Here is a 144,179-nt window from a genome sequence, read left to right as displayed (position 1 = left end):
TCCTGTTCAAGCGACGAGTTTTCCTTATCGGAAAACATCGTGCGATTTCTCAAACTGAGCTTGTTGAATTTAGACTTTTTAAATTGCTTAAGTGACATACTCTGAAGCACAAACCAACTCCAGTGGGCCGCTGCGAACCAAGTGAAGTGAAATAGAAAAGACCCTTGCTTTTATAAAAGCAGGGATTGAAAAAAGGATCACAGCAATGTCTCTGGCAAGTCCTGTCCTGCCATTGGCTGAGATATAACTGACCTAGGCCAATCATGTGGCATTTGGGTCAATTAATTTTTTCATTGGCTAGCTAGAAATCATGCTTTTGAGAAGTATTGGTAGCACAAAACATTCTCTTTTAGGAGTGTTGGTGGCTCTGAAAAGAGCCGTTTGTTTTACTAAGGTAAAAAAACGTGAGACTCCCTGGTTGGAAGTGGAGTAGTGTATTGAAACTCTTGGCGGGTGAGGCCCTGTTTGAAGCGGACTGTACACCCGTAAGCCCTGGCTACAGATAGTGTTTTAGTACGCTACGTACGTTAAAACTATAAATCAATGACAAAGCCCCAGAATTGTATTTCCTTTTCATAGAAGGACAGACTACTACCTTATGTCCTGTTACGATTTAGGAAAGAATCTTAAAAGGAGTAATGCTTACTTTGGTATCACTTTGGTGAGATATGTGACACAAGACATTCTCTTTTAGGAGTGTTGGTGGCTCTGAAAAGAGCCGTTTGTTTTTCAGAAGTAAAACATGAAACTGTTTACCTTTAGACATTAGTCATTCTCTTTTTGGAGCATATGGTGGCTCTTAAAAGAGCCGAGAGGTTACTTAGTAGCCGGTACCGGAGTTGTACCTTAGTGCTACAAGTGGAGGCAGAAGGCGCACCCTTCTCAAGGGTACAAGGTGGCTCAGGAGGGAGCCGAGGCGGCCATGAAGACTGGCTGGAGCGTGGTGCGATCTTTCGACCATTTACACCTGCTCATACACGAAGGAGAGAGTCCCTTAAACGTCTGACATATGCCTTATCCTGTACTTTAGTCAAGTTTTCAGTCCAAACTGTCGTTATAACTGCTCACTCTTGACAGCATTTCCTTCTGATCGGGGTTTTCATCCCTGCTATTGCTGCGGAGGTTGCGACGACTCTTATGAAAAGAACTCGGTTCTTATAGAACCTAAATCTTGTTCAAGCGTCGAGTGGTCCTTTCCGGTAAACATTGTACGGTTTTACTAACTGAGTTTGTAGAACAATAAACTCCAAGTTTTAGATGCCCGAGTCACATTCGAGTGACATGATCTAAATTGAAATGAGCGTAAACCATCCCAATGGCTCGCTGCAAACCAAGTGAAGGAAAATAAAAAAGACAAATGCTTTTATAAAAAGCAGGGATTGAAAGTCGGATCCCAGCGAGTTCTGTCCTGCCGTTGGCTTAGAGAAAGCTGACCTCGGCCAATCATGTAGCCGCTTGGTCAGCTAATTTTTCATTGGCTGGTTGGAAATAACGCAAACTTCCAAAGATGTCAAAATCGGTTAGGGATCGTAAGTAGGATCCTACGGGAACCTGTCCCTGATTGGATGCCTGGCTCAGCGAGGCTAGCCAACCCTGTCCCGTAACGGGTTATTAATTTTTTGATTGGTTGTTGGTACGTTCCTATTTGCGGAGTAGTGTATTGTTATGTTAGGCGGGTGAGACCCTGCTTGCAGTGGGCTGCACACCCGTGGGCTATGGCTAGCGGTGGCGTTGTAGTACGTGAAGTACGTGATAACAGAAAAACACTAGCAATAGCTGAGATTTATTTTTCCTTTTCATACAGAGATAAAACTACTACCTTAAGACGTGCTATAGTATAGGAACTGTGAGACCTTACAAAGAAGTCCTTAGATGAGGCACGTTTCGGTTTTGAGTTTTGAAAAACGAACGGCTCTTTTCAGAGCCACCAGAAAAAGCATAAAAAGTTTTGAAAATATCTTTCAAAAAATAACCTCGGTGGGTTCGAATCCCTAAATAAAGGGAGTAGGTTCAAAGACTTTCTTCTGATGGTTTTTAAACCAAAAGAGAGACGAAGGCGTCTACTAAGGATGAACCAAGTAGCCTTTGTGTGTGTGTGTGGGGGGGGGCAGAACCCTGGATCATCTAACAGGAACACCGATGGGCTTAAGATCAAGCGTGTCCCTGAGTTGCCTTGTCGCAAACAAGTTGGTCCAAAAAATACTCCACATGGACGAACACGTCATCTCTTTCCATGTGTACATGGATGACTCCCTCCTGATGTGGTCAGGGTCACAGGAGCAACTTGAAATATTCGTCTCCAAGATCAACGATCTCCACCCATCTCTCAAGTTCACACATGTAGCATCGGAAAACGAAATCCAGTTCCTAGATCTGACCATCTATAAAGGGGTTCGCTTTCTAACGTCAAATATACTTGACATAAAATGCTTCACCAAACCCACAGAGACGTGGGGCTACCTGGACAGAAGCTCATGCCATAACCCTTCAGTCTTCAAAGGCTTCATCAAAGGAGAACTCATAAGACTGATTAGTAATTCAAGCGACAAAAAGTCTTTCGAAGATAGAAAATCAATCTTCATAGAAAAACTTCTAAGCAGAGGTTATAACCTCAAAGAGATCAATGCAGCTTCGAAAGAAGTGAACTTTGAAAGCAGACAGGCATACTTAACTGAAAAACCAGTGAGATCAAATAAGATCCCTTGGTATTCAAATCTCAATATTTCCCTCAGATCTGTGGGAAACATATTAAGCATGCCATTCTGAAGTATTGGGACATCATCAAAGATCAAAAAAAAAAAAAAAAAATCTTCCCAGAGGTCCCAATAATAGCATTCAGTAGAGCTCAGAACCTGAGCGATATACTGGTTAGAGCAAGACTGAACTCTTCAAAGAATTCAGTCCCAGACGAAAGCACTCTTTTTGAAGACACTCGTCCTGGCTCCCCAACTCTCAACATGCTGTACGATCTAGCCATGGAAAGCAGGGGTTTTGAAGACTTCTTCCTTCCACCAGAAGGAAACCCAATATGGGAGTCTTCAGAAGATTCAGATATCGAGTCATGAGAACGACAAGATAGTCTATTTGGGCTAAACCACCCTCTCACATATTTGGTTTAATAGCCCTTGCAAAATTACACCATCGTGCTTATTTTAACACGATTTTCGAGCATTAAAAAGCACAGGCCAGGGTCCATCCATGGCCTCGCAGAGTAACTGATGACGGTATTATACCAGAAACGCGTCTGATATTTTCATTTCTCTTATAACATCATTTAATAAGAGAAATCTATCTACAGATAAAACGATGAAAATAGATTGAAGGGATTAAAATATCCCGGAAACGCGTATTACTAACTGCATGCACGCTCTTGCATCGACATTTCTTAATATTTTTAAGTGATGTTTCGTTAGTATACTCCCTAGCATCGAGCCAGGAGTCTACAAATTTATGCCCCTACATATTTAATAGGGCATTATACAAACAGTTCATGTTTGTAAAGAAAGTCATTTTTATCATGACAAAATAATCTCAATTCAAAACATTTTGAAGACAGATTTTCTCTGATCCTCATTTCGCCTAACATGTTCAAGACAAGCACGTATAGGCCTAATTGGTGAGTCATCAGCATGACAATTCAATCTCAAAACAAAAAAATTTGAAAAGAGATGGCTTTAAATACACATAACGCTTAACATGTTTAACACATCCACATATAATAATCATGTTATGCTTTTTCTAAGCGTTATTTATAGGCATAAGGATGAAATATAAATGATACCATTCATAGAGCTTACTCATGATGATATCAGATCTCCTTCTTAACTCCTGGTCAGGGATATTTCTCTTTGATCTAATATTCACCATATGGTAAATATTTTTCATCGTTTTATCTCCTCTGTCAGAGCATTCCTTACAGAACGGGCCATATTTTATTAATATTAGCCCACCTAAGGGATTTAAAAGTATCCCTCCACTAAACCAATTAGCAGGTTTTTTCAAATTAGTTACTCACATCAGACAAAATGAAGAAGTTTTGCAACTTTTCCTCTCTTCGCTCCATTATGTGTTCGAAAGGACCACACATAGGGCTTTTGCGCACCCCGAAAGAGCGCACGTGATATTATACCGTAATACAAGGAATTACATAGGGTTTTACAAAAGGTTGAATTATAGGTATATGAACACCAAAATAATTCTCCCTGTAAACCCCCTCTTTTTATGAGACACTGAAACTGAATAAAACTATTCCACAAGCATGCTCTTTTTTCAGTCCATATTCGAGAAATCGAAAATAGACTTTTCCCTTTTACAGGGTTTTTATTTTATTATTATATTTTTTATCTTTCCATAAGGCTAGATTAAAGGTGTGAAAATACCACAATCAACCTGTCTACCTGTCGTCCATCTTTTTCTGAGAAAATGAAGAAGGGAGATGTAACCTTTGCTTTCTTGCCTTGCGGGGCGCTTTTATATTGGAACTCACTTGGAGTGTTTAGTCGTCGTATGGAGTCGCCGGCCTCAGGCCTGCCGGCCCTGCGGCCTTGCTGGACATCAGAACGTTGTCAACGGTTTTTTAGAAATTGGAGGGTTTTGCTTTTTGCATGCCCTATTTCTGGTCCAAATTTGAGATATCGAAAACGGACCTTTCCTTTTATAGGAATTTCTTGTTTTTGCAAAAGGTTTATTTTTATTTTTACCTTACCAAAAGGTAGATACAAAGGTATGCAAATACCACAATTAACCCCTACGCCAGTCCCCCCTCTTTTTCTGAGATATTGAAAAAGACAATTGGATAGGCCTATTCACACTTTTACCCATATTCGAGAAATCGAAAAGGGACCTTCCCTTTCACAGGGATCTTTTTAATCTTCCAAAAGGTTAATTTTATCTTTTCACCTTTCCAAAAGGTGAATACAAAGATATTTTAATACCATAATTAACCTACACGCCTACCCCCCTTCTTTTTCTGAGAAATTGAAAAAGAAAACCCGATAGGCCTACCCCCGTGGTATCCAAATTCGAGAAATCGAAAAAGAACTTCCCCTTTTATAGGGAAATTTTTTTATCCTTCCAAAGGGTTAATTTTATTTGTATTTTTCCAAAAGATGAATACAAAGGTATGTTCATACCTAAATAAACCTCACTTCCAGACCCCCCTCCTTTTCGGAGAAATTGAAAAGACATCGTATCCGGCATATCCTACATTTAGTCCAAATTCGAGAAATCTGAAAGGGACTTTTCAAAAATTCATTTGAATTTTTCCAAAAGGTTTATTCTTTTTTTATATCTATCAAGAGATAGATATAAAGGTATTTTTACACCACAGTAAACCTGAATACCTGCTCCTCCCTCTTTTTCTGAGAATTTGAAAAAGACTTCTCCATTGGCTCATCTTTTTCCTAGTCCAACTTCGAGAAATTGAAAATGGACCTTTCCTTTTAAAGGGATTTTTTCATCTCTTTTTCTGAGAAATTGAAAAAGATAACTCAATAGGCTTTCCCTTCATTTTGTCCAAATTCGAGAAATCGGAAATGGAATTTTCCCTTTTATAGGAACTTTATTCATCTTGTTGAAAATGAACTTCTTTTCCCTCTTTGTAAGGGAAACTCTCTTCACATTTCCTAAGACAGAATAAAGTTTTAAAATGTTTTATTCAGGACGGAATAAAACGGATTCCACTGTGGAATATAGTTGGTACTAAAGGTGGAGTGTACCCTATCTATTTTTCCTACACCAGAATATATTTCACGGAATAAATGCATTTTTATTCCCCATAAGAAAAAGCATTATGTATAAAGGCAGCCGATAGGCCTACCTTTAAAACCCCCCCTAAGAAGGTATGAAAATACCAAAAAGACTTTTCCCTCTGGATCTTTTAGCAGGTTCTGTTCATTCCCGTCCTTTCTTTTCAAAAATATATGTCTGTTTTCTATTTTTGTTTTGTTCCTAAGTTCGTTTTTCACATCAGTTCACATGTCTCCATACAATCTAGTACAAATTACTCACACGTTTCAAATGCGTCAACAACGGACACACAGCTACAGTTCAGAATCGAAAGGAAAGTATCATCAAATTTTTAATCTCGAAAATGTTGATTTATTTACAATCAGGATACAATGGACTCGTCCCTTCTGACATGTCTGAACTGACCTATGACGGATGGAATAACGTCCACATACTCACGGTGCATATCGTACATTGTGAATTGTGTTTCAATTTCTAGAGCCTTTATTGCAACAAGCCTATACTGTCAATGTGCGTTTTCCACCCCGGGTGTGGTGTATTCCATGGATGTATTGTTTCCTTTAATAAGTTGAAACACTTGAACAGATCTAATGATTTTATAAATTTGATGTAATTTTGTCAACTTCATAAAACAATACAATGTACATGATTCCAACATGACTGTGTTCTCATCCATTCATTCTTTGTATAACATTCACTCACATTTCAATCATTTATTGTAATACAATGAATACAATGTTTTAAAATTGATTTACTGTTATTGTTATGTGGGTGGGGATGTACATTTATGTATCAATGTGTATTCAATAAGGCCATAAAGTACTGCCTCCATATCAGGGAAAGATAGAGAGAAATTCGCAAACTTGAATGAAGACATTTAATTATATATATTATATAGAAACTGAAGTATTCTTCCCTTATAGACAAGTCATCCCTTGGTCAGGCCTTGGTGTTAATGTTCCCATAGATTACACAGTACCAGGCACATTACATGTATATATACTGGGCGATAGGCAGGTACGATAAAAATATTGGACCTGCCTGTCGTCTATCATAGGTAGAGGATAGGCAAAATAAAAATTCCTATCGTTTATTCTCATTCTTAGTCAGTTAAATATTATTTTAATAACTGTAAACAATTTTTTAAAGCAAAAACTAAGTTACCGTCATAAAAACTCCCCTCATTATAAAATGAACGAAACTGGTTTACAACTTTACGTATTCTGTTGCCCGTACTGCTAGCGCGTTCGCGTATTCCGCACTAGTCTGCGCATCCAGCGCGATACATACGCGCACCTCTACACGCGTGTTACGGATTATCAAGACGCATGATGACGTGGGGTCGTCTACGGCCTGATAGACGGCACCCAAAATCATGCGATTGTCCAATCAGAAATGTGTCTACGAACTAGACCACTCCCACTGACTAAGAATGGGGACATATTATAGTCTGCAGACACGAATCGATCATTTCAAACTCACTGAATATAATTAATTATGATCCACATACCAACTATAACTTACATACTCAAAGAACAAACACTGAGTTTGAAAGTTACAATTCAGTGGCGTAGCTAGGGGTTATGACGGCGCCCAGGGCAAGGATGGCGGCGCCCAAAACCAAAATGATTAATTGTTGACCCCAAAATTTTCCCCCTTTTTTGCCATCGTCAACTCGGCGCCCGTTAATGTGGCGCCCATACAGAGCACTTGCCCCCTTGCCTCCTCGCTACGCCACTGTTACTATATACTTTGTCGTAGCACTGAACCTATGCATAGAGACAGACACTAAGTCGATAATCAATAATTATTATACTTTGATTTATTCGTCTCCGTAAGAGATTATATCTTCATTAATTGACGACGAAACATTGATTATAAACCCATTAGGCAAATTTTGAAATGTCAAAATCGCGATTATTATATATTTATTTGAAAAAATCTTACTATCACTGTATGATAACTTCTGTATCAAGGTGTACCAATTGACAATTTTTGACTTTCAACCTGAAGTTTCTGGTGTCCAAATTTCAAATTTCCTACACAGTTATTAAGCTATTTCCGTGGTCACAAGTTGGGAGTTGAAGGAGGGCCTCTATTATCTATACGCATCTGGGGCACATGATACGTGATTATAGCCTTCCTTGTGTGTAGCCTTCTTCACTCTGTACGAAGGCTACAGCATCAATGTATTGAAAAATGCAGGGTCCATCGATCATGTCAGTAAATGAATATTTTGTTTTGGGACTGATTATTCGGATTACCACCCGGCATGCAAGTATTCCTGCATTAAATACATCAGAATTATTACCATTGCAAGATGGCTTAAATAAAGCTAGTTCACCACGTAAACTTGTATGGCTCAAAATTCGGACCGCTCGCCATTAAGTTTACTGTCATTGTGTATTTTGAAATTGTTGACGTTTTAATGATCCCCGATTTCCGGTCGATTATTTTAGCTGTGTCACGTCACGTGCATGACGCTGGTGGTAACCAGCCTAGCCTAACTTCAGTAAAAAAAATACGATCGCCGATATCGATGTGATGGATGTGTTGTGGGACTTGCATAGGATTACACAGAGATATTTCTTGCCAAAATTTGACCATTTGTAGGCAAGTTGGCCTTACTTTGTCTGCGTTATGTGAAAAAGGACAGTCTTAAGTAAGTATACGTGCAACGCTTTTGATGTTTTGGGAGACAGTGAGGGATCCGAAACAGCGGGTGGCGGAGCTTATTCTTGACTGTTTAATATTCATTCAATACGCTGCCTTACGGTAATAGTCTTATACGATGGACAGATAGTATCAGTTTGTGAATGAGGACATCGTATAAGTTCCTTGTACTAGGCTTAAAGCTAGCATTTCAAGTATCTCTTATGGCAAATAACAGATGGTGCCCGCTGGAATCTCTTGAGGCATTGTCTTTTTTAAAGACATTTCTTGTTATATATATTTTGTGTAGAAAAGGGTGAAAAGGGAAAGAGGCAAGAGGATGTCACACGGTTGCTTCATAAGTGTTATTAATTTTGTCGTATATCCCCGGGGTTATACTAATATAATAGTTTATTTTGGATTTGATTATGGCTGTGATTTATTGACTTCTGTGACATTTCGTTCGTCAGAGAAAATAGTCGCAATGCCACTGGGAACGACAAAAATTCAATCGGGAGATTGTTATCCTTTAACATACTGACCCAATAATCTTATTGAAAATCAACGAAGCAATTTGGATGAGGGCAGAGATGCTGGCTATATTATGTATAGTAGCACACCGTACCCTCTTCCAGCAGTGCTATAATTTCCCTAGTAGCACACCGTACCCTCTTCCAGCAGTGCTATAATTTCCCATATTAAAATTTTACAATGCAATATGACCTGTGCATCGGGTCTTTCTAAGAGAACTTTCAATAAGAGATCATTTTAATTACAGTAGTAAGTGACAACAGATATGTAGCATACTTGACCGATGACAGAATAGTGAGACAGATTAACATTGTAAACGTGGGTGGGTTCAAAACCAGTACCTTTATTTTGGATTTGCATGCAAACAACTAGCTACTCAGACCTTCACCTGACATACAGAACTGGACCAGGTTATTCTGCTAAAGAGAACATTTCAATAAGTGATAACAGACATATGACATACTTTACGGATAAGAGATTGTTGAGACAGATTGACATTGTAAACAGAGGTGGGTTCAAAACCAAATAATTTATTTAGGATTTGCATATGAAGACCTTCACCTTCTTACAGAACTGAAGCAGGTTATTCTTGTTAAGCGACCACTTGCACCTTTTAATGAAAGTAGAAGAAAATTCGCGGCTCACGCCGCTCATACTCTGACTACTACTAAGATAATCAATAACATAATCTATGATTTGACTGATCTTTGAAACGTCACAATGTGAAGGACCTAGCTGATTAAGATACTCGTTAATAGTTTGGTTTTTCAAAGACAACTACTCTAACCTTCACCTTACTTGAAATTTTGAAACAGAATGTTCTCCCTAAGAGACCAGCTTTTAAAGATAGAAAGCAAGAAAAAAAAAGGAAGGAAAGACAAAAAAGGAAAAAAATAAAGAAAGAAAGTAAGGTAAAAAAGTAAGGAAGCACAGAAAACAGAAAAACCAGAACGCAAGAATAGAAGGAACGACTGAAAGAAATGCAGAGGAAGAAGGAAAGAAAGAATAGGCAAGAATATTACTAGTATAAGCAGTCAAGGTTGTCACACAACCCCAATCGGTCAAACGCAGTCTATAAATCTAAGCACATACAATGACCATGTACCTTGCTCCCTCAGACCATAGCCTCAGACCCAATCAATATAATGACCCAATTATCTGCTGTGTCCCCACAAGTAGGTCAACTCTTGTGAAAGGTAAAGGAATTGCAGTTGGTGACAGGTTTATTGATAAACACATTGGAGTTGATGACAAGTTTAAAACCAAGACACATGGCCATAAAAGCACACCTCCTGCTTATAAGAGCATTTCAGTGGGTGCTACTAGTTTGTAAGAATATTCGCGGCTCACGCCGCTCATACTCTTACTACTACATATTAAAATTTTACAATGCAATATGACCTGTGCATCGGGTCTTTCTAAGAGAACTTTCAATAAGAGATCATTTTAATTACAGTAGTAAGTGACAACAGATATGTAGCATACTTGACCGATGACAGAATAGTGAGACAGATTAACATTGTAAACGTGGGTGGGTTCAAAACCAGTACCTTTATTTTGGATTTGCATGCAAACAACTAGCTACTCAGACCTTCACCTGACATACAGAACTGGACCAGGTTATTCTGCTAAAGAGAACATTTCAATAAGTGATAACAGACATATGACATACTTTACGGATAAGAGATTGTTGAGACAGATTGACATTGTAAACAGAGGTGGGTTCAAAACCAAATAATTTATTTAGGATTTGCATATGAAGACCTTCACCTTCTTACAGAACTGAAGCAGGTTATTCTTGTTAAGCGACCACTTGCACCTTTTAATGAAAGTAGAAGAAAATTCGCGGCTCACGCCGCTCATACTCTGACTACTACTAAGATAATCAATAACATAATCTATGATTTGACTGATCTTTGAAACGTCACAATGTGAAGGACCTAGCTGATTAAGATACTCGTTAATAGTTTGGTTTTTCAAAGACAACTACTCTAACCTTCACCTTACTTGAAATTTTGAAACAGAATGTTCTCCCTAAGAGACCAGCTTTTAAAGATAGAAAGCAAGAAAAAAAAAGGAAGGAAAGAAAAAAAAGGAAATAAATAAAGAAAGAAAGTAAGGTAAAAAAAGTAAGGAAGCACAGAAAACAGAAAAACCAGAACGCAAGAATAGAAGGAACGACTGAAAGAAATGCAGAGGAAGAAGGAAAGAAAGAATAGGCAAGAATATTACTAGTATAAGCAGTCAAGGTTGTCACACAACCCCAATCGGTCAAACGCAGTCTATAAATCTAAGCACATACAATGACCATGTACCTTGCTCCCTCAGACCATAGCCTCAGACCCAATCAATTAATGACCCAATTATCTGCTGTGTCCCCACATGTAGGTCAACTCTTGTGAAAGGTAAAGGAATTGCAGTTGGTGACAGGTTTATTGATAAACACATTGGAGATGATGACAAGTTTAAAACCAAGACACATGGCACACCTCCTGCTTATAAGAGCATTTCAGTGGGTGCTACTAGTTTGTAAGAATATTCGCGGCTCACGCCGCTCATACTCTTACTACTACTAGTATAGAAAGATATCACGGACACACTATATTAAAGCTAAGGTCAATTAAATTGGGAATACGATTCTATCAACAAATCCCGTTGGAAAAGTTTTAATAAATAACTCTATTTTGTAATGTGTTCATTCCCTGCCCCAATATAATTTTCATGAATTCCATCATAATGTCATAAACTTAACCCCCTCGTGAAGTAGAATAAAGATAGCCATCGTAGTGATGTCTGTATCCGTCATAGAGAAGTGATTGGCAAAAATGATGGATGGTGATCAATGACATTGTTCCTTAGCAATTTGCAAAATTGTTCCTTAGCAATTTGCAAAATTGTTCCTTAGCAATTTGCAAAATTGCTAAGGTCTGTTTCAGTCAAGTTCTTTGTTTCTTTACCTAGCTGGGGGGTTTACACCCCCAGCTAGGTACTGTAATGCTATCCGATCTTTCTTTCTGGCAATTTTCTAGCACTTTTTGCTCTAGCTCAGACATGCTTTGACCGATTTTGACCTAACTTGGTCACAACCACCACTGACCATGATCATACATGTCACATGGCACTTAAGTTGTCAAAGGTCACAGAAGGGTCAAATAGGCCAAAAATGTGATTTCAGCTAAAAATGCTTCTTCTCCTACATATAACGTCCTACAATGACGTCACTTGCACATAAGTATCGGCTATATCCAGTGCCCAGATTGTGTAAACAGAATTGAGGTCAAAGGTCATTAAGGGGGTATTTCCGGTATATAACCAAATACCTTCAAAATGCTTCTTCTGCCACAAATTACATTGCACAATAACATCACTTGCACATAGGCATCGGCTATAACCAGTGCCTATAACTTGCACACAGAATCGGGGTCAAAGGTCATTAAAGGGGTAAAATCTTACAATTGCATTATCTGGATATCTGTAAAGAGTATGGGGCTCAAACTCAGTGACAACAAATCTCATGACCAGGGGAATAATTTGTAGGGGTCAGGTCAAAGGTCATGCAGAGGTCAAATTTTAGAAATACATTTTCTGGAGATCTGTAAGGGGTACGGGGCTCAAAGTCTGTGACAACAAACTTAATGACCTTGCAGGTGTCAGGTCAAAGGTTATCTGGGGTCAAATCTTAGAATTTCATTTTCTGGACATCAGTAAGAGGTACGGGGCTCAAACTCGGTGACAACAAACCTCGTGACCCAGAAAACATTAAGGTCAAAGGTCATGTCAAACGTCCCAGCTAGGTTTGTGGTCTATGACCACCATTTGCCACTAGTTGTTTCTTTCTTTCTTTCTTTCTTTCTTTCTTTCTTTCTGTCAATCTTATAATGAGCCACCGTAGCCATATGCTTTGAGCCATGTTGACCATAGTTGGTCATTAGGACCATTGGGTGGGGGGACAAATGAAACATGATCAACTTCAGGTCAAAGGTCATCCACTTCCGGTCAATGGCCAAAAACGTGATTTCACTAAAAATGCTACTTCTTCCACAAATTATACAGCACGATGATGGCACTTGGGTACATGCATCAGCTATATAATACCCAGTGTCTAAAAGTTATTGTCCAGAATTGGGGTCAAAGGTCATTAAGGGGATACTTCCGGTATATGACCAAATACCCTAAAATGCTGCTGCTGTCACAAATATATATGGTACAACAATGTTACTTGGTCATCAGGACCAATAGCTGGTGGCACAAATGTCACGTGACCAACTCAAGGTCAAAGGTTATGGAAAGGTCATTATGGCCGAAAATGTTATTTCCTGTTATTTTTACTAAAACTGCTACTCCTTACACGAATTACACAGCAAGATGATGTCACTTGACACATGCATTAGCCTTGAGGTCAAAGGTCATACGAAGGTCATTATGGCTGATGTGATTTTCTGTTCTGTTACTAAAAATGCATGCTAAGTCATTCCACAAATTATAATATAGCATGATAACATTACACATTGTATTCATCCATTGGGGTCAAAGGTCATGCAGATATTACTTCCGGTATGTAGAAAAATACCTTAGGAAGTCGCACTCTAATAGCGCATGACCAAAGTTGCACAGAAATATTTACATGAATATTGAATAATTTTTGGTTAACAAAATGATTTCACAACTATGGAAAATAATTATGTAATATAATTAATAATTATAAGGCCAAATAAAAATTAAACATGTTTCACGTACCCTCCCGCTTCCTTTTTTGAGGTTTCTTCAATTATATATTTATTCAGTTATAACTTTTCAAAAAATATATCTAGGAAGCAGACATATTTCTATAGCCTTGCTAATATACAAGAAACACTTTTGGAAGGTTTTATGAAAATTAGAGGGGCCGGCCTATATCCTCAGAACAAAAATAAAAAGAGGCCTCCTCCTTTTCCAGGCATTATTGTGTATGCTAAAACAGCTCAAATTATGGGTATTCACACCGATTTTGCCATGAAAATATAAAATAAAAAGCCCCTCTTCCTCCTTTTTACAAAAACCCGGACTTGAAACATGTTTTTTATTTTACTTGGCCTAATTATATGATACTACAAACTTCTGTTCTAGTTATACATGTATATTCCAATGAATTACACCAAACTGCTGGACCTTTTGAACTCACATATGCTATAGGTGAGCTAACAAATTAACCTTGCTCCCATTGTCCCTATGGTCAATTTCAAATTACAGTGCATTTCAAAAAAGACCTCTCAGTAAAATCAGCATATTATACTAGCTGCTGGCTGTTTATATGCCTTAATACATGCATGCATGCTAGATAGCTGGGCTAATTAGCCATAGGCCTAGTTAATTAGCTATTGCTAAGGTCGCGTATATGTGTATGCGCAATTAGCTCTAGTTAATAGCTGTTAATAGTAAAATGGAGCTGATTTTTGCTGCTGCTGATGAAATCCATTATTTATCGTAACCATGGTAAAAAATGATGGTTTTTGTGTTGGGGAAGTTGCTCGCTCTTTTCTCTCTCATTCCGCTGTCAGACACAATGGCTTGCAAGGGATCTATAAAATGATATAAACTGGGCTCAAAACCGAAATTGCACACAGGATTACTTCAATGCTCTACCCTAAACACTGGTCAGTAACCAAACAGTTGTCCAACTGACACAACAGCAAAATGCACTGATATGGGACAGCTTCCTGGACCACATTCACAGCCCAATAATTGACACCCAACACAAGAAGAGCTACAAGTAATCTGTGAGTAAATGGAATAGCATGGAACAAGACATGTTCCTTGAAGAAAGTGTATGAAAAGCAGAAGCAGTCCCGTTCCACACTATTCCACTTACTCTTTGGAAATTATCACATGTGTAAGGATTTTGTACGCATTCTCACAAATTTCTTTTGCTGGTTGCCAATTATTCGCTTGTGAATGTGCTTCCAGGGAAGCTGTTCCGTGTCAGTGCATTTTGCTGTGGTGTCAGTTGGACAACTGCTTTGTTACTGACATGTGTTTAAAGTAAAGTATTGAAGTTTTACTGTGTGTAATTTCGGGTAATTTTTATGGACAGGATTGTAAGACATGATGACCTTGTGAACAATTATAAGTTTCTTGTTGTGAGTCCTGTATCCTCCTCATGAAGATCTCTTTGGTGGTCGCTCCACCCATCTTTAACTACGAAAAACAAATTGTGACTATAGGCTTATAGCAGTTACTATACAAACATCTTATCAGAGTAAACATATTAAGAAAAGAGTCGGAAAATTTGACAAAAAAACACGAAACTTTTGATCTGATCAGGTTTTTTTTACGTGCAGCTGGAATAGGGGAGGGGAGGGGTATTTGAGCCCCCGTACCCAAATTAATTGAGGGGGGGGTTCGGGGCTGGGCACCCGCTAATTCCCCCAGTTCCGGAGCCTATGTGTTGCATCAATTTAAATCTATTGTATCTTTTCTATACATTGTCTCTTAACAGCACGCTTATCAAAGCACAGGTGTGACAGTCATTGCTTCGCATCCACAGAGAAGGACCGCCTCGACTGTCGCAACAAACAGTTGGAGCTTAAATCTCCTGGGTATAGAGTTGACTTCCAGATTTTTGCTTGCTACAAGCCCTCCGAGCTGCTGCCTTTCGTATCTTGACGTCCTTTTCTGTACTCTCCTTCCAGGCACCTATGTACTTGAAGTTTTTACTTCTTCCGTTGGTCCTGATGTTTTCCTGGCCATTGTTATATGACATGAATTTTATTTTGCTGGCATTAATCTTCAACCTTACTTTGCTGCTGCTCTTTGCCAACTCTTTGGAGCATTTCCTGAGCTTGCCCTATTTCCTCGGATAATAGTGCAATGTCGACGGCAAAATCAAAGTCTGTCACCATCACTGGCCCAACTCTTCTGCTTTTCCTCCTTTCTATATGAAATCCAAGCTCTTCCGCCTTCCCATCAATTGGCATTATCAGAGCAAAATCAACAACCATCACAAACGGGTATGGTGCTAGGGTGTCTCCTTGGAGTACGCCAGCCTCTTCAAATATGTCTGTATTGCCATCAGGTGAAAGAACTTTGGCTCTGGTGTTGTTGGCTGTTGTTGTACATTTTTCCAATAGCATCAACTATATCAGTTTGGGTATACCATAGGCCTGCTGAATCTTCAGTATCTTGCCACGATGGATTGTATCAAAGGCTTTCTTGAAGTCTATGAATGTGATTATTGCAGGCAGGTTGTTTGCCTTCACCTCCTCAATCAACCTTCGAAATGCAAGTACGAGTCCAATTATCGTTCTCCCAACTCTAAAGCCATTCTGATTGGTACGTTGTCTAGCTCTGACCCAATTCTGTTCAAAATCATTCGGTTGTAGGTTTTGGTCTGACGCCTCAGTAGTTGCCTCCCACGCTGAGATCTCCCGATTTGGGCATTAGAAAATGTTAAGAATAGACCACTGCATGGTCTTGCTTCTTCTCTTTTAGAAGTGCATCATTGTAGAAGTCTAATACAATGTCACCCAAGTTACATCTTTGAGTGCCTGTGGTGATATGCCATCTTCTCCGCAACTCTTTCATTCAATAAGTGAAGCTGTAGCCTTTTCATATTCCTCCTGGTTAAATCGCTCAACTCTCATGTCATATTCACCTATATTGGTGTGATCTCTTCATCTTCACCCTCTATGTCGGGGGGGGGGGCTTCCAATCAGGTTCCTAAAGTGGTTAAACCAATTTGACACTCGTTCCTCAACTGGCCCTTCCTGGATGGGTTTTTTCCGTGATGTCTTTGATAAGCATCCAACTTAAGACCATGTTTGGAATTGTTATGTGCCGTCTCCACCTCATGCTGCTTACTGTTACGGTCTTCCTCATTTTGCTAAATTGTAAGCATCTTCAAGGCCTGAAATAGATGCATTTGTAGGATTGAAGATTTAAATCAGGTTAGATTATTTGATTGTCAAAACCAAAAATACTCACATAATTTAGACTTTCGCCATCTTGGCTGATGGCTTATTCAGAATGACCACTGGGGATCCACTTTTCCCGCGGGATTGGCCGTCGGCAGTTACTCTCTTGATTACGTATATCATGGTACTTCGGTTATATTTATAAATGTGCTTTAATAAATACGCACGTGACCCATGGGCACGACATACCAAGACCAGCAAGCGTGACTAAATACTCATGCATTGACCACTATACAGAAAAGGTAGGAACTCTGTAGATAAATATCATCAAATTTAAGTATCAATTGGATTGCAAAATTATTACACATTTTGCAATTCCGAATTTGTAATATGTTATCAAAAACAACATTTTGAAAGTATTTGACGGAAAAAATATTCAACGACGGAAACGTTTACAATACAATCACAAAGTTCAAGTTGTACAAAATAGACAATTTTGCTGCACAGCAGTCTCATGATGTTTCGCCTTTGCATTCAAATGTATAGGAAGACCACTCGCTATAGAAGGTCACTTCGAGACTTACTGTCTATAAGCTGTTATGGCAGCGTGGAGGCGGTCACGTGCGTATTTATAAAAGCGCATTTATAAATATATAAGTACACTGTATATGATCCACTCATACGAAAATCGCCGAAGCAGCGGCCAATCCCGCGGGAAAAGTGGATCCCCAATGGTCATTCTGAAGAAGCCATCAGTCAAGATGGCGAAAGTCTGAATTATGTGAGTATTTTTGGATTCGACAATCAAAAAATCTAACCTGATCTTCAAGGCCGTTCTGTTCCCTTCTGTCGTGTCATGGTTATACGTCTCATGTGTCTTCCTGATCTTATCCCTTGCCTTAGTTACTCTATGATCACTTGAAAGATGTATAATCTGCGAGGTTTGCGCCTTGCAGGAATGATCTTCTCAGTCTGCTGCTTTTTTGTTGGCAATGATAAATCTTCCATATTTATCAGTGCAAGTTTCATCGTCATTCTCAAGGATCTCGAACTTACTACGTACCTCTGATATATATTAAGTTTTGCAGGTTGCTGTCGATGCTCAGGGACTTCTAAATCATACTGCTTCTTTCTTGGAAAGGTCTTTATCTTTCAAAAGTTAAGTCTTATTCTTGGCGACATTCTGTGATCTTATCACACACTGGCTAAGGTGACGATGACGCGAAGACTATGAAATAAAAATATAATTGTTCATTTTCCACTTCCAGGCCCTCTTTGCAAAACATGAATGACGGCCAAAATTCAAACAAACACATCGGTACCACCGCACACGCGCCCAGTCAACCCAAGCTACCCCATCCACACCCCTATACGCACCACACACGTCACAGTACTAGCTGTACATGCAGCTACAGTGTGAATTTGTGCAAATCAAACATACTATATACATGTACTATCAATGTGGGTTTTCTATACTCGGGGGCTTCTTGAATTGTCACATCCACCCCACCTCACCCCAATTAAAACGATATAGTCATTACCGTGTAGATTCATTTTGTCAATTCGTGGAATTTTCATCGGAACACCAAACAGGCGACTACTAATGGTATAATTTTAGTCCTTTTGCTAATATCGTATATCACGTCAAATATACTTTCACTCACATTTAAGCCAAAAAACCACGACCATCTAACATCATTTTATCCATTTGACATCTTAATAAACTGGTTTAACATGTTTGTCCGATATTACGTTTTACGAAGGTGATGTGGTTTCAGCCCTCTTTACAACAAAACTCAAGAACCACAGGACCTATAAAAGTATATCTGTGATATGTGAATCCTTCTACACGCTCGCTATATGAAAGGATCAATGCAATTTTTGCCAAAGCTCACTACCATTCGCAGGATGTTGCGAACGACCAAATCGCAACAGTTGAAAATATTACCAATGATTACTAATCGCTTTTATTTGAAGTGTAAAAGCTTGTAAATAGAGCCTATACTGTGCAGTGGATGGCAACAAATTTAAAGTGACAGAACTGGGCATCGTCAAGTAATGATCAAACAACCATGAATTATTGACTGAAAATGTCATACCAAACTCAACTTAATGCGTATAAAAAGAAGTGAACAAAACAAACATCATTTTCAGCCAAACGCTTTCGTCACAAGCAGGGCCGTCGCTAGAGGGGGTATGGGGGTGTTACACCCCCAATACACAATTTTGTCGGCAAAATTTGACTGCTGTCGGCAAAACAATGTGACTGTCGGCAAATGTAGTCAAAGATATGTGTGATTGTCGGCAAATTGTTAGAGCGATATAACAGATTAATGTGTTACGAAATTGTGTTGTTGTAACGTAATAGACATACTGTGAATGGTATAGATGAGGTGACATGTGTTTACATTTGATACGCCCTCTGTTGGTCTGTGATCAAAATTGTCAAGCAAAAAACACTATAGTTTACATGGAAGAAGTTGATTTTTATTCATTAACGTTGGTTTCAAAGCAAATAATACAAATAATGGTATCAATCTTGTTTATAAATGCATCAAGCTATGTACACAATATCACACAAAACTTCAAAGATATTTAAAAGTTGAGTTTTAAAGAGATTTATGTAGTCTGTCATAGACACTTCCGTGTTATTTTGCCTGCTTTGAAACAACAGAGGGCGGTCTGAATGTAAACATGTGACATCACAGGTCACCTCATCTATAGTAGTTACTAATTAAAAAAACTCCTACTCCTACTTTATAGATTTCTGAGCGCCGCCTTGGCTAAAACAAATTTGGGTCAACAAATTACCAAAAATTTCCGTCGGCAAACCATACTGTACACCCCCCGAATCATATTGGTCTAGCGACACCCCTGGTCACAAGGACTCACTATACCGTAAACACACATTCGACTACGCGTGATTACACACGGGGGGGGGGTTCATAAATTTGTGGTGGTGGGTCTTTGGGAGTTGACGGCGCGCCGTCAAAATACCCACTCCCCGGGACCCACTCACATCGTCACCATCCCTATATCTTCGTGTCAAAAATTGCCGTGATAGTACAGCGAATCCTCTCCTTTTTCAACAGCTACGCATGGCGATTCCGAGCGACTCAGGCTAAGCATACCATGACTATCATATGAGATACCACAGTGTTTCTATATTCTACACATTATTACGATTTGTGCATGCTCTAGTACCCCATATGAGGTTGCTATTATAAGAAAAATCGATTTGTTTTCAGGTAAAACCAGGGTTTTGTTTCCAGTACACTAACTTGAAATGCAATACACTAATTAGCGGCGACTGCTGTTTGTTGTGTATATGTTTTACTGCATTTTGTCCGTAAAGATTTTTAAATCGCCCGTAAAAATTGTGATATATTTAATTTTGAGAATTACAATTATACTTTATAGGTATAAAGGAACATGTTTAGCCCATTCAGTTAAGTTCCAGGTGCAAGTCCTATAACACCATGCATATGTAAACTTTCTTTATCTGTGTCAATAATAGAATATTGATTCCAACGGAGTATGGAGCTGCATGGAAAAAAATATTTATAATACAGGGTGTTGACACTGTGCCACTTTTACCTGGTTAAAAGTGGGTCTTTTGGAGCTGAGATCAGGTAAAAAGGGGGTCTTTTCAGCTGCTAACAGTCAAAATGAAGGGTCTTTCTTGGGTTTCTGGGTGAAAATCGCCTGAAAAAAAGAAACTTCAAAATATGAGGTTATTTCCCTTTGAATTTGAGGCAAAAAATACACACGTTGGTCAATTCATTTTCCAACGTTAACGCAACCGAGTCTGAAATTATATAATTCTGTCTGGCAATACAGGCTACACATTTATTATTTTTATATGCAGTGATATCATTTACCTTAGAAGTGATTTCAAGCCGAAGCTTCTGAGTGAGAGATTTAAGCCGCAGGTCACTGCATGTAATAATACAGCGTTTTCTAAATAAACTTCCCATTGCAAGACAATCTAATAATATCTCCAAAAGACGTATAGAAAATGATCAAGTATGTATAACGTTCCCCGTCCGTGGTCGATTTTCATGATTTTACAAAGATTTACGATGGATAACCCGCATAGCAGCAATTGCAGCGAGTCAACACTCTTAGTGAAATTTACCCTGTTATAGCGAAATTGAGTATTTATTTGATCATAGTAAAAAACGTTGTTAAGTGTTGGATACAAAAGGTCTTGAATTCGATCACATTTCATAGTCTGAGCAAACAATGTGGATATAAAAAGCTGAAAATGAAGACGAGAGTGAGCTCGAAAATTTGGTGTCTAATTCAAGTATACCTTTGTATCTCGCTGAACGATCAACATGCATGCGAGCCGTTTCTGGTTTTGTTTTTCCTTAGCAGTAAATGACTTTAAGCAAACTTAAACTCGTGTATACGAATGTTAATTTATTAGAGACGTGCACATGCATATGCGGTAAATTTTGATCTAAAAACCGGGCCTAAAGTGTTGATTTCTTGAATGCCAAATGAACCCATGAATGAGCCCGAGTCGTCTTCAAACCTTATTTGAAAAGAATTGGCTATTGGCTCTATACCTAACATATTCAAAAGTCACATTCAAACATATTATTAGAGAGATTGCGATTGTCACACGTACGTATCGAACGCCCGTATATCGATTCAAAATCCCGTCACAGCAGAGTGATTTTGAATAAATAGATAGATATACAGGCGTACGGTACGCACGTTTGGAAATCGCAACCTCTCTACCAGGTTTATTGAACGTTGTCCTGACGGGGGATACAGATGCGCGTGTTTGTGATCTGGAATCCAGCTGCATATTCTTCCCGGGATATTTTTTGAAACAGTAAAAGAACAACAGTAACTTCAAACTTGAAAGCAATTCGAAATAGCGAAAGACATTATTATCAACATCGAATTGAAAAACATGATGTAATTTATCATTTAGCCTTTAATTACTGTCATCAGTATAGGCCTATATTCACTAGTAGGTCTTGCCATGTAAACTGTAAAAATAATTATTAATATTAGGAGGAAAGTGGCCTTTTTTGGCGTCGGTCAACCTCGGCCTCAACTTCCACGACGCGTCAGTATTTAACATTATGACTTAATACGTGTTGCCATCAATCTCTCTCTAAGTGTAAAAGAGTGAAAAACTCACTCCCAAAAAAGAGTGATTCACATATAAAACCACTAAAAAGAAGAGTGAAATGTGTTTTTTTAACTTTAAAACCACTCAAAAAAGAGTGAAAAACACTCTAAAAGAGTGAATTCCAACTCGTTCAAGGAGTTAAATGAAGGACAACACATTTTTAGAGTTGTCCTTCATTTAACTCCTTGAACTAATTAAAATCCACTCTTTTAGAGTGGTTTTCACTCTTTTTAAAGTGGTTTAAAAAACAACAACACACATTTCGCTCTTTTTTGAGTGATCTTAAAAGTGAATCACTCTTTTGGGCAGTGAGTTTTTCACTCTTTCACATTTCTGTTATGAAACTCACACACAGGGGAAATTATATACTATACTTATTAATCTATACCTGTGAAGTTGAGAATCACAAACTTGACCAAGTGACCGCACGCTGTCCCGAGAAATGACACCGAAATGTTGTCGATTCTCGAATTGATGATAGTAAGGGAATACCATTGACTTTTTATAACAAATATTATTTAAAAGAATATGAATTTATTTATTTCATAATAAATGGATTTGAAATTGGAGTAATCTATACGCATTTACTCAATAGAAGTCGTGTTCCAGAAAGAAATGTATCGCTTGAGCTGTCTCATTTATACCTTAAGAAAATTTTATAATCTCAAAAATATTTTAATACAGAAAAGAAGAAAACAGCCTCATAAAAAGAAACTTAAGAACACACATTCAGTTAGCAACCTGGACAACCGATTCTTTTGTTCTGCAAGGCTCACTCAGTCATTTAATGAGGCAATACAAACGATCGAATTTGGTGTTGAAATGAGCTAAATTTTGCGTTACACCTTTTCATTGTAAAATTAATTTTCTCGGCCAAATGAAAAGCAATCCTTTTCATTGTTTCAGTAAATGTCAGGAAAAACTGTAGTGCTTGATACTGTATTTTTTTCAAATCCTAGTGTTAAACTTAAGCGTGAAATTTAGTCATTTAGTGTAAGATTTTCGATTTTGATAGGCTTAAACTCTGCCCGCGAGCTTTTTTTTTTTGGATCAACCTTTTAGCTTTTCAAAGTAAGATAGTTCGCTAATGAAGGATTTTTCCCAACTTTCTAACGCACATCACCGTGAGCGATATATCATAGTTTTGTCAGAATTTCCGTTTTGATTTCACCATCTTTCACTGTCGGCTGAAAAAAATTTCAAAATCAACACGTGAAATCTAAGGCTAGTACTAGCATTGTGGATCGATATCCCTGGGTTTAATGGGCTATTCCAGAAATTAACGGCACCTACCTAAAGAAGACATGGGATTCCCAATAAGTTTGCGTTTTCCCATGTCTTCTTTAGGGGTAAAAAGCCGTCCTCAGCAATTGCTAGCACCAACATGCGAGGGGGGTATACACCCCCCCCCCAAACCCACACACACACATTTGAACATGAGAGTCCGTGATCATTATTTTTAGAATCCAATTAAATATTCATAGCTGATTGATCATTGATTATCGGTTATCGACTATCGATTAACACCATCTCAAACGCTGCTTACCAGGGTGCTAAGGTAAGTCTGTGATGAAATCCGTAGGCATGATACTCTATGCACTACTGCTGGCTATGATCTGACCTCATTGTTTACGAGGTCAGATCTTAAAAAAGATTAAGATTTTCCCATGTCTTCTTTAGGGGTGGGCCAAAATATCTGGATGCGCCCATATAAGGCAGGGTCACGTGACACAAAAGTTCGGACGCTCTGAGAGGCTGTATATCAATCTTCTGTCACAGTTCCATAACAGTTTTTTTTTTTTTAGTTATTAAGCATTATAAAGATCTTATAATACGATTTTGAAGAAAAATTTTTTCGAGTCCCAATTTTTTTTCTTGAGAAAAAGGCAGTTTTGTGATTTTTCTTCCATAGATGACAATGTTAAAACTATTTTTGCTGTTATCCGTTTGTCAAAATGGAAACTCGGATGGCTTTCAAAATACAGTACCACGTGCCCACGGATATGATGATTGATATAAAAAGTTTGAAATTTACCATCAAAATCCGTAATAGTTTTCATTTTATACCAAGAGAGATTTTCCAATTCAGAACAAAATATTTGAGCCTCATTTTACGAAAAATGTCATTTTTAAGTTGTTGAAATTCAAAACGGAAACAAATTTCGTTCCTTCAGGTTGCAAGAGATACGATGTGCATAGAAATGATCAAAGAGTGTGCTTTTATAGCACTTTGGAGTCATTCAAACATACAAATTAATGCAGATATCCCGTTTTGGCGTTTGTTTAGGTCTATACATTTTCAAACATTGAAAATGGATAAACTAATGATTGATAACCAATAATCGATAATTGATTATCGGTAATCGATAATCAATAATCAATAATCAATTATCGATTATCAATTCCCCTCACCCAACCCCCCAGGAGATCATCCTTAGCAATTCCTAGTTTTGTCGGTTGCGGAGGCCTATATATTTTTCAACAATGAATATGGATAAATTAATGATTGATTATCGATAAATGATAATTGGTTATCGATAATCGATAATCAATAATCAATTCCCCTCACCCCCCCATGCCCAGAAGGAGATCATCCTTAGCGATTCCTAGTTTTGTCGGTTGCGGAGGCCTATACATTTTCAAACAACGAATATGGATAAATTAATGATTGATTATCGATAAATGATAATTGATTATCGATAATCGATCATCAATAATCAATTATCGATTATCAATTCCCATTCACCCCCCCATGCCCAGAAGGAGATCATCCTTAGCGATTCCTAGTTTTGTCGGTTGCGGAGGCCTATACATTTTTCAACAATGAATATGGATAAATTAATGATTGATTATCGATAAATGATAATTGATTATCGATAATCGATAATCAATAATCAATTATCGATTATCAATTCCCCTCACCCCCCATGCCCAGAAGGAGATCATCCTTAGCGATTCCTAGTTTTGTCGGTTGCGGAGGCCTATACATTTTTCAACAATGAATATGGATAAACTAATGATTGATTATGGATAATTAATCATCGATAATCGATAATCGATAGTCAATAATCAATTATCGACTATCGATTCCGCCTCACCCACCCACCCCCCACTACCCAGAAGCAAATCATCCTTAGCGATTCCTTGATCATCATTTGCGTGTTTGGGTTTAACTGAACGTTTTAACTGATTGATCATTGATTATCGGTTATCGACTATCTGTAATTATTTATTCCCCCCCACCGCACCAACTCTAGCACTACTTTACAATGGCATCTACTAGCGTGGTGGGAAAAGCTTCTGATTATGAAGTTGGGGGGGCAGACCGATTATAAGGCAGGGTCACGTGACACAAAAGTTCGGACGCTCTGAGAGGCTGTATATCAATCTTCTGTCACAGTTCCATAACAGGGATTAAAGAGTGAAGTGAAAGCAGCAGGCGGAGTTGGGTGTATGAGGCTATTATTGTCAAAGTGTCCAATATTCCAATATAGTTTGTTTATTTCTTTATCATGTAGGCCTACTTGTACACGAAATTAGGGTCAGGGTTAGGATTAGGGTTATGAGTAGCATTAGGGTTAGGGTTTGGGTTCGGGAAATCATTTACATGAAGTATCAGCTTAGAATTTGTTTTCGTTTTTTTTTTTTTTTTTTTTAAGTTATTAAGCATTATAAAGATCTTATAAAACGATTTTGAAGAAAATTTATTTTCGAGTCCCAATTTTTTTTCTTGAGAAAAAGGCAGTTTTGTGATTTTTCTTCCATAGATGACAATGTTAAAACTATTTTTGCTGTTATCCGTTTGTCAAAATGGAAACTCGGATGGCTTTCAAAATACAGTACCACGTGCCCACGGATATGATGATTGATATAAAAAGTTTGAAATTTACCATCAAAATCCGTAATAGTTTTCATTTTATACCAAGAGAGATTTTCCAATTCAGAACAAAATATTTGAGCCTCATTTTACGAAAAATGTCATTTTTAAGTTGTTGAAATTCAAAACGGAAACAAATTTCGTTCCTTCAGGTTGCAAGAGATACGATGTGCATAGAAATGATCAAAGAGTGTGCTTTTATAGCACTTTGGAGAAAATCATTTTTCAAATTAATGCAGATATCCCGTTTTGGCGTTTGTGTAGGCCTATACATTTTCAAACATTGAAAATGGATAAACTAATGATTGATTACCAATAATCGATAATTGATTATCGGTAATCGATAATCAATAATCAATAATCAATTATCGATTATCAATTCCCCTCACCCCCCAGGAGATCATCCTTAGCAATTCCTAGTTTTGTCGGTTGCGGAGGCCTATACATTTTCAAACATTGAATATGGATAAATTAATGATTGATTATCGATAAATGATAATTGGTTATCGATAATCGATCATTAATTTATCCCCTACCCCCCCATGCCCAGAAGGAGATCATCCTTAGCGATTCCTAGTTTTGTCGGTTGCGGAGGCCTATACATTTTCAACAACGAATATGGATAAATTAATGATTGATTATCGATAAATGATAATTGATTATCGATAATCGATCATCAATAATCAATTATCGATTATCAATTCCCATTCACCCCCCATGCCCAGAAGGAGATCATCCTTAGCGATTCCTAGTTTTGTCGGTTGCGGAGGCCTATACATGTTTCAACAATGAATATGGATAAATTAATGATTGATTATCGATAAATGATAATTGATTATCGATAATCGATAATCAATAATCAATTATCGATTATCAATTCCCCTCACCCCCCCCATGCCCAGAAGGAGATCATCCTTAGCGATTCCTAGTTTTGTCGGTTGCGGAGGCCTATACATTTTTCAACAATGAATATGGATAAACTAATGATTGATTATGGATAATTAATCATCGATAATCGATAATCGATAGTCAATAATCAATTATCGACTATCGATTCCGCCTCACCCACCCCCACTACCCAGAAGCAAATCATCCTTAGCGATTCCTTGATCATCATTTGCGTGTTTGGGTTTAACTGACCGTTTTTAACTGATTGATCATTGATTATCGGTTATCGACTATCTGTAATTATTTATTCTCCCCACCGCACCAACTCTAGCACTACTTTACAATGGCATCTACTAGCGTGGTGGGAAAAGCTTCTGATTATGAAGTTGGGGGGGCAGACCGTGGGCTATTCAGAAATTAACGGCACCTACCCTAAAGAAGACATGGGATTCCCAATAAGTTTGCGTTTTCCATGTCTTCTTTAGGGGTAAAAACTCGTCCTCAGCAATTGCTAGCACCAACATGCGAGGGGGTATACACCCCCAAACCCACACACACACACACATTTGAACATGAGAGTCCGTGATCATTATTTTTAGAATCCAATTAAATATTCATAGCTGATTGATCATTGATTATCGGTTATCGACTATCGATTAACACCATCTCAAACGCTGCTTACCAGCGTGCTAAGGTAAGACTGTGATGAAATCCGTAGGCATGATACTCTATGCACTACTGCTGGCTATGATCTGACCTCATTGTTTACGAGGTCAGATCTTAAAAAAGATTAAGATTTTCCCATGTCTTCTTTAGGGGGTGGGCCAAAAATATCTGGATGCGCCCAATAGGAATACCGGCATGGCTATAGTGTTGCCAGAACTTCAATATAGCAAAGAAATTCCCAGACCTATAGCGCTCCTACTGATCATGTTTAACCAGAACACCCAATTGGGGATTTAATCGCTGGTCGGGCAATTTGCTTTCAATGAAAAATTGACCTGGATAACAACAAAGGAAATATCGACTATTTCTGCTGGTTGCTCTCGAGATAAAAGTACTCACCATTACCTACTTTTACTTAGTTTGACATTTTCGGAGCATGAATGGAAAAAGGGTAAAACAAAAACGGAAATTCTGACAAAACTATAACATATAGACCCACACGATGTGCTTTACAGAGGTGGGAAATATCTTTCTTTAGCAAACTATGTTAGCTTGAGACGCTAAAACATGAATTCCGTAAAAAGCTCGCAGGCGAATTCAAGGCCTATAAAAATCAAAAATATCACACTAAAAGACACAATTTGATGCTTAATTTTAACACCAGGATTTTAAAAAAAATGTATATCCAAGCACCAAGTTTTTAACTGACATTACTGAAGAAAAAAAAAAAATATTGCTTTATATTTGACCGAGAAAATTAATTTCATAGCAAAAAGGTGTATCTCTGAATTGTGCTGATTTTTACATGTATCGATCGACTTTTAGCGCGACTAAGCATTTCTAAAGAATTGGTTGTCCAGGCGGCTGACTGCATTGACCCACATAAACTATTTGACTCTAGTTTGTCAAGTACGTTGTTTAAGGTGAATAATACTTTTCAGATGATGGTATTATAATTTCAGTTAACCTTTCTCTGTATACCTATGATAGATCATTCCCATAAAAGAGACAAATTTAAGATATATAATACATTCCAAAGTTCAATACACTTATCATGCGTGATTATGAAAGACTAAATGGCATATTCACAAGCTAACACTCGATAATGGTCATGGATATTAAAAACAAAATCAGTGTTAAGTGATTGCTGAGATATTCAAAATGCATATACCCTGGTTATATTGATACACCGTAGTATTAAAACTGTGACAGTTTTGTTTCAGTATGCATTTTTCACTTCCAGGTTAAAACATTATGAATGGCGGACACAATTCGCAGAAACACACCCCGCCAGTCTGCCGCACAAGCGCCCGGCCATCCACATTCCTTACATTACTCGTTGACTGCCGATAAAACGCCCAATAAAGACTTAGTCACCGGACCGCGCCGGCCAGTTAAAGTACATGCCCTATCACACCACTCCACACCATACATAAATTCTCCCAGTCACATTTCCCAAATATGAAATTAAAAAAGTCAAATTTTAATTTACTTCTTTTAAAGTTTGGCAGAGGCGGGGTTCGAACTCACGGCGCAACGCTTAGTACTCTATGAGCCTAGCGCCTTAGACCACTCGGCCACTAAGTCTTGTTGTTATTCATTTGAAACTTATTTAAAAAATATAATCGCTACCACGTGACAAGCAAAGACAGAAAACGTATTATATTTTGGAATTTTATCATTAATGTGTATTATAATAGAGCTACCATTATTTATATTGTTGAATTCTCAAGCGCATCATTTCGAATTGGGTTTTTATTCCTAAAGCCCGATACTGACTCCACCTGTACATTTTAATTTCATCGCGGGATGCTGAGATGTTTGAAAAGCATCGCAGCATCGCATACCGCTGCGAAGTGGAGTCAGGATCGGGCTTAATTCGAACCACCAGCATCCATGGTTCGATGTAGAGAGTCTTTCCTATTCAGAGGAAATATTGCAATTACACACCTTATTGCCTTTTAACAATAACCAATGACACTAGCACGTAATTCCAGTCAAGCACCAATCTTTAATCCTATTGTTGAAGAGGATAATAAGCTTATACTTATGTATAGCATTCGTAAAAAAGCTTAAGTCTTGGTTTGCTTTGGTTAAGTCCTGTTCAAGTGGTGGATTAACCAACAATTAACAATGAGAGTACATTCCTGAACCTCGTTCAGTTGGCGATGATTTGAAGTGACCGCCAATTATGACCATTTGATATTTAATAGGGGCCTACCAGCAATGTGGAAAAAAAGAAATAATGTAGTGCCAAAATAATGTACCGTTTTACGGAAGGAGCAAAGTTTAACAAGTTACAACTCCGCTTCTGCAGTATACGAATGTCAGCGGCGAATGTCAGGTTATTATTTCCCAGTCTTGAAAAAAAATTGCAGGCAGAGGTGGGAATCGATCTCGGTACCTCCCGGTTAAAAAGCACTGTGCAAAACCACTAAGCCAACTAAATATCTGTCGTGAGATGCTTGACATTAATCTTTGATATTGCTGAATGGAACAAATCGCGGAATTAAATCAGTAATAAAAGAAGTAGATTCTTATTTAGCGGCCAAATTGGATAAAAGGGGAAATATTTGTCCCTGCTCTAAAGAAAATATAGGTTAGAAAATTATCAAATAAATTTAAATTAAAAATTGAGACTTTATATTTATTTATTTCACAAGGCGGCATTTTCACAGACAAACACTGTATATGCTAAAAACTCGACCCTCATTACTAGATGATGGCATAGCTCCGTGTTAGAGCATCAGACTGGTAATGTCAATATCGTTGGTTCGAATCCGCCTGCCAGCAATGGTTAATATGATTTTAATGCTACGCTACAATTTGTTCAATTTTTTTTCATTTATTTATTCATTCATTCATTCATTCATTCATTCATTCATTCATTCATTCATTCATTTATTTATTTATTTATTTATTTATTTATTTATTTATTTATTTATTTATTTATTTATTTATTTATTTATTTATTTATTTGTTTGTTTATTTATTTATTTAAATAATTTGCTCTATTTGAAAGGCGTATTTGAGCAATTTGAAATTTTTACCCCCGTATAATCCTATGGGGTCATTTTGAACCCACCCCCTCCCAAATTGCCAAAACCTATGAGTTTAAATCATACATAATCAGTCCAAGAGAACGCCAAATATGGATCAGGAGTATTACATAATAATACCCTGCTATGACAATAGCTGCACTAGGTTAATCGTATAATCTCCTTATGTGGTTAGCATGGCTGGGCCAGGAAATCCACAAGGTCAGCCAATGTATGTACATGTATTCGGTACATGTACCATATCTTTACAATGGGTGATAAATTTCTGGTTTGTTTTATTTCAAAACGCAACATTCGATATTCTAAAGCTTGGTCCAAATCCAAGAGAAGAACCAACTCTAGTAATTTATGTGGTTTCAAATTATATCAGACGTTGCCGTTTTGATAGAAATGGTGTTTGTTGATGTGCACAGTTTCCCATTAGATCATAACATGCTGTTGTACATCCAAGGTCAAAGGTCTTTTAATCCATATTTGGCGTTGTTCTGGGACTGATAATGATCAGTACGTCAATCAAGAGTGAACACCGGTTGGTCACTGCATTTATTTGGGAATGGGTAGGCACTGCAGCTTGATTCAACATCCACAACATGATAATGTGTGCACATGCTACATTATATACACTTGTAGGCCTATGTTGTTGTTGGTGTATAAGTAATGGGCCTTGCAATTGAAATGCCTCAAGCTTTTAATCCGATATGCAGATTATCTATTTGTTTTCATGAATTGGAAGACATTCTTTGATGTATTACTGAGCTCAATGATCTGAAATTACTGGAGTGTGAGGTCAGCATAGTATTTTATTAACAGAAAGTATAGAGGCCCTGCATGAAATTATCGATTGGCTCCAAACAAAGGATTTGAGCCGGTGTCCTTCACCGTAGTTATGGCGGAGTGCAGTCCATTCAATCAAATGTTGTCATCAACCTATTTGATTGCAATCATGCCTTTGTTGAATGCATTTGAGTAGTCCGCCATATTTACGGGATGATATGTCACATGCAAGGCCTCTATTCTCCAAATTCATTTCCTAATGTATGTGAGAATGATACAATAATGACATGATGAACATAGTCATTGATGCATCAGTTTTAAAATAGACTAGGCGGTTACCATATTTGGCGGTTCTCGGCTGGGCGCGATTACCAGGCTGATGGTGACATGTCCATATGACAGTTTTTACTAATTTGACCTCAGATGACCCCTGCCGACCCCAAAATGACCTTCCAAAAATTTGGCTCTAAATGTTGACTGTACCCACCAAGTTTCATGCCCATACGACGGTTTTTAGTAATTTGACCTCAGATGACCCCTGGGTGACCTTGGATGACCCCAAAATGATCTAAACTTATAACTCTAAATGTTGACTGTACCCAGCAAGTTTCATGCCCATAGGCCTATATGAGTTTTTACTAATTTGACCTCAGATGACCCGTGGTGACCTTGGATGACCCCAAAATGACCTTCAAAAATGTTGTTTTATATGTTGACTGTACCTACCAAGTTTCATGCCCATACGACACTTTTTAGTAATTTGACCTCAGATGACCCCTGGGAGCGGACCCCGGTGTCAGATGACTTTAAAACGAACATAAACATCTTCTTGACAGGACAGAACTACACCCACCCACCGAGTTTGAGCCCCATGTACGACCTAGTTTCATGCCCATATGACAGTTTTTAGTCATTTTACTTCAAATGACCCCTGGGAGGGGGCCCCGGGGTCGGATAACTTAACGAACATGAACATCTTCTTGCCAGGACAGAACTACACCCACCCACCGAGTTTGAGTCCCGTAGGACCTAGTTTCATGCCCATATGGCAGTTCAGTTAGTCATTTGACCTCAAATGACCCCTTGGAGGGGGCCCCGGGGTCGGATGACTTAACGAACATAAACTTCTTCTTGCCAGGACAGAACTACACCCACCCACCGAGTTTGAGCCCCGTACGACCTACGACGGCCTCACATTAGCAGTCACAGACAAAACCTAAATCTACAGAATATATCCATTACTCGTCTCGAAAGAGCTCAAAATAAATAACTTAGAAAATTTTCTTGATGTCCTTTAACATGTTTCCATAGTTAACCATCGTTAGCCATGGATATCTATGCTGTAGAACTGACCGGTGACTAAGTCCGATTTATTGGGACGTTTATCGACCATCAACGAGTAATGACATGCACCTCTACCCCTCCCAACCCGCATCACCCTATTAAAACACTACCACGTAGGTGGTGTGTGTTGCTAATCTTCGAGTATCGAGTTTCGAGTTCGAGTATCGAGTTTCGAGTTGCAATTTTCGAGTATCGAGTTGCAATTTTCGAGTATCGAGTTGCAATTGTCGAGTATCGAGTTGCAATTGTCGAGTATCGAGTTGAAATCTTCGAGTATCGAGTTGCAATTGTCGAGTATCGAGTTGCAATTGTCGAGTATCGAGTTGAAATCTTCGAGTATCGAGTTGCAATTTTCGAGTATCGAGTTGAAATCTTCGAGTATCGAGTTCAATTTTCGAGTATCGAGTTGCAATTTTAATTTTCAATCTGCTTTTGAAGTAGGCTATAGGATGTCCCTCTCCGACATGAAGAGAAAGCACAAATGTTTAACCCTTCTCTATCCAATGTGTTATTACGTTCTCCACGGAATTCGTAAAAGCCCCGGTAAAAGCACACTAGTTGTTCATAAAAAGGGGTAGGCCTACTAGTGGATAGGTATTAACCTCGGGGGTATATTTACTATATATGAAAGGCAAAATACTTCAGATCAATTTAGATTAACCTTTGGCCTAAATAATATGTGTTTACCACTTTGATTAAGGGCCGTATGTGCGACAAATGCATCATTTGCAACAGAAAAGTTTAACTCGAACTTCGTTCATTTGAGCGCATTTCGAGTAACAAACTCGAAAACCAGCAAAATGAGCGTACTTCGAGTTAAAAAACTCGAAAACCTGCAAAATGATCAATATTCGAGTGAAATCCATATTTACTATATATGAAAGGCAAAATACTTCAGATCAATCTAGATCAACCTTTGGCCTAATAAAATGTGTTTACCACTTTGATTAAGGGTCGCATGTGCGACAAATGCATCATTTGCAACAGAAAAGTTTAACTCGAACTTCGTTCATTTGAGCGCATTTCGAGTAACAAACTCGAAAACCTGCAAAAAGAGCGTAGTTCGAGTTAGAAACTCGAAAACCTACAAAATGATCAATATTCGAGTGAAATCCATATTTACTATATATGAAAGGCAAAATACTTCAGATCAATCTAGATTAACCTTTGGCCTAATAATATGTGTTTACCACTTTGATTAAGGGCCGCATGTGCGACAAATGCATCATTTGCAACAGAAAAGTTTAACTCGAACTTCGTTCATTTGAGCGCATTTCGAGTAACAAACTCGAAAACTTGCAAAATGAGCGTACTTCGAGTAACAAACTCGAAAACCTGCAAAATGATCAATATTCGAGTGAAATCCATATTTACTATATATGAAAGGCAAAATACTTCAGATCAATCTAGATCAACCTTTGGCCTAATAAAATGTGTTTACCACTTTGATTAAGGGTCGCATGTGCGACAAATGCATCATTTGCAACAGAAAAGTTTAACTCGAACTTCGTTCATTTGAGCGCATTTCGAGTAACAAACTCGAAAACTTGCAAAATGAGCGTACTTCGAGTAACAAACTCGAAAACCTGCAAAATGATCAATATTCGAGTGAAATCCATATTTACTATATATGAAAGGCAAAATACTTCAGATCAATCTAGATTAACCATTGGCATAATAATATGTGTTTATTACCACTTTGATTAAGGGCCGCATGTGCGACAAATGCATCATTTGCAACAGAAAAGTTTAACTCGAACTTCGTTCATTTGAGCGCATTTCGAGTAACAAACTCGAAAACTTGCAAAATGAGCGTACTTCGAGTAACAAACTCGAAAACCTGCAAAATGATCAATATTCGAGCGAAATCCATATTTACTATATATGAAAGGCAAAATACTTCAGATCAATCTAGATCAACCTTTGGCCTAATAAAATGTGTTTACCACTTTGATTAAGGGCCGCATGTGCGACAAATGCATCATTTGCAACAGAAAAGTTTAACTCGAATTTCGTTCATTTGAGCGCATTTCGAGTAACAAACTCGAAAACCTGCAAAAAGAGCGTAGTTCGAGTTAGAAACTCGAAAACCTACAAAATCTATATAAATAAAAGGAAGTCGCTAAATCTTGTGCGCGAATAGACTCAGAGATGATTTCACTTTCAGCTCTGATTTATTCGTACATTGATCGGGTACATATTGCCATTAAACCATCTGAGGTTCATTTTTGCAAAAATTGATGGTAACTAAGAGAATAACATAAAAAAATGTCGTGTTGCTATGCAAAATCGCATGCAGTGGCATTGTGGGTAATAAGGGCAGTGTGAACCGCGTAATAATATTTCCATTAAAAAACCATACGCAGAGCAACATTGCCCTGTTTTCTGCCAACTGCGATGTGGCCAAGAAATGATTCAGGCTATCTAGATGCACAACATCGCGTACTTTAAGAATGATCTTACGAGCTTTTCGCCCCTACGCAGAGCTACGCACCCCATTTTCCGCCAATGCACCGAAGTTGGCAGCCAAGAGATTAAGGCTACGTCGCGTGAATTTTATTATTTATTCTAGGACTATAATAAATCGTCGTTTAGTTTTACAGCCACATTCATACGGGAGATTGAGGAATATACGGGGAACGCATTGCACTTTATTTGGTTGAAAACGGTCAAGACCAAGAATTGGCCTCAAAATCAGTGAAAATATGGTTAAAACCGGGGTTTTTCCGGGATTTTTGTTGTCAAAACTCAGTGGTAGCGCGTACCGTAACTAACTGGCAGCAGGGGGTTGGCGTTAGTACGTCGGCGTACTGAGCAATGTGACGCGCACGTACGGGGTGCATAATATGCACAGACCAACATGGAAACGGAAAATCACAAGCTAAATAGCATTTTTTTTAATGGAAACAAACTAGGCCCGTGCAGAATAAACTGAAAAGAAAATGGAAATGCAAGAAGGGACAGGTTTAGAAAAATAAAATTTACCTTTCAATGATTCTACCTTTTCAGTAATTCCTCCTGTTTTAGTGATCGCTCCCATTTACTCATCTAGCGGGGACCCGCGCGAAGCGCGGGTATCCCGCTAGTGATCAATATTCGAGTGAAATCCATATTTACTATATATGAAAGGCAAAATACTTCAGATCAATCTAGATCAACCTTTGGCCTAATAAAATGTGTTTACCACTTTGATTAAGGGTCGCATGTGCGACAAATGCATCATTTGCAACAGAAAAGTTTAACTCGAACTTCGTTCATTTGAGCGCATTTCGAGTAACAAACTCGAAAACCTGCAAAAGAGCGTAGTTCGAGTTAGAAACTCGAAAACCTACAAAATGATCAATATTCGAGTGAAATCCATATTTACTATATATGAAAGGCAAAATACTTCAGATCAATCTAGATTAACCTTTGGCCTAATAATATGTGTTTACCACTTTGATTAAGGGCCGCATGTGCGACAAATGCATCATTTGCAACAGAAAAGTTTAACTCGAACTTCGTTCATTTGAGCGCATTTCGAGTAACAAACTCGAAAACTTGCAAAATGAGCGTACTTCGAGTAACAAACTCGAAAACCTGCAAAATGATCAATATTCGAGTGAAATCCATATTTACTATATATGAAAGGCAAAATACTTCAGATCAATCTAGATCAACCTTTGGCCTAATAAAATGTGTTTACCACTTTGATTAAGGGTCGCATGTGCGACAAATGCATCATTTGCAACAGAAAAGTTTAACTCGAACTTCGTTCATTTGAGCGCATTTCGAGTAACAAACTCGAAAACTTGCAAAATGAGCGTACTTCGAGTAACAAACTCGAAAACCTGCAAAATGATCAATATTCGAGTGAAATCCATATTTACTATTATATGAAAGGCAAAATACTTCAGATCAATCTAGATCAACCTTTGGCCTAATAAAATGTGTTTACCACTTTGATTAAGGGTCGCATGTGCGACAAATGCATCATTTGCAACAGAAAAGTTTAACTCGAACTTCGTTCATTTGAGCGCATTTCGAGTAACAAACTCGAAAACCTGCAAAAAGAGCGTAGTTCGAGTTAGAAACTCGAAAACCTACAAAATGATCAATATTCGAGTGAAATCCATATTTACTATATATGAAAGGCAAAATACTTCAGATCAATCTAGATCAACCTTTGGCCTAATAAAATGTGTTTACCACTTTGATTAAGGGTCGCATGTGCGACAAATGCATCATTTGCAACAGAAAAGTTTAACTCGAACTTCGTTCATTTGAGCGCATTTCGAGTAACAAACTCGAAAACCTGCAAAATGAGCGTACTTCGAGTTAAAAACTCGAAAACCTGCAAAATGATCAATATTCGAGTGAAATCCATATTTACTATATATGAAAGGCAAAATACTTCAGATCAATCTAGATCAACCTTTGGCCTAATAAAATGTGTTTACCACTTTGATTAAGGGCCGCATGTGCGACAAATGCATCATTTGCAACAGAAAAGTTTAACTCGAACTTCGTTCATTTGAGCGCATTTCGAGTAACAAACTCGAAAACTTGCAAAATGAGCGTACTTCGAGTAACAAACTCGAAAACCTGCAAAATGATCAATATTCGAGTGAAATCCATATTTACTATATATGAAAGGCAAAATACTTCAGATCAATCTAGATCAACCTTTGGCCTAATAAAATGTGTTTACCACTTTGATTAAGGGTCGCATGTGCGACAAATGCATCATTTGCAACAGAAAAGTTTAACTCGAACTTCGTTCATTTGGCGCATTTCGAGTAACAAACTCGAAAACCTGCAAAAGAGCGTAGTTCGAGTTAGAAACTCAAAACCTACAAAATGATCAATATTCGAGTGAAATCCATATTTACTATATATGAAAGGCAAAATACTTCAGATCAATCTAGATCAACCTTTGGCCTAATAAAATGTGTTTACCACTTTGATTAAGGGCCGCATGTGCGACAAATGCATCATTTGCAACAGAAAAGTTTAACTCGAACTTCGTTCATTTGAGCGCATTTCGAGTAACAAACTCGAAAACTTGCAAAATGAGCGTACTTCGAATTAAAAACTCGAAAACCTGCAAAATGATCAATATTCGAGTGAAATCTATATTTATTACGGTATATACAGTATATGAAAGGCAAAATACTTCAGATCAATCTAGATTAACCTTTGGCCTAATAATATGTGTTTACCACTTTGATTAAGGGCCGCGTGTGCGAAAAATGTATCATTTGCAACAGGAAAGTTAAACTCGAACTTCGTTCATTTGAACGCATTTCGAGTAACAAACTCGAAAACCTGCAAAATGAGCGTACATCGAGTTAAAAACTCGAAAACCTGCAAAATGATCAATATTCGAGTGAAATCCATATTTACTGTATACAGTATATGAAAGGCAAAATACTTCAGATCAATCTAGATTAACCTTGGGCCTAATAATATGTGTTTACCACTTTGATTAAGGACGGCATGTGCGAAAAATGTATCATTTGCAAAAGGAAAGTTAAACTCGAACTTCGTTCATTTGAGCGCATTTTGAGTTTCAAACTCGAAAACCTGCAAAATGAGCGTACTTCGAGTTTCAAACTCGAAAACCTGCAAAATGTTCAATGTTCGAGTATCATTATACCCATCATAATGTAAGGCAAACTACTTCAGATCATTTTAGATTAACCCTAGTCCAAAGCAGGGGTGGTATCGTGGTATCCAACCCCCATGACGGATGATTTTACCGTAACCCAAAAACGCTTTTAGTAAGCTTTAGCACCCTTTACTTTTTATATAGCTGTGGGGTTTGGGGACATCCTTTGCGCTCATTTTGATGCCAAACGTGTTGGCCTATACAAAACCTTCCACTCGGGTAAAAGGATGGATGCCACTCACGACGACCTCCATAGACATTTCAAATTTGAGGGTGGATGCCCCCTCCATCGTGAGTGTTACAAATAATGGCTAAATTAGACTAGGGTTAACTTATATTATATATGTTACCATTAAAAAAGGGCACGTCGATAAGGAGAAAAGCGGAAAATCTACATCAGAAAACTCAAACTCGAAAATCGTTCATTTTAGCATACTTCGAGTTTCAAACTCGAAAACATGCAAAATGAGCCTACTTCGAGTTTTAAACTCGAAAACCTGCAGAATTTTCAATTTTCGAGTTTCATTTATACCTACTATACTTCACATCATTTTACATTAACACTATAACGCAGGGGGTGGTATCGTGGTATCCAACCCCCCTAACGGATGATTTTACCGTAACCCAAAACGCTTTTATTTAGCTTTAGCACCCATTACCTTTTTATTTGGGGCCTGGGGACATCCTTTGCGCTCATTTTGTTGCAAAAACGGGGTAGGCCTAATCTCCCCTCGGGTAAATGGGGTGGATGCCACTCACGACGATTTCAATAGACATTCTGAGGGCGGGTGGCAAACACCCATCCCCTTAGTTATGTTCGTGAGAGTTACAACTAATGGATAAATTATACTAGGGCTAACTTATGTTACCATTATATTAAGGGCACGTCGATAACGAGAAAAGAAGCAAATCTGCATCAGAAAACTCCAACTCGAAAATCGTTCATTTTGGCATACTCGAGTTTCAAACTCGAAAACCTTTAAAATGAGATTACTTCGAGTTTTAAACTCGAACATCTGCAAATGTACAATTTTCGAGTTTCATTCATGCCTATCATAATGCAAGGCAAACTACTTCAGATCAGTTTTACATTAACCGTTGGCAAACGAATGGGAGGTATCATGGTATCCGACCCCCCTAACGGATGATTTTACCGTAACCCCAAAACGCTTTTATTAAGCTTTATCACCCTATACTTTCTTTTTTATATAGCTGTGGGTTCTGGGGACATCCTTTGCGCTCATGTTGATGCAAAACGGGGACGGCCTATAAAGAATCTTCCCCTTGGTAAACATGGTAAAGGGGGTGGAGGCCACTCACGACGATTTCCACAGACTTTGAAAATCTGAGGGTGGTTGGCAAACATCCCCTCTTCGTGAGAGGTTACAAGAAATGGCCGAATTAGACTACGGTTAACTTAAATGTACATTCACCATTATATATATTAAGGGCACGTGGATAAGAGAAAAGGAAAATCTGCATCAGAAAACTCAAACTCGAAAATCGGTCATTTTGGCATACTTCGAGTTTCAAACTCGAAAACCTTTAAAATGAGCCTACTTCGAGTTTTAAAAATTTGAAAATCTGCAAAATGTTAAATGTTATCTACCTCTATAAACGGATATTTTTCGTGACCCCAAAACGCCTTTCTTTAGCACTCTTTGCTTTCATTTAGCTGTTGGGGACATCCTCTGCGCTCATTTTTACGTGTTTAACTTCGGCACAATTGAAAAATAGAAATAACTTAAACACAGCAGATTAGAGTTAATAATTATCTTTTATTAAAGTCATTCACTAAAAACACATTTTCGTAAACAACATCAACTTAAAATATAAATCATCCAGTAAATACGGTTACCTCCAGGGGTTACATTAGAATTTATATCATGTGCAAGATGTGATTCACCCAACCGCGGGTCAGTTGCCCGACTTTTTTCTACTCCAACTCAGGAGCATGATCAGTGGTACTAATAGACCATGATTAGATGCAACATTCCACTTTACATATTTTATAAAAGTTAAGTTCAGTAAAACATTACACATGTTTAAAGAGTGATAGAGTTACGCAATCTGCTGTTTAGTTATCAATTAGAACTTTGCAGAGAAACATGACAAGATAGCTTTTCACTGTACCTGATTGAAATACCAAAAAGTATGTCAATATTTTGGTGCACTCTTAGCTATAATTTTTGCTGTTTGCAAAACCTGCACATGGAGGCCGGATTATGTGGTTTTATATTAAAATTCCACTCAGCCAAAATTATTCCTAAAATATATAGGAATATCGAATAGACACGAGAGGTTCTTTAAATATTTTAAGAAACTCGTTGGAAGTTATTGTAGGACGCGTTTCGATTAACTGTGATCAAATTAATTTGATCTATTTTGGTTAATCTCATCAGCTACATTTTGCTGTGTTTGATCTTAGGATAGATGCCCATTTTAGGCTGTTTTGTCGCACATACCAAATGACTGTCTAGATTTTTGATATTCAAAATGGTAGATGTGCGGATCAAACACAAAAGCGTGTTATATTTTAATCTTCACTACTTATATGGATGTATCTGGTCTCGATAAGACTAAGAAAACAAACCGATATAATGAACAAGTTTGAAAATACAACATACTTTGGTTTTTGTTGTTTGAAACTATGATTAAGAGCCCGTTTTAGGCATGTTTTTATAAAGTTCTATACATAGGCCTACAGTGCAGCGTTATTTAATTTACATATAAAAGAGCCTTATTATGAGGACCATATGATTACCCGATTGGGTGTGGTTTTATTATGGTTCATTATAAGGTCTATATATTTAAAATAACATGTTCACAAGCAGATCAGGTACGTATAAGAACAATGGAACTAGTGTAACCAACTAAAGTGTCAAGGAAGCTCGTAAGGAAACATTCTTGAAGATAATGTGATGATAGATAATTAATTTTCATCTAATAGATCTAACAAATCTCTCAGTGTAGGAGACATAGGGCAAATTCCGGTTTTGGAGTTAGCATCCGCTATACTCTGCAAAGTCGGAGTCAAAGATATATTAGGGTTTTGGTTTAAAGTTATCTTTGCTCTGATAAGACGCTCTCCTATGTTTTGAGTGCGTCTTAAAGCTAGTATAGGGGGCAAGGGAAGATTTTGCACAGGTTATGATTATTTGATATAAAATGCAAGTTCCTGAGAAGTGCCTTTTTTATTTTTGCATTACCTCTTTGGGTGAAGTGATGCGTGCAGAAAACTAGAGGTATTTCGTCACGTGTTTTTGAAACATCCTCTAAGTAAATATTTCTTCTATTGTATGAAATATCTGCTAGGCATGCGAGCACTTCTGGTTTCTTATATCCTCTTGTGAGAAGTTTTGAGATAAAGAAATCAAGTTTGTGCTCATATTCTGTCTCCGAGCTGGAGTTTCGAATATATCTTATAGCCTCACCCTTAACCATGCCACGAAAGCACGAATTTGGGTGAGACGAATCTCTAGAAAGATATTGAAATGTGTCACAGGGTTTGCTGTAGCATTTTATATCTAAGATCTGTTTGTCATGAAATCTTTCATCCTTGTATAGAGTTAAGTCTAGAAAATTAATTTCTGTTTTTGACCACTCATGTGTGAATTTCAGAGTCGGGTGCATAGAGTTGATACGACTTATGAAATTAGCTAACTCGTTTTCATCTCCTAACCAAAACATAAGAATATCATCACGATAACGTTTAAAGAGTGATAGAGTTACGCAATCTGCTGTTTAGTTATCAATTAGAACTTTGCAGAGAAACATGACAAGATAGCTTTTCACTGTACCTGATTGAAATACCAAAAAGTATGTCAATATTTTGGTGCACTCTTAGCTATAATTTTTGCTGTTTGCAAAACCTGCACATGGAGGCCGGATTATGTGGTTTTATATTAAAATTCCACTCAGCCAAAATTATTCCTAAAATATATAGGAATATCGGGCGGACATTTCATGGGTAGGACATTCAGTCTCATTACACCAGTAAAACGTGTAGTCAAAGGTATAGAGAAAGTGATTGGCTTGAAACATCGACCATAATGTGGAATAAAGTGACATTTTTACCTTTCAGGTAGTGATTCCACAATGGTGTTGTGTGATGTGCAGTAGTTCTGCATACAGAAGGAAGTTACGTCTGATCTTACGATTGATTGCAATGGCAGAATCCCATAGGAATCAATTGTAAGATCGATCGCAACCCTTTGAGAAACAGCCCTGTTACATTTTTTTCCTTGCATAGCTTTGCATGTTGTAGCCTAACACAATAAGTGATATGTGGAGCTTTAGATGTGTAATGTTTTACTGAACTTAACTTTTATAAAATATGTAAAGTGGAATGTTGCATCTAATCATGGTCTATTAGTACCACTGATCATGCTCCTGAGTTGGAGTAGAAAAAGTCGGGCAACTGACCCGCGGTTGGGTGAATCACATCTTGCACATGATATAAATTCTAATGTAACCCCTGGAGGTAACCGTATTTACTGGATGATTTATATTTTAAGTTGATGTTGTTTACGAAAATGTGTTTTTAGTGAATGACTTTAATAAAAGATAATTATTAACTCTAATCTGCTGTGTTTAAGTTATTTCTATTTTTCAATTGTGCCGAAGTTAAACACGTAAAAATGAGCGCAGAGGATGTCCCCAACAGCTAAATGAAAGCAAAGAGTGCTAAAGAAAGGCGTTTTGGGGTCACGAAAATATCCGTTTATAGAGGTAGATAACATTTAACATTTTGCAGATTTTCAAATTTTTAAAACTCGAAGTAGGCTCATTTTAAAGGTTTTTGAGTTTGAAACTCGAAGTATGCCAAAATGACCGATTTTCGAGTTTGAGTTTTCTGATGCAGATTTTCCTTTTCTCTTATCCACGTGCCCTTAATATATATAATGGTGAATGTACATTTAAGTTAACCGTAGTCTAATTCGGCCATTTCTTGTAACCTCTCACGAAGAGGGGATGTTTGCCAACCACCCTCAGATTTTCAAAGTCTGTGGAAATCGTCGTGAGTGGCCTCCACCCCTTTACCATGTTTACCAAGGGAAGATTCTTTATAGGCCGTCCCTGTTTTGCATCAACATGAGCGCAAAGGATGTCCCCAGAACCCACAGCTATATAAAAAAGAAAGTATAGGGTGATAAAGCTTAATAAAAGCGTTTTGGGGTTACGGTAAAATCATCCGTTAGGGGGGTCGGATACCATGATACCTCCCATTCGTTTGCCAACGGTTAATGTAAAACTGATCTGAAGTAGTTTGCCTTGCATTATGATAGGCATGAATGAAACTCAAAAATTGTACATTTGCAGATGTTCGAGTTTAAAACTCGAAGTAATCTCATTTTAAAGGTTTTCGAGTTTGAAACTCGAGTATGCCAAAATGAACGATTTTCGAGTTGGAGTTTTCTGATGCAGATTTGCTTCTTTTCTCGTTATCGACGTGCCCTTAATATAATGGTAACATAAGTTAGCCCTAGTATAATTTATCCATTAGTTGTAACTCTCACGAACATAACTAAGGGGATGGGTGTTTGCCACCCGCCCTCAGAATGTCTATTGAAATCGTCGTGAGTGGCATCCACCCCATTTACCTGAGGGGAGATTAGGCCTACCCTGTTTTTGCAACAAAATGAGCGCAAAGGATGTCCCCAGGCCCCAAATAAAAAGGTAATGGGTGCTAACGCTAAATAAAAGCGTTTTGGGTTACGGTAAAATCATCCGTTAGGGGGTTGGATACCACGATACCACCCCTGCGTTATAGTGTTAATGTAAAATGATGTGAAGTATAGTAGGTATAAATGAAACTCGAAAATTGAAAATTCTGCAGGTTTTCGAGTTTAAAACTCGAAGTAGGCTCATTTTGCATGTTTTCGAGTTTGAAACTCGAAGTATACTAAAATGAACGATTTTCGAGTTTGAGTTTTCTGATGTAGATTTTCCGCTTTTCTCCTTATCGACGTGCCCTTTTTTAATGGTAACATATATAATATAAGTTAACCCTAGTCTAATTTAGCCATTATTTGTAACACTCACGATGGAGGGGGGGGGGGGCATCCACCCTCAAATTTGAAATGTCTATGGAGGTCGTCGTGAGTGGCATCCATCCTTTTACCCGAGTGGAAGGTTTTGTATAGGCCAACACGTTTGGCATCAAAATGAGCGCAAAGGATGTCCCCAAACCCCACAGCTATATAAAAGTAAAGGGTGCTAAAGCTTACTAAAAGCGTTTTTGGGTTACGGTAAAATCATCCGTCATGGGGTTGGATACCACGATACCACCCCCTGCTTTGGACTAGGGTTAATCTAAAAATGATCTGAAGTAGTTTGCCTTACATTATGATGGGTATAATGATACTCGAACATTGAACATTTTGCAGGTTTTCGAGTTTGAAACTCGAAGTACGCTCATTTTGCAGGTTTTCGAGTTTGAAACTCAAAATGCGCTCAAATGAACGAAGTTCGAGTTTAACTTTCCTTTTGCAAATGATACATTTTTCGCACATGCCGTCCTTAATCAAAGTGGTAAACACATATTATTAGGCCAAAGGTTAATCTAGATTGATCTGAAGTATTTTGCCTTTCATATACTGTATACAGTAAATATGGATTTCACTCGAATATTGATCATTTTGCAGGTTTTCGAGTTTTTAACTCGATGTACGCTCATTTTGCAGGTTTTCGAGTTTGTTACTCGAAATGCGTTCAAATGAACGAAGTTCGAGTTTAACTTTCCTGTTGCAAATGATACATTTTTCGCACACGCGGCCCTTAATCAAAGTGGTAAACACATATTATTAGGCCAAAGGTTAATCTAGATTGATCTGAAGTATTTTGCCTTTCATATACTGTATATACCGTAATAAATATAGATTTCACTCGAATATTGATCATTTTGCAGGTTTTCGAGTTTTTAATTCGAAGTACGCTCATTTTGCAAGTTTTCGAGTTTGTTACTCGAAATGCGCTCAAATGAACGAAGTTCGAGTTAAACGTTTCTGTTGCAAATGATGCATTTGTCGCATGCATGCGGCCCTTAATCAAAGTGGTAAACACATTTTATTAGGCCTAAGGTTGATCTAGATTGATCTGAAGTATTTTGCCTTTCATATATAGTAAATATGGATTTCACTCGAATATTGATCATTTTGTAGGTTTTCGAGTTTCTAACTCGAACTACGCTCTTTTGCAGGTTTTCGAGTTTGTTACTCGAAATGCGCTCAAATGAACGAAGTTCGAGTTAAACTTTTCTGTTGCAATGATGCATTTGTCGCACATGCGACCCTTAATCAAAGTGGTAAACACATTTTATTAGGCCAAAGGTTGATCTAGATTGATCTGAAGTATTTTGCCTTTCATATATAGTAAATATGGATTTCACTCGAATATTGATCATTTTGCAGGTTTTCGAGTTTGTTACTCGAAGTACGCTCATTTTGCAAGTTTTCGAGTTTGTTACTCGAAATGCGCTCAAATGAACGAAGTTCGAGTTAAACTTTTCTGTTGCAAATGATGCATTTGTCGCACATGCGGCCCTTAATCAAAGTGGTAAACACATTTTATTAGGCCAAAGGTTGATCTAGATTGATCTGAAGTATTTTGCCTTTCATATATAGTAAATATGGATTTCACTCGAATATTGATCATTTTGCAGATTTTCGAGTTTGTTACTCGAAGTACGCTCATTTTGCAAGTTTTCGAGTTTGTTACTCGAAATGCGCTCAAATGAACGAAGTTCGAGTTAAACTTTTCTGTTGCAATGATGCATTTGTCGCACATGCGACCCTTAATCAAAGTGGTAAACACATTTTATTAGGCCAAAGGTTGATCTAGATTGATCTGAAGTATTTTGCCTTTCATATATATTAAATATGGATTTCACTCGAATATTGATCATTTTGCAGGTTTTCGAGTTTGTTACTCGAAGTACGCTCATTTTGCAAGTTTTCGAGTTTGTTACTCGAAATGCGCTCAAATGAACGAAGTTCGAGTTAAACTTTTCTGTTGCAAATGATGCATTTGTCGCACATGCGGCCCTTAATCAAAGTGGTAAACACATATTATTAGGCCAAAGGTTAATCTAGATTGATCTGAAGTATTTTGCCTTTCATATATAGTAAATATGGATTTCACTCGAATATTGATCATTTTGCAGGTTTTCGAGTTTCTAACTCGAACTACGCTCATTTTGCAGGTTTTCGAGTTTGTTACTCGAAATGCGCTCAAATGAACGAAGTTCGAGTTAAACTTTTCTGTTGCAAATGATGCATTTGTCGCACATGCGACCCTTAATCAAAGTGGTAAACACATTTTATTAGGCCAAAGGTTGATCTAGATTGATCTGAAGTATTTTGCCTTTCATATATAGTAAATATGGATTTCACTCGAATATTGATCATTTTGCAGGTTTTCGAGTTTGTTACTCGAAGTACGCTCATTTTGCAAGTTTTCGAGTTTGTTACTCGAAATGCGCTCAAATGAACGAAGTTCGAGTTAAACTTTTCTGTTGCAAATGATGCATTTGTCGCACATGCGGCCCTTAATCAAAGTGGTAAACACATTTTATTAGGCCTAAGGTTGATCTAGATTGATCTGAAGTATTTTGCCTTTCATATATACAGGCATGAGACTGCACTTTCCTAAAAAAAACTGAAAAAACTGAAAATGCGCGTGAAATTGGGCAAAAAGTACCAAAAACAGGCTGAAATTAAATAAAGTTGCGGAAATTTTGACTATAAAAAACCTGAATTCAGTTTTTAAACTGAAAATTCTCATGCCTGTATATAGTAAATATGGATTTCACTCGAATATTGATCATTTTGCAGGTTTTCGAGTTTGTTACTCGAAGTACGCTCATTTTGCAAGTTTTCGAGTTTGTTACTCGAAATGCGCTCAAATGAACGAAGTTCGAGTTAAACTTTTCTGTTGCAAATGATGCATTTGTCGCACATGCGACCCTTAATCAAAGTGGTAAACACATTTTATTAGGCCAAAGGTTGATCTAGATTGATCTGAAGTATTTTGCCTTTCATATATAGTAAATATGGATTTCACTCGAATATTGATCATTTTGCAGGTTTTCGAGTTTGTTACTCGAAGTACGCTCATTTTGCAAGTTTTCGAGTTTGTTACTCGAAATGCGCTCAAATGAACGAAGTTCGAGTTAAACTTTTCTGTTGCAAATGATGCATTTGTCGCACATGCGACCCTTAATCAAAGTGGTAAACACATTTTATTAGGCCAAAGGTTGATCTAGATTGATCTGAAGTATTTTGCCTTTCATATATAGTAAATATGGATTTCACTCGAATATTGATCATTTTGCAGGTTTTCGAGTTTGTTACTCGAAGTACGCTCATTTTGCAAGTTTTCGAGTTTGTTACTCGAAATGCGCTCAAATGAACGAAGTTCGAGTTAAACTTTTCTGTTGCAAATGATGCATTTGTCGCACATGCGGCCCTTAATCAAAGTGGTAAACACATATTATTAGGCCAAAGGTTAATCTAGATTGATCTGAAGTATTTTGCCATTCATATATAGTAAATATGGATTTCACTCGAATATTGATCATTTTGTAGGTTTTCGAGTTTCTAACTCGAACTACGCTCTTTTTGCAGGTTTTCGAGTTTGTTACTCGAAATGCGCTCAAATGAACGAAGTTCGAGTTAAACTTTTCTGTTGCAATGATGCATTTGTCGCACATGCGACCCTTAATCAAAGTGGTAAACACATTTTATTAGGCCAAAGGTTGATCTAGATTGATCTGAAGTATTTTGCCTTTCATATATAGTAAATATGGATTTCACTCGAATATTGATCATTTTGCAGGTTTTCGAGTTTTTAACTCGAAGTACGCTCATTTTGCAGGTTTTCGAGTTTGTTACTCGAAATGCGCTCAAATGAACGAAGTTCGAGTTAAACTTTTCTGTTGCAAATGATGCATTTGTCGCACATGCGGCCCTTAATCAAAGTGGTAAACACATATTATTTAGGCCAAAGGTTAATCTAAATTGATCTGAAGTATTTTGCCTTTCATATATAGTAAATATACCCCTCGAGGTTAATACCTATCCACTAGTAGGCCTACCCCTTTTTATGAACAACTAGTGTGCTTTTACCGGGGCTTTTACGAATTCCGTGGAGAACGTAATAACAAATTGGATAGAGAAGGGTTAAACATTTGTGCTTTCTCTTCATGTCGGAGAGGGACATCCTATAGCCTACTTCAAAAGCAGATTGAAAATTAAAATTGCAACTCGATACTCGAAAATTGAACTCGATACTCGAAGATTTCAACTCGATACTCGAAAATTGCAACTCGATACTCGAAGATTTCAACTCGATACTCGACAATTGCAACTCGATACTCGACAATTGCAACTCGATACTCGAAGATTTCAACTCGATACTCGACAATTGCAACTCGATACTCGACAATTGCAACTCGAAACTCGATCTCGAAACTCGATACTCGAAGATTAGCAACACACCGTCAAGAAGGGATACACAGTTCAGAACTTCAATTTCTACAGAGCTTTCCCTGCAACAACAACAAACACGAGATCAATGTGCGTTTTCCACACTCCTCGCAAAAAGGCAAACAACAAAAACACACCCGTCACGCTTTGGCCTACACAATGCATTATTCAAGTGTGAATTTTTGTTGTCGATTCCCTGGAGTTTTCACTGAAACAAACAAGTCACTCATAATATAATATGAAATGTACACGCGCTTTCAATATCCAGAAATGTCTAATTCTCACAAGATTATATGCTGAATTTGTGAAGAAAAGCTGTGTCCACACTTCACACCCAAGTTGTTGGGGTGTGTGGATCTTATACATCGGTACAATACATTGATGGTGAGTTTGAAATGATGAGATGGGGATGCGTGTAGGGGGGTAGGGGTATAACGAATTCACAAAAAGTAACGTACAGGCCTAGCCGTTATATAAACACGACTATATAGGCCCCTAGCTTAGAACAATTAATCGTATTCACAATATTTTCACATCTAGAAGGAAGGATGGTTAATTTATTTACGCAAATTTTGATGTCGGATTCGTCCAATATCATAGCCAATGGGAAAGAATTGACACCAGAATTCAACATAAAGTAGCGCAGGTAAAATCGCAAAACAGTCAAACTTATGGGGAAAAGGCGATTTTGGACGAGTGGTGTGTTTAGACGGTAGCCTATACTTTTGAAAGTAGCTCAGTTACTTTTGACCCAGCAATCAAATACTTACTTGTAAGCCAACTCACAGGTAAGCGTGTGAGCAGAGCCACGACCAATTAGGAATATGACTCTCATAAAGTCCCGACGGAACATAATATAATCGTATCTTAAAATAGGTTGATTCCTAATATTATTTTCATGAATTTCTTCAGAGATATTGTGTTCCAATATCTGTGATTTCTTATACGCTCGCTCGTCAAGTATGTAAACTTATATTTTATAATATGGAACGATATTTAGTTGATTTTATTGGCCGTATAAAGCGAACAAGACTACATCAACATAGGCGTAGATCCCGGGGATAGGGGATAAATCCCCCATATTTAGCAAGAGAGAATGGTCCATACAATCATCCCCAAATGTTATGTGGGTTTCTGATCAAATTAACCTCATATTTGGCCATTTTAGCCTCGATGAGAACATATGACTGATGGTCATTTTACTGACGTGGCACGTTTTCTTAGGCCAAAAAAAAGGTTCGTCTCAAAGCTTGCGCGCGCGTTTGTAAAATCGCACGATTTGACAAAAAAAATGCGGACATTTTTTTATTTCAATTTTTTTTTTTTTTTCAGTTTTTCCATAAAAATCGGCGAAAATCAGACTTTTTTCTCAAAATACCATGGAAAAAGTCGGACATAAAAAATAAAAAATATCGCATTTCGCATTTGTTTTTAAATTTCTTGTGAGCTTTGAGACAAACCTTTTTTTTTTTTTTTTGGCCTTATGATCATTCAATCCATCGACTCAAGTTCTACGCTCAAACACTAATGATGGCTTTCAAACATTGTGATATAGAGATCTATTATCCTGCATTCATTTTCTATCTCCATAATCTCCGATTATCCTGAATCATTTGCCGATTGGAGAAGTAGTCTCTCGCCTGATCATTTTCTGTTAGGCTTCAATGCAGGAGTAACAAATATGAGTGACAAGCAGTAAGAAACATCTTAAATTTAAAGCATGCAGGCCTATAAAAGGAAACCGTATCAGTTTTATAGGAACTTGCTCATTAAAAAACAAAGAAAACAAAACAACAACAAAACTAAAAAAAAAAAAAAAAAACGCCATCCATTGACAAAATTATAACATTCTAGAGTTTGAGCAAATAAATTATAGATAAAAGTATACAAACAATTACTATTGAAGACAAATCTATTGGCAGAGGATGATTTAAGGAAGCCTCATCATGCACTGTAAAAGTGTTATCACTAGAGTTTCAACTGCCACTTAAAATTCCAAATCCCATTGAACTCTGTGCAAAAGATGTTGTTTTAGAATTGCTCGTGTGTCATTATTACTTGGTCGATTTCAGATCTAAAGTGATGTATGCAAGAAGGATAATTCACACCTTCTGTAGATCACATAAAATGTGAAATCGACCAACTTTTTGAAGGTGTTTTTATTGTAAATATATCTGTCCAAATTCATCCTCTGCTATTGTATTGGCATATTTACGGCCGTTTCATATTAATTTAGCTTTCATCAAAAACACTATAATTATATGTTTGTAGACGAGGTTTTACGGTAGAGCATATGATTGTGTTATTGAAATTGCAAGCATCATTATGTATTTCCAAAGCCTCAAATCATTTACACAGCATTCCAGCTCAATTTCCGCAAGTAATCATTCAAGAATATGGCTTCTTTAGAATATTGTTGAAAACAAATCCCCAACTGATATTTTCATTATTACAAAATTTATGAGCTCTAAAGGGTTATCAATTTCTTTTCCAATTTCCAAGGGATTTACCCTACATGGAAGGAAAGAAAATACAGGGTGTATCAAAATGAGAAAATGATTGGTACCCGTCAAAGCTCATCAATATCCAGTGAGCATGGCCATTAGCGCCAATCCGGCTTGAAATGTGAGGGGGACAATCGGCTCAGTGAAAAAAAAGAGAGGTAATTTTGCCGAAAAGTGGGGGGGGGGGTACGTCCCCGGGATTGACGCCCATGAGCATGGCCAAGACTGCTACATCAAAATGCAGGATAACACCTCACTTGTAGATTTATGTTATAAAAGGTCAAAATCACAAACCCGTCGATACATAACGGACATGGTTTTGATGCCCTAGTATATTTCCTATACAAGTTGCACAACGAGCAGAGTTTCATTAAAATCATATTTCAGGAAATTACAAACATGTTTTGGATCAAAACAAACACACAAGTTCGCCCACAGAGTATTTCCTTTATATTGATTACAATACTGTCACCAAAACCGGACCTTAATGACATACTAGTGAATTTAAACATCTCTGATTATCACTCACCAGTGGGCAGTGAAATCTATATTACAGCCTGACATATAAATAAGAAGGCAAATTTAACTTTATATTGGCATTAACCTTGAGAAGAAACCTTTCAAGTAATTTCAAACAAAATAGATCAATAGTTAAGGCACTGAACTCTAGACTAGTGCTTTGGCCCAAAATTGTCAATATATGCATTCAAAGCAAAAATGCACAACAAATATGAAATATAGAATACCATGTCATTCACCATGGTCCCTTATTAAAGATAATCCAAAAATATAACACAAAAGCAATTCTTTTTAAAAAAGGTATCATCATGACCATTTAAATTTATTCATAACATATATTTATTTTTGATATTATTACTCTATGGCCCATTCCATGTCAACTCCAGGGATGTGCACCGCAGCACCTCTTCAATTTTTTTCTTCTTCTGTGTGGTGGTAGATATTGATGAAAAAGTAAAATCCTGAAAATTTAAACTTCATACTCCATTTCGTTTTCCAAAATGGCATCAATTTGAAATTTAGGGGGTTTAGTGTTAAAAACGTGTCGCAACGCGAAAGTCGATGATTGGAGGTCCATAAATGTATAAAGGCAACCCTAACTTAATGTTTGAAAAGTATGTATCAGGGGTACTTTTTTGAGCCAAATTCAAATCTCTCAGAAATGTGGTCCAAGAACATATCTTCAACATACCTCAAGTTGATGGTTGGGCAAATTGTCTGACATTGGTTTTCAGGGGGTCAAACTGTAAAAAAAGTAGTTTTGCATGGTAATATCTCAGCTAAATGTATTCTATTATGCTCAATATTGATAAGAGTAATGTCCTACCAAAGGGCTCTGACTGGCAAAAAAATGGACAATAAAATTATTTTTACTTTTGGAGTTCTGACCCCCCCAAAGTTGGTCCTGGTTGGACGAAGTTGCATTTTGAGGGCCCTATATCTTTTAAAGTAAAGGAGTTACAAGTTTTCTGATAGCAGATTTGAATTCTATGTACCCCAGGATACTTACTTTTCAAAGTTTTAAAGGGTTCCTTTATACATTTATGGACCTCCAAACATCGTTAGGTTGCCACATTTTTACGCTGACCCCTAAATTTCAAATTGATGCCACGGGAAACGAAATGGAGTATGAAGCTCAAATTTGCAGGATTTTACTTTCTCATCAATATCTACCACCACACAGAAAAAGAAAAAAATTGAAGAGGTGCTGCGGTGCACATCCCTGGAGTTGACATGGAATGGGCCCTATACATTCTCCAGATTCCGATTGATAGGATGGGTCAATTCTCCAGATTCCGATTGATAGGATGGGTCACAATCAGTGGCATTGGGCTGTTGCAGTTGAAATCCATATACCCCTGTGGAAGACATGACCTTAACCTTTCACACAAGGGGTGTAGATTTCAAATGGAGTCACCCATTCGGGTAACCCCATTTGAAATTCACACCTCCATGTGTAAGATTAAGGTCATGTCTTCCAAAGGGGGTGCATGGATTTCAACTGGAATAACCCGTTGCCATTATCACTGCTTATGATGACCATCGTGCCATAAAAGTAATATCCTGTTTTCAACATGCTCTTTGCTATCAAAATGATTTGACTTAAATATAGTTGCAATAATGTCCACGAAAATGATTATATAGTTGATATTCTTTTATAAATATAATAGCAACCGACACATCATTGAAAGACAGTTTTGTTCATGAAGGTCTTTTCAGGCAAACGGAATCGATTCTTCTTCTTTTGTATAAACTGAGCACACCTTTCGCATAGCCATAATGTACGATTTCAGTCACGTTTTAATTTTACTTTTATTTGCCAAAATGTCAAGGAGGTTTTCTGATCATTTTAAGCCGAAATAATGATGTAAAATTAAAGAAAACCACTTAGCCACTTAACTGTGGAGCTCTATGGAGGAATTGGTGAATAAAACCGGGGATCCCCGATATTATTATAAAAACTCTAGACTTAGGGCGTGTTCACACTATGCCTGTTTTGCCCTGGGTCCCGAGTACAACCTGGGTTGATTATAAGTGTGAACAGGAAAAAACCTCAAAAAAATCAACCCGGGTCAATTTTTTTCAACCTAGGAAAGAGTATGTTACAACCCGGGTCAAACCCGGGTATGACCCGGGGTCAATTGTAGTGTGAACAGAAATTCATTGTTTGACCCGCATTATTAGAAAAAAACACAACCAATATCACTCCCTTTCTATTATTTCTGTCTGCACTGGGAAAAGAATGATTTAGTTCTTTGGCAATAAAAATCTATAAACCTCTATTCCTAGTATTATCGAATCAAGAGGTAACAATTATTTTTTTGAGTTTTTAACCCAAAACAGCTACAAGAAGCAACTAGATAAATTACATAAGGTGGAATTAGAAAATAAAATTAAAAATGAGCATTATAGGCTGGTGGTAGCCTGTCAATGACAGAATATGTACGCCTGCATTTTCCAGTAGGCTTAGCCAAAATAATCAACCCGGGTCAATTTTCTTCATGAGAGTGGCTATAGTGTGAACAGACATTTTTTCAACCCGGGACCCGGGTACAACCATGACCTTAGTCTTTCACATAGTATTTGTTGGGCATTACAATCATACAAAAAGTAGAAATTTAAGAAAAATTGAGGGCATCGCAAATCACACATTATGGCTGTAATGAGACCGTAAAATTGCTCACTTAGCGAAAGAGTCACATAATAATATTAATCAAATAATCATTTTCTCCGCTTACAGGTACACTATACAGATATAGTTTTGCCAAATGAGACATAGCTTATCCTAATCCTTTTGTCAGTATTAACTGGCAATAACAGTCAAATTTTAATATTTTTGCAATTTAAAGGGGAAATGGACCAAAAACATGCAATCAGTGTTCGAATTTAGGAAAAATAAATGGTTGTCCCGGACAACCAGGTTACAATTTCTGGTTGTCCGTCTAAGTTTTTGGTTGTCCGTAGGCCTACAAATGTAACTTTTGGCTAGATTTATGGTTGTCCAGCGGACAACCGAATCAGTATTTTTGGTTGTCCGGCGACTTTTTTAGTTGTCCCGGGCAACCGGACAACCAAAATTTCGAACGCTGCATGCAATGCATCATGTTTTCTTACAACAGCAGTCACAAAATTCACAAGTTTAAGCATTCAAAATTTTGAGTATATGTGGTGTGATCAACTTCAGTCTGAAATTGGGCATATTCAATTTTCAGGTTTTAACATTATTGTATAAAACATTTGGAAAGCTACATTTTGCACAAAATCCATTGAAATTTAACATTTAGTTCCAAAGATAGGAACAGTTGAAGTGTTTCCAAAACAATATGCAACAAAAGAAGTTATTCTCTTCGTTTTGCTATACCTGAAAATCAATATATCTGATTTTCGACTGATTTTGCTTGATCACATCACATATAAGCTATGAGTTTGCTCATATTTCTATTTTAATTTATTTCTATATTTTATGTTAATTTTAATAATTGGTTGCAAAAGATATTAGAAAATGTGTATTCCAAAAATTAGAATGCAAAACCTGAAACTAGTTTTAGTACAAGTGTTTGGAAAAACACCCTAAAAACGCATGTTTCCAAAAATTGGACCAAATATTAAAATGGGCTTTTATTGCCAGTTGATTCTAAGGATTAGAATTATGATGTATTTGGTAAAACAGGATAATATATTTTTAATAAAAATTAGTGCTGTATCTTTCTGAAATCATGAGTAGGATTTGGTTTTCATTTACATGATTTAAGGATGTCAAAATTAATTGTATTTCCTTTAAAAAGAGTTATGGTTTTTAAATCTTTATCATGATGTTGATGCTGCTGATGATGTTGATGCTGCTGCTGCTGATACTGCTGAGGCTGCCCACACACACTCTTTGTTTTCTTTCCATGTGCCTTCACCTTCTGCATACATTTCCTATAAAAAAGAGAAATCAAAAAAAGAACAGAAATTAATTTATGAAAGTTAGGAATTGTTAGGAGAAAAAGTCAGAATTTATGAAGATATCCAGGCTATATCATGTATATGCAATGATTTGCACCTTCATTTTAACAGCATTAATGTTTAAGGGGGTACTACACCCCTGGACAATTTTGTGCCTATTTTTGCATTTTTCTCAGAAATTATAAGCGCATTGGTGACAAGTAAGATATGTATATTATAGGGGCAAGGACTACAACTACTGCACTGGAAATTTTATTTCAGCACAGATAACAGTTGTGGTGTTACACTCAAAAATGAGGGAAACCTATATTTGATCAATAAATCAATAACTACTTGCCTTGAGTTGCTGAATTTTCAGTGCAGTAGCTGTAGTCCTTGCCCCTATAATATACATATCTTACTTGTCACCAATGCACTATAATTTTTGAGAAAAATGCAAAAATAGGCACAAAATTGGCCAGGGGTGTAGTACCCCCTTAAAGGATTGTCTCATTTCCATTCTATCTAATCTTTACTTCTCTTGCAGAAATGAAACTGGCAAATTGGTAAGGCTAAAAACTTTTACGGTTTACATTATTTCGGAAAACGGACTTTTGCAATGAGAAGAACAAGGTTGTGCGCACCCCGATAAAACATCAAATTTTGTTTTTGTTTATGTTAAGGGGGTACTACACCCATTGCATTTTTTTTGCATTTTTTTGAATTTTGTGAAGAAATGAGAAAAAGAAATTGGACAAAGTGGTATGCAAAATGAAGGGGCAAATCTTCTCGTTCAATTGGTGGCATCAGTATCAATGACGCGTACATACTTCTAATGGTATAAGCCAAAAAGTGGTACATCACTGATGTTTTAAATTCACTTCATTTTGGAAAGCTTACTATCAACGGATTTCGTTAAAATTTTGGATATGTGTTGCTAACACATTAGGGAAATAATGTTGATATGTAAAATGGGAATAAGTGGTCCCTGATTTCTTTTATGACTTCATGAACTTGGTGCTCCACAACTATCAAAAAACGAACCGGTTAAAATGCTTCTATTTTCAATGTTGAGCTATATTTTGTATTTTGAACTTGCGACACTATTTCACTGAAACTTAATTAAGCCATAGATAGATAAGCCATAGGTAACAGGTTACCACAACCACACTACAGCAATTTGCATTATGTTGAAAAAGATTGTATTTTTTGTCACCTATACCACCATATTAGGTAGTTTTCCATAAGCTTCATTTTTGTGATTTTGGTAACTATTTTATATTTATTTGCCCAATCCATCTCAACTAGGCAATCTAAATTGTACTCACCATTTACATCCCAAGGTATTTTAGTATATCCACCTCACACATTTCCATTATATATCCAGTAACAGACAAAATATCAAAATTGATGCCTCATTATGATATGTATGATATCGCAGACTATCACATGTATTCAAAATTGATGCCTGAATTTGACCTGAACCAATTGACCTATGACCTGACCTTTGATGACCTTATAGCCTTTTTTAATCTCTTTTCCTAACAACACATTATGGAAGATACATACATGATGTAGTATTAAATTGTCTATGTGGAAGAGATTAGGCGTATTTAATTTATTCAGTGTTATAATCATCAGTGAGTACATTTCTATAGATACGGTAGTTTAACAAAGGATTTAATGTATTCTATTCATGTATTCTACTTGGACATGTTCAATAGAATACATTATGGTTTGTTATGAAACACACATCTCAGTTACTAGGATACAGTAAACAAAAAACATATAGGGCTAAAATGACTTACTAAAATGTGACCGTCCACGGCGAATGAGCCGTAAATTCCTCCCCCGGTCAATTTTGTTTTATTTCGTGTTTAAAAAATAAACATCATAAACTTAAAAATGGTATATCATTTGACTTCAAACGATATCCAGAAGCGGAGTTATGGTTAGTTAAACTTTTCTCCTTCAACAAAATTATAGCTTTTTTCGTTTCTATGTGTGTCTCTTACATTGCTGGCAATAAATATCAAACAGTCATAATTGGCGGTCATTTCAATCATCCCCAAGTCAACGAGGTTTAAGAAGGTTCTCTCATTGTTAATTGTTGGTTATGCATACCTATACAAATAACCCACCACTTGAAAAGGATTTAGCAAAAGCAAACAAAGACCAGAGCTATTAAAAGTTCTATAGCCATCTATAGGTAGAAGCTTATTATCCACTTCAATAATAGGATTATTGATTGGTGTTGTGACTATCAAAATAAGACAGATGTCGCGCCAGCTTAAGTGACCGATGAATACGACCTTCGTACACATTTTACACCATAACTCAGAATACAATTTAGGGAATTTACGGCTCGTTTGTGCTGCCGGGTCACAAATGGTTTAAAAACACTTTGTATGTAAATATATTTTATAAGTTCATGACATCAGGTGATGAACATATTTATGTACTTTATAAATTTGCAAGAAAAAAAGAAGAGGGGTACTGATGAAAATCAGGGTATTATTCCCCTTAAGGGGGTCAAACTAAGTTAATTAGTTCCAAAAGCACTGAAAGGGTGTTTCGGACTAAAATAACAATGCCATATTTTTCACTCTCAACTACTTTTTTGTCTCATATACTCCGGTCACTGCATCAACTACAGGGTTCAAAAGAAATAACTCCCCCCTTAAAATTACAAAACATTTCTTTGCAAAATTATAATTTGACATATATTTTGTTGATTTGAAAAATTCAAAAAGCTGTTAATAGAGGAATTGTTTTTCAACCCTCCCAAAGTTGTTTCATTTGCAAAAACAATATTTTTGGTCAAAAATAATCACATTTTCCAAAAAATGATGCTTTCAGAAAAAGTTGCACTTTACCACATTATGTACTAACATTCTCAATATTAATGTTAAGGTTGATTTAATTCTTGTTTTTTTCCTAAACCTTTCTGTCTCTGATCCTTCAGGCACCCATGCAACCATCATTCAGTGCAAAACAGGCGGCATAGGAAGCGCGACACGTGGCGTACGAGGCTGGCGAAGATACAGGGCTGACAGCCCCATCCAAAATACACGGTTAGCAATTACAAATGGAAAATTAACATACTTGCAGTGGGGTACTTTGTAGAACCCGACGGTTTTAGAGAAAGATAATTTTGCTTTGACACCACATAACAAATTTAGAATTGTTTGTCAAGATTTCATGATTATGTGTTAATCCAATGGCGACCTCAAAATTGGCGATATCGCTTCCATCACCGCCTGGTGCAAAACAAAGATTTGTTGGACTTAATTTTGGCGTAAAATAAGAATTTCTTTGAAGTTTTTAATCAGCAGTTGTTTCAAGATGAAAAAATCACTAGGAAGGAGAATTGAGTTCTCCAGGCATAAATTTGACCAAAAGGGTGAACATTTACCTGTATTGGGTCAGTTGAAGCATCTTGCATTTTGATTTAAAATGATAGCTTTCTTGGATAGAGGTGTAACACTCATGATGTGGCCACAAGAGATTGGCTGCATGCAGTTAATTGGCTGGATGCTGACTTCCAACCTCCAATCTTTGTTGGCCATTTCTTCTTTGTCATGTACACCTTTATTCAAGAGAGCTGTTGCTGTAGACCTTTGCAACTGTTTCAGTCTACCATTTGCAAGAGAATTGTTCATCTCTTCTAGCCAACGAAAGAAATAAGCATCACACTACAAACCTTATTTCTACTCCTATAGTGATTTTACCACTTTTGAAACACCGACTGAAAACCCCATTCATGTCAAAATTCATGTCAATGAATCATTCTTTTATACTGAAAGATGATTGCATGGGTGACTGAGTAATCAGATACATAAAATTTAAGAAAATTAACTAACAATTTAATCAATCAAACCATTGATCACATTGATATCGAGAACATTTTTGTACATTACATGTATAGGATGTTGAAAAGCATAATTTTTGGAAAATGTGATAATTTTTGACCAACAAAAATGAATTTCAAAAAGGAGAAAATTGGGAGGGTAACAAAAAGATTCCTCTATTCACAGGTTTTTAAATTTAAATCAATCTAATGTATGTCAAGTTTATATGCAAAGAAATATGTTGTAATTTTAAGGGGGGGGGTATTTCTTTTGAACCCAGTATTACATCACACAGGAAAAACCAACAAGTAATTTACATGTATTGTTTATTCAACTCATTTGTCAACATTAGCATACATTCAGTGTTCAAAGTTTATGGAGAACCTATTATCAACAGTAGTGTGTTTGTTTATTGAATTATGCTTTCTGTCTTGAAGGAAAAATTAATCAGGGTTGCCAAACTTGTGGTTTGGTAGCCCAAATGAAGATTTGCCCTGAGACTTTCGACAATTTCCTGTCCCATAGAAACAGATGATTAAGAAAAAAATTGGGTAACTTTTCAGCAATGCAGGTGCAAGTCTGGTAAGGCTAAACATTTGGATGTCTTGAAGGCCTGCATTCAACTAAGGTACTGTGCAATAATTAATTATGAACCCTCCTCAGACCCCTGGGAGAAGGCCCCTCATTGCACCCTCTTTTTCTCCTATTTCAGAAAAGTTGATTAAGTATATGTTGGTATGTAAAGAAGCCTTTACCCGTTAGCTTTAATAAACCGAAACAATTATTTCAATCGGCTCATAACTTTTGAAGATATGCCCTTTTAAAGAAATGTATCCTTTTTCACTCTGTCCACGGAGGAGGTTTGGCTACTTCAAAGATTGAAAAGTGCATATACCATGCATGAATATAAAACATTCCTTGATGATAACTTTATAAAATAACAACTTTATTTTAGGGAATGGGATTTACCGGTGGGCTTATGGGTTATGGATTTTGTTAAGTGTCATTAATTTGGGTGAAATTGATGTGGGATGGGACTTCTTTTGCTATACTTGCAATTACTTATGTTTTTCCCAGTTATTTTATGCATTTTTGTTTTATTATGTTTCGTACTTTATTGTTTCTTGCTTTCTTTTTATAGACAACCTAAGTCATTTCTCTTTTTGGAATAAAAGGTAGCCCTGAAAAGGGTTGTTTAGTTTGTCTTTGGTTCTTTTGAAGTGAGTTTACTGTGCTGGTCCGCCCTCTACCTGGTTGCCTCCTTGACAAATAGAGGTTTCAGCCCTAGTCCTCATTGCATCAATTGCGTTGCGTATCAACCTTGTGCGCCGGATACTTGCGAATATAGCAGTAATGTGTTTGCAAAGATCTTGGATTTTGCCACAAATGAAGAAATCAAGTGGTGTGAGGTCTGGTGATCTTGCAGGCCACTCCACAGCATGACCCATCCCAACCACTCTGTTTGCTATCCGTGGACAGAGTGAAAACGGGTACTTGTCTTTAAAAGGGCATATCCTGTTGTGAGCCGATTGAAATAATTGAATATATGAATACAAAAGCCACCCAAGTCCATACGTTGGCCAAATTGAGTTAAGCATGGGAAAGTGTTGCTATACATAGGCCTGTCATATGGATGAAAGAACAACTCAAATTCATCCTCTGTGTCTATTGAGCATGTGAAAAATAGCATGTATGAAAGAAGCAACCCAAGTCCATGATTTGAGTCTTGTAACACATTGATTGAAATCCAGTATGTATAAAAGTCCACTTGTAATATCTGCATTGCTGGAGAGTGACTTTTGAAGAAAAAAATGGGTTTAATCAAGGAAAGTGTGTGGTTTATATTATACATGTTATATGGCAGAATGCTTATCAACATTATACATAACTGTGTGCTTTATTTTGTATTATCTTACTAGTGGTAATCTCATTCCAACATTATTGTCTTTGTATATGATTAAAAAAAGTCCAAAATTTAAAATGAACCCCACGAAGTCCCTGAAATGCTAATCGTCATACCTAATACAGTTTAACCCACCCATTTGCACGTACAACTTACCATATTGACCAGGTAAATCTAACTGAAGGAATTAAATGATACACAGGTTTTTTTTCTCAAAATCACTTCCCATGGACTTGGGTGGGTTTTGGATTCATGTATTCAATTGTTTTGGGTTATTAAAGCTAACAATTAAAGGTTTCTTTACATACCAAAATATATTTGATCAACTTTTCAGAAATAGGCAAAAAAGAGGGTGCAATGAGGGGCCTCTTTTTTTTGGGACACCCTGTATCATGCATACAGGAGTAGCTGACAGGTAATCTGTGCAAAATATTTAGGCCCATGTTGAACGTAAGTGTCCTACAAAATTGTAAATTTATTTTGATTGTTCTGAGACTGCACTTCAAATTGAAAATGGGGTGCACCCCAAGGTAAACAATTAACTCAAACACTGAAATTGCACCTGACCTTCTCAATTGTAATTCTACATGACAATATCCTCTCACATCACCAATCACATTAAATAGAACATCATATAAAATATCAGTAACGCAAAAGACAGTAACCGTGAAAGACGGTGACCGCGAAAGACGGGTGACCGCTAGTAATTTAAAAGTCACAAGTGGCATAGGCATAGAGATAGAATGGTTGTCATCCATGTCACAGCTAAACAATTTTACATTTAAAGAGTAATATCTTGCTTTGTGTAATTCATAACTTATCCATTTATCATCTGTTTATAAAATATCTGCAACAACGTAAGGGGTGGGGTATGAACGTTTGGAAAGTATTTATTGTGGGACATTAGAGCACATCAGACATATCGAATTGCATTCTGAATACGAAGAATGTCCTTCTGATATCAAATAATTTTGATTTTTGCAATTTGCAATGTAATACACTTTTTATGGCAAATGATTAATAATTGATATTTTTGATATTTAACAGTACTCGAAGTAAACTTTATACATCTGATGACTTATACTTAAAGTGTATGTAGGTTGGATGAAAAGCCGACGATCAATTTAAAAATTTGACCTTTCGTATTTAAGATATGGATTTTTTTCCCAAAACACCAAAAAAATTAGGTCTTTTGGGGAAAAAATCCATATCTTCAATATGATAGGTCAAAATGTTCAATTGATCATCGGCTTTTCCTCCCAGCTACATACACTTTAAGAATATATCATTAGGTTTATAAAATTTACTTGAGGACTGTTATATATCAAAATGTGAAAAATATCAAATTTTAATAATTTGTCATAAAATTTGTATTATATCGTGAATTTCAAAAATGAAAATTATTTGATATCAGAAAGACATCCTTTGTATTCAGAATGCAATTCGATATGTCTGATGTGCTCTCATGTCCCACAAAATATACTGTCGAAACGCTCAAATCGCTCATTCCAGATCCCTTAATCTGTCAGCCTACAAGATCAATTGATATCAATTTTGGGTCACAGGCTACATGATTTTAAGCTTTGTATTAAAACACAAGAAAAAACATGCACAATTAAACTTCCATTTTAAAAGCTTTCCACCATCATGCTGCTATCTTGATGGAATATATATTACAGATAATTTGACCCTATCCCAGTTCAAATATGATGCTTTTATGCCAAATTGATTACTGTAATACAATAAATGTGACATTCAGCGTGTTTATACTGAGCACCTCGCATTACCGCGAATTCACCTTCACCCGCATTTCAATCCTCTCGCATTCACTGGGTCGTTTCTAGTGCGCTGTTTAATGCAGGGTAACAATTCACTACCCACATATTTAGTGGGGAAGGCGGAAGTCCAGCAAATAGTTTTTGTGACCTTTCAAGGTCAGATTTTGAATGCTCACGCTGTATTATAATAGGCTAATTTCCGGTGTCACCCGAAAAATCGTCACCCGTACTGTTTCTACTGCGAACGTTACCGCGTATTAACCACTATTAACCACCTCAATAGGTGGTTGACGGATTCACTCGCATTACCGCGCATTAACCTTCACCCGATCTGTTTCTGCTGGTGCCGTTACCGCGTATTCCTCGCATCACCCCGAATTAACTCGAATTAACCCGCAACCGTCTGCTCAGTAGAAACACGCTGTTTGTGAAAAAGTAAACTAACAAGACATTTCTTTTAACGCTCTGCGTGCTAGCCATAGGCTTCAACATAAAAAGTCTAAGTTTTGAGACATTTTCTCAAAATATCAAGAGCTATCATTTTAATTGGTCATGCTGATTCCAAATATGGTCATGGACAATTTGGAAATTTTTGAACTAAAAAAAATTGAAACTTGTCGTCTGCAGTCGACACCTGCATATGGAGAGGGTTCTAAAGTACAATGTGAATCCCTTTTCTGCCGGCATATGGAATGCCCTTCCTGGACAAGTTATGCCTAACCAGGATATGCCAACCCATTAGCACTATATTATAGTTAGGTAACTGCTATCAGGGAAGCGCAAAGAGATTTTTAATGCCTTACTTAATTTAACCTTGACATTAAAAAATAATCACAATTTGCTGATTGAATGCAAAAATGCTCAAAGGTGATTTGTTATTTATATTGTACAACCTTCTTGTACTCAACAAATGAATTCTATTCTACCACATAAGTGGTTTAGAAATACAAACTGCAAAACAATTAAGGTACCAGTTAATTTTTTACCCCTGTATATCTTATACAAAGACAGATGTCATAATTAGAACCAGCAGCCAATAGCTGCATCTTTTAGCTCAGATTTAAGACCTCATTCGTTGAAATTGTTCAAGAAAGAGTGACACAATGATCCAAATCTCTATGCAAATTCAAAAGTTGTAGTTTGTTCCATTGCATGCCCTATTGATTTGTACACAAAGAATTCTCGAACAAGAGAACCATGAGAACTAGCGCCATGCTTCCATTGAGTAGTGACATGCTTTCCATTGATTTGAACATAAAAGTGTGATTTTGTTCCTTAATTCTTTGGGTTTTATATCACTGTTACTTTACTTCTCAACAAATGAGGTCTAAAGGGTACAGGTACTGACCACTCTGTGTACTGACTGCTTGTTTTAATCTTGACATATTTGTCTTTGTTTAGGATTATACAGGGGTAAACATAACTGCTACCTTAATTATTTTCTGGTCTGTATATGCATTAAGTGTATAATTACATGTATTACCACTGATTGGCAACAGTATTTAGCACTCTGCAAATGGCAAATTATGAGTGCATGCATACACACTAAAAACTACGGGGTTATATTTTCCGTGGTCATTTTGAATTGACCACGTTTGGGGTTGTTTTGACCCTTCAAGGGGGTTGTACTGTTTTAATTTGACCACATTCACGAGGTCATTTTAGCCACGCACGAACGTGGTCAAAAACTTAGTGGTCATTTTGCCGATACCGTCGCAAGATTGATATCAGTTTCAATCTTCCGCTTTGAAAATCTCAATTCATAAATGAGTTTAAACATGAGCTGCAATTAATGTTTGTTGATTAATAAATAAAACTAATTTTTTTGACCGAAGTTACCCAATTTGTCAACTTTATAATGACTTGCATTTCGGAACTATTTGCACACACGGTGTGCATCGGCCCCGGGGCATCGGCTTCCCATGCACGTGGTCACATCAGCGCCATATTTGTTCTGATTGTGCAGCTCAGCGGATTGTCGTGTGTGCTTGTCTGCATGATGGCATATGAAAAGTTAGTTGACAAGTGAGATGCAAGGATGCATAGACCCTTGTCTATGCACGCAGATTCATTTTATGCTGTCGTGGCGGTGTCTTGGCTGCAGTTGTTATAAGCTTATATCATGTAAGCTTATAATACGTGAACTGTCATAGGCGATGACTGACTGCGTGTGAGTGTGATACACAGATGCATTTTGCAGTTTGCTGTTTATGTAATGCTTTCTCTGTGCAGAAACACACTTATGTCCTGGTGGGACCAGCATGACCATAAGCCTACTAAAAAAATCCAAACAACCCCTAAATGTGGTTATTGAGTAACCCTATAAAACAACCCTTTCAAATGGGTCATTTCATTTGACCCCGAAATGAGGTCATTAAGTAACCCAATAAGGCAACCCTTTTGAAGGGGTCATTTCATTTGACCCCGAGATGTGGTAATATTTTGACCCCAATGGGGTTACTATTTGACCCAAATACGTAGTCATTGTAATGACCCCGACCAATGGGGTCAAAATGACCCCGTTAGTGGTATGGTGTTTAGTTGATAACTATGCTGGGGTCAAAAATGACCCCGTTTGGGTCATTTTTTGACCCCGTAGTTTTAAGTGTGTACATGTATTACTGGTAAATTTTGTAGCAATAAAAAAGCATTATTATACAAAACGTGGATATCTACGCAGAGTTGTTGTTGTTTGGTTATCAAAAACATTCCTTGACCCAATGGAATTTGGGGAGCTGCACTGATATTAATTGGTGGATGTTACAATCTAAGTGCAGATATGTCTGCGCCAGGTTCATCTGCAACTGGCCTAGATGATGCGATCTGATTGCGATGATTCACCATGGCAGCGAAATTACAGCGCTTTGAATCCTTCAAGATCTGGAAAAAGGCGCTATATAAATCCGAAATTTATATATTATAATAAAATTTCGTCATTGTTGATACAAAAAAGGTACCAAAAAGTTCAGAACTTTGGACCCCTCAAAAATTGTCGCCCTATCCCTGGGCCACACACATTTTTTGAAGCAATTGCACTACATTTGTTTGTTTTATTATTTGAAAAATCCAGAAAATTGTATTTTCATTCCAAGAAAAAAAGATTGACTGAAGAACACAATTTCAAAATGATAATAAAAACAACAAATATGAAATCAAATCAGCCCTCAGTGCTTATACTTGCCCATCAATATTGGCAATTTGAGGCATATTATAGAATAAATCCTGACCTTCAAAATAAACAAACAAAAACACCACATTTAGCATGTTGCTTTTCAGGCCATCTACACAGGGGCATAGCCTGCTTTTTTTGGTCAGGGGGCAAAATAAAAAAAATAAAAATTTTTGGGGCACAGCTGACGAAAAAAATTGCAATTGCATCATACAATACATAGATACTGTATGTTTTCGAGCTTCAAAAAAGGCTTTATTTGGACGATTTTGCATTTTACACTATTGTCGGCCATTATCAGGATGGAAACAGCTTTATATTTACAATGTGCGCTCGTAGCGCGCAAAAATTTTGTATTTTACACTATTTTGGCCCATGATTGGGCTGAATTTTGGTAGTTGCCCTACTGATTTTCTCTTTCATTTTTTGTCACAGAGGGACAATTTTTTCACTGCCCCTCTGGCTACGCTACTGCATTTACAGAATTTTTTGCATTATTTGACAAGATTATATTGCAAATTCAAACAACTCAGCAAGTCCTGAAACTGGGAAACAAGTAGAATGCTGTGGTTGCCTTATCCGAGTTCTTTTGCATCATTTGATGATTGATGTAGTACTTGTACTCTTCTAATTGAATCACATCCTACATTATCCATGCTTCATTCAATGAACTAGTCTGTCACATTCTAGTTCTATAGGAGCAAATTGCATAATGCCTTTATTTTAAGATATATTTAGAATTCAGTAAGAATTGTTTTCAAAGCAAGTGGGGTGATAATGTCGACAGAAAACCATTAACCACTCAAGGTTAAAAATTTCATTCCTTCTCTTGACTTAATGGAATACACTCCAAAGAATTTCATCCCATTGCTAAATAAGATGTTTTTTGTGAAGCAAACTTCATTACCATAGAGCAGCGACACTAGGAAAATGTACCTGTATTTCTTATAAATAGTAGATTTGAAAGACAGGTAAGAAAGCATGAGTGATGTGATGTAAGGGAAAGTCGATGCTAAAAACAAATTACAAAGGTAGCACTAAAGGGCTTAACTGACAACTATGCCTATTTTTTTTTAAGACTTGGAAAATTACTGCAGTAAGTTTATTTGGCGCACGATCTCAGTTATTCATTTCCTGATGGCTGTGCCTCTTACAGACACCCTCCCTCTGGAATCCAAACCACGGTTCGCTCATTACACCTCCCTTAATGGAATACACTCCAAAGAATTTCATTCCATTGATAATAAGATGTTTTTTTGTGAAGCAAACTTCATTACCATAGAGCAGCGACACTAGGAAAATGTACCTGCATTTCTTATAAATAGTAGATTTGTAAGACAGGCAAGAAAGCATGAGTGATGTGATGTAAGGGAAAGTCGATGCTAAAAACAAATTACAAAGGTAGCACTAAAGGGCTTAATTGACAACTAGTGTAAATGTATATGGATCAGCAGCAGTCAGGCATTTCATTGCATTTAGATTTTATGCAAGAATGGTGAAAGTAAAGGTTTCATTGAAAAACCTGTGCTAGTCGATCATCACCAACATGAGAAAATTCAAAGTCTTTGATGAGTTTTGGCTGTTTTGAGTACATCAGTACATTCCTTTAAAGGAAAAAGCTTGGCTTGGATAACAATACTGAAATTTAATGGGTTAAAGATCTGGATGATTAATGCTGTGAAAGCCTCTCAAGCTATATTTTGGTATAATGGATTGGGAAATTCAGAATATGAACTTGCAAAAATGGGGCTTTGATTTTGCCTGGTTGGTTTAGGTGATGCAAAACTTAAAGGAAGTATCCTGCAAACACAACATTATGCCTTGCATGTTAGAAAAAGCAAGCATTGATCACATGGTTTTGATTAAAACAAACTCATATTGACCAAACAAATAAAAACATCAGTCTATCAACATGCGATATTCAAAATTCCTGGGTGCTGAAATTATTTAGTGCTTAATAATTATTTATCCAACATTGTGATTGCTGGACACTTCCTTTAACGGGCACTTCCTTTAACATACTGCTATTGAGCTGATTTCTGTGTATTAAGGGTGGGATTATTGACATTGATGGTAGAATCCCAAAAGACCTGCTATATGGCCAACTGGAAATCAGCTCCAAACTTGTTGGAAGACCTGCCCTTCAAGGATGTCTGCAAGCAAGACATGAAAAATTGTGACATCAACCCATCAAACTGGTGGCTGCTAATCGCAAAAGCTGGAAAGATACTGTCAAGACTGGAGCACATGTTGGAAACTAGAAAAAGATCCAGCAGTGGGAAGAGAGAAGAGAGCGAGGACAACAGGCATCATTGACATCTCCACCATCGCTAGAAGTTGCTTTCACTTGCAACAAGTGTGCGTTCCAGAATTTGACTGCATAGTCACAGTAGGAGATGCAACCAAACATCAGAGTTCTTTTTTAAAAGGCACAAATCCCATGCCATGATGATGATGATGATATTGAAATTTAAAGAAGTTGTGAAAAGTGAAATCATAAATTTGAATCGATTCATCAGGTTTGTTCAGTAAAATAGACATTTTGGATTTTAGTTTGACAAAACCAAGTGAATATTTGGTACTCACTACAATATTTTGTCCTACTCGTCGGAGGACTTCATCAGGTATGACTGATATGGTCATCTGATCCACTTTCCCGGAAACAAGTTTGAGTGGTTTCTGGAGTTGCTTAGTCTCTTTTGCAGACTTCAAAAGTGGATCGTAGACGTGACTTAAGAGGTATGTGCCCTCCTCTCTGTTTAGGGTCTTGGTGCCCCGTCTCCTTATCTCCATTGCTTTCCGTACTTCTCTAGATCTTCTGTCGTGCTCCCGCCCAAGGATCTTAGATTCTTCCCAGTCTATAACGTGGTTATCCCTTGCAACATGATCTGAAATGGCTGATTTTGTCTGTTCTATTTCTGATGTTCTGCGTTCGAGCGAGTGTACTTTTTTCTCATTTGCCTTTTTTCACTTCTGCTTGATGTTCAGCAAGTCTGGTACCGAACATCCGTGAGGTCTCACCGACATAGGAAAGGGCACAACATTTGCATCCGATTTCATATATGCAATTGCCGGTTTTAGATTTTTCACGTTTGTCTTTTGGGTGGACTAAGATTAACTATATTGAAGGTTCCGTCTATCAATTTACATTTGTAGGAAAAGCCACAAATTAGACACCACAAAATACTCCCAAGAAATCTTTTTAAACAGCTTCACAATTCCAATTTCACTCTCTGCTATCATGCAACCCAATCTGATTGAACCTTGGGAATGTCTAAAATTTGATATTTCAGTTCTTCAAATCAAAAGTTGCATACATTAAAAACATGAAAACCAGAAAGTCAGTAGAGCAAGGTTAAGGCCTTAAATAGGCAAAGTGCTCAACCTTCTTGCTTTTTTTTGCATGTATTTTTATTTATTATTATGGGCATTAGGATCATGTACAGTCCCATGCATGGATAACCCACAATGTTACTGATCAGGTTGGTCAGAGCTCACATCGGCTAACGATGAGGAAGTTCCCCGAAAGTGCTCCCGGTAAGTGAAATAAACAAGGAGATTTGAGTCTACTTATAAATATTTTCTCACATCGAGGGGAATTGATAAATAGAATGCCTTAAGGGCTGGGGTATGAACGTTTGGACAGTATTTATTTTGGGACATCAGAGCACATCAGACATATCGAATTGCATTCTGAATACGAAGAATGTCATTCTGATATCAAATAATTTTGATTTTTGAAATTCGCAATTTAATACACATTTTATGGCAAATCATTAAAAATTGATATTTTTGATATTTAACAGTACTTGAAGTAAACTTTATAAATCTGATGATTTATACTTAAAGTGTATGTAGGTGGGATGAAAAGTCGACGATCAATTGAAAATTTTGACCTTTCAGATTGAAGATATGGATTTTTCCCAAAACACCAAAAAAAAAAATTAGGTCTTTTGGGAAAAAAATCCATATCTTCAGTATGAAAGGTCAAAATTTTCAATTGACTGTCGGCTTTTCCTCCCTGCTACATACACTTTAAGAATATATCATTAGATTTATATAATTTACTTCGAGGACTGTTATATATCAAAATTTGAAAAATATCAAATTTTTATAATTTGTCATAAAATTTGTATTATATTGTGATTTTCAAAAATGAAAATTATTTGATATCAGAAAGACATGCTTCAGATTCAGAATGCAATTCGATAGGTCCAAGGTGCTCTCATGTCCCACAAAAAATACTGTCGAAACGCAATAAACGCTCATTTTAGATCCCTTAATTCACAAAGGAATCCTTTGTGAGTAAAGGATTCTACCTCTCAACCCTTGACACTTTACTTGATTTGGTTATTACCAAAATTGCACCATATCTCTATGTATAATTTCTTGAAAGATTTTGTTTATTGATGACAATTCATGGATTTATGCAACGATTTAAAAAACACTTTTAAGTATCAGAATTTAAATCACCAGCATTTAATAGAATTTGTGTCAACTTATTAATACTTGTATAAGGCCAAAAAAAAAGAAGGTTCATCTCAAAAACAAATGCGGAAATTTTTTTTTTTTCAAAAAATTTTTTTTATAGTTTTTTCCAGAAAAAAATCGGCGAAAATCAGACTTTTTTTTCAAAATAGCATGAAAAAAAAGTCGAGAAAAAAAAAAAAAATATCGCATTTGTTTTAAATATCTCGTGAGCTTTGAGACAAACCTTTTTTTTTTTGCCTAACATAATGGATCAGCAGACACATGACACAATTCTTGTAATGATAAATAGTGAAAGACAAGTAATGCTCATGGTCTAAAAATGCACCACCTCCCTCTTCGATGCAGAGGGATTTAAAATTCAATTTATTTTCAATCAAAAACATCAAAAAGCCCATACCTGAAAACTATTTATTGAAGAATGGTCCATGTGGTTCTTCTTATTTTTCTTTTTTCAAATTTCTTTTCTCATATTTGATGAACAATGTTAATGTCATGTAGTGAAATGATGTCTATACCATTCTTGGTGTGAGTCCAGAACAGTAGACTGCAAGTTACAGATAAATATCTTGCTGCAACTAATAAAATGGGCAAGGAGGTTTTTTTGCCCAGAAGTATACATGTATGTGGGTTAAGTATTTTTTTCATCAAACATATAAGGATTTGGGTTGAATCAATCGCTTATTGGCTCAAAAATATAAAACAACAAGTTTACTTTCTTCAGGTGGCTTGAAAACCAAGTTATCCTTTTTCATGTCACCTGTCTATTTTTTTTATATAATATTTGAGATTAATTTTCATAAGATTTATTGAGTTCATATAAATTCTTCATATTGCTTGTATAATGTACAAATCATTTTTTGCTCAAAATTTTTTTTTTTCTGGATTTCTGAAATAAAAAAATTAATGTAGTACACTTGCTCCCCCACAACGAAATGCCCATGTCCTACAAACTTGTTTTTTATTAGACTTATAATATAACATGTCTCAAAATGATTTCACCTATTATTGCACTTTTCTGAGAATCCAATTAAATGTTAACCCCCTCCATGCGGGTGTCAACTGCAGACATGTTTCAATATTTTTTTAACGAATTGTAAATATCCATGACCATATATTTGGAATCAGCATGTAAAATGCATTAAAATGAGTACAAACAAGCCTAGTATTGGTTCAGTGGTTCTTAAGATAGCTCTTGATAGTTTGAGAAAATGTCTGGAAATGTTAAAGCCTATACGGCTAGCATGCAGAGTCTCAAATAGGTTAAATATTCAGCAGCATCTCACCAGGAAAAACCAAAATATAATAACCATCACTGGCAATCCCAGCTGGCAATGTATTCACTGCTGTGTTATTGATAATTACAAAAAAAAAAAAGATGCTATTCAATTATATCATGAAACAAATGAAAGTAAAACCTAAATGAAACTCATCATAAGTGCCCCTTGGGAATCTCCACAATTGCATAATATTTTCGCCAGAAATAGGGATTTGATTTATAGTATTATTCGCTTTTGATGCAAATTTTTCTTGGATTGATGCAAGTACTCCCATCAGCCCAAATTTGAATTATAGGTTAATACATGCGTATTACTTGTTGGGAGTGAAATTGTACAAAATAATGCACGCGTACTGAGATGTTGATGCGTCTAATGCACGAGCCCCGAACGACCTATTTCATACACAAAAGAATTTCTGTGATTTTTGCATTTTTATAACAAAATTGCCACTAAAAATTTGGAAAATACAGGCAAATATAAATGTAACAACCCGCAAGTAAAATGACCGCGTCCGAAAGCACTGCGCGTACTACGCAGAGTGCACGCCCGTGTAATTGTACAACATTTATGCACGGCTAATAATTTACTAACGGAGGCTCTGATTGGTTCTCACTATCTAGGAGTGTATGAATAGACAATAATAGACTAGTTTAACCACTCCCAATTCCAAAAAATCTGGTATTTAAAAAAACTATTACAGAATGAATATCTTTTAAGATATTAAAATGAAATAAAATGAATTCTACAGGTAATATCTAGTATATTGATATTTCCTCGTATTATGCAGTTATCATCAAATTAAATTCAAGAAGAAGAAAATTATGGCATGAATACTGTGGCAAATTATAAATCCCCAAATATCCCACAATCTACATTGTGACTAGTATGCAAGTAGTCCAATACAAAATACTGCAGGTGCTGTTTGATGCATGGGACACTGTGTGTACTGGACATTGCATTTATCATGTTGTGATGATGATATTAAAAGAAAAATAATTAATGATATTGTGATGATGATATTAAAAGAAAAATAATTTATAATGATAATAATAATTTTAAAAAAAGTAGACTTTCAAAAAGCATCAAAGCAAACATCTATTCTGAACAAGAATAAAAAAAATCAAAATGTTACACATGATAACAACATCGGCTGCTTTGCTCCAAGATACTTTGATTTGATGCAGTTGTTTTTACGCTACATTGAAGTAACTGCCAGCTTTACAACATTTTCTGTTTCACCCTATAATTGAATTTGTTTAAAATAGACTAAAAAGTCGATTTGGTCCACTTTAGGCATAGTGTTAATTCAAGGTGTTCCTTGGGACATTAAGTACATGCGAGCAACCATCCATACAATGGCAGTAACACAATTTTATTTAAAAAAGAAAAGACTTTTAATTTATCTATTTTTACAACAATTGCACAACAAAACATACCACGACGCTGTCTCAAGCGCGCTTCAGACTCCATATTGTACGTACAATATTGTATGTACAATACTTTTCGTGACGTCAAAAAGTATTACACGTGCAATAAATAGTATGTACCGGGAAAATATATATTGTGCTACAATCATAGGTTGCTTAATTGATACGGAGTTGCCAAATTTCTAAGAGTTCTAAATTTAGTGAGTGCACGGAATGAGGAACATCTTTTAATGTCTTCTTGTATTCAACCATGGTAGGTATCATAATACCTACCATGATTCAACTGTACTTGAATTATTATATAATCAATGGGCACCTTTTTAAAGTTAATAATACGTCAGATTAATACTAATATTAATAATATTAAAATTGTAATAATAATATAAATGGCACATTCAGATCTTATTTATTTATTTATAGATTTATCTATTTAGGCCTATTTATTTATTTATTTATTTATTTATTTATTTATTTATTTATTTATTTATTTATTTATTTATTTATTTATTTATTTATTTATTTATTTATTTATTTATTTGTTTATTTATTGATTGATTGATTGATTGATAACTGATTGATTAAGTGATTTAGAGATTCATTTATACTGATATTTAGTCATATATTGATTTAGAAAGTTTAAAGTATTATTTGTATGCCTTTGTATTTATTCTGGTTCTGATTTTATTATTGATACTGATATTTTTTAAAGTTTTGGCATAGTATTCGTTACATTATAACACGCTGGGTTATGAATTTGCAACACCTTTTTACATATTGATATCGTTGAGGCATGTTATGATAGGCCTACTTATGATCATCACAATACATCCATAAACGTGTTAATGCAGTAACCAGTGGCGTTAGGGGCACGGAAGCCCCCGATCTGAAATATTAGAAAATCCCATAGGAAAACTGCCGAAAACGGCTTGTGCCCCTCCCCCTCATCAGAACCGGATGCAACGCCTTCTATACTTTTTCATTCATTAATTATAGGCGTATTAATAGTAATGCGTTGAGTTTTTAAAAAGTAATATCCGCCTTTTTTTTCTTTCTTTTTGAAATGACATACGGTACTTGTTACAAAAACAAATCAGCATGGAAAACATTTTTTTTTCGTCAGAGGCAGATATTTGGCCTATTCAGTGTCATAAAGCTACAAAATAGACGATCTTTTAAAATCATTTTTAAATGGCTATTTATTTTTCAACCTTATTGTTTGTATTTGTAATGTTCACACAATCTGAACATGTGCTTGTAGGACAACGATTTTGAATTAAACATGTTAATTGTGATATTTTAATTCATCTAGAACACCACAGTTAAGCGTCCCAAAATTGTAAGTGGGTTTTCTTTTATTTAACCTCATTATTTCGCTAAAATTACTCGAAAACCGTCCTAAGAGTTGTTGTTACTAATAAACATTTTGGGCAAAGGATAGCCAAATAGTTGACCGAAATCGTATATTCGCACCAATATTTGACTGAAATCGTATATTAACATTACCGTCCCTTCGTGGCTTTATTGCAAACCAAAGTGTGAAACGAGATTACTTGAAATATATATTTCAGAATTGAAAGAGTTTCAACCCTACGAATATATTTCTGAAATATGTCTCTCTGATTGGTTGATGGTCAAGAGGATTACGGCATCCTCAAAGCCTCTTGCTGTAATTCTCTAATCGATATCTATTATCTTCTGAAATCCATACAACCGTGTCAAATGAAATAGTCTCGAATCATAATTTGTGCACGATACAACATTGATACGTCAGATTTCGGAATTTTATTAAAAATAGGCATAAATCACATTGAACAGGTTGAATGCTGGCAAAAGTAGATAAAATAACTATGGGTCGAATTTACATTAATCAGTGTCCTGGGGCCAGGATAACATTTAGGACTCCTTCAATTCTAAAACAATACTTCGCCAAATGTCCTTGCTTTCATTTTCTCATTTAATTTGTTTTAATTTTAATTAATTTCTTTATCCACTGGCTCTCTGGTAAATCCGGTATATTTCTCTTGTCCATTACCCGTGTTAATATATTTATTTATTAAAATGAACCATCTATTAAATTCCTATAATACAATGTATAGGCCTAGTGTATTTGATAACAAATTTGTTTTTATTTTTGATTGGAATTTGGGTTCCATTACACGATTTCATAATAAGATATGTTTGGGCATGGCGGAATTAGTATATGATTAAAAACAGAAATACTCTTAGGCCCCCTTTTTTAATGTTTGTAGGCCTACATTATTGATATCAATATTTATGTACAAAATGCAAAAGAATGTATATATATTTGATTGTTTTGTAAACATTAAATTTGATGTTTACTCATAATTATGTCTGGAAAGTCAGGGAAAAACTAAGGAGTATCGGTATTTAGTTTCCTGGGAAAGTGGATCAGAGGAGCAGTGAGTAAAAACATTTGCCTAAATCTTTATTTGATTTTTATTGTTTTATGAATTTATTAGGGCTACTGGTAAAGTGTAGAAAAAACCTCCAAGCGCACTCTAGGATTTTTCATCAGCAGCAGTAGAAATTTCTCTTGCATAGATTTTCTGGTGACCTCGCTTGGATTTAGCAAACAATGAACCGTCAGGGTTATAGCGCGTTATTTAATCTGATTCAACTCGTCGTGGCACGTATATTTATTGCACGTGTAATACTTTTTGACGTCACGAAAAGTATTGTACATACAATATTGTACGTACAATACGGAGTCTGAAGCTAGCCTTAAAGATCCTACATACATTAGAATTTACAAAATGTCAATGTTGTTGTAAAAATTACAATTAATGTGTTTTTGTTTTTGATGATTTGTAATCTTGTTGTATACGGTACTGATTTTCATTCACCATATTCAACACCGGTGTGTCCAGGATCTGTTCCTGCGGGAGCTCAGAGGAGCTTTCAAGCGGGGGCTTGATGGCTAAAATCACCAAAAAACGGCTGATTTTACATGATTTTTAACAAAAAAAGCACCCCCCTGGACACGCCACTCACTGTTCAATCATATGTACTGCCAAATGGCATGCATTGTATATGGTTGGAATGAAATTTCAAACATTTTTAGAGTGAACAACTTTTTTTCACTTGGAAAGGATTGGCAAAATATTGAAAAACAATGAAAATCAATCTTTTTGAGTGAATATTCAATTGGAAATTAACATCTTATGCAAGGCATATCCAATAAATATCCATCAGATTAGACAAACAGAATTTTAAGAAGCGGAATATGTTAGCTATAAATAAGATAAACAATTATTGCATCAAACCAACATTTCTGAGCAAACCAGCCATATTCTGGTCATGGTTGCACCATTTATTTTCAGGGGCGGATTGGGGGTAGGGGGGATTGCGCACCTGGCCCGCCCCCATTTTTGAAGAGTGGCGCCGCACCCCCCCCTAATTTTTGCAGAGCAGCGCCTGACTTTGTGTGGGTGCCAAGCTGCTGCCGTGGCGGCGGTGGATTGGCGCCAATTGAATATTCCAGGAATAGCCCCTGATTTTGGAAGCGGATGTGCAGTGCATTATTGTTTTGTTAAACCAGGAAGTGCTGAAGTGTTAATGGACTTCATTATGTTCTGAAGAAAATACTAACTTTCATCTTTCCAAAGGTAGTTACAATACACTTAAACAACAGAGCGGGACTCATAGGCGTAGATCCCGGGGGGATGGGGGATTTATCCCCCAATATTTTGCCAGGGGGATGGTCCATACAATCATCCCCCAATGTTGACGCCTGATAATGGGTTTCTGACCAAATTAACCTCATATTTGCACATTTTAGGCCCAAAAGTGCAAATTTTCGCACGCTTCGCGCGCATTTAATCTACTTTTACATCATATTTCATCAGTTTAGCTTCAAAATAGCAAAAATTTTCACGCGCTTCGCGCGCATTTATATCATAAACTAATTTTGTCGCCAAAGGGTGCTGGATTGACTATACTTCAAGATTTTTTTCCAACTTCATCCCCCCCAATGTCAAAAAGAAATCTACGCCACTGGCGGGACTCGCATTTGTAGCTGCCAGAGTCATATTGATTCGCTGGAAATAAGAATGTACTTTTAAGAATGTATTTGTACGATAATGATGAACCCCTGCCTTAACCCCTTTTATCTGTGCTGTGAATGGGACTGTGTACTCTCAGAAATGCATTTAGTAAAAGTGCAAAAGTGCTGTAACTTTTTAATGATTCACATACGACATATGAAAGTATATATTTTTTGAAAGGAAGTGATTGAGTCAAGGTAGAAATATAAGCACAGATTTGGTGTAAAAATTATATTTTACGGGAAAATCACACTCAAAATAAAACATTTTTGCTTTGTTGGGGTGTGTGGGTGAAAATGCAAAAATTGAAATGTTTAAAATTTGGCTTTGATGTTTTTGTTTTCTTAATCTTGAGTTTCCATCCATAGTGTTAGAGGCTGGAATCTGTCTCTTACACCCGGACTAGAATCTTCTAAGTGTAAAAGACAGATTTCAGCTGCAGCTTACACACTTTCCCTGCAAAATGGTTGTATTATATAGTTCTGTCATGTCATTCCACCTGATGATTGCTACATGTAGTACATGTAGTATGAAACTCAGGGTAGCGATTATATTGTGTTGCTAAACTTATTATTAATTATTTTATAATTTCGTTTTACTGTAAAGCACATTTGTTTGATGCCGATAATAACATTTTATTGGATACATTTGTTCCGCACCTCTGAGGAACCTTTTAATTTCCTATTGATTATAGCTGCATCAACTTGGACAATTCACCTTGACATTGGGGAAATAACACAGAAAACAAAGAAATACACAAATAACCTTGCCACTTAAACAAGCCAAATTGTTAAAACACTTCCCCATTTCAATCAGTGAATCAACTAATTATTTGCATGTATTTGTCTACTATTATGTTTGTTTGCAATCATAACAATTACATACAACACCCACAACCAGTGTTTAGTGTTATTGTTGATTATTATATAAACATGTCAACTTAAATTTGATCAAATCTCATATCAGGTGGAAGGGTGGCAAGTGTCATGGTACCAATACACAAACATTAAGTTAGGTAACCCATTTTGTGTTATTTTTTGGTACGTAATTAACAAATTATTTCTGTAATTTTGTACAGTACTCAATAAACAAATTATTTGTGTTATTTTGTACTTAATTAAAAATAATGAAGAAGGAGGCGGCTTAAATGCTTCACTCTAGCAGGGCGTAAGACAATGAGAAACACAAATTAATATATGCGATGATCATAAATAACCGATGCAAGCCCAGGAAATTATGATTTAAATGAAGTGTTTGGAGCTCGCGCAAACTGACATATGAAAATTTTGAGAGAGAAATTCACTTTGCCGCACCCAAAATATTTCCTGGTGCCGCCACTGAGAGGAGCTGGTGAAAATAATGACGATTTCGGGGAGGGGGGAGGGGCACAAATCCACTGGCTACACCACTGATCACTGCAGGCCAGCAACATCATCCATGGCATTATAAGCATGGTGATTTGCAAATCTGAAGTTTAAAGTGTCACATTAATGTGGACCAGTGTAACATCAAAGCTTTCAATTTGCGTTCCAACCTGTTGTAGGCCTATCCTGCCTATTAAAATATTGTCGTAACATGAGGGACATGAGTGACAGGAGGCTTGACCACTTCAAACACCGCTGTTCCATATAACTTGTCTTATCCAACTTTAGACAGATGTGTATGATTGACAACACCCATAATTATCACCAACTCCTATTGAAATAAGATGCATGAAGTCAAGTTACAGATCAACTCACATAAACCTTGGTTTTTTTAATTCTAAACAATAGACGTACAGAAACTTTGCTGCCAGATTTGAAATCATGATATATTGGCTCATAATATTACTCTTCAGCATGGGACTATAGGCTATAATGTCATAGTCAATTTTTGATAAATAAAAAATATGTTATCAGGACCAGATTTACCTTTTTGGAGGCCCTGGGCCAGGTCAAAATGTGGAGGCCCCAAACGTACTGTGAGGAAGGCATGTGCACTCAAGTGGCCAAGTTTTTAGACTTTACCAGGATATTTGCGCGTGAAGCGCATGAATAAATTTCAATTTTAGACTATATTAGCCCAAATTGAAGCTGAATTTTGCCATATAACAGGCCAGTGGGCGCGAAGCGCCTAAAATTTTGCAATTTTTGTAGGCTATTTTGGCCCAAAACACGGTGTTTTTCGGCGAAAATGAAAGATGCTCACTGCACAGGGCCAAAATTTGGGGGCCCTGGGCCCATCTGGCCCTATGGTAAATCCGGCCCTGTATGTTATTTATCATGATAAATGCATTCAAAAGTTTATTTGTGACATGATCTGGTTTGGAAATTGAGTTACTGTAATTATTACCTTGTACAAACATTTGGCTATCATACATGTATACTGAAAACACCAGCTAACACCATAGGTCTAGCATAGTACTTGGTTCTTAAGTTATGAAGGTTTGTGATGTCTCTTTTCTTATGTATTTTATTGTTTTTTACCTCTATATTTTTGCCTATATCTCAATTTCAAATTTGCCACCTTTGGCCCCCATGGACCATATTGTGTCACATTTGTGATCTGTATCATGCCCATATTAAAAATTTAAGAAACTATGGGTTTAAAACAGGAACTGGTCAAAATTTGTATGAGTTTGGTCCATCATCATTCCTATATTCAAAATTATAGTAAAAAATTATAGTGAAACCATCACTAGATACAGTGCTCAACTATAAAATATAGGAGCGAAATATATTATTATTATACAAATGAAATTACCACATCATAATACAAATTTGTTTCATATGGATGGTTTGACCCATCCACACTTTCGTCAGTTGCAATGTGTAAAATGACAAAGAATATGTCTTGAGTTTTGATGCGCAAGAGGAATTAACGCAACTGCGTATCTTAAAGTTACGCAATACAATACGCGTCTTAAGTGCGTATCCATGTCTGGGCGCTACTTATTGCTATTCCTCTTGCGCGCATCAAAACTCAAGACATATTCTTTGTCATTTTACACATTGCAACTGACGAGTGTGGATGGGTCAAACCATCCATACGAAACAAATTTGTATTGCGATGTGGTAATTTCATTTGTATAATAATAATATATATTCAAAATTATATTGAAAAATAGAACGCTTTAATTGTTTTTTCTAGCGTTTCTTATTTTTCAGAAATATTCAAACTTGCAATTTCTAAAAGATAATTATGGACATTGGCCTTTCTGGGCAAAGTCCGCGATATTGAGTACATATTATATGAGTTGTTGTAAATTATGTCCACTAGCGGGACACCCGCGCTACACGCGGGTCCCCGCTAGGTGAGTAAATGGGAGCGTTCACTAAAACAGGGGGAATTACTGAACAGGTAGAATCATTGAAAAGGTCAATTCTATTTATCTGAACCTGACCATCCTTAAGCCTACGTTTCTATTTTAACTTCTTTCTTTCTTTTTAGTTTTTTAAACATGGGCCAATTTTGTTCCATTAAAAAAAAATTCTGCTGCTAAGCTTGCGATTTTCCGTTACCATGTTTTTTATTTATTCAATCTCGTTCTCGTTATTTTCTAAATCTGTCCTTTCTTACATTTCCCTTTTAGCTTCTTTTTTATTTGCTGCATAGCTTGTGATTTCCCGTTTTCATGTTATTTATTTAATTCTGTCCTCAGTTTAATAGCTTTTTTATTTAAACTTCCTGATCTTATAATAGCTTTTACATTTCCTGAAGAGTTTCTTTCTTTCCTTCTTTAGCCTAATTTATTCCCGGTTTCATTTTGTGACTAAGTATAACCCACATACTCGTAAAGCCTGTTTGTCCTCATTTTGTTTTCTTTTTTATTTATAGTAGGCCTACCTCTTCATTAGGGTGATTCACAAAAAATGAAATTGGTATTTTTCAACGGGACACCCCCCCTCATTTTTTTCATTTTGATTGTAAAAATGTTAACCCGCTTTCCAGAAAATTGCAAAATATTATGGTACTTGGCTAATATAAAGTTGTGTTTATGGGGCTCTAGTTCGGTTTTTTTTTTAAATGATTGAAATGTATGTAGGTTTGTAACTGTAAATTATGTTATTCAAGTGTTGAATGTGTGTAGGTTTGTAATTTTATGTAAGTGTAGTGTAATGTTTAATGTGTAATCCAGTAGTAAATGTGTCTTAGCCACTCTAGCTCTTGTCACAAGTACCTTGCACAAGGTGTAGTTTTGAACTGGCCACTATCCAATGTTGTGACCCCAATTTATATACATTTCTTTTCAACCATGGTGAATCTAATCCTTCCTGTGGTCATTCAATTCAAACAATACAAATCTTCATCAGGTATGGCCATAATGACCACCCCTGATACAGATGTATGGATTTTGATAGTTACTATTACATAAGATTTCAAAAGCTGGTATCACCATTGGGGTAAACTAATATGTGAAGAATTTTAATCTTTTTTTTTTTATCAACAGTTCAGTTCAATAAGGTATAAATTTGGGGTGCCTGGTGGGATTCAGGGGATATCCCAGGGTATTCTTTTCTTGAGCTACACTCCCTCTGTCACTTTTGAAACATTTTTATTATTACAGTCAACTATGAACTTTAATTTGGTAAAACCCATGTTTTCACAAAGTTAGGTATATCATTGAACATTTACTTCAGTTTTGCAAGCCTGGTAGACTTTTTAGGCCCTGAAATAAGCGTTTGAAATTGTTGACAAAAATCCCATTGACTTTGTGTACAAAAGTTCATTGACCGGTAGCACCCCCTAAACTTATTTGAATTTTTTTCATATTTTGCAGGTATAATTTTATTACCAAAATGAACAAAATGAGGGGGTGTCCCGTTGAAAAATACCAATTTCATTTTTTGTGAATCACCCTACTCTTCATGTTGTTTGTACTTTCTAACACACATCTTTTTCCCGTATTTATTACGTTCCGGTCGTTCACCCGTAATATCATTCATTACGTGACTCTGCGTCGTTTACGCGTGCCGGATTTCTTTTAGAATACCCTACCACTGTAGATTTTCAATGGGGGTCTTTTATGAACGACCCATACACATACACTGTGAATGTAAAAAATGGTAGGGTATTCTAAAAGATAGCCCGCGTGCCATGGCGTAGTGCTGTGTTACCCGTGTGGTATCGCTGCGCTACGCGAGCGGCTTGGCATTAGATACGCCCGTGCGACGCGCAAGGCTAGCTTAGTAACTGACTCTTTTTTTTGTTTACCTTGGATAGCAACGGACCACATTTTCACTGATTTTGAAGCCAATTCTTGACCGTTTTCAACCAAATTTTCGCATAACCGTCTCGGTAAGTTCCTCGATCTCCCGTATGAATTTGGCGACATATGGATTGAAACTGACGGAGCCTTTATACATGATACATAGATACATAGATAGATAGAAACTGACGGAGCCTTTATACATGATACATAGATACATAGATAGATAGATAGATAGATAGATACATACATACATACATACAACATTCCCCTATTTATAGTAAGAATATGTGTGCTAAGATATTACTCCCCTTAAGGCAGCTGTGTACTCTCAGACATGCATGTAGTAAAAGTGCCATAACTTTGTAATTATTCACGCAAGACATATAAAAGTATACATTTTTATAAAGGCAATACATCAATGAATCTTAATATAAATACAGATTTGGTGTAAAAACAACAATTATGAAGAAAATCACAAAAGAGTGTGATTTTCTCCAAAAATGAGCATTTTAGCCCAAATTGGACCTCACAGATGAATTCATCAAGTCATTTCCATTCTAAAAATGTATACTTTTATATTCTTTAGACTATTAATTTAGCAGTTATGAGGCCCGAAAGTTTCCATAATTCCAGGGTTCAGACCACCCTTAAGATTTGATAATGCAAACAGAAAAGAATGGTGATAAATTACAAATGTTGTATTGACCCGTTTCATTTTTAATTTTAAAGTCAAACAATTATCTATGGTAAAACAATCATTCATAATGGCTATATACATGTAGATCAAACACTGGGCTGTCATCATTATGGGTATAAATGATGCACATCTTATATGTAACAAATTTCAATGCATTAACTGAACAACTATACTTCAGATATATATGGACTGGAGATCCAGGGCTTTTTCACTTTAAACAAATTTGCATGAAAGTCACAAGTCACTTTGGTGTATTATGCAGAAACAACATTTACGGTTAGTTTTGCTTCATTCGAATCCCTACTTTTCTTGACTTCATAAAAAATAACGATAAATTATCATAATAACTACCTGGATATTATTATGCCTTGATCATTTTGGATTGGCTTGTACTGGTTGAAAAAAAAATCTTATGAAGGTTTTTGTAAACCAAATTGATGTAAAATGGATGTGCAGGTGATTTCAGTGGGATTGAAACAGCTGCTATAATCTATGACCAAATCTTTGTAAACACTTGTTAATTTTTAATCAAAAATTAGCTTCTTCCGGGGCTTCATCTTCCCAAGTGGCATTTTACAATTGCTTCAAAGGTCGTTCGTCCATCATGATATGATTTATAGCTAAATTATCTCTTCTTATGAGACATATATTCTGCATTGATGGAAAGACTTCCTAGTATTGACAAGATGTGTATACAGTGCGCAAAATAATTAAGGTACCAGTTATGTTAACTCCCGTATATCCTATTCCTAAACAAAGACAGATATGCCATAATTGGATTTCCATTGATTAGCATGTTAAAACTGGTGTCATGCTTTCATTGATTAGAATACAAAAGTGCAACTTTTAATTTTATTTCTTCCTTAGGTTTTAGATCACCATTTCTTTAATTCTCAATCAATTTCAACAAATGAGGTGTTAAATCAGAGCTAATTGAGTACATTTTGTCTATGTTTAGGATATACAGGGGTGGACATAACTGGTACCATAATTATTTTGCGCACTGTATATTATCCATGGAATACAATTATGTGGTTTCAAGAATTGTAACAAGAACTGTCTTGAAAAAAAGACAACACCACAGATGAAAACAAATAATTAAAAATGTAAAAACAAATTATTTGTAATGTCGTTAGTAGCTTTAAGATAACAAGTTTAAGACAGCCTTACTATATGCATACATTTTGAATAATTCGATTAATTTTACCCCAGTCAATTAAAATGTCTGTTGAGCACTTTGGATGTTTACTTAAAAGTAAAGAGCCTACTCAAGAACTTTATATAGCTGTATAATATGTCAAAATATGAAAAGAGATGATTGCAATTTTAAAGTAGTATTAGTAAGTTAAAAGGAATTCAAGTGGATGTAATGCATTGCAAGTAAAAGGATGTTACACTTGCAAGGTTGACTCTAAGTCAATGATTTGCTTTGTTGAATAAGTTCTTCAGGCCTGTTTAGGTATCATACTAATGGTAAATTTTGTTTTACAAATCCAATAATTTACTCACGTTTTAGACATTTCATATTCCGATCAGAAGACTTCATCAGTAATGTGCTGATCTAGCGATTGTAATGCTGGTTTCATACTTTCTGCCGCTTGCCGCTGAGCTGAGCGGCATGACGCTTCATCATGCCGCTTGCACTTGTCTGTAACCGGAGTGGCACAACGCTGAGCGGCAGCGGCATGACTCTGAAAGCCACTCTTGCCGCTCAGCACCACTCCAAAATCGTATTTTGTTCTGATACGTCAGAACGGCACCGCTCCGAGTTGATTTGAATTAAACTCCTAGTGGTGCTGCCGCCGTGGCAAAGCGGTGGAGTGATCAATATATCGGCTTGCCGCTGGTCACTGCTAGCATTTCTGGTGCGCAGTGAAGTAAAATCATATTCAGAGTGGCAAAGCGGCAAGCGGCAGGAAAGTATGAAACCAGCATAACGGAAGAGGATTAACAACATCCAGGAGTAGGAAAAAATCAAACATGAGCTAATCAATGTGGATATGCCAACTGGGCTATTGTAAAACAACAGATAATCATCAAAGATAAGACTAAAGCAAGGAAGAAAGCAAAGGACAAGAACACTGAAAGAAGTAAAGGAATGGTAGTTAGACCTTATGTTCAAGGTGTCCCTGAAAGACTGCAGTGAGTGTAAGCATAACATCCAAACAGGGATGAAGCCACTACTGAAATATACAAATACAACATGTTTTGAGGAGAAGTAATCAAAACTACTGGTCCCGAGGTGTTGGATGATTTGACTACACCGAGGGACCAGTAATTTTGACTACTTCCCCGAAATGGAACATGTTGTATTTGTTTTACTATACCTCATAAATATTTTCACTATCACGGTAAAATCGTAAACAAAAGTCAAAACACACACCAGTCAACGTGCCGGCTGGCATGGTAAATAAGCTTATTTTGCTTACCTTTGGAGGATTTCTGTTCAATCAATTTACATTTTGACCTATATTATTCTAAGTTTCTTTTTTTTAACATTCCATAAATAACATTTTGTTTCATAAAACCCCAAATTTGTGTGTTATTATCCATCGGTAATCTTGGTAAAATAACTGCAGCAGACACCATTTTCACGATAAATGCATCTGCAGAATCACCGTTGTGTAGCATAATGCTACGTCTGAAGGAACGGTGACGCATGGGGTCCAGACACGGTGTGGTAGTAGGGTTGCAGAAGTTTTTGCTACTTCCCCGTGTGCATGTAATTGCACAGGGGTGGGGAAGAAACCGGCAGGCCCTTCGAGGAAATTCATTCGCGCAGTACGAAAGGAGTCAGTCAAGGAAATAAACAAGTCGGTCATCATGGACCATGTGTCACAGCAATTAAACCATGTGATTGATTGAGCATACCAGAAAATTTTTTTGGGGGGGCGGAGGGCAACTTTATCCACCACGATAAAGGAACATTCACTAAATCATGTACCGGTATAAGATCAGCTACTACAAAGAACTGAACACTCTGGAGATGAGAGTGGGAGTATTGTTAGATCAGCGTATTGTTGATGAAGTCTTCCGATTGGAAGATAAAATGTGAGTAAATTATTGGACTTGTAGTAAAATATTACTTAGGATATATAGGATATGGATGGTCTTCAAACATACTAGACCAGCTGCCAGTAAGTATGACGTTGTTTTGGTGTCCATAGTTTTGTTTTTGATGGATATTGCTTCTCAAGACCACCAACTGGCGGGTCAAAGTTCACACAGAGGTCAAAATGCAAATTGCTCAAATGCTGTTGAAAAGTTCTCCAAATTATTCCTCTTGTCATGGCGATCCAGAAAAAGTATACTTTTACCTATCTGAGACATTCCCTTCTGGAGTTTTAACAATCTCCCCCTCTCATCTCCAGAGTGTTCAGTTCTTTGTAGTAGCTGATCTTATACATGATTTAGTGAATATTTTTTAAAATAATTTGTCAACTGCAGTTGACACCCGTGTGGAGAGTTAATAAACACCGGTATTCAATACGTCTTACAGGTTAGTGACAAAAAAGAGTTTACTCCATCAATGAAATATTTCATTATGAAATAGCAACTGACATTATTACAGCCTTTATAGTCACAATAATATTTGTCTGTAAATTTATAATATAAGTTTGTAGTAGAAATAAGAAGGGGAAAACTCATTACTGCTGAAGAAAAGTAGTAATGAAATGATAGTATGCCCAGCAGCAGTACTCCACCAGATTGTAATTTTAACTCTTATAGAATTCAAGAGAGGGCACTGTTTACAATGCATTGCAGGTGTTTATAATAGTCAGGTGTTGGTGGTTGAATAACTACAATGCACTTACTGAAAACACCAGAAAGGAAAAGGCTAAAGATGCAGCCTATATGTGATGCAATCAAGCAAAATTAGTCAGATGTCAGGAATATTGATTTTGAGATATAATCAATAAGGGCAAAAAAAAAAGGTTTGTCTCAAAGCTTGCGCACGCGCACGCATTTGTAAAATCGTGAGATTTGAAAAAAAAAGAAATGAGGAAATTTTTTTTATTTCAATTTTTTTTTTTTTTAGTTTTTTCCGGAAAAATTCGGGGAAATCAGACTTTTTTTCTCAAAATACCATAAAAATACCAAGTCGGGAATAAAAAAATTGCATTCGCAATAAAAAAAAAATTGCATTCGCATTTGTTTTTAAACCACTCGTGAGCTTTGAGACAAACCTTTTTTTTTTGCCTAATAATATTCAACTTCCTTTGTATTTTATTGTTCTGAGCAACACTAAAATGGCCATATCTCTGGAACCATAAGTCTAATTATGATGGGTTTTTCAGCAAAATAAAGCTCTGAGAATGTCTCATAATGGGATTGAAAACTGAATTTAGATTTTGATCGACATCAGACTCATTTTGCTTGATCGCATCACATAATGAACCATTTTGACAAAGAGCCAATTAAAAAAAATGTTTGTTTGCCCTGAAGAGACAAATATTTGGAGGTCCGGGAGGTTGATCCTTTTTTTTTTCATGGACACTGGCACCATTTTGACATCAAGTGAAACCACATCTCACAGCATAACTAATGCTATTGAGCACCTGATATGGTGGTTGGATTGTATTTTAAGTTGATTGTAAGGTAGGAGTGTTTCTTAGAAATTATTACTAAACTTGTGGGTGAGAAAATGTGCAAAAATTATGAAATTTTATGAGTTTCCGAAAAAAAAAGTAAGCACTTTTTAATTCCAAATATTTCAAAATAAGCAGCATAGACTCAATGTTGAAATAAGTAGACTAATTTATCAAAAAGAGCTTACCTTTTTCCAAATAGGCACAGTGGCTTTAAGGGTATCAATACAGTACTGCACAGCTTCAAGTGAGGCTTTACGGTGGGGTGACGATACCGCTATAATCACGCTGGATTCGCTGATCGGTACATGCCTGAAATTTCAAAGCAATATTCGTATCAAGTTATTTTAAATTAAACAAAAATAAGATAAGGCCAAACATTGCTGTACATTGGACATAAATTAAAAGTGGATGTCCCAATTCACAGCCTCACCTGCCTCCCTACATTACCATATCAAGATTTTGGCCTCTGAAGGAAGTTCATACTTTTGGCTGGACACTTAGTTTCATTTTGATGGTTTACAATCTGTAGGCCTACTGTTCTTTTAGCCTGCCTGACTGGATAGTGCCATACCTGCCTGACTGGCTAGTACCATACCTGCCTGACTGGCTAGTGCCATACCTGCCTGACTGGCTAGTACCACACCTGCCTGACTGGCTAGTGCCATACCTACCTGACTGGCTAGTGCCACACCTGCCTGACTGGCTAGTACCATACCTGCCTGACTGGCTAGTGCCATACCTGCCTGACTGGCTAGTACCATACCTGCCTGACTGGCTAGTACCATAACTGCCTGACTGGCTAGTACCATACCTGCCTGACTGGCTAGTACCATACCTGCCTGACTGGCTAGTACCATACCTGCCTGACTGGATAGTACCATAACTGCCTGACTGGCTAGTGCCATACCTGCCTGACTGGCTAGTGCCATACCTGCCTGACTGGCTAGTACCATAACTGCCTGACTGGCTAGTACCACACCTGCCTGACTGGCTAATACCATACCTGCCTGACTGGCTAGTACCATACCTGCCTGACTGGCTAGTGCCATACCTGCCTGACTGGCTAGTACCATACCTGCCTGACTGGCTAGTGCCATACCTGCCTGACTGGCTAGTGCCATACCTGCCTGACTGGCTAGTGCCATACCTACCTGACTGGCTAGTGCCACACCTGCCTGACTGGCTAGTACCATACCTGCCTGACTGGCTAGTGCCATACCTGCCTGACTGGCTAGTACCATACCTGCCTGACTGGCTAGTACCATACCTGCCTGACTGGCTAGTACCATACCTGCCTGACTGGCTAGTGCCATACCTGCCTGACTGGCTAGTGCCACACCTGCCTGACTGGCTAGTACCACACCTGCCTGACTGGCTAATACCATACCTGCCTGACTGGCTAGTGCCATACCTGCCTGACTGGCTAGTACCATACCTGCCTGACTGGCTAGTACCACACCTGCCTGACTGGCTAGTGCCATACCTACCTGACTGGCTAGTACCATACCTGCCTGACTGGCTAGTACCATACCTGCCTGACTGGCTAGTACCATACCTGCCTGACTGGCTAGTACCATAACTGCCTGACTGGCTAGTACCACACCTGCCTGACTGGCTAGTGCCATACCTGCCTGACTGGCTAGTGCCATACCTGCCTGACTGGATAGTACCATACCTGCCTGACTGGCTAGTACCACACCTGCCTGACTGGCTAATACCATACCTGCCTGACTGGCTAGTACCATACCTGCCTGACTGGCTAGTGCCATACCTGCCTGACTGGCTAGTACCATACCTGCCTGACTGGCTAGTGCCATACCTGCCTGACTGGCTAGTGCCATACCTGCCTGACTGGCTAGTACCATACCTGCCTGACTGGCTAGTACCATAACTGCCTGACTGGCTAGTACCATACCTGCCTGACTGGCTAGTGCCATACCTGCCTGACTGGCTAGTGCCATACCTGCCTGACTGGCTAGTGCCATACCTGCCTGACTGGCTAGTACCATACCTGCCTGACTGGCTAGTACCACACCTGCCTGACTGGCTAGTGCCATACCTACCTGACTGGCTAGTGCCACACCTGCCTGACTGGCTAGTACCATACCTGCCTGACTGGCTAGTGCCATACCTGCCTGACTGGCTAGTACCACACCTGCCTGACTGGCTAGTGCCATACCTACCTGACTGGCTAGTGCCACACCTGCCTGACTGGCTAGTACCATACCTGCCTGACTGGCTAGTGCCATACCTGCCTGACTGGCTAGTACCATACCTGCCTGACTGGCTAGTACCACACCTGCCTGACTGGCTAGTGCCATACCTACCTGACTGGCTAGTACCATACCTGCCTGACTGGCTAGTACCATACCTGCCTGACTGGCTAGTACCATACCTGCCTGACTGGCTAGTACCATAACTGCCTGACTGGCTAGTACCATACCTGCCTGACTGGCTAGTGCCATACCTGCCTGACTGGCTAGTGCCATACCTGCCTGACTGGCTAGTACCATAACTGCCTGACTGGATAGTACCATACCTGCCTGACTGGCTAGTACCACACCTGCCTGACTGGCTAATACCATACCTGCCTGACTGGCTAGTACCATACCTGCCTGACTGGCTAGTGCCATACCTGCCTGACTGGCTAGTACCATACCTGCCTGACTGGCTAGTGCCATACCTGCCTGACTGGCTAGTGCCATACCTGCCTGACTGGCTAGTACCATACCTGCCTGACTGGCTAGTACCATAACTGCCTGACTGGCTAGTACCATACCTGCCTGACTGGCTAGTGCCATACCTGCCTGACTGGCTAGTGCCATACCTGCCTGACTGGCTAGTACCATAACTGCCTGACTGGCTAGTACCATACCTGCCTGACTGGCTAGTACCACACCTGCCTGACTGGCTAATACCATACCTGCCTGACTGGCTAGTACCATACCTGCCTGACTGGCTAGTGCCATACCTGCCTGACTGGCTAGTACTATACCTGCCTGACTGGCTAGTACCATACCTGCCTGACTGGCTAGTGCCATACCGGCCTGACTGGCTAGTACCATACCTGCCTGACTGGCTAGTGCCATACCTGCCTGACTGGATAGTACCACACCTGCCTGACTGGCTAGTGCCATACCTGCCTGACTGGATAGTGCCATACCTGCCTGACTGGCTAGTGCCATACCTGCCTGACTGGCTAGTGCCATACCTGCCTGACTGGCTAGTACCATACCTGCCTGACTGGCTAGTACCATAACTGCCTGACTGGCTAGTGCCATACCTGCCTGACTGGCTAGTACCATACCTGCCTGACTGGCTAGTGCCATACCTGCCTGACTGGCTAGTACCATACCTGCCTGACTGGCTAGTGCCATACCTGCCTGACTGGCTAGTACCATACCTGCCTGACTGGCTAGTACCATACCTGCCTGACTGGATAGTGCCATACCTGCCTGACTGGCTAGTACCATACCTGCCTGACTGGCTAGTACCATACCTGCCTGACTGGCTAGTACCATACCTGCCTGACTGGCTAGTGCCATACCTGCCTGACTGGCTAGTACCACACCTGCCGGACTGGCTAGTACCATACCTGCCTGACTGGCTAGTACCACACCTGCCTGACTGGCTAATACCATACCTGCCTGACTGGCTAGTACCACACCTGCCTGACTGGCTAATACCATACCTGCCTGACTGGATAGTGCCATACCTGCCTGACTGGCTAGTGCCATACCTGCCTGACTGGCTAGTGCCATACCTGCCTGACTGGCTAGTACCATACCTGCCTGACTGGCTAGTGCCATACCTGCCTGACTGGCTAGTACCATACCTGCCTGACTGGCTAGTGCCATACCTGCCTGACTGGCTAGTACCATACCTGCCTGACTGGCTAGTACCATACCTGCCTGACTGGATAGTGCCATACCTGCCTGACTGGCTAGTACCATACCTGCCTGACTGGCTAGTACCATACCTGCCTGACTGGCTAGTACCATACCTGCCTGACTGGCTAGTGCCATACCTGCCTGACTGGCTAGTACCACACCTGCCGGACTGGCTAGTACCATACCTGCCTGACTGGCTAGTACCACACCTGCCTGACTGGCTAATACCATACCTGCCTGACTGGCTAGTACCACACCTGCCTGACTGGCTAATACCATACCTGCCTGACTGGATAGTGCCATACCTGCCTGACTGGCTAGTGCCATACCTGCCTGACTGGCTAGTGCCATACCTGCCTGACTGGCTAGTGCCATACCTGCCTGAGTCGTTAGTACCAGCTGCCTGACTGGCTAGTACCATACCTGCCTGACTGGCTAGTACCACACCTGCCTGACTGGCTAGTGCCATACCTGCCTGACTGGCTAGTACCATACCTGCCTGACTGGCTAGTACCATACCTGCCTGACTGGCTAGTACCATACCTGCCTGACTGGCTAGTACCATACCTGCCTGACTGGCTAGTACCATACCTGCCTGACTGGCTAGTGCCATACCTGCCTGACTGGCTAGTGCCATACCTGCCTGACTGGCTAGTACCATACCTGCCTGACTGGCTAGTACCATACCCGCCTGACTGGCTAGTACCATACCTGCCTGACTGGCTAGTACCATACCTGCCTGACTGGCTAGTACCACACCTGCCTGACTGGCTAGTGCCATACCTGCCTGACTGGCTAGTGCCATACCTGCCTGACTGGCTAGTGCCATACCTGCCTGACTGGCTAGTGCCATACCTGCCTGACTGGCTAGTACCAAACCTCCCTGACTGGATAGTACCAAACCTGCCTGACTGGCTAGTACCATACCTGCCTGACTGGCTAGTACCGTACCTCCCTGACTGGATAGTACCAAACCTGCCTGACTGGCTAGTGCCATACCTGCCTGACTGGCTAGTACCATACCTGCCTGACTGGCTAGTACCATACCTGCCTGACTGGCAATACCTGCCTGACTGGCTAGTACCATACCTGCCTGACTGGATAGTGCCATACCTGCCTGACTGGCTAGTGCCATACCTGCCTGACTGGATAGTGCCATACCGACCCATACCTGCCTGACTGGCTAGTACCATACCTGCCTGACTGGCTAATACCATACCTGCCTGACTGGCTAGTACCATACCTGCCTGACTGGCTAGTGCCATACCTGCCTGACTGGCTAGTGCCATACCTGCCTGACTGGCTAGTACCATACCTGCCTGACTGGCTAGTACCACACCTGCCTGACTGGATAGTGCCATACCTGCCTGACTGGCTAGTACCAAACCTGCCTGACTGGCTAGTACCATACCTGCCTGACTGGCTAGTGCCATACCTGCCTGACTGGCTAGTGCCATACCTGCCTGACTGGCTAGTGCCATACCTGCCTGACTGGCTAGCCTGACTGGCTAGTACCATACCTGCCTGACTGGCTAGTACCATACCTGCCTGACTGGCTAGTGCCATACTTGCCTGACTGGCTAGTACCACACCTGCCTGACTCGTTAGTACCACCTGCCTGACTGGCTAGTGCCATACCTGCCTGACTGGCTAGTACCATACCTGCCTGACTGGCTAGTACCATACCTGCCTGACTGGCTAGTACCATACCTGCCTGACTGGCTAGTACCATACCTGCCTGACTGGCTAATACCATACCTGCCTGACTGGCTAGTACCATACCTGCCTGACTGGCTAGTACCATACCTGCCTGACTGGCTAGTGCCATACCTGCCTGACTGGCTAGTGCCATACCTGCCTGACTGGCTAGTACCATACCTGCCTGACTGGCTAGAACCATACCTGCCTGACTGGCTAGTGCCATACCTGCCTGACTGGCTAGTACTATACCCGCCTGGCTGGCTAGTACCATACCTGCCTGACTGGCTAGTACCATACCTGCCTGACTGGCTAGTACCATACCTGCCTGACTGGATAGTACCAAACCTGCCTGACTGGCTAGTGCCATACCTGCCTGACTGGCTAGTGCCATACCTGCCTGACTGGCTAGTACCATACCTGCCTGACTGGCTAGTGCCATACCTGCCTGACTGGCTAGTACCACACCTGCCTGACTGGCTAGTGCCATACCTACCTGACTGGCTAGTGCCATACCTGCCTGACTGGCTAGTACCATACCTGCCTGACTGGCTAGTACCATACCTGCCTGACTGGCTAGTACCATACCTGCCTGACTGGCTAGTACCATACCTGCCTGACTGGCTAGTACCATAACTGCCTGACTGGCTAGTACCATACCTGCCTGACTGGCTAGTACCATACCTGCCTGACTGGCTAGTACCATACCTGCCTGACTGGCTAGTACCATACCTGCCTGACTGGCTAGTACCATAACTGCCTGACTGGCTAGTACCATACCTGCCTGACTGGCTAGTGCCATACCTGCCTGACTGGCTAGTACCATAACTGCCTGACTGGCTAGTACCATACCTGCCTGACTGGCTAGTACCACACCTGCCTGACTGGCTAGTGCCATACCTGCCTGACTGGCTAGTGCCACACCTGCCTGACTGGCTAGTACCATACCTGCCTGACTGGCTAGTACCATACCTGCCTGACTGGCTAGTACCATACCTGCCTGACTGGCTAGTACCATACCTGCCTGACTGGCTAGTACCACACCTGCCTGACTGGCTAGTACCATACCTGCCTGACTGGCTAGTGCCATACCTGCCTGCACCTGACCACCTATTACCATACATGTACCTGCACACCCCTGCTCCTTACCCTATTCTGTGGAGGACAGCAATATGCTCTACCTCCCATCTCTGTCTCATCACTTGGCAAATTTTCTTGATTTCCTTCTCTGCCATGGGAATGTATGCATCATACTCTAGTCTGATAACTTCTTTACCATCAAAATTATTTCTGGTTGTACCTAATGAAAACAAAACAAGGCAGGAATTTGAAATAGAGATAAAGGCAAAGATATGGAACAAACAAACAATAAGAAAATACACGTCACAAAACTTTATAACCAAGTATGCTAGACCTTTGGTGCTTGCAGTATATTTATTAGTAATTATAGCAACTAAAAATGCCTCAATTTGGCCCCCATAGAGCAGATCATGTCACATTATGTACTACGGATAAGTTCTAGTTCAATATACACAAATGTTGTCCAGGCGGTGTTTGTTCGGTATACACAAATTCAACTTGACACATTCCTACACCTCACTGGTGGCCATTCATGTAGCTGGGGGCCTTCCATCCATTTTACGCGATGCCAGTATCACAGGCGTGCAGCGTTTACCGCTTCTGTGACGCGGCACAAGTACGCACTCCGATGCGCTCGCAAAAGTGGGCATCTTGGATCGCAATCCAAACAAACTAAGCTAATTTGGCACGGATGGCCCCCAGCTATGGCCGACTTAATCCTGACCATCACGTCGGATTTGTCTATAACCACCTGTGTCATTTTGGACCGGGGGGGGGTACTCAGTACAAATGACCATACGGGGACGTGCCGCAAATTTGGGTAGCATTTTCAGCCTTTTGGTATATCAATGACCCCTTTTTCAAAGCCTATTAAGTTGGTATATGAATGGGTCCTTTTTTCAAAATTTTCTCAATTTTTTCGAAAAATAGCCCAATTTTTCCTTAATCTAGCCAAAATTTTCCCAAAATTTTGGGAAAATTTGTAAAAACTAAGACAATTTGGGTTAAATTCGGCCGAAAATTTTGACTTTTGGTATATCAATGGGTCCAAATTTCTTGAAAAATTGGTATATTTATGGGTCCACTTTCAAATTCTCAGCGGTATGTCCCTACCAAAACCAAACTTGAGTACACCCCGGGCTCCTTGGATGGTCAAAATAAATGCCTTTGACATGTGTATAATTGTAAATAAATAAATAAATAAACTCATTCAACTTAATGTTGATAGTTAACTCTCTCCATGCAGGTGTCGACTGCAGACAAGTTTCAATTTTGTTTTGAAAATAAAAAAATTCAGAATTTTAATGACCATGTTTGGAATCAGCATGAAAAATGCATTAAAATGAGTACAAACCTAGTGTTGGTTTAGTGGTTTTTGAGATTGCTCTTGATATTTTGAGAAAACATCTCAAAAGTTGGGATTTTTTTTATGTTGAAGCCTATGTATAACATGCAAAGCATTAATAATTTAATGCCAATTTTGGATGTCAGATTTTCTCCCATTTGCATTGTATTCAAATGGCAGGTACATTTCTAGCAAAGACACTGCATCTAACTGACAGGTGAATTGACAGTCTAATTCTTGCTAAAATCATTTGTAGTGAATAGTATGTGTAGACAGTGGCGTATCTAGGGGTTGTGGCGACTGGGACCAAGGATACATAATGATGGTACCCCCTCCCCCCATTGCCCCCATGTGCACACAAAAAATTATTTGGACTGATTAATTTTGGTTATAATGAAGTTGAATTTCAAGTCGATCTTTCAAATGACTATTTGTGGAAAATGTTTGACTTTCATTGCTTGGAGGGGGCACAGAACTTGATTCTTAATGTGTAGCCTGGGACACATGCCCCCTTCCCCTAATTGGCTGGAATGGTTCCCTGTTGTCATTATCGTTCATTCAATGATTTCATCCAAATCCAATGTGACAATATGTTTTGATGAATCCAAGTGTGGGAAAATATTGGATCCAAAACATAATAATGATAAAATTGGATGCTTTACATCCAATATTTATTGAGTCTTGTTATGAGTTTTAAAATATTGACTCAACTATGTCTCGTCCCAATATTTTAAAACTCATAGCTCAACCATAAATATGGGCTCAATCAATCCAATTTTATATCATAATCTGATCCATGGGGACAAAGGCGGACAAAATATATATATATAAATCAATAAAATACATAAGAAAATACACATTTTTTTTACAAATCCTTATAACTTTAGAACCAAGTATGCTAGACCTTTGGTGTTTATGATAGCCTAATGTTACTACCTGAGACTATTATACCTGAATAATAGTCTCAGGTTACTACAAGGTATTTTAAAATCATAGTAACTTAATTTTCAAAAATGCCTCCTTTGGCCCCCATATGGAACATATTTCACATAATCAGATGGTCACTATCAAGTACAACATTACAATGTTGGTTGTAATGTGTCCAGTATCATATTATGAACACAATTAACAAAACTGTTAAAATAATCAGCACATATGAACTTGCATTTGGTAAATAGTTCAAACTGTTATCCTCCTTACCAATAAACAGTGAAATAGCGCCAGAGGTTGGGGAGGTCACCTTCTTCACTGCATCATCTACATTCAAAATATCAGATGTGATTTGAACTGTATTCTGTCCAGTTGCCATGTTGTCGAGGACTAACAAAGAAAAAGATAAAATAAATTATATTGCAAATTCAGGCACCGCTCTGCAAAAATTAGGTGGCGCCCCTAAATCCGCCTCTGTTCACATGGTACCTATGCATTGAACCACAGATGTCAAAGAACAGGGATAAAGACCTGGATAGTAATTTTATAGAATTATTAGTATCTTTGAAAAGATATAGGTACCGTATATATCAATGATTTCAGACATACACAGGTGATGAGTTCAACCTGCTTGTAGTACAGGGTGATATATTTAAAATTGATAATATTTAAAAATTGTATTCATCTATTGCTATGGTAATTACACGTAATCCATCACTTCTATGGTGAATATATACAACAATCAATATTGAATAAATCCACAACAAAACATTTGAGATGGCAAAGAAACAAAATGAGCTAACAGTCCATGAATGTGTCTATAATTCAGTGTGTCCATAATTTTATCCAGTATTAGTCTAGGTTTGCTGTTTACTTCTGACAATTAGGAAGGTAATTATTACTTCAAGATGAAACAAAAGCACCCTATTGGGTACCGGTAGCCTAGTTCATGACACATGACCGTATCTCAATATTCCAGACATTCCATTTAACTTGCTTGAGCATATTTGATATACTTACCTACAGTTATTGCTGTGTAAAGATATTTATTATCCTCCACTTAATGGTGGAATTAGAGCAATTTCATCATTGTTTTCTAAATGCAGCACTGTATCATCATCTAGACTCACATATTCTTGGTTAACAGAGAGCACCAAATTGTCTTGAATTATAGATAAACTGAAATGACAAAATAAACAAACTGGAAGATATTAACACAAAAAATAATTGGGATGTTGTAGTAAGAAACTCCTTCCCCTCATCTTACATTATAGCATGTGTATTAGGGTGCATCAAACGCCCCTCATGTCAACCATATTTTTTGTACCTGGTGTCAAACTGTGCCATTTAACTAGAAAATCATCCCCTCCAAATTTAAATTCAATCGGAGGTCGGGAAGGGGGTCCACCGTGAGCTTAAAGTTCGGACAGAGGCAACCAGTAAAAGTCCGGCCGGCAGCTATTGAATTATATATACAGTTATACATAATAACATAAATAGTCACTCGATAGTCGTTTCACAGTGCTCAATACCAATTTTTAACAAGGTAGAGCTAGTTTAATAAAAACAATATATTTTGAGGTTCAGAGACTGAAATATACGTATGATTTTTTTACGTTTACGATCTGCTTGAGGGCCTGAGTGGTTCTTTAACACTGCGAGACCATCGTCTCTGTATAATCCTACCTGATGTGCATCGAGCTCCTTCTCGATTTTGGTGAGAATATAAAGGCCTACTAGTTCGCATACTTGCCCCGTCATATGCCCCCATGGGCACGTCGAATGCGTTATCAGTGTCACGTTTTACCCATGGATAACGCATTCAACGTATAACGTATAACGTATAACGTATTCATGGATAACGCATTCGACGTGCCCATGGGGGCATATGACGGGGCCGAAGTATGCGAACTAGTAGGCCTTTATATTCTCACCAAAATCGAGAAGGAGCTCGATGCACATCAGGTAGGATTATACAGAGACGATGGTCTCGCAGTGTTAAAGAACCACTCAGAAGTATATTTCAGTCTCTGAACCTCAAAATAACTGTGGAGACAAACCTGAAATCAGTGAACTACCTCGACATAAACATGAACTTGGCAACCGGCGTGCATCAACCGTACAAGAAACCAAATAATGAGCCAATGTACATTAACAAACAGTCCAACCATCCTCCACAAATCATCAAGCACATCCCTGCCGCCATAGAAAAGAGAATCAACAGGCTATCATCGAACCAAAGAACATTTGAAAAAGCTGCACCATGTTACAACGAAGCACTGAAATCCAGCGGATACGACGGATCCATCAAATTCAGCAGCAACAAAGAAGACAACAGGAAAACGAGAAAGAAGAAGAACCGCTCAAGGAAGATAATATGGTTTAACCCGCCTTACAGCAAGAACGTAAAAACAAATGTCGGCGGAACATTCATCAAACTGATAAACAAGCATTTTCCCCGAGGGCACAAGTTGCACAAGATATTTAATCGCAATAATACCAAGGTTAGCTACAGTTGCATGAAAAATATGAGGTCAATAATCAAGTCACACAATAATAAGGTCATCAAAATAAGGACTCATAAACAAACCGAAACCGCAAGGAAATGCAACTGTAGAATCAAAGCAAATTGTCCCCTCCGAGGAGAATGCTGGACTGAAGCAATAGTGTACAAGGCTACTGTAACATCTGATGTGGAATCTAAAGTATACATAGGACTTTCAGGAGGACCGCTCAAAGATCGATTCCGTAACCATACGTAAGTCCTTCAGACACGAGAAATATGAAAAGGAAACTGAACTTTCAAAACATGTTTGGAACCTTAAAAGAAGTAGGCCTAATTCCAATTACACGAAATCATCTGGGAAATAGTTAAGCAATCAAACACTATGAGACGTGAATGCGGTCAATGCAATCTTTGTCTAGAAGAAAAACTTTATATTCTAAAAATGTCAGAAGAAACCCTCTTAAACAAAAAAATCCGAACTTATCTCAAAATGTCGCCACGCAAGAAAAAAAAGTAGGCGTAATTAAGTTGTTGTTTTGATTTTTGATTTGCGGTGCCATTAAATTTTCGCGAAATTCACATCTATTTCACGTAGGCCTATCCGCGTGGGTCGACTTTTCGTATGTTTCATATCCACGCGTCTTTATGTGAGACCTATCCGCGTAGGCCTACTTTGCGTATATTTTTTTCGGTTCCGTAATCAAGGATCATAACAACAACAGAGCAATAGTCTGACGATCGCCGTGAGGCGTGAAACTACTAGTTACTAAATGCTGAATATTATTTAGCCAAAATTGTTTTATTACAGTTATACATACATATTAATAGCTGCCTTTAGTGAATGTTTTTATAGTACCTCATATCTCAGCCAAAACTCAATAAAATGCAAATCCATTTGAACTAAGCAAAAAGGCAGCTATTTTCAGACATAATTGAAGTCATAATAATAGCTGCCATGTGCATGTTTCTCTTTTTACAGCCATTTCTGCATGGGAAATGGGTCCATCGCATGCTGCGAGCTTAAAGTTTGCATGATTGGTGCCTTTTGCTTAATGACAAATCAATCAGGCAGCTATTTAGTTTTCATTACTTTATACTGAACATCACTGTGGCTGCCATATGAATAACAATGTAATAAATGTACTTATCTATGTTGCTTATCAGTCCATATGATATTGGTAAATTGGGTAACATCATTCAGTTTACGCTCTCTCAGATTAGGTGTCCGTTTTCTATCTTGCTCCACCACTTGCAAGACATTCCTAACTCTGGGCAGCAGCTAGGAAATCTGCACTGAGTTTCACGCCACATTCTGCTGCATCATTACCACATTGAGCTACATTGACGGCTCTAACATTGCTAAGCGATTGCAGATAAACTAAGGACTCAGGCCAAGTGTCAACATTGTCTGCTAGGAATTTGTCATTGATCTGCAGGATGTTCATAGTGAACCTTGCCTGCAAAATCAGCTAGGACGACTGTTGACTAAGTGATATTCTCAGGGTCAGGGAACTTTGGCTTTCCAAAGCCTGCGCCAAGAGAATATATGGCTTTAGTGCTGCTGCATCAGGTTTAAGTTCAAGTAGCCTTCTTGCTAAAGCTTGTCTCTATTGTAGGCCTACTGGTACCTTTCCACTGAAGAGAGCAAGCGGTGCCATCTCTTTGGTGAGATACATGTACTTGTTGCAACACCGAAATTGATATCGGCATACTGCAGGAGGCGCTTGTACAAGTGAAGATCATTCCATGGCAGGTCAGAAGTGACTTACCCACACAGGGTATAGGTCAGAAGCAACACTGCATGCTATCCAGCAGGAACTTTAGATTATTGTTGCAAATACAACAAATTCACATATCTTTGATAGCTGGTGCTTTGTTGTCACAGTGCCTTGCGGAAACTGTTCACTGTGATTCTGCATTAGAGAGATTTTGATGCTACATGTATACATACAGCAGTTTGGACATACATGACTGCTTGAATGTAATTGATTGGCCCGAGTCCTTAGCTTTACTGCTATCGCTTAGCAATGTTAGAGCAGTCAATGTGGTAAATGATGCAGCAGAAAGTGGTCTGATCTCATACAGATTTCCTAGCTACTGCCCAGAGTGAGGAACATAATCAAATGTCTTGCAAGTGGTGGAGCAAGATAGAAAACAGACACCTAATCTGAGAAAGCATATCATATGGACTGATAAATATTAAACAATTTATTACATTGTTATTCATATGGCAGCCACAGTGATGTGCAGTATAAAGTAATGAAAACTAAATAGCTGCCTGATTGATTTATCATTTAGTTAAATGCACCTACATTTGTATCATACACAATCTTTAAGCTTGTAGCGTGAGATGGATCCATTTTCCATGCAGAAACAGCTGTAAATAGAGAAACATGCACATAGCAGCTATTATTATGACCTCAAATATGTCTGAAAATAGCTGCCTTTTTGCTTAGTTCAAATGGATTTGCATTTGATTGAGTATTGGCTGAGATATGAAGTACTTTAAAAACTTTCACTAAAGGCAGCTATTAATGTGTGTGAATAACTGTATATATAATACAATAGCTGCCGGCCGGACTTTTATTGGTTGCCTCTGTCCGAACTTAAAGCTCACGGTGGACCCCCTTCCTGAACTCCGATTGAATTTAAATTTGGAGGGGATGATTTTCTAGTTAAGTGGCACAGTTTGACACTAGGTACAAAAAATATGGTTGACATGAGGGGCGTTTGATGCACCCTAATGTGTATATATATGTTCCCTTATACTGTAGTCTGGGCTGGTGACAGAGCAATGTAGTTTGGTTTTGCCAGATAAAGTATTATATAGGCCTACATGTATACATATGTACTGGTATTTCCCTGAATATTTTAAGGGGGTACTACACCCCTGGCCAATTTTGTGCCTATTTTTGAATTTTGAAGTCGGAAGTCTACAGGTCAAACCTGATAGTCTCAGGGTCAAACTACGTGTATAGGGTGCACTACACTAAATCCTTCCGCATTTGGTGTAACCCTTCATAGTTCCGGTAAAAAATAGCACCTATGCGAAATATATCGGCGTCCCGCGGGAACCAAATTTGAGGGAATCTTGGTTGTTTTGATAAAAAAGATAGAATAGGAGCTCAGCATTACATATCTGTTCAGAAAATTTTCTGAATCGAATGTGCATGGGTAATAGGCCCTCGAAACAATATCATGGCCGGAACTGGTAAGGAGGCGAGCGTGTCGGCTGAAATTCGGGATGGCGCTGTTCAGGAGTTCGTATCTCTCAAGTTTGTCTTAACTTGTCCCAAAAAATTAAATTAAAATAAAAGTTTAATCTTTATTTAAGACATTGGTTTGATCAAAATATTAAAAATGTTGTTACATGGGGTAGAAAAACAAACTTACTTTCTTGTATTTTCCCGTATTTCAATGGGACGATTATTTAGTGGTGTGTGCCCTTCAAGACTCATTTTTAAATGCTATGGACATGATTAATACCTGATTTTAAGTGCCAAAAAGTTGAGATTTTTGACTGAAACTGATGTCTTTGCAAAGAAAAAAGTCTGTTTTTCTATTTCCGTCTACAAATACGCGATTTCATTCTTAAACGCATACGAGAAATTAGCTTCAAAACGCAAGTTCCCGTCGAATTGACAATTTAAGACCGTGCTTGAAATTGAGCTATTTTGGCCCCAATATCATAGAAGTGGTCACTTTTGGTTATCTCGGTGCTGAAAAAATGAAACATCTTTGGAATTATTTTGATGCAAAATGTAATTATAAGATCAAAACTCAATTATAACCGTTTTGAAAATAATCACTGAACCTTTAATTGGGTCTCAATAGACATTTAAAGTCAAAGCATACTATATTATGGCCTAATGATGACAAAATAACGGCATTTTTATCTCATGACCAAATGTTCAATTCCCAAGAGAGAAATGTATCAATTAATTCTAATGATGGGGTTTCTTAATTTTAGATCTTGCAAAAATAATACATGCAACTTGGAAATTTAACATTTTAGAGTGTCAAATTACCGTTCTATCTACCCATATACACCCCCCCAAACTTAAGGCATATGCCTATTGACACGCCCTTAATCTAAGAGGGGGGGGGGGGGTGAAATGATCACATGTCGCTTTTCGGTCATGTTAAATTTGTGATTGTACATATATTTTTTGTAAACAAAGTCACTTTCCTGATGTTAATGGGATTATGAATACAGTTTAACATGGTCAAAATGTTGCTCTGGCCCTTGAATGCTGAAAATTGCGAAAAGTATCATATTTTCACTCAGTCCGAGCTTGTTTGGAGCCCTGTTTTATAACTTTGGAGTGACTAGCGATAAAAAGCAATTACACTTTTTTAGGATGTTGACCACTGATTCCAAAAATAAAGAATATCAAAAATATTTTTTCTTTATAAGGGTGCACTACACTAAATCCTTCCGCATTTGGTGTAACCCTTCATAGTTCGTAAAAAATAGCACCTATGCGAAATATATCGGCGTCCCGAGGGAACCAAATTTGAGTGACTCTTGGTTGTTTTGATAAAAAGATAGAATAGGAGCTCAGCATTACATATCTGTTCAGAAAATTTTCTGAATCGAATGTGCATGGGTAATAGGCCCTCGGAACAATATCATGGCCGAACTGGTAAGGAGGCGAAAGTGTCGGCTGAAATTCGGGATGGCGCTGTTCAGGAGTTCGTATCTTTTAAGTTTGTCTTAACTTGTCCCAAAAAATTAAATTAAAATAAAAGTTTAATCTTTATTTAAGACATTGGTTTGATCAAAATATTAAAAATGTTGTTACATGGGGTAGAAAAACAAACTTACTTTCTTGTATTTTCCCGTGTATTTCAATGGGACGATTATTTAGTGGTGTGTGCCCTATAATCTTCTGAATCCTTCTTGACAATCATGCAATGATAAACATTTTGGCATTTTCGTTTTAAGCTTACCTTGGATGTTGATTGATGATGGTCCTCAGTAGTTTTTTCACCTGTACAGTTGACTCAGTTACAAACAACTCTTCTTTCTTCCCAACTAGCTCTTTACTTTTGGCGAAAAATAGCAAAATAACCTCAACTGTGGAGTTTTGTTGATGCATTTCAACTCAATTACTTTCCAGAAATCAGCTGGCACGATCTATTACAGACAGCGTGTCACCCATGTATAATTAATTTTTGCGCATGGGCATCTATGCAACAGCAATCATTGCCAGTGATCATGGTGATGCATGACTGATGATATCAGATTATTTGCAATTCACGATTTATTTCGTCATTCCTTCAATGTTCTATTTACATTTAGTAAACAAATCTGTATAACAGTCTGAATGCCAAGCGCGCAAATGATCCTAAATCAATGTGCAAATTGTCAACGCTGACGGTAGCTGTAACTTTCTGTAAGCTTACTTGAAATTTTGGCATTAGAAAAACACGTTTCTAAAATGAATTTTTTCAGCAATATTTTTCGCCTATGTGTGATGTATGCACTTGCATCAGTTATTGGGGTTTTGATGCTTATAGTTACAGCATTCACTATCATTTTCAAAGGTCCAAGGTGGTATTTCAAAAGAAATGTTAGAAATTCTAGGCCAGAATGTATGGAAGATGCCAGTTTGGGATCGCATGGTTTTCTACGAACTCAGGTAAGGGAATAAACCAGTGTCATGATGTCCTATAAATGAAAGTGAAATGTTGAAAATTCCAAGCAGGGCCAGGGAACTGCGACGTAAAAGTGCACGTAAACATGTAAAAGAGTGGACGCAAAAGTGCGTCTACTGATACGTCGCCACCTCTCTCCGTCCTCATTGCAGAAATGCGTCTACCTTCCGCTGCATAGTGCATACCACAAACGCAGACGCATTCACAATAACTAGGAAGAGAAGTGATGGGACAATTTATAAGCAATTTGCGTCAATTAATTAACAAAAGGAATAATTTGGGTTTCATTTATAAATGAAAGTCCGAAAATACGCAAATAATCAGGAATGTTCGCCTTGTGCAAATACAGCAAGTAAACAAGTCACATGTCGAAGGTGTCAACAAACTCTCCTGGGTCAATGTCCGTTCGTCAGGTCGAAGGCGATGCAAAATTGCATCACCGAAGTCATTACATTTGATGAAAAAGTTTCATACACAAAAAGGTAAAGCCTGAAAAAGATAGGGAGACACCCGTAGGCTCAGGGCATTTCAATATGTTAATTAACTACTGCACTGAACATTCAGCAACTCAAGGCAAAAAGTTACTGATTTATTGATCAAATATTTGTTTCCCCTCATTTTTGACTGTGTAACGCCACAACTGTTGTCTGTGCTGAAATAAAATTTCCAGTGCAGTAGTTGTAGTCCTTGCCCCTATAAAATACATATATTACTTGTCACCAATGCGGTATAATTTTTGAGAAAAATGCAAAAATAGGCACAAAATTGGCAAGGGGTGTAGTACCCCCTTAATATGTTTGAAAATTGGAGACGATTGAGTGACCACTCTATCTTCTACATGTATGCACATAGAAACTATCGTGTCGTTGTAATAGTATGTACGTATATTTCTCGACCACAAACGCAGACGCATTCACAATAACTAGGAAGAGAAGTGATGGGACAATTTATAAGCAATTTGCGTCAATTAATTAACAAAAGGAATAATTTGGGTTTCATTTATAAATGAAAGTCCGAAAATACGCAAATAATCAGGAATGTTCGCCTTGTGCAAATACAGCAAGTAAACAAGTCACATGTCGAAGGTGTCAACAAACTCTCCTGGGTCAATGTCCGTTCGTCAGGTCGAAGGCGATGCAAAATTGCATCACCGAAGTCATTACATTTGATGAAAAAAGTTTCATACACAAAAAAGGTAAAGCCTGAAAAAGATAGGGAGACACCCGTAGGCTCAGGGCATTTCAATATGTTAATTAACTACTGCACTGAACATTCAGCAACTCAAGGCAAAAAGTTACTGATTTATTGATCAAATATTTGTTTCCCCTCATTTTTGACTGTGTAACGCCACAACTGTTGTCTGTGCTGAAATAAAATTTCCAGTGCAGTAGTTGTAGTCCTTGCCCCTATAAAATACATATATTACTTGTCACCAATGCGGTATAATTTTTGAGAAAAATGCAAAAATAGGCACAAAATTGGCAAGGTGTAGTACCCCTTAATATGTTTGAAAATTGGAGACGATTGAGTGACCACTCTATCTTCTACATGTATGCACATAGAAACTATCGTGTCGTTGTAATAGTATGTACGTATATTTCTCGATTAAATAAGATTTAATTTTGAGTGACTGCAGTGTTGTGCAAACTTTTCAGTGCCAAGGTGCGGCATTGGCTCGCCAGGCCGTGGTAAAGGATTATCAAGTACCATACCGGTAACCCAATTTTTAAGCTTAAAAAAAAGGAAGCTCAATACCGGACGTACAATTCACGCGCTGTGTCTTTGCATGCATGCCATATCAAGGATCAAAATATAACCATGTATTAAAATAATAATTTCTCAAGAAAATCCGTAATGAAAACTTAAAAAGTATGGTCAGTATAATGATATATTTACATGCATATTAAACCTTAAGAACTGTCAGTGTTTATTTACTTGCATTTAAGGCTTCCGATAAACGGCGTGTTTACCGTAAAGGCCAGGTCGCAGAAGCGTAGCATGTGAAAATCCGCTTGCAATGAATTTCCTGCACAATGCTAATTGCTACAGGCTTACAAAATCCACTGTAATTTCTCTATTCGGGACTTTATGTAACATATAAAAGTGTCTTTCATTTCAAAACATACAGGATGTTCGTCTCCATTATGTAGCAGCAGGATCATGCAGTAAACCTTTGATGCTTTTCCTTCATGGCTTTCCTGAGTGCTGGTATTCATGGCGCTATCAACTCAAGGAATTCAAGAAGGATTATCGGTAATAAAAAATTATGATTTTATGAATAATTTATGATATGTTTAAAACATTTGCATATTTAATTTATAAAGATAACAACAATAAAATTTATATACAAGTGGATATTCATACGTAGTGGTAGATAAAATGAATTAAAGTTTTAACTTCAACACTACACTATTTTTTGCTCACCTGGAACGTTTTCACTTCAGCAGATGGTGATGCTGTGTTGATATCTTGTCTACAATCGGGATATCTCTCACTGATGACGTCTTATGATTGACAGAATGACGCATAGGATGTTACGATGTAGCGCCGCCCCCCCCCCCTGGGCATTAGCAAGTTATCCCAAATAGGATCTAATATCTAGTCCTTGGTCACGATTTAGTCTTGGTTTTTGAGTCCTTATTTGTATGGCTTCAAGAACTCTCCGGGAAAATTCTTTTTGCTCCCGTTCAAGCACCTTGATGTTTTCCCAATCAATCTGGTGACCTTTAGATCTCACTACATGTTCTCTGACCGCTGATTTAGAGCTGCCGGCAGTGGACTTGTGTTCACTAAGCCTTTTCTCAAGCTTCCTGGCAGACTCGCCGATATAACTCGCGTCACAATCAGCACAGTCAATTTGATACACAATCCCAGATTGTTTAACAGGTTCTGTCTTGTCTTTAGGGGCTAGCGCACTCCTAAGTGTATTTTGAGGTTTGAAGGTAGTTGAAACTCCCGCAGTCCTGAACGCTCTGCGTAGCTTCTCAGAAAGACCTTCTATGTAAGGTAGGGTGACAAATCCTTTGTTAGCTGTTTCCGTGTCTCGGTTCTGAGAAGAACTGTCTTTGTCTTTGGGCTGACCACGAAAGAAAGTCCAGTCTTGGTAACCGCAGTTCTTTAGCGCGTTCTTCACAAAAACCAAGACTAAATCGTGACCAAGGACTAGAAATAGATCCTATTTGGGATAACTTGCTGATGCCCAGGGGGGGGGGGCGGCGCTACATCGTAACATCCTATGACGTCATTCTGTCAATCATATGACGTCATCAGTGAGAGATATCCCGATTGTAGACAAGGTATCAACACAGCATCACCATCTGCTGAAGACGCTAGTCGGACAAGTGAAAACGTTCCAGGTGAGCGAAAAATAGTGTAGTGTTGAAGTTAAAACTTTAATTCAATAAAATTTATGTAACTTGTATAGAAATAACGTTCCAGAATACAACAATCAAAAGTCAACAAAAGTCAGATACTGCTCATATTTGATAAACAATCTACGCTTATAAGGATTAAGCCTAATTGTTTGTTTGAAAGCCTCTTTTTGTCTAGAAGTATATAGCATGACACTTAAACATTTTTGCCCAGGTATCATGAGATTCCTTTTCAGTTTTTACAGTTGTGCACTCTGTAGTTTCCTATTTGTTCTCATGTTGTGTGAGATTTTTGATGGTGAGATGGCATACAGGGCTGCAGCAACAAGCAAGAGCCTTGGGGCCCATGGACAAGAAGCAGTGTGAGGCCCTTTTAACATCTCCTTTATAAAATCAGCCCTATCCCTATTTTCACTTTTGCTCGGCCCCTGAACCCTTGGGCCTATGGACTTTGTTTGTGACCCGGTTTACCTGCTTGTTACACCCCGGTGGTACAAAAATGTACCTATTTGGTGGCTGCACATGAAAAAAGTTATTCCTTACATTAAAACCTTCTTTATCTTCATCACAACCTGTACTCACTATGTCACAATATTTTCTATTATTTTCTTCAGTGTGGTGGCTGTGGATATGAGAGGCTATTGTGAATCGGAAGTGTTATCTGGAATGCATAACTACGAAATGTCAAAACTTGTTGGTAAGAAATTATAGAAATAATCATGGAATTAATATCTGATCTAAATGTTTTCACAAAACTGCAGCAATATTTCTTTTGAAAATCAAATCAAATATATAATCAAGGGGAATGAGTCACATGTCGTATTGCGACAACGCATTGCTTTCAAAAGCAAATAGTTGCTTTTAAGAAAGCAACATGTTCTTAAGGCAGCCAATAGTAGAGGTTTTGGCAATGCATTGCTTTCAAAAGCAACATATTGTTTGAATTTCTCAGTGTAGGAGGCACAAATCAGTGCATTATTTTCAATAGGAGAGCTTTTGGCAATGCATTGCTTTTGAAAGCAAGAGAAAGGGACCACTGCTGCCACCATTCATTTCTGTCACAAACCGATCACATAAACTGTTAACCACATATAAGTATCCTGCTCCTTCACCAGCCACATGCGGTCCTGTCGGGACTCAAACCCACAATCTTGGGATTAAAAGGCGAGCGTACCAGCGACAGCATATAGACCAAAAGAGGACATCCCCGTCAATAACTTTAACATACTTTTACATATGTGACAATATTATATAAATACTGTTGTTTTAATTTTTGTCAATTATGTAGGTGATGTGAAGGGTGTGATAGAAGCTCTTGGTTATAGTTCCTGTGTTCTAGTAGCCCATGATTGGGGTGGCCTAGTTGCATGGACATTTGCTATGGATTACCCTGATCTGGTAGATAAGCTTATCTGCATGAATGTTCCACATCCAGACCGTTTTAATGAACATTATTATGACAACATAAGACAAAAATACCTGTCTTGGTAAGTTGTAAATTTATTAATACTTTAACGTACAATGTCTGACGTCACCCCTCTATCAAATTACCTACATTGTATAGTCTACTGTATTAGACCATTTTAATTTATCATCCCTCTATTCCCTCTGACCATGGAAAATTCACCAATCCTGTTCTGATCATCTGATCCAACCATGAGAAAATCAAAAAGGGAATGCAGAGCAGTCTATACATTGTACGGCCCATGATTGGTTAGTGTAGTGCGTAAGAGGGATGTGTATTCCGCAAAAAAACAACTTTTCTAGGTATTGTTGACTTGGTGCCTTGAAGAAGACCTAACTTGTGAGATGGTTTATATGTGGTTCTACACCCCTTGATAAATTTTGTGACTAATTTTGCATTTTTCTCAAAAAATAACTACACATTGGTAACAAAAGTTATGTATATTATAGGGGCAAGGAATCCAATAGGATTGAAACTTTTCAAGATATGGATAATTTTGTAAATGATACCTTGATATTTTCGTGAATTACTATTCTGAGTAATTGGGCTAATAAGTTTCCTGCTTTACACAGGATTGAATAGGGATTATCATAGTTCAACTGTCAATTATTGATTAAATAAACCTCTTTTTAATAAGTACTTTCAAGGATTTGAAAGTCCACTTAGTCCCAAGGTCAATACCATGAAATTAGGAATTCCAAAATTTTACTTTCTTTATGGGAATGTCATCTTTAAAGGCATACATGTATAACCCAAAAACATGCCTGGCTACTTGTTCTGGGTTGGAGCTGTCACATATGTATGTACGTATAAACACAGTCAATCATACACATGTTAATGCTCTGTGTGCTAGCCATAGGCTTCAATGTAAAAAGTCTTGAGATTTGAGATATTTTCTCAAAATAGCAAGAGCTATCTCAAGACCCACTGAACCAATACTAGGCTTGTTTTGTACCCATTTTAATGTCTGATTCCAAATATGGTAATGAAAATGAACAATTCTGAATTTTTAGAATATTTAAAGAAAAAATTGAAATTATCGTCAGTAGTTGACACCTGCATGTTGAGGATTAAATTATTTAATTTATCTGGGCTTACATTTGGTGATGGCTGCGATATCCCAGATACATCTTCAAACCAACTTGTGTGGCTGCAAATTGTTGACTCTTGAAGGGATTGTAGTAGTGATGATGCATCTTGGTTAAGATAATGATCAGTGGTGATCCTGCATTTTAAAAACCACCTCAAAACATGTAATTAAGAAATAGAGGAATAGTATCCTTAAGGTGGTACTACACCCCTTGATAAATTGGTGACTATTTTTGCATTTTTCTCAAAAACTAATAATACACTGGTAACAAAAGTTATGTATTATAGGGGCAAGGAATCCAGTTACTACACTGGCATTTCAGTGACTCAAGACAAGTAGTTATTGATTTATTGATCAAATATTGGTTTTCCGTCATTTTTGACTGTAACTCCACAACTGTTGTCTGTGCTGAAATAAAATTTCCAGTGCAGTAGTTGTAGTCCTTGCCCCTATAATATACATATCTTACTTATCATCCAATGCGCTATAATTTTTGAGAAAAATGCAAAAATAGGCACAAAATTGGCCAGGGGTGTAGTACCACCTTAACACCCAAATAATGTATCCGAGGCAGTAACTTGTAAATAATAGGTGAGGCACATTCTATTCTATAACCACAAAATAGTGTCTTTTTGGCCCAAATATGTGACATGATCAAGGGGAATGAGTCCGATGTTGTTATAGGTTTTTGCACACCATGCAGCTTCAAGATCAAGCTGCTTACTGACACTAAAACTCTCAGTAATTATATTATATTCTCAATCATCCAGGTAGACAAATAAATTACAAGAAGACTGTTGGTATCAGCAATAAAGGTACAGAATAAAATGGCATTCTGGGCACAACAAGTTTTACATGCGTATGCATACGTTAAACAAAAGTTGTCTTCTGTATAAAGGTATTGACCCTTTACATGGTCATCTCAAAATGAGGTTCTATCCACAAAGTGTGTGTTGTGTGTGTGTGTACCCCCGTCAAACACATGCTTTAATTACCGCGTATGCTTTGCAAAAGCCTTCTGATGCACTTCTAAAAAAGCGGGAGAAATAAAAATGCACTTTTTGCTCATGCGTTTGCATGGAGAACCTCATTTTGGTAGCAAGATGGCGGATCTGTGCAAAGGGCAAATAGGAAGAGGTGTTGAATGTAGTAAACCTTTTGTAATGTACTCAATATCTTGCCATGCAGGTACATGATATTCTTTCAAATTCCAGTCCTGCCAGAGATGATGATTTCTGCTGGAGATTACGATTCTATTAGAGACTGCTATAAAGGTGACCAGATGGGTTTGAGGAATAAACAGAATGTAACAGATGATGACGTGGAAGCATTTAAGTTTGCAGCTTCTCAACCAGGTAAATTCCAATAATTATACATAAGATCATACAAAAAAATCTTCTTATTTGATTGGCTAATTTATTTTTGCTATATTTAGTGTCAAGCTAAAAAAAGACTTTTGCACTCTGTGCGACCAATAGTCAATTTAGAATTGCACGAAGCTATGGCAACGCTGACAAATGTGAGCATAGGCTTGCTGTGACCACCTCAAATTATAGGCATGGGTAGTTTAGACATTTTTATTTATTTATTTTGTTTTCCCTGGTGATTGATAAAATTAAGTGGAAGAACAGGAATTTATATGCAAGTTATATTAAAACAAATATTTGATATTTGTATTTGTTCAATGGAAATTATATTTTCCTTTGGTGATTATGAACTATTCCATTACACTTGCAAAGCCTCACTGAATGGAACAGTCCATATTTCACCAAATGAAAATGTTCTTATCATTGTACTCATAAACATTCAATATTTGTACATGTATAACTAGAATAGTAAACATAAAGCCAGAAAAAAAAAGTTGATTGTCCATAGATCCCTTCCAAGGGTAGAATTGGTTAGATTTTTTTTTATAATATAGACAAATCCAACAAGCCAAGTCATGGTCAGGATTTGGTCGGCCATAACTGGGTCCCTGCAGCACCAAACTGGTGTTGTGACTGCCCAATTGGGTGGATCAAACCCACTTAAAATTTGATGTTAGATTCTTTTGTGTTGTAAACTGTCATCATTCTTTTGTCAACATGTAACACAGGTGATATAATGTAGTTTAAAATACCCTCCAAGGCCGCATCATTTCACATTTTGGGTGAGATGGAGCCAACAGGGACCCAGCTATGGCTATGTCTATAGGCAAAACATGTTTGCCTATTTTAAAATTTAGCTTAACAAATAGCCCAAATAAGTATGAATTGGCATATATATTTTCAACTGTATACCACTTCATTCATGTTTTTTAAAACGGTTTAGAAGTGTGAAGAAACTGTTTTAAACACTCTTCTTAGGATGTCAAAAATATTGAAAACAACTTTTTCTGGAATTTCCAAAATAGGGAAGGTGTTGGTTTATACAGTAAAACAAAAAACCTTTTTTCCAGATTAGGGTCAGCAGCTGAAGACAATCAAACAAATTTTTTTTGGCCTAATGGGCTATTTATACAGTCATGTATTACACCCGGGTATTACAAGCTTGAACTAGCCCATTTGATTCACATCCCTCAAAAGAGCACTAGGTGAGCAGCCATGAACAGGGGTGAAGGAGTCTACACTCTTGAGTCATATTTATGATCCACTGCTTACAGCTGCTGACTGTGACTACATATAAGTATATATAATCTCATTACCAGAAGTGAGGCATCTTCCTGTCAGTCAACTTTAGGTATAAATCAATACCAGCTTTGAGAAAGTCAGAGGTGGCTCTGAAAACGGACACTAAGTTTTCACTTAGTAATTAACTAATTTTTAAATTTATTGAGTAGTCAAAATTATCTGTTGTGAAATTTTTCTTTTCGTTTTTATTTTGCAGGTTCTTGCTCAGCTGCAATCAACTACTATCGTGCATGGTGGAGGTATCCAGCTGAGCCGCGTCACAACCCAGTGGTCACCTCCCCATCGCTACTTATTTGGGGTGAAGAGGATAAGGCCTTTGACAAAGATATCTTGCCCGGTCATAACAAGTTTGTAAAAGACTTAACACTAAAGAAGGTCTCTGGTGCAAGTCATTTTGTACAACAAGACGAACCGGTTATAGTGAACATCATCATGAGGGAGTTTTTAGGTAGTAGTGAGTGATTTGTTGATACTTATAAGTTATACAACTGTGAAGAACATTTTGCAAGAACCCAACCAGATGCAGGACAGGCTAGAAGTTACCAGTCCCATCATATCTTTTGTATTACAAAGACGTATTAAGAAAAGAAAAAGAAAGCCGGTTTTATGATAAAAATTAAATTGTTACTGGTGATCTGAAAGCACACTTCATCTTACATGTAGTTGCCAAAATTATGCCAAAAAGGTTGCTCAAAGTAGCCCAATTTTAAGGCAAGTCGCCGTAGGATTTTCTGAACTTAAGGCAAGTGATCTTTAAGTACCCAACTTGCATGGCTAAACCTCATTATTGGCATCGTTACATCCCAAGTGAAAAAAAGGCTGAAATTCAGGTGTATGAATGAAACAAAAATACTCAGATTTTAAAATGGAAATGTGGCAGAAATTACCACAAAGTCTCATTTGTCGGTGGCAAATTTCAAGGCATCAATTAACTAGATAAAAAATAGATAAAGATAGAATAGACACCAATCAATCTAAAATGGTTTATCGGCATCATTTCATACACTGATGTACCGGTGGTATTAAGTAAATAATTAAGACTCAAATGGTTTATCGGCATCATTTCGTAAACACTGATGTACCGGTGGTAGTAAGTAAATAAATAGAAAGGCTGAAGGAGATATTCTTTCTGAATTTATCATAGTAAGGTTATGAGTGTTAATAGAACTAACCATCATGTAAGATTTAAGAAATAATTATTGTGACCTGTTCCCACTAAACCAGGAACGTATTGGTAACATTTTGCCTTTTGATGTTTTGATATAAAATATAGTGGTAAAGAGCAAATAAGCTTTAGAATGATGCCAAATAACATGTATACCTTAGCAAGATAGGATGCAATTGGCCCAGGGCTCCTTAGATGTTGGTATCCTAAGAAATGGGGCAGTGCACAGCACATAATGGCAAGTAACTATAGTTAATAATTGATTAAATAGTTCTCTTTTTCATACACACTTTGATACATGTATGGGTAGTAAGACAAATACTGGAAACTCAATTTCACCCATTTGACAAATGCTTATTTCATGTATGTTTTAAAGGCTTTGGGTATGCTGACATACAGAGTGCAATAGAATTAAGGCACCAGTTATGTTCACCCCTGTATATCCTAAACAAAGTCAGATATGTCAAAATTTGTTGAAATTAGTTGAGAATTTAAAGAAACCAGGGGAAACCAGAGGAAGATGTAAATTCAAGTGATTTGTACACAATGCATTCTTGAAAAAGAGAACTAGCGCTGTGTTTTCCATTGATTAGCACATTAAAACTAGTGTCTTGCTTTCATTGATTAGAACACAAAAGTGCAACTTTTCAGTTTTTTTCCCTCCCTTAGGTTTTAGATCACAGTTTCTTTAATTTTCAACAAATGAGGTCTTAAAGCAGAGCTAAAGAGTGCAGTACATGTATTGGGTTCTTGTGTTAATTTTAACATATTTTTCTTTGTTTAGGATATGGGTGAAAATAACTGGTACCTTAATTCTTTTGCGCACTGTATTCCTGGGTTTGTGGTCACTGATATGGATTGAAGTGAAAGTAGCAACTGTTGCATTTGAAATTGGAGTATCTAGATCTAATTATGTATACTCCACCAGGGCTGGATTTACCACAAGGTGCAGTGGGCACATGCCAAGGGACCATGATCTAGGGAGACAAAATTTTGAGAGGAAAAAAATAATTAAAAAAAGAGGGAAAAAAAAAAAGTAAAAAAAAAAGTAGAGGAAATATCATAACACAAAGTCAACCTGGGCACTTTTCACTCCCTTAGCATTTAAATAGCAAATTTTTGTGCAGTGTGAAGACACTTTTCATCCCCGTGGGATTTTAGCACTTTTCCAGGTCAATTCTGGGATGAGTCATTGGGACGGCTTGGAAAAGATTAGGTTACAGTGATATGAGTGGGGTGTAACACCTTGATCCAAGGAGCCAGGGGCAATCACGTTGCCATGCCCAGGGCCAAAGAGCCAGGGTGCATTCATGTTGCCCTGCTCAAGGACCAAAGAGCCAGGGTGGCAGTCATGTTCCCATGTCCTGGGGGCAGCAGAAGGTAAATCCGGCCCTGCATTCCACATATTATGGGCTGAAAGCCTGAACTGGATATGTCCAAAATTGATGTTTTAAGTTTAATAATTATAGGTTAATACATGCGTATCACTTGCTGGCAGTGAAAATTTTGTACAAAATAATGCACATACTGAGATGTTGGTGCGTCTAATGCACGAGTCCCGAAAGGGGAGTGCATTAGACGCATCAACATCTCAGTACAAGCCAAAGTCAGCAGGCTCCCCCTAACCTCTAACCAAATCAATGTTGTTTACTTTCAGTTTATAACTGCAAAAAATGCATTAAGTGACCCATTTTTTATTTGGATTTTTAATTTCATCCTGTATAACTTCAAGGTCACCCTGTGCAATGAGTTGAAATGTGTATATTTAAATTGCTTGTATACTTTTGCTAGTTTAGGGTTGATAGTTGTGGAGATATTCTAATTTGAAACTTGATTGGTGTAAAAATTCATAATATTTGTGATGTAACGCTAAGGGTGGCGAGTTCAATACACATGGCCGTATATATAATTTGTGTTTTCTAATAATTTCGCCCAGATGGGCCTAATTGTGTATATACCGTGTATGTATCAATTGTACATAGTTTTTCAATTCCTAATTAATTTCTTGTATTTCTGTACTATTTTTGCAACTTTTTCATGTCTATTGGATGCACCGTCAGATGTAATGAAAGTGTTATTCCAATAAAATTTGATTTGATATCGATCAGCCAAGCAGAAGGCAAATTACGTCAAGTAGCCATGAGTCATGCATGATCAATTTGCATAAAGTGGTGGTTTCCATGCAAAATTTATAAATATTGCGTGGTACAAACAAGAAAAATACCCGAATGATGTCAAAATTTGGCTCAAATATACGTTATGGTTCATACTATCAAGTGAGTTTAATATTTTTATGAATGGACCTTCCTTGGCTGTAGTATTAATGGTAGCACACAGCCTTCTGTACATATCAGCGCTGAGTTTAAATTATTACGTCAGGTATGTGTGTCGGTTTTTTAAGTTTTTTAAATTTTTTGCATGTAATATGACGATAACATACTCAAATCAATATGTGATATTATGGCCTAAATACATTTGTTTAGCAAGATACAGCTTTCAAAAGGAGCGGATACGTGCAGTTAGCCTATACCGATGAGTGTCTGATTTTTACGTAGTCAATTCATTACACACGGTGAATGAGAGATGTCCTCTGACTTTTTCTAAATGTTATCATCAGATCATTGCTATATTCAGTAGATGACATTTGTCATTGATATCTTCAGTAGATAACATTGTCATTGCTATCTTCAGTACATGAAGAGCTTTGTTTCAAAACCCCTTGCATCCACTTTTGGCCAAATTGAGTTATTGGTATAATATTATAGTGTGGGTAAAAATACACATTTTGGTGGTTGTTTGACCTTCATACTACCTTCCCTTCCGAGTTCGTGATATTTCCGTTTGGGAAATCTTAGGAATTTCCGGAAATCTGAACTTAAAATAAATATAGAATTGTTTTGTTTTAAATTTTTTGATGTATAATGGTAGCCTGGAATGTTCTTTACCTATTAAAACCAAAAGGAACTGTTTTTGGGTCACTATGTTTGAAAAAATCATTTTAATTAACAAAAGGTGCCATTTTTCCCGAATTTAATTAAAAATTCATAATTAAAAAAGTAAATGAGATATTTCAATTTTTCTTTTTGATTTTCAAAGCATTAGTCAAGTTACATAATGTAGTGCAAACAAATGGGCTCAAATTTGATTGCAAAGGTGGTTTCTAGAAAAGGGGTAAATTTATTTTGTTGCAAAACCCCTTACATCCACAAAAGGTGCGATATAAAAGAAATAATAAAAAAAATAGGAAGCCTTGAAAATTGTCCCAAACCTATTCTTTTAGTTTCTATTCATCAACACTTTATCCAATCCCAAATTGAATCTAATCGAACAAGTAATACTTGCACAATTAAAAAAAGCTGTTTTTCTCCAAAAGTCAAAAGTGGATGTAAGGGGTTTTGCAACAAAGCTCTTCACATGTAGATAGCATTTGTCATTGCTATCTTCAGTAGATAACATTTTCATTGCTATCTTCAGTACAATAGCATTTGTCATTGCTATCTTCAGTAGATAACATTTTCAATGCTATCTTTAGTATATAGCATTGACATCTTCAATAGATAGTTTCCATTGCAATCTTCAGTAGATAGCATTTGAATTGCCATCTTGACATTGTTATCTTCAGTAGATAGCATTTGACATTGCTATCTTCAGTAGATAGCATTTGAATTGCCATCTTGACATTGTTATCTTCAGTAGATAGCATTTGACATTGCTATCTTCAGTAGATAGCATTTGACATTGCTATCTTCAGAGTATATCATTCTCATTGTTATCTTCAGTAGATAGCATTTAACATTGCTATCTTCAGTAGATAGCATTTGACATTGCTATCTTCAGAGTATATCATTCTCATTGTTATCTTCAGTAGATAGCATTTGACATTGCTATCTTCAGTAGATAGCATTTGACATTGCTATCTTCAGAGTATATCATTCTCATTGCTATCTTCAGTAGATAGCATTTGATTTGACACTGTTATCTTCAGTAGATAGCATTTGACATTGCTATCTTCAGTAGATAGCATTTGACAGTGCTATCTTCAGTAGATAGCATTTGACATTGCTATCTTCAGAGTATATAATTCTCATTGCTATCTTCAGTAGATAGCATTTGATTTGACATTGTTATCTTCAGTAGATAGCATTTGACATTGCTATCTTCAGTAGATAGCATTTGACATTGCTATCTTCAGAGTATATCATTCTCATTGTTATCTTCAGTAGATAGCATTTAACATTGCTATCTTCAGTAGATAGCATTTGACAATGCTATCTTCAGAGTATATCATTCTCATTGTTATCTTCAGTAGATAGCATTTTCATTGCTATCTTTAGTATATAGCATTGACATTGCTATCTTCAGAGTATATCATTCTCATTGTTATCTTCAGTAGATAGCATTTAACATTGCTATCTTCAGTAGATAGCATTTGACATTGCTATCTTCAGAGTATATCATTATCATTGCTATCTTCAGTAGATAGCATTTGATTTGACACTGCTATCTTCAGTAGATAGCATTTGACATTGCTATCTTCAGTAGATAGCATTTGACATTGCTATCTTCAGAGTATATCATTCTCATTGTTATCTTCAATAGATAGCATTTGACATGCTATCTTCAGTAGATAGCATTTGATACTGCTATCTTCAGTGTATAGCATTTGACACCGCTATCTTATGTAGGTAGCACTTTCATTGCTATCTTCAGTAGATTGAATTTGACATTGCAATCTTTAGTGTATAGCATTCTCATCGCTATCTTTAGTGTATAGCATTTTTCATTGCTATCTCCAGTAGATAGCATTTTTCATTGATGTCTGCAGTAGATTGCCTGTGACATTACTATTCTCAGTGCTATCTTCAGTAGATAGCATTTTACACTAATATCTTCAGTAGATAGCATTTTACACTGCTTTCTTCAGTAGATAGCATTTTGCACTGCTATCTTCAGTCGATAATACTTAACATTACCATCGTCAGAGTATAGCATTCTAAATGCTATCTTCAGTAAATACCATTTTACATTGCTCTCTTCAGTAGATAACACTTGTCATTGATATCTTCAGTAGATAGCATTCTCATTGCTATCTTTAGTGTATAGCATTTTTCATTACTATCGTCAGTAGATAGCATTGTTCATTACTGTCTTCAATAGATTGCATTTGACACTGCTATCTTGCATTTAACGCTGCTATCTTCATAATACTAGTATAGCATTTTCATTGCTGTCTTCAGTAGATAGCATTTGACATTTCTATCTTCAGTAGATATCATTTTCATTGCTATCCTCAGTAGATATTATATTGTAATTACTATCTTCAGTATAATAGAATGCCATTGCTATATTCAGTAGATAGCACTGTTCATTGCTAACTTCAGTAGATGGCATCCTCATTGCTATCTTTAGTGTATAGCATTTTTCATTGCTATCGTCAGTAGATAGTATTTTTCAGTGGACACCATTTGACATTGCTACCTTCAGAGTATAGAGTTTGACATTGCTATCTTCAGTAGATAGCATTTAACATTGCTACCCTTTAGTAGATAACATTTGACATTGCTATCTTCAGTAGATAACTTATTTCATTGCTATCTTCAGTAGATAGTACTTTCATGATTATCTTCAGTAGATAGCATTTGACATTGCTGTCTTCAGTAGATATCGTTTGGCATTGCTATCTTTATAGTGTATAGCATTTCTTAATGCTATCTCCAGTAGATAGATAACATTTTGCATTACTCTCTTCAGTAGATAGCATTTGACATTGCTATCTTCAGTAGATAACACATTTCCTTACTATCTTCGGTAGATAATACTTTCATTGCTATCTTCAGTAGATAGCATTCTCATCGCTATCTTTAGTGTATAGCATTTTTCATTGCTATCGTCAGTAGATAACATTTTCATTGCTGTCTTCACTCACCAGTAGATGACATTTTTCACTGCTGTCTTCAATAGATAGCATTAGACATTGCTATCTTTAGTGTATATCATTTCTTATTGCTATCTCCAGTAGATAGATAACATTTTGCATTATTCTCTTCAGTAGATAGCATGTGACATTGCTATCTTCAGTAGATAGATAACATTTTCATTGCTATCATCAGTAGATAGTACTTTCCAGGGCAGCGGAAAATAATTTTCCTTTATGGGAACGTGAAGTGCTGTTTGGAATATTTTCTGCCAGCTCGGAGCCGGAGCGCGAGTAAGAACGGGTGGGGTCCAGGGCCGAAGCTCCAGCGGGGGTCCAAGCAGGGGCCGACCGTTGTACGAAACTACGAATTACAAGCAGGTTGCAAACATTTATACCAAACATCTGAAAATTCAAATTTGAAAAAAAAAATCAGTGTAGTACGAAACGTCATTGAGGTATGTTTAAGATCTTTATACCGAAATACTTTTGGATTTGTACACAAGAACATTTGCAAATTATGAATTATGGATAATCCTGATGAAATTATTTACGGAATTTAGGTCTACTTTTTGAGAAAATTAGCACCATATATAAAAAGGCCAGATTTTCCCGTGTGGCATCCGACTGCAACCATGTTTTGACCTCGTCTGTTCATGCGCACATAATCGTAAATATCACTCAAATTGTCGTGTTTTCATTTTAAATTTGTAGAGATCACATTCACAAGTTCCAGCAAACATAATTTTCAACACTAAAATTGTTAATATTGTACCGATTTTGCACAATTTTTATGCAAAGTTGAGACTAGTGGTATTTAGTGGTATGAACCCTTGAAAAACAAGATGACAGTTAGACTCTACCACATTACTTTCTGGGATCCCAGCAGTGTCGTCTGGTCTGGAGCTCTTGTTGACGCAGCAGCGTTAGAGACTACAGAGGATCGAGTCATACAAAATTTAAAATCAACAAATTAAAAGGCATCTGTTTATTTTCATATTTTGTTTACAAATATTCCTCGCGTTCAATTTTATTGTTCAGCTATGAGCTATCCTCAAAAGCTCTCAAAGCAAGAGGTGGTTTTCACAGAATATTTTCAGATCTGAAGGAAAATGGTATTAAATGATTAGGATATTAAAATATTTTTACCGTCTTGTTTTTTTTCTGCGACTATGAATTTTTTTCTGGGAACGCCGGTACCACGATACCGGGGATTTCTTAGCCCTGGTACTTTCATTGCTATCTTCAGTAGATAGCATTCGACATTGCTATCTTCAGTAGATATCATTTGACATTGCTATCTTCAGTATATAGCATTTGACATTGCTATCTTTAGTGTATAGCATTTCTTATTGCTATCTCCAGTATATAGATAACATTTTGCATTGCTCTCTTCAGTAGATAGCATTTGACATTGCTATCTTCAGTAGATAGCATTTGACATTGCTATCTTCAGTAGATAGCATTTGACATTGCTATCTTCAGTAGATAGCATTTGACATTGCTATCTTCAGTAGATAGATAACATTTTGCATTGCTCTCTTCAGTAGTTAGCAATTGACATTGCTCTCTTCAGTAGATAACACATTTCATTACTATCTTCAGTAGATAGCATTCTCATCGCTATCTTTAGTGTATAGCATTTTTTATTGCTATCGTCAGTAGATAGCATTTTCATCTCCAGTAGATAGCATTTTCATTGCTATCACTAATTTGTAAATAAATTTAGCAGGCAAATTCTTTCTTTTGTGCTGTATTGTTTATATAAATATATTTATAAAAGCCTATACACAGGTTATTTATACAATGTACGTATGTAGATTTCGTATTACCTCTGAAAATATTACTTGGCAAATGCACTGTCGCCCTCACTTCAAACTATTTCAATTTCATACAAGAAAGTGGTGCATGATAGCCTCTGTGCATTCAGATTTGTCTCAAGATTTCCAGTTGGCTTAGGCCTATATCATGATACATCTGTTGTTCAGTAGTGTTCAATAAACGTAATAAATAATGGCTCGTAATTCAGTCCACGGTCCTTCATGCATGGATCAAATTGTATTATTCATTCCGCTCATCCATACAAAATCGTGAATTTTATCCTTGCAGACCAAAACAAGTACGTTTAAAGTACTATATGGGCCTACGATAAAAACACTTTTTCAACAACATTTCAAAGTGAGCAGAAAATACCTTTTGTACTATACTGAAAAAGTCAATTTAAAGTTCTTTAATACCAAAACAAGCGTTCTTTGATACTTTTTTTAAACAACACACTCGTAAACGCGAACGTATGTTCCAAGTTCTTTTACAGTTTGGTTACATGTGTGTATAATAAAAATTACAACAATAATATCAGAAAATATTAACATGTTCATTTTGACGTAAAATTTAACAAATCACTTCATGTTTTATTGGAAGAAATGGGGGAGTGAATTGTGGGGTGATCTTTTGTGTGTATGGTGCACACCGTCATCGTCCCTATATCTTCCTGTCAAAAATTGCCGTGATAGTACGATGAATCCTCACGTTTTCAACAGCTACGCATGGTGATTTTTTTCGAGATAGGCCGAGCGACTCAGGCTAAGCATACACGTCTGCCACACTGTTTCTATTCTATGTTTTTACGATTTTCGCATGAACAGTATAATTATGGCTGGCCGTAACCGCCACAACGTGGAGCTGCTACGCGTAGCTTACTTTTCGCTTCGCGGAGCTAAAATCATATTGTTGAATGTTGTTGACTTTAAAATAATCATGATGCAGTCATGTCTACAGTAGAATTCACCACGACCTTTGAAGGACTTAAACCCCATTAAAAGCTATTAAACCAAGATAACACTCAATGAAAACAGCTCAACTATGTTACATCAGATCTTCTCTGGTTAAATACACACTGCACGTGTGTCTGTTTTACCTGTGCAATGAGCAATGAGCTGGTATTATAGTTTCAGTTGGGTGAATGATTATAAAGCGAACGCGGGGTAACAATACTGTGTGGGCTTTTTTTTACGAAATGAGACAATAGTCTGCTTATTGTTAACCAGCGTTCTTGAAAATGAGAAGCATAATGGTTTGCAGACTTAACACGGTTTAGAAATAATTTCTTAATATATTTTGGTGTTATCGTTTACATATCCTTCCTAAAACACAAAAGTACCAATATTTCCAAACACCTAAATTAGCTAAAAATTTAGGACATGTTACAAAACTATATTTTCTAGAATTTCAGAGAATACTTTAAATATTGGCCGGTTATTTTTTACACAGTGACGTCAACTAGGCAATGGCCTATACTTCTAACATACACTATTTGTAGAGGTCACGCGTCAATGGTGAGCGCACTGAGTATTGTGTATAGGAAAACGGACAGTAACTAGTACAGTATGTATGGCCTACTAGTATATAAAGTAAATCCGAACTGGTTTGCTGAAGGTCGAATTCCGCAGGCCACGCCGCGCAAGTTGTACAAATTAGCTCCCGGCGATACACTGCAGATCGCAGAATTGTGTGCATGGTTTACCACCACTCTGCCTAGCTATATAGTTATGTACAATACTGTATGAGTTTCTTATGAGTGCATGTCCATCTTAATAATAAGTCGGTTCGTACTTTTCATAAACTACTTTTTGAATCATAACTTTCGTGACCGAGGATATCTTGCAACTACGTGAAGCTCGTCTGGCAAATTCTTAATGAATAAATTCGCTACACGTAATGAGTAAGTCGTACTTGATTGGTCAGTTTTACCTCCGAGTAATGAAAAACTCTAACATGATTGGTCAATTTGGTTCCACGGAGCAAAAAGTCAGCTACGAGTAGCAGCTCCACGTTGTGGCTGTTGCGGCCTACCATATCAGTATCCCATATGATATTTCTATTGCAAGAAAATTTTATTTGTTGTCAGGTAAATCACAGGTTTCGTTTAAATGTACTAACTGGAAATTAAATTAACTAATTAGTGAGGACCGGTATTTTGCTGTGGATATGTTTAACTGCAATTTTGATGTAAAACATTTGAAATCCGCTGTAAAAATTGTGATAATATTCAACTCTTTGAGAAAATAATTATATAAAGGAATGCATGTAAAACCAGGTGCAATACAATGTATATTATTGACACACTATCACTCTCTTTATCTACGTCAATAATAGAATAATCGATTTCAATCGAATTGAATACATTGCTCCATTTTGAGTTTGTAGTTGACTACTGAGCGACCTAAGCGATCGATTGCTAGCCAATCAGATAGAACTCCTTTTCTTGCGTTCGGTGAAATACCACTCGCCCGTCGCTCACCAACGGAGTATTAAATTTATATTTATCGTATAGGACGTCGACACTGTGTGCTGTGTGCTGGGAGTGGTGTGGCATAACTATTTGCGAAAATTGTTGATGACGGTAAAAAAAATCAAAGTAGGAACAATTTTTTAACTTTTGTTTTGAAATGTGGGCTTAGCTCCATTTAAGAGCTGTGCAATAATTATGGGTAAACTTTCCAAACAGAGTGCCAAAAAATGCCCCCCGGCCTGCCAGAAATCACTCCCCCTGGCGTGCTAAAAATCTTTGCCCCCCCTTACACATGAAGCAAACCTTAGGTAGTCAGATGTCCCTCGGCTCATTATGCGTCTCAAAAGGTCGGAACAAAATGGCCATGCGTGGCTGTGGATTCAACCTATAGGGGGCCTAGGCCTACCATGGCGATTTCTGCTATGAAGATATCGGGCGATGACACTGTGCCGTAGGGGTTGGCCGTTCGTAAACTTAACTCAGTCCGAGCCCGATTTTTCAACGTACGCACAGTCATTAGTAGCCGTAATCACTCACGGTAATCTGTGGCCCTCGCTGAAGTTGGCGAGCCAGTGGTTCCGCGCTATACATGTATCTAGATATAGATATGAATATGATTCAAGTGATGATCATGAGGGATGGGAGGACATCTTAGAAGGCCTTGAACAAGGCTAGGTCACCAGGGGTTATCTGAGGTACAAGTTTACTGACCGCCCAGCCAGGGGGATCGCGTGGTTCGAGAACCGCTAATTTTTAATTGGTCATTTCCGATTTTATGCATCATTTTGTTTAGACGGATTTCCGTATGTGAATTTTAAAAGTTCATTTTATTGCCAATGTATACTTACCATGCTTACGTCAGTACTCAGCTCATGCACAATATGATGAAAGATTAGAGATTTTGAGATATTTTCTCGAAATATCAAGAGCTATCTCAAGAACCACTGAACCAATACTGGGCTTGTTTGTACTCAATTTTTCATGCTGATTCCAAATATTATGGTCATTAAAATTTACAATGTGTGAAATTTTTGAATTTTTAAAACAAAAATTGAAACTTGTCGTCTGCATTCGACACCCACGTGGAGAGGTTAAAAGGATAAAATGAAAATGCAAAATAAAGCATTCAAGTTCTTCATGTTCTTCCATCTATCTAAAATTGCTTATGCATATATACATTATTTATGTCCTTCCTCAAGTCAGTAATTTAGATATTTACACAGCCGTGACGTTAGTCACGGCTGTGTCTTTTTTCTTACAGGTTCTTTCTTCTTTTTACACAGCCGTGACGTTAGTCACGGCTGTGTCTTTTTTCACAGGTTCTTTACACAGCCGTGACGTTAGTCACGGCTGTGTCTTTTTTCTTACAGGTTCTTTCTTCTTTCTTCTTTCTTCTTCTTTACACAGCCGTGACGTTAGTCACGGCTGTGTCTTTTTTCTTACAGGTTCTTTCTTCTTTCTTTCTTACACAGCCGTGACGTTAGTCACGGCTGTGTCTTTTTTCTTACAGTTTCTTTCTTTCTTCTTCTTCTTCTTCTTCTTCTTTCTGCCGACCACTACATTTGCTCTAGCACTTACGCTTACACCGATTTTGACCTAACTTGGTCACAACCATCATTGACCATGCCCCTACATGTCATATGAAACTCGTGGGGTCAAAGGTCACGCAGGGGTCATAGGGGTCAAAACCGTGATTTCAACTCAAAATGCTTCTTCTCTCACAGATTACGTAGGACAGTGACACCACTTGCACACATGCATTGTTATTACCCAGTGTCTATGGGGTCCTCACAGATTTTGAGTCAAAGGTCATTAAGGGGTCACTTCCGGTATAAAACAAAAAACCTTCAAAATTTTTTATTTGCTAAGAAAAACATAGGACAGTAACGGTATGTTCACACATGAATTGTGGTTACCCAATTAATATGTGGTATTTTTTTTATTTGGGGTCAAAGGTCATTAAGGGGTCACTTCCTGTCTGAGACGAAAAATGCCCCTTCTGTCATAACATAGCAAAGTGGTGCCACGTGCACCCATATATTGACATTAGCAAATGTCTATGGGCGTGTTTATTTATTTTGGGGTCAAAGGTCATTAAGGGGTCACAACACGGCTGTGTCCGTGGTCTTAGACCACAGCTAATTCTTTCTTCTTCTTTCTGCCGACCACTTCATTTGCTCTAGCACTTACATGCTTACACCGATTTTGACCTAACTTGGTCATAACCATCATTGACCATGCCCCTACATGTCATATGAAACTCGTGGGGTCAAAGGTCACGCAGGGGTCATAGGGGTCAAAAACGTGATTTCAACTCAAAATGCTTCTTCTCTCACAGATTACATAGGACGGTGACACCACTTGCACACATGAATTGTTATTATCCCGTGTCTATGGGGTCCTCACAGATTTGGGGTCAAAGGTCATTAAAGGGTCACTTCCGGTATAAAACGAAAAATCTCAAAAAATTTTATTTGCTAAGAAAAACATAGGACAGTAACGGTATGTTCACACATAAATTGTAGTTACCCAGAGTATATGTGGTATTTTTGTATTTAGGGTCAAAGGTCATTAAGGGGCCACTTCCGGTACAAAACGAAATACCTTTAAAATGCTTCTTCTCCCACAAATTACGTAGGACAGTAACACCACTTGCATACATGCATTGTTATTATCCAGTGTCTATGGGGTCCTCACAGATTTGGGGTCAAAGGTCATTAAGGGGTCACTTCCGGTATAAAACTAAAAACCGTCAAAAATTTTATTTGCTAAGAAAAACATAGGACAGTAACGGTATGTTCACACATGAATTGTGGATACCCAATTCATATGTGGTATTTTTTTATTTGGGGTCAAACGTCATTAAGGGGTCACTTCCGGTATAAAACGAAAAACCGTCAAAATTTTTTATTTGCTAAGAAAAACATAGGACAGTAACGGTATGTTCACACATGAATTGTGGGTACTCAATTCATATGTGGTATTTTTTTATTTGGGGTCAAATGTCATTAAGGGGTCACTTCCGGTCTGAGACGAAAAACCTTCAAAATGCCCCTTCTGCCACAAGTAACATAGCAAAGTGGTGCCACATGCACCCATGCATTGACATTAGCCTATGTCTATGGCCGTTTTCATATATTTTGGGGTCATAAGGTCATTAGGGGTAACAACACGGCTGTGTTCGTGGGTTAGACCACAGCTTATTCTTACACAGCCGTGACGTTAGTCACGGCTGTGTCTTTTTTCTTACAGGTTCTTTCTTTCTTTCTTTCTTCTTCTTCTTCTTCTTTCTGCCGACCACTACATTTGCTCTAGCACTTACATGCTTACACCTATTTTAACCTAACTTGGTCACAACCATCATTGACCATGCCCCTACATGTCATATGAAACTCGTGGGGTCAAAGGTCACGCAGGGGTCATAGGAGTCAAAAACGTGATTTTAACTCAAAATGCTTCTTCTCTCACAGATTACGTAGGACAGTGACACCACTCGCACACATGCATTGTTATTATCTTGTGTCTATGGGGTCCTCACAGATTTGGGGTCAAAGGTCATTAAGGGGTCACTTCCGGTATAAAGCGAAAAAACTTCAAATTTTTTTATTTGCTAAGAAAAACATAGGACAGTATCGGTATGTTCACACATAAACTGTAGTTACCCTGTGTATATGTGGTATTTTTTAATTTAGGGTCAAAGGTCATTAAGGGCCACTTCCGGTATAAAACGAAATACCTTTAAAATGCTTCTTCTCCCACAAATTACGTAGGACAGTGACACCACTTGCACACATGAATTGTTATTACCCAGTGTCTATGGGGTCCTCACAGATTTGGGGTCAAAGGTCATTAAGGGGTCACTTCCGGTATAAAACAAAAACCTTCAAAAATGTTTATTTGCTAAGAAAAACATAGGACAGTAACGGTATGTTAATACATGAATTGTTGTTACCCAATTCATATGTGGTATTTTTTTATTTCGGGTCAAAGGTCATTAAGGGGTCACTTCCGGCCTGAGAGAAAAAACCTTCAAAATGCCCCTTCTGCCACAAATAACATAGCAAAGTGATGCCACGTGCACCCATGCATTGACATTAGCCAATGTCTATGGGGTTTTCATATATTTTTGGGGTCAAAGGTCATTGGGGGTTACAACACGGCTGTGTTTGTGGTCTTAGACCACAGCTAAGTCTAGTTACACAGCCGTGACGTTAGTCACGGCTGTGTCTTTTTTCTTACAGGTTCTTTCTTTCTTTCTTTCTTCTGCCGACCACTACATTTGCTCTAGCACTTACATGCTTGTACCGATTTTGACCTAACTTGGTCACAACCATCATTGACCATGCCCCTATATGTCATATGAAACTCGTGGGGTCAAAGGTCAAGCAGGGGTCATAGGGGTCAAAAACGTGATTTCAACTCAAAATGCTTCTTCTCTCACAGATTACGTAGGAGAGTGACACCACTTGCACACATGCATTGTTATTATCCAGTGTCTATGGGGTCCTCACAGATTTGGGGTCAAAGGTCAATAAGGGGTCACTTCCGGTATAAAACGAAAAACCTTCAAAAATTTGTATTTGCTAAGAAAAACATAGGACAGTAACGGTATTTTTACAAATAAATTGTAGTTACTCTGTGCATATGTGGTATTTTATTATTTAGGGTCAAAGGTCATTAAGGGGCTACTTCCGGTATAAAACGAAATTCCTTTAAAATGCTTCTTCTCCCACAAATTACGTATGACAGTGACGCTACTTGCACACATGCATTGTTATTACCCAGTGTCTATGGGGTCCTCACAAATTTGGAATCAAAGGTCATTAAGGGGTCACTTCCGGTATAAAACGAAAAACCTTCAAAATTTGTTATTTGCTAAGAAAAACATTGGAGAGTGATGGTATATTCACACGTGAATTGTGTTTACTTATTGTACATGTGGTATTTTTTCATTTGGGGTCAAAGGTCATTAAGGGGTCACTTCCGGTCTGAGACGAAAAACCTTCAAAATGCCCCTTTCTGCCACAAATAACATAGCAAAAGTGGTGTCACGTGCACCCATGCATTGACATTAGCCAATGTCTATGGGCGTTTTCATATATTCTGGGGTCAAAGGTCATTAAGGGGTCACCACAACACGGCTGTGTTCGTGGTCTTAGACCACAGCTAAGTCTAGTTTCTTCTTCTTTCTGCCGACCACTTCATTTGCTCTAGCACTTACATGCTTACACCGATTTTGACCTTACTTGGTCACAACCATCATTGACCATGCCCCTACATGTCATATGAAACTCGTGGGGTCAAAGGTCACGCAGAGGTCATAGGGTCAAAAACGTGATTTCAACTAAAAATGCTTCTTCTCTCACAGATTACGTAGGACAGTGACACCACTTGCACACATGCATTGTTATTATCCAGTGTCTATAGGGTCCTCACAGATTTTGGGTCAAAGGTCATTAAGGGGTCACTTCCGGTATAAAACGAAAAACTTTCAAATTTTTTTATTTGCTAAGACAAACATAGGACAGTAACGGTATGTTCACACATAAATTGTAGTTATCCTGTGTATATGTGGTATTTTTATATTTAGGGTCAAAGGTCATTAAGGTGCCACTTCCGGTATAATACGAAATACGTTTAAAATGCTTCTTCTCCCACAAATTACGTAGGACGATGACACCACTTGCACACATGCATTGTTATTACCCAGTGTCTATGGGGTCCTCACAGATTTGGGATCAAAGGTCATTAAGGGGTCACTTCCGGTATAAAACGAAAAACCTTCAAATTTTTTTTATTTGCTAAGAAAAACATAGGACAGTAACGGTATGTTCACACATGAATTGTGGGTACCCAATTCATATGTGGTATTTTTTATTTGGGGTCAAATGTCATTAAGGGGTCACTTCCGGTATAAAACGAAAAACCGTCAAATTTTTTTTATTTGCTAAGAAAAACATAGGACAGTAACGGTATGTTCACACATAAATTGTAGTTACCCAGTGTATATGTGGTATTTTTTTTTTTAGGGTCAAATGTCATTAAGGGGTCACTTCCGGTCTGAGACGAAAAACCTTCAAAATGCCCTTCTGCCACAAGTAACATAGCAAAGTGGTGCCACATGCACCCATGCATTGACATTAGCCAATGTCTATGGCCGTTTTCATATATTTTGGGGTCAAAGGTCATTAGGGGTAACAACACGGCTGTGTTCGTGGGTTAGACCACAGCTTAGTCTAGTTCTTCTTTCTTCTTCTGCCGACCACTACATTTGCTCTAGCACTTACATGCTTGCACGAATTTTGACCTAACTTGGTCACAACCATCATTGCCATGCCCCTACATGTCACATGAAACTCGTGGGGTCAAAGGTCAAACAGGGGTCATAGGGGTCAAAAACGTGATTTCAACTCAAAATGCTTCTTCTCTCACAGATTACGTAGGAGAGTGACACCATTTGCACACATGCATTGTTATTAGCCAGTGTCTATGGGGTCCTCACAGATTTGGGGTCAAAGGTCATTAAGGGTCACTTCCGGTATAAAACGAAAAACCTTCAAAATTTTGTATTTACTAAGAAAAACATAGGACAGTAACGGTATGTTCACAAATAAATTGTAGTTACTCTGTGCATTTGTGGTATTTTTTCATTTAGGGTCAAAGGTCATTAAGGGGCTACTTCCGGTATAAAACGAAATTCCTTTAAAATGCTTCTTCTTCCACAAATTACGTATGACAGTGACGCCACTTGCACACATGCATTGTTATTACCCAGTGTCTATGGGGTCCTCACAAATTTGGAATCAAAGGTCATTAAGGGTCACTTCCGGTATAAAACGAAAAACCTTCAAAATTTTTTATTTGCTAAGAAAAACATTGGAGGGTGATGGTATATTCACACGTGAATTGTGTTTACCTATTGTACATGTGGTATTTTTTCATTTGGGGTCAAAGGTCATTAAGGGGTCACTTCCGGTCTGAGACGAAAACCTTCAAAATGCCCCTTTCTGCCACAAATAACATAGCAAAGTGGTGCCACTTGCACCCATACATTGACATTAGCCAATGTCTATGGGCGTTTTATATATTTTGAGGTCAAAGGTCATTAAGGCGTCAAAACACGGCTGTGTTCGTGGTCTTAGACCACAGCTAAGTCTAGTTTCTTCTTCTTCTTCTTTCTGCCGACCACTACATTTGCTCTAGCACTTACATGCTTACACCGATTTTGACCTAACTTGATCACAACCGTCATTGACCATGCCCCTACATGTCATATGAAACTCGTGGGGTCAGAGGTCACGCAGGGGTCATAGGGGTCAAAAACGTGATTTCAACTCAAAATGCTTCTTCTCTCACAGATTACGTAGGACAATAACGCCACTTGCACACATGCATTGTTATTACACAGTGTCTATGGGGTCCTCACAGATTTGGGGTCAAAGGTCATTAAGGGGTCACTTCCGGTATAAAACGAAAATTTTCAATTTTTTTATTTGCTAAGAAAAACATAGGACAGTAACGGTATGTTCACACATAAATTGTAGTTACCCTGTGCATATGTGGTATTTTTTTATTTAGGTTCAAAGGTCATTAAGCGGCCACTTCCGGTATAAAACGAAATACCTTAAAATGCTTCTTCTCCCACAAATTACGTAGGACAGTGACACCACTTGCACACATGAATTGTTATTACCCAGTGTCTATGGGGTCCTCACAGATTTGGGGTCAAAGGTCATTAAGGGGTCACTTCCGGTATAAAACGAAAAACCTTCACAATTTTTTATTTGCTAAGAAAAACATAGCACAGTAACGGTATGTTCACACATGAATTATGGTTACCCAATTCATATGTGGTATTTTTTATTTCGGGTCAAAGGTCATTAAGGGGTCACTTCCGGTCTGAGACGAAAAACCTTCAAAATGCCCCTTCTGCCACAAATAACATAGCAAAGTTGTGCCACGTGCACCCATGCATTGACATTAGCCAATGTCTATGGGCGTTTTCATATATTTTGGGGTTAAAGGTCATTAGAGGTCACAACACGGCTGTGTTCGTGGTCTTAGACCACAGCTAAGTCTAGTGTTTTTTTTATCGTATCTCGAAATGTAATGATGCATGAGAAGTATACATATTGCACATCCGATGCAGACATTAATCACCACCCCCAACGAATGCACTGTCGTCGACAAAATCCGAGTCTGACACGTCTGAAACGTCATTTTACTCACTCATTTTCACAACACATCCTATCCGTCTTTCTCCGAAATTTATAAGTAATAACGAGCTATAACGGCTCATGTTATTATGTTTTCAATTTTTTTTGTCACAAATGTCAAGACATCGTGTTTATGGCCTACGCACGACACAGATGTTCACACAAGCATAATCCTAGGGATTACAATGTACTTCTTATATCGGTCTTGTAAGTCAGCTTTAAGGAATTGGAGCATTAAAGTAGCCTTCTCCAAAACGGTTTTCGATAAATAAATTTATCAAGTTTAACAAATAACGGTTAAAACGAAAGCCATTAGGTATGGGGGGCTAATTATCGTATCATTATAATAGATCTGACACCAATGTAAACATTTGTTTCTCTATCCCAAGTTCACAGTCATTTATTACGTTGCCTCTGTTTTTTACAGATCGCCTGGAATTGCATATTTAGGTTTTAGCGATTGCTGAAAAAAAGAGTGATATGTTTCTGAAAAGCGTTTCCGCTTAGAATGTATATAGATACCCGTGATTTTAATTTATAAGCTCTTTCTTCTATATCTGACAATTTGCAACTTCTTACAAACCATAAGGGTGGTCTGCGTTATGATATTTTTAACAGTAACCAAACATACTCATTCTCTAGACTTAAATGCAGCTAACGTTAGAACGGCTGTCTTATCGGTACATGTATATTTTAAACCAGAACTAAAAGTGTTAGACTTCTCCGTAGTCCAATTGCCCATTTTGCATACTCTGGCTATTGTATTTAAGCATAAAACTCTGTTTTGTATTAATTTGTGTGCAATTCATAGATTTTCACATCTGATCTTTTCAGTCACAGTACTCCCTCTGTTTGTTAGCTTCCCAAGTGGATATTTTACTCGGGCTTTCGCAAATAAATTGGTAGATTCCAAAATCAGAATTGTTCAGTATTAAAGTGAGCCATTATGCAAGATATATGTTGCATTCAATAACATATGTATACTTTACTTTTACTGTCACTAATTATATAAACTCTTTATGACCATTTTACTATTAATTATAATACACATCAGAATAATTTTGAGTTCGGCAACAGGATGCGTTCATCATGATTAATAATAACATATTTTTATTTTAATCAAAATTCGACTATGGCATAGTCTATGAAAGTGTTGGCATATGCCACGAAATACGGACTATCGCAGAATATAGCGTTATTGTAAGAACAATTTCAAATAACCTAGTCAATATAGGTAACTGTGTACTATAAGAGGCTGTGGAAAAATTGACGGACAATACAGGTTTTCCTAGCGCCCATGGTTCAACCAATGAAATATATATAAATTTGACATCAATGTCAAATGGAACGTACCTCTAAACCCGTAACGTTATTTTAATGAGAAGGTCGATTCAATGCTAGCTGTAACACTTTATCGGATACGGCAAAGTCGAAATGATGAGCAATATAGTCAAACTAATGAGTTTTGGCTTTAAAAATACTAATAAATGAATAGGAATATATTTGCAGATTTTTAACCTTTAGACAAAATTGGGTTTTGAATTATACACGATGGAGATTTGACCATGAGAAAATGACGAATTCTTTTGTACCTTTTAACATAAAAAGAATTAGGAAATTGATTTTGTTGGAGTGAGCTTTGCTCTTTTAGTGCCTGAACCCGGTTCCCAACAAGCCAACATAATCACATTTAGCTTCAGATTTTCTTCGTATGTGATGCGATTAAGCAAAATCAGTCGGAACTCGGAGATGTTAAATTTTCAGTTTCTTACAGGATAGTAAAAAACATTTACACAGCTGCATTGTCCAGCTGCATTTTCCTGCAGTTTCCAACTTGTGATTCGCTGATGATATTGACCTCTTGGCAGAACAACCTGAAGAACTAAGTGACCTCACAAGAAGGCTAGATGACAGTGCAAGGCGGCTTGGCATGGAAACCAGCGCTGCAAAGAGCAATGTCTTGAAGATGGGATCTGATGGAATAGTAGAAGTTCATGTTGGAGGGGAAGAACTTTGTTTTGTTTTGTTTTATTTCTTCTTTAACCTGGGACACTCAATCAGTTGAAAACACAATTAATCATCTGTTCTTCCTTGAGGCCCAGGGAATTGAAATTTGAAACAGTTACACAATTCAAATACCTTGGTGCAACCATCACAGATGATGCCAAATCAGTGCAAGAAATCAAAATCAGAATTGCTGTAGCGACATCATCACTAGCCAATTTGAAACCCATTTGGAGAGACAAGAACATCTCAATGGCAGCAAGAATGAGCCTCTTGAGAGCATTGGTAATATCCGTCTTCCTGTATGGGTGTGAAACCTGGACGCTTAATACCGAGATGGAAAAGAGGATTAACGCGTTTGAGATGAGCTGCATGAGAAGGCTCCTCCAGGTCCACTACTCCACGCATACTACCAACAAACAAGTAAGGGCAATGATGGAAAGTTTCATTGGAGAGCATGAACACCTGATCTCCATTGTGAAAAGAAGACAACTCCAGTGGTTTGGCCATGTGATCAGATGGAAGAACAGTCTAGCAAACACCATTCTGCAGGGAGGTACAGATGGGATAAGGAAGAGAGGAAGACCAAAGAAGACGTGGATTGATAACATCAAAGACTGGACTGGATTGAACTTTGACCAGCTCATACGATCAGCTGAGGACAGAGAACTTAATGCATCTCTAAAGCCATCACTACGTTGCCCCAACGGCCTCCTAGCTATGGGACATAGATAGATAGATAGATAGATAGATTTTCCAGAAAACCCCATTGAAATTGAACAACCAGTTCCAAAGATATGAGCAATTAATATAAAGAGTTTCCAAAACAAGAGGAAACAAAAAGAAATAGTTCCTTTGTTTGGCTATATCTCAAAATCAATATTTTCGAGTTCCGACTGATTTTGCTTGATCGCATCACATACAGGGTGAGTCAAAAAAAGTGCAATAGAGTAAAGAATCGATATTTATGTAAGAACCACGTTGAACTTTCCAATTATTGAAAATTTCTATAAATGCCACACTCAATACGCACCCGTTGTGAAAACAAGAAGTCAATCACATCTACCGTTTAATTTTTATGAGTCCTTTTGCTAGGATACCCAATTTCATTATTTGTCCACGAGGTACCATGTATTTTGAATGAGAGCACACAATGCACGATAAAGGCACCAGCTCTGAAACTGACTTTAACTGAAATAAGGTTTATTTTTTCTGAACTTTCTAACATTACTTTAAGTCCTTCATACCTCACTCGACCTCAACTCCAGTTTTTTTTAATCCCAATATGTCCAACTTACTGGATATTTTATAATTCACTCCACATCAATTTGCGCGCATTTCATTTCGACATTTGAAAAAATCCGCCTACAAATGTGTATGTTTTTGATAGACAATAAACATCTTTAAAGTAAAGGTAAAATGAAAATAACAACAAATAATGTTTCTTTTCCTTAAACAAGACCACGGAAAATAACAATTTGGGTGCTCCATTTTATTTCAACGAAAAATGAGGTTAAGAAAATAGCAGTTGTTCCAAATTCACCTTACACAGAGTGGGCTGACATTCAAATTTTAGATGTTTCTTGGACAAATGTTAAAATTGGGTATCGCTATTAAATGTGTTATAAAAACAAAACGGTAAATGCTAATTCCTTGGGTTTTTCACACCAGGTCACTAATGGATATATCATTTATAAAATGTTTTAAAACCTAAAAGATTCAAAACGGTTCTTAAATAAAAATGGATTCTTTTCTCTATTGCACTTTTTTGACTCACCCTGTATATCTTCATAAATTGATTGCAGAGAATGATATCGTGTGAATTGCTTCGAAATGTCTCAAATAACAAGTTCCAGGGTGTATCAAAATGATTGGTACTCATCAGTTTCCAGTGTTATATGGACAAGGCTGTCACATCAAAATACAACGTAGGAGCTATGTTATACGGTGTATCAAAATGATTGGTACCCATCAGTTTCCAGTGTTATATGGACAAGGCTGTCACATCAAAATACAACGTAAGAGCTATGTTATAAAACTATAAATTCTGGGCATTTCAAGAGGATCCACACTCTTAAAAATCCCTAGTCACTTTTGACTAGAAACTAGTCAAATTTGACTAGATTGCGGGGTGCAATAGGATCTTACTAGATTCTAGTCATTTTAAATTCTAGTCATGCTAATTTGGGGAAATGCATCATCTCTTGCTCGCTTCACGCTAAGAGAGGACAACTGCGCCTCAACACTGTGGTGTTAAATAGCCATCAAGTGTATTTGATAGCATGGTGACACGTATTACAGAAATTATCTATAAAATTACGGTCTTAAAAGAGGATGGCAGAAAATTATAATGTATTTGCTTGAAAATATAAAATCTATGGTGTTAAATAGCGTTTGCCCTGTGTTCTTCATCCGTGGTTTTGTTTCCTATTATTTCAACTGAGTATATAATCATTTGTTACAAAATTGTTACCCAATTTGTTACCGAAATTGGTGTGAAAACTCACACCAAATTCTGCATCCTCGACTTGGAATTGACTAGAATTTCTTGACTAGAATTTATGACCAGGCGTAAATGACTAGATATGCGTTGACCAGGCATAAATGACTAGATCAGCATTGAAATGATTAGAAAATCTCCTCAAAATGACCAGAATCTCGTCAAATTATTTTGACTAGGATTTCTAGTCGAAAAAACGACTAGGTATTTTTAAGAGTGCAGTGCTGCAAATGAAAGAATATGCAGGCTTGTTAATAAACATTAAAAAATGATGGGTACCAATCATTTTGATACAGCCTGTATATACGTCGTAGATTGTGGTAGATTGTGTATCTTTCTGCAGACTACATTGTCTAGCCAATGGAAAAAAAACATAACACCACAATATCTATGAGAACACGATGACACCGGGAAACACGGCTATGTGAGTATGACTTATTACATTGACAGTGTCAGCGTCAAACAATATTTACCGAGATTCCTTTCCTTTATAAATGCCAGGTAACTCCAGGTTATGCAACAAAACAACCGCGGTGATGACGTAATTAGATATCTGGCATTATTTTGTTACTCCCTGTTTTGATTTTATTTGCTTTCATCAATCGGGATAATTCAAAATATCGTGTGTCATCATGACAGAATTTACGTAGAGCATCCCGGGAAAACATTTCAACTGGTAAAGAATGAACGGAATTCTAAGATCACATTAAGGGATCTGGAATGAGCGTTTTGAGCGTTTCGACAGTATTTTTTGTGGGACATGAGAACACATCAGACATATCGAATTGCATTCTGAATACGAAGAATATCTTTCTGATATCAAATAATTTTCATTTTTTGAAATTCAGGATATAATACAAATTTTATGACAAATTATTAAAATTTGATATTTTTCACATTTTTGATATATAACAGTCCTCGAAGTAAATTTTATAAATCTAATGATATATTCATAAAGAGTATATGTAGCTGGCAGGAAAAGCCGACGATCAATTTAAAATTTTGACCTTTCATATTGAAGATATGGATTTTTTCCCAAAAGACCTAATTTTTTTGGAGTTTTTGGAAAAAATCCATATCTTCAATACGAAAGGTCAAAATTTTCAACTGATCGTCGGCTTTTCATCCCACCTACAGACACTTTAAGTATAAATCATCAGATTTATAAAATTTACTTCGAGTACTGTTAAATATCAAAAATATCAATTTTAATCATTTGCCATAAAATGTGTATTACATTGCGAATTTCAAAAATCAAAATTATTTGATATCAGAAGGACATTCTTCGTATTCAGAATGCAATTCGACATGTCTGATGTGCTCTAATGTCCCACAATAAATACTGTCCAAAGGTTCATACCCCACCCCTTAAGTTTGCACTACAAAATATTATTTGTTTTCGCCTTGAAATACGTTTGATACATTCTTGTATAAAACACCACAATATAAAATTGTAATCAGCTGTTATTTTGAATGAACTTAAGATTTTCTTACAAATATTATATCATCCTCAAATAGACTGTTAGTAACGTGGACTTTCTTTCAAACGTTAAGACACCCAATAAAAAGGGTGTTTTATTTTATTATTTTTGTTTGTTTAATTTGCTTAGAAATCTTGTACTATTAAATTTGGACAATTGCCATTAGCCTTTTCGAGATATGGTGGACACAATAGGATGGCGCTGCACAAAATGGGTTAAGTCTTTTGAATTTGCCGGGTTTTACCCAGATTGAAGACTGCCCTCCTACTTTGTACGCCATATTTTGAAAAAGCTAATTATGTATCCTAATTGGTAACTCGTATAATGCACAGTCAGCTGAAAAAGTGGGTAATGGTGAATCCAACGGACGAGGACACAAAACACATCAAGGATCAATAAATGATACAAGAGGATACCTTGAATATGAACAACAGAAAAGAAAACGAGCAAGGTACGCCAACTTGATGTGGGGAAACAAGTAAAATACAGACTAGACAATATGCAAGGGGGGGGGGGAACCAGCAAATGTAGGCATAGGAAGTAGGCAAAGTTCGATAGCCAAAAATTACCAATTCCAAGGCTCACAAAAGTGCTAAACCTGCAAAAACAACAAGGATAAAGTAACCTGGAGCAGACAAACAAAACAAAACAGACAAAAAAACCAACCGACGTTTCGAGCAGATAAACTGCTCTTCTTCACGGACAAACAACTAAATATAAAAGCAAACAACGAAAACTACATGCTGTAGTTTAAAAACAAATTCAAGTCAAAAACTGAAGGCAAGTTCAAATAGAACTCAGTAGCAAACAAGATAAGCTCAGAGCAAAATAAGCATGTCTTACTTCAATGAAGCACAGTTTACTAAGGTGCTGAGGTAAAAATGTTACTCACCAAAATGAGCGAAAAGGATGATCTACGATTAGCTTAGGTTGTTTGGGCGTAAACGCGTGCGGTTTTTTTTTATGACGGACAAATCTGGGGGGTACAACCCCCTAGTAGTTCTAGGGTTAAACAAGACCCACCCAGTCAATGAATTAGGTATTAGTCGAATTCGGTGTTGGTACTGTATATTTGTTTCAAACCCTGGTGTTAAACTTTGGTGTGAAATTTAGGCTTACTAGTGTAAGATTTTCGATTTTCACAGGCTTCAACTTGCCCCGTGAGATTATTTTGGGTCAACGTTTTTGTTCTTCAAAGTAACATGAATCGCTAACGAAAGATATTTCCCAACTTTCTAAAGCACATCATATAAAGCTATATGTCATAGTTTTATCAGAATTTTGGTTTTGATTGCACCATTTTTTTCAATTCTGGCTACCAATTTTGTCAAAATCAACTCGCGAATGTACCCATGGATGGATGATTTTGCAATCCACAATAGAAATATCGATTATTTCTGCTGGTTATATTAGAAATGAAGTTACTAGTACAACATTTTGGCAGTCGCAAGTGAAAAAAGGTGAAATCAAAACGGATATTCTGACAAAACTATAATATATAGACCCATACGATGTGCCTTACAGAGGTCGGAAATATCTTTCTTTAATGAACTATAGATTGAACCGCAAAACAATTAATTCCGAAAAAAAGCTCACGGGCGAAGTTGAGGCCTGTATAAATCAAAAATCTTACACTGAAAGACACAATTGTCAATTTTAACACCAAGATTTTTTTTAAAGGTACATCCAAGCACTATGTTTTTAACTGACATTAAAAAAAAAGAATATCGCTTATATTTGACCGAGAAAATGAATTTCAATTGACCCCCAGATGACCTTTGACCTGACCCCTGCATGATGTTCCATAACGTTCCCCGGGTCATGAGGTTTGTTGCCACCGAGTTTGAGCCCTGTACCTCTTACAGATGTCCAGATAATGAAATTCTAAGATTTGGCCCCAGATGACCTTTGACCTGACCCCTGCAAAGTGATCCATTAAGCCCCGTACCCCTTACAGATGTCCAGAAGTTGCAGTAAATTGTATTGATTTTGTATTCAGTATAATGGAAGGAAATCTGTGTAATGATTAGAGGTTAATAACTGCGCATCGGTTATTTGGAGGGCATTGTGAAAAATCTAAACAAAAAAAATAGATTTTTCACAATGCCCGACATATAACCGATGCAAAGTTATCAACCCCATTCATAACCGTCACTTTGATCTTTTAACTTTACAAAATAACACAAAATTTTCCTTAAAAGTTTGTAAAATAAACAATTTTACATCTTCCCTTTCCCAAAATCGATCAGGCTAAAACAAAACGACCAATAACAAAAGTGCGTATCAGAATCTGGGCAAATATGGTAGCGCGAAATCCAAATACGGCAGCCAGCGCGCGCGCAGTTCGTTGGACGCACAATACGGTGCACGCAGAAGTCAATTGTGTGCGACATTGGAACAATTACGCATTTTGCGGTCAATTGTGAGATATTAATGACCTCGAATTGCGTTCGCGTTTTCACAAATAATAAAATATGATTGGATCACACGCATCATGCATATTCATGAGGTTATGAATATCTGAGTGTTTTTGCATTGTATGTAAGTGCAACTTTCAAATCCTCACTACATTAAGGAGGCTGTGTACTCTCAGACATGCATGTAGTAAAAGTGCAATAACTTTGTAATTATTCGCGCAAGACATATAAAAGTATACATTTTTATGAAGGCAAGACATCAATAAATCTTAATATAAATACAGATTTGGGGTAAAAACAACAATTATGAAGAAAATCACAAAAAGTGAGTTTTTGGCAATATTTGTTAGGTACATCATAACAAAAAACACTCTTTCCAAAATAATTTATTTTGTTTTTAGCTCAATCTTGAGGCTCCATTCTAAAAACGTTTTTATATTTTTTTGATTTTTGATATTGGCCTTATTTTTTGAGATATTGACCATATAAGGCATCAAATTGAACTTTTAAAATTCACAAACGCCTATTTGCACAAAATGATGCCTAAAAGTGGAAATAGACCAAAATATAAAAAATGAGAAAACCGTTTCTTTAGTCGATCATGCTTTTTACGATGATCATATTTGCTTACCTATAGATGCTGTATTTATTGAGTTATCGTGTACCTAAATCGTCATTTTACCGAGAAAATGAACATTGAAATAATGGCCGTTGAAGTTAAAAGTGGTCACATTTTGCACTTTCATCGAATCTCTTACATAAACATCGGGTAAATCCACGGCCCATTGAGAAGTTTGAGCGAAATCCATTCATAACTTGATATTTAAATCGGGTGAAAGAACTTGAAAAACCCACATTTTATCAGCTAAAACGGAGCCATTTGACCACTAGGTTTTTGTGCTACCGTGGTGTTTCCATAAGATGCGCCGCGCTTGCAGATAAGCGTCGCGTATGCGTAGCGTATTTGTGCGTTAACAAATTGCGCGATACGCAACGCGATGCGTTGTTGCGCGCGTGTACCCTGCTGGTACAACAAAGATTTTCTTTCCTTTTCAATTTCAAACACGAGTGGAATAGTGAAATAAAATCCTTAAAATATTGCAGTTGGGTTTACAAATCTGGATTTTCATTCCTTGTATTTATAAAAAACATAACAAAGTACAAACATATCAAAAAAACTCAATTTTGCGAAAGAAAACAATGTCTAGAGTACACAGCTGCCTTAAATTGACCGGTGTTTTATTGTTTTCTGGGCTATCGTATCAAATGAGGTGTCAAAATGCGCAGAAATAAATTCTGCTTCCAACGCATTTTACAGATTTGTAATACAATAACCCCGTTTTGAATAATGGCCATTATTTAAGGGGGGTTAGTTACTTTTGAGTTGTTTATATATCATGTTTTAGTTCAACTTAAATCTATAGGCTAACAAACTGCTGTTTTAGAAATGTTTTGTAATATGCATAAGAAACGGAAATTCAATTTTAGATTGCTGAACGAACTTGAATGTTTTATTTTTCAATTGTCGCTTCGCATCCCATAACCTTTCATCGTAATCATGTCTTTGTTTGAGAGCAATGGATGCAAAAATAAGATAGATTTACTAAAAGCTATTGGTTACATAATAATAAAAGACGAAAAAGATAAAGTGACATGAAACACAATGGCTGGATTGTAAGCTATTTCTATCAAGTCTCATTATGGAAGGTGGGGTTTGGAGTGTGTATTTTGGTACGTGTTTGAGTTGACATATAATGGCATATAATAACAAATGTGACGTAATGAGCTGCTATGCATCGGGTTTTTTCAGTATTCCAAAATATATAAAGAATAAAGAAAATCACAAAAGAAGATAGGTTGCCCTTAACCAGCCTGCATGACAAGGAAAGTCACAACAATGAAGTTATCAATTCACCACAAAATAGAAATGCATCAAGCGTCAAAAACTGTGAGAACTGATTGCAATCGCTGAGAATGTTCATGCACATTCGATTCTTTTCAGTCTCTAAAATTTCTGTAACCCAGGATTGGCTGTGACAAAACATAAAACTTAATAAAACAACACACAACTTGACGAATGGTTATATTTGCCTACTTGTACTTCTTTATTTAAACCTAAAAACTGAAACAACACATAATTATGAATTAACGGGACTAAAATTTAAGTAATTTAAATCAAACAGTATAATCAATGGGCATAAAATCGTCATGTGACACATGTATCACTTGAATGATCAAACAAGAGACGCTCTTTAACATGGGACTTTCCGATTCCGTAATCGGAGATACCAATAGAACCTTGCTTGGATAAAGTCCGTTAGAATTACTAAGCCGCGATTCACGAATGAACAGTCAAATAATACGTGAGCCTTGCCGTTG

The 144,179-nt window shown here is 37.4% G+C and overlaps 2 protein-coding genes across 2 annotated transcripts; one reads left to right on the top strand and one right to left on the bottom strand.

Moving 5' to 3' along the window:
* Positions 1-52,884: 52,884 nt before the first annotated feature.
* LOC140159334 (molybdopterin synthase catalytic subunit-like) lies at positions 52,885-98,209 on the bottom strand. The gene is made up of 5 exons (XM_072182778.1): positions 98,071-98,209; positions 97,321-97,440; positions 94,845-94,995; positions 88,293-88,416; positions 52,885-55,661 (listed from the first exon to the last, which is right to left on the bottom strand). Exons 2-5 carry the CDS (start codon positions 97,427-97,429, stop codon positions 55,548-55,550), a joined length of 498 nt encoding a protein of 165 aa, XP_072038879.1. The 5' UTR covers positions 97,430-97,440; positions 98,071-98,209; the 3' UTR covers positions 52,885-55,547.
* Positions 98,210-104,755: 6,546 nt separating this feature from the next.
* On the top strand, positions 104,756-117,104 carry LOC140159333 (epoxide hydrolase 4-like). The gene is made up of 6 exons (XM_072182777.1): positions 104,756-105,201; positions 107,346-107,470; positions 109,203-109,285; positions 109,877-110,075; positions 112,332-112,498; positions 114,009-117,104. The coding sequence occupies exons 1-6, from the start codon at positions 105,001-105,003 to the stop codon at positions 114,272-114,274; spliced, it is 1,041 nt and encodes a 346-aa protein (XP_072038878.1). The 5' UTR covers positions 104,756-105,000; the 3' UTR covers positions 114,275-117,104.
* The last annotated feature ends 27,075 nt before the right edge of the window (positions 117,105-144,179 follow it).

This window comes from Amphiura filiformis, chromosome 8, assembly GCF_039555335.1.
Source record: "Amphiura filiformis chromosome 8, Afil_fr2py, whole genome shotgun sequence".
Lineage (NCBI taxonomy): Eukaryota > Metazoa > Echinodermata > Ophiuroidea > Amphilepidida > Amphiuridae > Amphiura > Amphiura filiformis.
Note: the sequence above shows the minus strand (reverse complement) of the source record. Positions and strands in the feature narration are given on the sequence as shown.

Excerpts from the sequence above, each read along its gene's own strand:
- LOC140159334 (XM_072182778.1), bottom strand. The coding sequence starts at position 97,429 with ATGGCAACTGGACAGAATACAGTTCAAATCACATCTGATATTTTGAAT. Across the intron at positions 94,996-97,320 it reads CGCTATTTCACTGTTTATTG|GTACAACCAGAAATAATTTT; the intron begins GTAAGGAGGATA and ends TGTTTTCATTAG. Across the intron at positions 55,662-88,292 it reads CTGTGCCTATTTGGAAAAAG|GAAATGTATGCAGAAGGTGA; the intron begins GTAAGCTCTTTT and ends TCTTTTTTATAG.
- LOC140159333 (XM_072182777.1), top strand. The coding sequence starts at position 105,001 with ATGAATTTTTTCAGCAATATTTTTCGCCTATGTGTGATGTATGCACTT. Across the intron at positions 110,076-112,331 it reads AGACAAAAATACCTGTCTTG|GTACATGATATTCTTTCAAA; the intron begins GTAAGTTGTAAA and ends CTTGCCATGCAG. Across the intron at positions 112,499-114,008 it reads GTTTGCAGCTTCTCAACCAG|GTTCTTGCTCAGCTGCAATC; the intron begins GTAAATTCCAAT and ends TTTATTTTGCAG.